The sequence below is a fragment of the Erithacus rubecula genome (assembly GCF_903797595.1).
Source record: "Erithacus rubecula genome assembly, chromosome: 5".
In the NCBI taxonomy this organism is placed as follows: Eukaryota; Metazoa; Chordata; class Aves; order Passeriformes; family Muscicapidae; genus Erithacus; species Erithacus rubecula.
Genome location: NC_136687.1, coordinates 33041308 through 33182208, shown reverse-complemented (window position 1 = coordinate 33182208; position 140901 = coordinate 33041308). Strand labels below are relative to the sequence as shown.

The 140901-nt window shown below is 36.3% G+C and overlaps 1 protein-coding gene across 1 annotated transcript; it reads right to left on the bottom strand.

The window, feature by feature from the left end:
• Positions 1–55717: 55717 nt before the first annotated feature.
• VEGFC (vascular endothelial growth factor C) lies at positions 55718–124404 on the bottom strand. Its single transcript, XM_079307468.1, is given in 12 exon segments — positions 55718–56249; positions 60770–61100; positions 61329–61438; positions 63974–64125; positions 70341–70531; positions 72534–72747; positions 123667–123838; positions 123840–123887; positions 123889–123976; positions 123979–124081; positions 124085–124125; positions 124128–124404. Coding segments are annotated over 12 exon segments (1803 nt in total). The 5' UTR covers positions 124366–124404; the 3' UTR covers positions 55718–56134.
• Between the last annotated feature and the right edge of the window lie 16497 nt (positions 124405–140901).

Here is a 140901-nt window from a genome sequence, read left to right as displayed (position 1 = left end):
AAGCGTGTTTAGTGATCTTGTCGCAGTCATGGATTTGAAATTTCTGCATACTCATGGTTTTGGTTTCTGGTTGTGATGAAAGCAGTGATATGGTCAGCGGCTGCATGCACGTTCGTCCTTTCTGTTAGCCTGCCTAGATTGTCATGTCCCTCCTGATGCTGTCTGCCTTCCCAGCTTGATGTAGAACCAGCTCAGTTTTCTGTCAGGAGCCAGCTGTGCTTGCACATGTTCTCAGTTATATTTAGGAAACAGGAAGAAACCTGACACACTGCTGATCAGAAATGGTTAGTTACAATATGAAGGATATTAATAGCCAAAACCAGTTTGCTTTCAAGATAGTTTTTCCTGAAAAATCTGACAAATTGCTTTTTTTTTTTTCCCATGGAAACATAATTTTAAATTTTATTAACTGTGATAGAGCTGTGCTGTTCTTGCTTTAACAAAGCCAAGTTTCTTTCCACAAACCTGTTATATGCTGAAGAACAGGTTAGATCTTAACAACGGCATCATGGCTGCTTTCAGCTGGCTCAGGGGCTTTCAGATTTTGGTTCTTGTAGTACAGCCACTTATGTTTTCCCTCTTTGTTCTGTATATGTATTTGGGCATTGCTTTGGGATGAAAGAACATGAACAATAAACCATCTCTGACATCTACAGAAGGTAGTTGTAACTCATGATAGAGGTTACTGCTGGGACAGGAGGTTTGTGTTGCGTCCTCTTTTCCTGCTGCCATTTACTTTTTATAGGCCTTAAAATTTGAAATAAAAATGATTGCACATTATAAGCACTTCCTTTGATGAAGTACATAAATGTCATTTGAAACAAAGTAAAGTAATCCTATGGTTGATTTAGATTAAACATTCCACTGGAGTAGCTGTATGTTAGGACTTGATTCGTTTGTATCACAGCTCTTAAGTGCCATTTTAACTAATTTTCCTATTAACAAGACCCAAATGATGGCTCCCAGGCCTTCAGGAAAGGCCTGAGATAAGCCTCCTTAAATGTGCTAACTTTAGAAGAGCTGTTTTTCTTAAATGACCTTACTCTTGTAGGTGTAACAATAATGAAATAGCTTTTGAAAGAACTTGTAACTAAATTTCAAACAATGTGGGAGGTCCCCCTCTAGCCCAATATTCTATGACTGATTCTATGAATATTTAGAAAAACATATCATCAAGACTATTTTTTAAACTCATGCATTGTTATTCCTTCTTGTAGTTCACACACCTTTTGTTCATTCTTAGTGTCTGTGTGGGGTCTCATGGGATGGAATTAACTTTCTTCATGCAGCCCATGGAACAATCCATGCTCTGGATTGTGACCCAAACTGTGCTGATATCACTGATATTTCTGCTGTTGCTTATTCATGAGCAAAGTGAGAAGGTTTTCTCTGCTTCTCACCTTGTCCCCACAGGGAATAGGTTGAGGGTGGGCAAGAGGCTGGGAGGGGGCCACAGAGGGAGAGCTGGTTTGAGCTGGCCAAAGAGCATTCCATGCCATACAACATCAAGCTCAGCAGCACAGCTGGCAGCAGAGAGCTCTCCCAAGGTAACCTTTGCTATAAGACTGGCTGGACAGCAGGTCTGCTCCTGGGAGTGGTGAGTGATTGCCATTGCATCACTCAGGGCTCTCTTTATTAGGTTTTGGTTTTCTTTGCTTTTCTAGCTGTCTTTATCTTCACCCATGAGTTTTTCTCACTTTTGTTCTTCCAGCTCTCTCCCATCCCACTGGAGTGAGTAATCAAACAACTGGATGGGAGTTCAGCTGCTGGCTGGGGTCAACCCACCGCAGCGTGTGTCAATTGGAAGCTTCTGCATTCTGTTTTTGTAAGGATGCTAGAATTTTGATGTTACATTGTAGCTTAAAATTTATAGATGTACAGGGGGAGAAAGACCCCAAGTGTAGTAATTAATGTGAGCCCTCTTTTCTTGTTCCAAATATGAAATCCCTTGATATGGGAAATTTCTTTATGTGGGTAGACAGAAGTAGTGTCAGCTGCAAAAACATTGAAAGCTTTTGAACCAACTGGTGATCTCCCCAGAAACTTCCCTATGTTTAGGTGGAAATTTTTATTTGCCAACTGAAATATACATAGGGTATACTTTATTTCTTATTTAATGAATATACATCCGCATAAGCCAAGATTAATTCAGTCAGTTTGGATCTAGTGTAAAAAAACATGGGTACCAAAACAGTCACAGTGACTGTGCTTTCACATTATATAAAGTTAATTCAAACACTTTCAAGCTTTGGAACAAAGTAATCTTGAATGAGAGGTGTTTGAAACACTAGTCCAAATTTATTAATGGTTCCTGGTCTCTCTGCTGCAGTGTTCAGAAGAAAATGTAATTTAATAAGAAAAATGGGCCATTGTAGAGGTAAACAGTAGCTTTGGGGGGACTTCCAAAGAATTCAGGTTAGAGCAGAACCTTCTGAACTGCTGTAGGTGTACCTTCAAATGTATGGAAGTGTGGCAAGTTAAGTATGTTATCTATTAATGCTGGTAGTTGTTGCAAATGTAACTGCTGCTGCTACTACTGGAATAGTTTTATCAAATTCTGAATGGGCATTTAAGACTACAAAATATATTCATTAAAGACTGCTGGGCAAATTAAATGGTAAAAAGATCTGTAAGGACAAGAGGTATTAAAACCAAAGGGATAAAATCTAACATTACAGAAACACAAAACTAATTAGTGGGGTTTAGGCTATGTTTCTGTAAGTAACTTACAGGAGGGGATCTCAGGAAAAGTAAACAAACTTGTAAAAATTGAAGATTAAAAAATGGTTATAACTGGCAAAAAAAGAAAAAGTCAGAGGTGATGTGCTTATTTCTATCAAACTTTAACTCTTTGAAGAAGAAAATTGATTTAATCAATTGAATAATTTCACCTGTGCCAGATGTGCACCAGAAAAAGCTTCACATGTGGTGCATGTAACTGTTACACTTTAGGTTATTCATTGTGTACACTTGTCTGCAGGCACACTGTTCACCTGGGATCAAACACCTGAAGCACATAAAAAATTAGCTAAAATAAAATACCTTTCCTTTCCAATGACTGGGAGAAGGAATTTTCCAGATAGTTTTCTTCTTTTTATTTTAAAATATCTGCTGCTCTCCTAAAGATAAGGGAACTACAAGATATCTATTAAAGGAATATAATTACTTTTTTACACCCTTCTGTAATCTACAGCTGTAGCTCATAACCTTATACAACAGAAGAAGGATTTTGTAGTATGGCAAAACTTAGATCATGTTAAACATAAAGATATAAAGTACTTGTATTTCACTGGTTTAGTAATGATTCCAATATGCTGATTTTGTTCTCTTGCCCTCCTTTCTGTCTGTTTCTAATGCTGGTCATTTCTACAGTTATGTGAGCCATGTCAGCTGCTGTCTGAGACTGTGATTTGTTACTTATTTCTGTCATTATCTTGGTCACTTCTTTAAGTAAAATGTTATCAATGGTTGTCTTCTATTATGTAGAAGATTTTTCTTATTCAATGCAAAAAATTGAAAGAAAAATATTTGAGTGCAAATGCTTATACCCTCCAGCAGAAGAAAGTGTGCATTGCTTTGGTTATTGTGATTACAGAAGTAAAGTTTGCAGATTTGGTTCTTAATAAATATTTTCTGATACCAGTTTTGTGATTCTGAGATTTAATTCAGCTTTCCACCAGAAGATTACTTTGGGCAGGTTACATCCAATCCCTTTTTTTTTTTTAATTCACATCTCTGCTTGTTCTTGGCTGTGTTCTGCACCTTACCTGCTTTTTGGTAGGTCCTTTTAACAATATCATTTAATAGTTATGTGTCAAAGACCAGTTGTACTAGTTCTGGTGGTAAAGCTGAAGAAGCAGCAAGACAAATGAAAGGGTGAAAAATTGTCACATCTGATAACTTAGGCAGGTACCTTGCAACTGAAATAACTTGTTTAATTATTAGAACTAGGAAGAGAGAAATTCTGGGAAAACTATTGCAAAGAAAATATATTTAAGAAAATTGAAGAAAAGGAAAATCCAAATAATTTGCAGATAGAATAGAGATATACTCAGAAAATGTGAATATGGAAGATTTTTACAACTAAAAGCAGAAATATGTGTATTGCTATGGTTTAGCTCCAGGAATTAGGAATGTCTTACAATAGTTTTTAAATATGCCAAATTTGCAGGTCTGAGGTACTAGTAGAACAAGATCTCTCTTCATGTAGTACATAAGTTTACATCTATCCACACATTTTTTGCATGAAACCTTGAGTGTCCTGTGTTGGGTCTCCTGACACAACAAATGCTATTTGTTAGAAAAAGCTCATTCATTCTTTTTGCACAGGCTTCAGTTATTTGTTCATGGGCAAAAATGTCTGAATTTATTCTGTGTTATTATATAAATGGATATTAATATAGTAAAATCAAGACTACGGCAAAATAAAATACATTTTTTAATATTAAAAAATAAAGCCTTTATCCTGTCTATTTTTTCTTTCCAGTTTTGGGCACACGTTCTGGAACACAGAGGAATTTCCAAAGTTTAGCAATTGGAACATGGAGCTCACATGACAGATGTATGAAATGTTGAAAAAAATTGTGTCTCAGTTTCAGAAGCCAAACTCAGCTCAATTAATAAGAAAAAAATGCTGGGTTTTCCAGAAAGCAGTGTTGGGTTTTCTCCCCAGTTCTCCTCACACAAGAAGTTAGAAGTGTGCAAAGATCCGTACCATGAATCATAGGTAACATTACACAAACCACTCCCACAAGTTTGGGAACAATGTTTCCTGGCATTTGTATGTGATGTAATACTGTGATTTAATAATAATCCTCTTTTGCTTTTTTTTTTTTTTTTTTTTTTTTTTTTTTTTTTTTTTTTTGTGCTAGATAGACTCAAATGAATAGGATTTGGTCTAAGTAATAAAAACTTGAATGTATAAAATCATAGTACACCATACAACATTGGGATTGTATTTTAAGGAAAATTGATACTTCCCAAGTTTTAGAAATATATTTTTGCTCACCTCACACATTTTCTGAAGTCAGATGCAGCCTCTCATTATGTTCAAGTGGCACACAGAGATTGTAATGGACCATCCTCAGGTTCTAACCTGCAGGTGTCACAGTGCAGTAGAGAGGACAGTAGGGCTTCATTTTCATTTGTGTTGCCTTGTGATGGATTAGCCAGAGCTTGTCGTGGGTTACATGCCAAGGGATGTCTTTTGAATCTGATTCCAAAGAAAACAGCAGGCTGTCCAGTTGATGAAAGCTTTGAAGGAGTTCTTTCTGCTTGTTAGAAATAATAAATGACTGAAACTCAGGCATAAAATATACACACTGCTGTGTGTAGTGTAATTTAAATTTTGTGTGGATCATATGAAACAGATGGATATATAATATGCTTATTTCATTGTAAATTTTTTTCCAATAACATTAACAATAATATTCTTAATATGATAATATTATGTGCAGGTACTTAAAGATATTTTTCAGAACTGTGTGAAGGATGTAGCTAAGGAAGCTGTTTTCATCAGGACTTCTTTGTCAGCTTTTTTTGATTGTGAATGACCAGAGGTTCATAGCTCCCTTGCCTTTACCTAAGGCTTGGCTTTTCCTTAAGGCTCCAGAAGTCAAAGCTGACCCTTCAAAGTGAAGTCCTGGCAGGAGCTGGGGACAGCAAAGCTTTGACAGCATTGGCTTATCTGAGTCTAATGGAAGTGATATATGATCCTTTTTTCTTATTATTTTTTCCCCTCTACTGGGTCACCAGAGAAGTGAGTTTTGCCACTTTTGATAGTACATTATGTATTTGTGTGTGGTACTGCCTTGTAGCTTCTTACTGGCCAAAACAGAAAGCATAAGCAATTTACAAACAGAAGCCAAAAAGTAATTTGGCTCCAGGAATATAAAAAGAGTTGGTTTAATGACAGTTGGTTTCCATTCTGAAGATGTTGGTTGACTGTTTTGGAAATGTATGAATGATGAAGTTGTAAAACATCACAGCTATGTGAGTTATATGAGCTTGGAGAAACAGCTGCCTTTATTTCCAACTGATAAAAATTGCCACATCTTTCTCCCAATGTTTTGGCACAAAATTCTTTATTCACAATCAAACATGAGTTTGCAAATTTCAGTTTAAGAGCAGAGAAATTGCAGGCAAGCTGAAAGAAAATAGTCTTGACTACTTCTTAACAGGAGGAGGTGCAGATTACTTACCTCTGAAAGGTAAGGTTAATGCTTAGATAAATGAGGAAATAATATGAGGCGATAGGTGGGGACGTTTGTAGTGAGCACTCTATTTTTTGTTAACAGGCCCCAGAGTTTTTAGTTGGCCATGAGAATACTCAGAATGGATACATAAATATTTATCACTTGAATTAGAAGTGAACTTGAAAGTGTGAGTTTCAGCAACTACGTGAAGACAGCACTAATGTTCATATTCTCCACTACCATTTCTTTTTAATATAATTCCATCAAATTCTTAAGTGGATGGTTATAGCTAAGTGTAGTCTTGCTACTGTCCTATGAACTTTGGGTTAGTTTTTTTATCCTTATGAAAATTTTGAATAGTATAATGAAAAGAACAGAGACTTTGAATCTTCGTTTTGTGAGTTGAATCAATATTATATTGTAAATAGCCTTTAACCAGTGAAACGTTCCAGAGCTAATGTTTGTAACATTGATAGTGATGGGGGTTTCTCTTTGGAATATCTAAATAGAATGTAAGTTACTAAAATGGTGTATTTTCTGGATGAACTTTCACGACTATGTATATCATTAAAAGTTTATTTCTAAATTAATATAATTTCATCTTTTCAGATTATTTTAATCTTTTTAGAAGTTGGTGTTACATTAAAGTGGAACTTTCAATTCAAAGCTGCAATTAATTTTCAGCATTAATCTGCCTCTCTTGTAATTAAACTATACTCAAAAAATGAAACACTTGAAACAATTTGAGTAAGGAACTTGTTTGGAATACTTAATGAATGTGAATGTGGTCCAATTTGGCATCCACAACTAAATAAAGAAACAGGCTTGTAGCTCTGCTCCCCCCTCTTCTCCATTAACTGTGACTAAGAGGGAGTGTTTTCTTCTTCACAATAAGAGGAAATCTCATTTGTTACATGGCAACTTTTAATGTTATCTCTGTAAGCACTGTTTAAAGACAAATTACAATACCAAACACTGATTTAATGGAAAAAACATGTATTGAACATGGGAAAAATGTATAGTTTGGTCCTATGAAAAACTCTCAAGGTTTTTTTTAGGTAACCTGTTCTATATTAAAAATTAAAGACTTGAAAAAATAGTTTTCTTTCATGTCCTCAAAGTATTTTCAACAGATGTTCTATGTTTCATCTTGTAAGGGGTACTTTAAAGCCATCTGTGGTGTTGTAAAGGTTGAGGATAGTGATAAAAAATTAAAGCCTTAATTTTAAATTTTGGAAAAGGATCTTGGAACTAATCCTGTTGTGTATATTGATAACCCAAGAAGTGTTTGCCACTGATTTTAATAAGTTTTGAATGAAACTAGGAGTCTCCAGTCAGTGCATCCATAACCACTGTTAATTTACTATGGTAGTTTAAGGAAAATTTCAAGACATAACACTCCTTAATATCAACAGTACATACATTACATATTATTCATTATGAAAAATCATATTAGGTGACAATACAGAAGCTTGCACTTGTAGGTCGCACGTAATAATTGTTTTAATCTGAATTTCTGATCCCATATAAACTTGTGGAAATACTTGGAGAGCCTTTTATAATACCTAACACTTTTACTTAGATGAATGTTAACTCCATTCTTAGCTCTTTTTGAGCTTTACTGTGTTCTGCCAATGGCATTTAGCCTGTACATATGTCTGGCTCTCTTTCTGGAATATGAAAGGGTTTTATTCTTTCAACAACATACGAGTTTATAGAGATAAATATTACCCCCTTCTATTGAATTTAGTTTTCTATAGGATTCAAATGTTCTTTTCAGTTTCTTTTTTACTTTTTCAAATTGATTTATAATGTTTTCTGTAAGACATATGGACACTTAAGAGCTTTCACTAGAATAAAGTAAATCAAAAAGAATAAAATACCTTTAGACAATAGAAAATTAAGTAAAAGCACACTGTAATGTAAGTGTAGTATGGAACAGTTCTGTGAACGTGATCCAGAAGATATTTCAGTGATCTGCTGTGTAGTTTTTTCCTTTATGTACCTAAATTTCTTTTCAGGGTAAACTTTACTTTGAATTTTCTTGTTTTGGAGTATAGAATTTGGAAGTAATTTCACATCTGTATAATGTTTTTATTCTTCTTGTAATTGCAGCTTGTTTATGAACACTGTTAAACTTAATATTAATCCCTCACTAAAGAATCTATTTTGATTCTTTTAGATAATGGAGAAGTTGTTGTATTGGTTTAATGCTGTTTAAATTTGCAGTCAGTAATTAATAGAAGTAAAATAAAACATTTGGTTTGAATTTTTTTGTCTATGAAATATTGTTTCAGAGAAGATATTAAAATAAAGGGAAGAATATTTATAGTAATGTCTTGAAACTTTTCTGATCACTCTGAGAGAAAGAGAGCTCATCTATTAGCATCAGGAGTCTATATAGATAGAAGATATTTTGGTACTTTTCTTTTTATTTTTTTTTTTTAAATTACATTCTCCAGAAAGTAGCACAAGATTTATGTAAATATTTCCAGACTTAGAGGCCCTCTCAGCAAATTGTGTTCCTATATGGAATTTGTGTTAGAAATGGTGCAAATGGACACATTATACAAATAACTAGAAAAACAATCTGATAAATCAACTTCCAGGGCTAAACCCAAATAAATTTTAGAGCAGTAAATTAGATTTATTACTTTGGTGACCAGTAGAACTTGCTTTTCTGCTTCTTGCAACTGAGTCTGAAGCAGTCTTTATTTTAGAGGAATTTCTTCTATATCAGAAATCATAGAAAGACATAGAAATAAGGCATTCAAAGCACATCAGCAATTTAGGGTGTTCTCTTACCCCAAAGTACCATTTATCTATGTCTTCCCTGATGAATATTTAAGATCTGCTTAGGTACAAAGCTCCAGCACCCTTAGACAGTTAGTTCTAGTGTTTTGCTGTTCATTCTTCTAGAAACCACCTTTTTGAAACTTGAATCTAGTTCACTTATCTGCTCTTTATGATCTTCTTAAAAATGATATTGCAGTTAATTTTTCCATCCTAATATCAACCAAATTTTATAAAAAAATCTAAAGGGCATCTGCTCTGATGTATTTGAAGAATGTTATGTTGGCTGAACAATGCTTCTCGTTCCAGCTCATTCCCACAAATTTTAGTTCTTTCAGTCTTGGTTTACAGTGTTCTCACTCTAATCGTTTTTGCTGCTAGTGACAAAAACACTGGTTAAAATCATGCCAGTCTGTAAAAGCTAAAATGCTGGCTGTCCCTGTTCATTGTACAACACAGGTGAAAAATTTTAAAAACATTAATGCAGAGAGTCTAGAAAAAGATTGATTTTTTTTTTCTTCAAATTAAAGCTTATTGGTATTTGTAGTGTTGGAAGCAGAAAAGTGGTTTGCTCTGCATGGCATTACATTTCCTACCTAGCCATGACAGCAGTCCTTGGTAAGCCTGCTAGGGCTTCAGATAAAATAATTTCTGTGGATTTAAGCAATAGGGATTATTTTGAAATCAGGACCCTGGAAAACATGCTATCTATTAGACTACTGTTCTGAAGGATCACATCCTATAAATGCCTTAACATTCATAGATTAGAATCTGTTTCCCAAGGGGAAAAGAAATTAAAATTAATTGTTTGGATAAAATAGTAGAAACAAAGAAATTTTTTTTGCCCTGGATTCTCCTTTTGCATCAACAGGTGGTAGACAGGTAACTCTTGTGTTCCTTGTTGTAAAACTTTCCATGAATCCATTTTGCATTTGTGTTGTTGATAAAATTTCCGAAAACCATGTCACTGACAGTAGTTTTTATAAGTTGTTATCTACTTGTCACAGTCATGTTCAGCTCTTGAACTTAAAATATTTATTTTATTAGATCTCCTAGATTATACTTAAATTAAATGTTTTTTTACTGTTTTTTTGAAAGAGGTATTTTTGAAATTATTAGCTAACTATATTATAGTAAATGTATATTATAGTAAATATAGTAAATCAATACTATAAATACTATAGTAAATATAGTAAATAAAATGTAATTTTTTTTTGTAAATAGCTTTGTTTCTAGCCTCTAAAAACAGTCTGAACTAAAATCCCTTTCCTGTTTATTGTAAAATAAAATGCATAATATATGCTAAATATATGCTAAAATAGAGGTTTTCAGAAACTCTGATTTCTATAGTACTTTTATTTTCATTAATTAAATAAATGATTAGGAGCAAATTTGCAGGGAAGGAAAAGAATCTGTGGGTATATGAAAAGCAAAGATCATTGCCTGGATTTAATGAGTGAGACTGATGGCATGCTTTTAGCAGTAATTATTTTATCAAATCACATTATGCTTAAATCAAAGTCTTTTATTGAATACTATGCCAAAACAAACTGAGTTGAAGAGGATGTCTATTCTCCTTCAGATTTATTTCATCTGATACTGAGAGAATACATTTTTGAATCAAGGCCAGAAAGACAGTAAAGATAATCAAATCACCAGAACTGAAACATCTTCATCCCTCTATTGGACAGAAACTCCCATTTAGTGGTTAAATAATTTCAATCTTTTTAAATGTTTCATTCACAGTATGTCTTTGATTAGGATGTACCTGCACTATTAAATGCTTTGGCAGTATCCTGCTTAAATGATGACTTGGATAGCCATAGAGATAAAAACACAGGAAGAGCCAAGTCTTATTTCTACTCAACCACTCTTTAGTAGTTGTTTCCTTAAATATTTAATACAGTAATTAGTTTTGGTCTATGCACAAGATGATTGTAATCAGCCATCCTTGCAGTTTATGAATTACTCGGCAGTTTTGATATTCAGCTAGTTAGCTCTTTCTAAGTTAGATAACAGATCAAAAACCTTATTAGCATCGTAGTAAAAAAACCAATTTACATATTTTGCTCTCTGAAAATTTCACAAGCGTATAAAATGATGCTAGAGACACTGCATGTAAAATGTAAGATTGGTTTTTATATCATACCCAGAAAGACACTGCTATCCTCTTCAAAAATATAACAAAGGCAGATGTTTTTTGAGACACAGAAGGATTAATTTTCTATTGCTTTGCACTGTTGAAGGTAGATGGAATTCTAGTACAGCTTACTTTCTTAAATAATGAAAAAGCCTAGAGTATTCAAAGTAAAGTTTCTATTAGTTTATAAATATAAAGCTTTAATTAGAAATTTTCACTTCAGAAACTGGATCTAAATTTAGCAGCCCTGGAATAGCAACTTAAACTGCCCCCAAGTATAAAAATTGAACTAATTATGTTACTGGATTAAAAGTGTTTGGGTTCATGGGAGATTCTTTCAGGAATTTAATAATTATGCAATGCAAAATCATTCTAACAATTACAGCTGGGTGGTTTTTGGCAGACTGAAAATTGAACTGGAGCTTATAAAGACAAAGATTTATATCTTCTATATCTGAGAACTACTATAATTTCTGTGTGAAATAAGCTGCTATTTAGGTCAAGAAGTGGTGTTTGAGAGCTGTTATATTTGTCAGGACACCACATAGTCCTGATAGTCACATCATCTACCACTGATGCTCATCTACCCAGAAAATACTGAAAACAATGAAAAAGTGTTAACATCTTGCACTTGAGTAGATGCTGAAAATTACCTTCCTTTCTTTTTTATCCAAACAGTTTGGAAATCTTGATACTGTATAGTCTAAATTTGATGGTGGTGAGAGTTGGATCTGTTAAATCCTCTCTACACATTGAATCTGTGTAGTGGACAACAGTAAAATCTATAGCCAAGGTTAAATTGTTCAATTGATTTAATTTGCTGGTGACCTTAACCTGTTCAAATTACTACTTTTTTTAAGGGACAGGAATCTGTTTAAGAAAATTAAAATTTAATGAATTTTCTGATTAATTTCTTTCACTTACTGTAGGAATTGGTGATAACGTTATTCATCCTGGGGAACAACGAGATGTTGTTTTACAAAGAATTTACTTCCAACTCATCATTAACAAAAAGAAGAGGTGATATTTTGGTGGACACATATTCCACGCCCATGTTGTCACTAGTTACCAAGAAAACAGTTTTGAGAAACTTTTGAAGCACAACATCATGTTGCAAAACACCAGGCTCTTCAGCCTGCTTCTGAAAATCACCATGAATATTCTGCTTTTGGGCAGTCAGTAATAAAGTCAGAAACACAAATAATTCTGCTGAAGAAAACTTTTTTATCAAAACTTATCACTAAGGCTTCTTCTTAAAGTACTTGGTTTTCTTCTATACTCATAACCCAGGCAGTCTGGGAATCTGATCTTAAATCAGATTAAATTAAAAATTTTTAGACTCTCTTAAGCATATCAAGTATTGCCGAATTCACATTAAGTAAAATATAATTTATTTAAGAACTGCATTTTAGTAATTCCCTATCTCTCTCTCACACACCCATACAAATGCTTTTCATTGTATTTTAACTAGATGAGAGGTCACTTGTAAACATTTCAACATAGTTTATATGAAACATTTGTCTATAGCCTTAAAACAGTATTTAAATATTCAACAAATCTCTGGCTGATATAGCATTTTAAATCATTGACACATTTTCCTACTTCCAAAGTTTACACAGTGTTGTTTCACTCTGTATCTCTAGAGAATAAAACAACAACGAATTTTAAAATGTTTTAAAACAGTTTTTAGAGCCTGAAAGGAAACTTGAAGAGAAGGTTAATTAGCATTAAAAACTGTAAGTCATACAACACTTTATTTGTTTAGGTAGGCAAGCAGAGTTACGTGATAGGGTGGAGGCAGGATATCCTAATCATCATAAATTCTTCCTCTATAATTATGAACCCTAATCAACATTTTGAGTGCACTTTCTTTTTCCCTTGTGCAAACAACCATCTAAGCTGTTGGCACTCTTTATGTAGTGCAAAATCCCATAGTTTGTCTGTATTGGAAAGGCCTAGCTAAATTGGAGTATCTGAATTCATGTACCTAGAATTGCTAATCTGAATCATGATGAAATGAAAAAGGCTTTCTCTGCTTTTTTTTTCCCAACTCTTGTTCTAATTAGTCCTAACTGCATACAGAAATCTGGAAGACTTGGCTGTCTGCTCCCAAACATGCATTATAGCTGTGCTACTCTTTTTGTGCTCTCAGCTCAAACTTCCAGCATACCTGGTGGCTGCTTGTGACATTAAACCCTTATTTATGGGATAGAAGATCTAGAATTCCTCCTCTTCTTATATTGTCACAGATGAGAAAGCTCAGTGAAATTATCTGGTGCTTCCTCTCAATTTTGAAGTGCAGTGCAGAGAATGGCAAAAAAAATTTTGAAATTGCTATGGGGTTTGAGATCTCCCCAGATCAGCACAGAGACTCTCAGAGTTTCCTGGACACTGTGTAGTTGACAGTGCCTCAGCCACAAAGCAGACCTGTTTTAACAAAGAGCAATGCCTGCCTGCATGAATAATTATTTGTTGCTCTAAGGTATCCTTTTTACAGAGATTAGTAATACCTGAGCAACACTACTCTATTGTATTGGCATTGTCTTCTGTTGCCCAGCTGCAGCCAGCACCTTCATTTGGGCAGGGCAGGATAAATTGTGAATGAATTAGAGCAGAGTAGAGAATTGCTCATAAACAGGGGTGGAGATGATCTTGAATACAAAAGTACCAAAACCAATAAATGTGGGGTTGAAGTGTCCAAAGTGAAAAAAAATATAGTTCTATGTTAATAGCAGAATGAATTAGCAGTAATTAAACAATTTATTTTGTTATCCTAGTGGCCTTTCAAAATAAGAATATAAATTAGCTGAGCTAGTTAACTAATTAAATTAGCTAAACTTAAGAAATGTCTTGAGTAGCCCCAAAAAGATGCATGGAGATAATTGTTAATATATTGCATTCCCAGAAGAGAGAAAGAATTTTTCTTTCCAAAAGCAGTGAAGCAGTGAGTAAATATTGGTCAGACACAGATCTTGAGGCAAACTTGTGGAGACAACTTTAAACCCTAAATTTTTATGCTTGTTTTTATATGTATCTGACAAATACTTGTCACCTACAAGAGCAATCAAACACTGCTTCTTTGGTAGCTCAGGTATCTATTTAGACATCTAGCTTTTATTTTACTTGGACTCAAAACTGAGGTCCTTACCAGTGCTTAAGAATAATATTATGAAAGTGAGCATAACTGAACTTGTCAAAGGACTTGGACTGAGAGTTATTTTCTGGAGATGTTTTGTCTCAATCCATTAGCTTTGGTGTTTCCTCTCATTCTCTTTTGAAGACTGTAGTCTTTTTCTTCATGTAATATGCTGGGAATTTTTTCCTCTTTTTTATTTTTTTTTTATTTTTTTCATGTTATCCCTTACCCAAGTTCATCTCTAGCATTGTTGCTGAAGTTTTGAGTAAACTGGGAATTACTAAAGAATTATTTTGTAGAATTGCACTCAGTAGCTGTCATGCCATCAACAGAAAAGTAATAGTGGCAGTAGCTGAGAGAGAGACCAGGCTGAGTCCATCAGTCTGTTCTAGAAAGTTCCCAGCAGCAGTTTGAATATTTTCATGGCTTACATTTGTAGGAGAGAAACCTCATTTTATTTGAGAGCACCACTGGTGCTTTTCTGCTGGCAGAGTCAATTACTGTGGGTTTTTCTTGTGGCTTTCTATTAAGAAAGACTTTCTTGTTCTTTTAGTAAAGAAGCAGCAGAAATTTAGAGTCGGCAGAAGAATAAATCATGTTTGAATATTCAGACATATCCTTCCAGATGTCTTCATATATTAATCATATAAAATTTTTTCAACTTCAATTTTTTCCACTCCAATTTATTTCTACAGAAATTAAGAGTTTTAAAAATAATCTTTGCATGAAAAACTATTAATTTTCATAGAAATGTTAGATTTGTATTTAAAAAATACCCTCACACAAAACCCCACTCCTAATGCTTTTTATAAGACATATATATTTTGTCTTGATCTTTCTGTTTTACAACCAGCTGTGAGTTGGCATTTTTCAAGGCTGAATTTATTACGTAAAATATGAAAACAATAAGTTTCTATAAAGTTTCAGTATAAATCAGGTTTATTTTTAAGTAATCATTTAATCAAAACCCTCTGTGTCTTCTAATACTTTATCAGGCAGAGACAAATAGATGAAAGTGAAAACCTGAATATAATCAAATATGAATGCACAGAAAAATTAAACACTAAAAGAGTGCATGCATGCTTGCAATATGTCAGATTACAGTAAAACTCAGTCTTCAGCATTTTTCAAGAGAAAATAAATATTTAATCAGTTACTGCTCCAAAGGGGCATGTAATTTGTTGTTTTTCTATGTCAGGAAAGAGCAGTAGTCAATTGTATATAAATGAAAATAAAAGAAAAGCATAACAATAAAACAATTATGAAATGACACATAACAACGAAAGCAATGAATTTTGGGGAAGAAAAACCTGGAAACTGCATAGAGCAGGAAGACCTACATGTAATGTTACCTAAGTGTTGATTTAGACTTCACTTGTTTGTTCAACAGAATGAAGTTGTGATTTCAGATTGGTGCATTATAGCCTTCCTAACTTAATTTTGCTCTAAAAGAGTTGGACCTTTTATTAATTAGTGGACTTTTATGAATGCTTTCTTTCTACCTTTTTTGTGCACCCTTTCTGATATTGCTGTATTATACTTACACTATATAAAAATTTTGCATATGCAACACATAATATTGTGTACTTTGGCTCATATGTATATTTATATGGTGTTAAACCAGACAATTTTATACTTTTTCTGTCAGTATTTTCTCATCTTGTAGGTTTTTACAAAAAATATAGTAGTCAATAAAGAGACTGACTACAGTAACTGATTTCTAATTTTAGTTCAGATTCATCTTGGTCACCTTTATTTCATCAGGGTCTTTCATTGTAACACCTTCAATAGACTAAATTAGTTGATAATGTTTGACATCTCTAGTTACTTTGGGTTTACACATGTAAAAGCAAAACAAATATTCTATTAAAATAATGAAAATTAATTAAAGTGAATGTACTTATATAAGCATGTACATATAATAAATATATGTATTGTACATATTACTATATGTACTTTAACATATGTGTAAATATTTCATTACATATATTCTGTGTATTCTAGAATATTTTTATAACCTATCTCAAATATACATGAAGTCTGTGCTGTTCTGGTATCTGTGACTTGTTAGATAGACAAATTCTTAGTCATGTTTTGCACTGTTTTGGAGTGTTTTGTTTTGTTGGTTTTAGTTTTTTGGGTTTTTTTTTTAATCTTCTATACGTTATTATTATCATCCAAAAAAACTCATATCAAAATATTGTTGCTGTAGACATGTTGCAATCAATGGAAATCATTGACTACACTTGACTGGCTTGTGATCTTCTCTCAAAGTACATAGAAGTCTAACTCACGTGCCAAGTATTCTTTGATTAGTATGTGTACAGAGCTTGGGTTTTTGTAAGTAATTTATTGGACAGTTTATATTTTTCCTGTTAATTTTTTGTTGCCTTTTTCCCACTGAGCAATATTAGAGCAACTATTTAAAGTCACTTGTCACTGAAGTTAGATAAGCTAATTTGGTAATATGATGACTCCTGAAACAGTGAGAAAATGAGGGTTTGTGGGATTTGGGGTTGCTTGGTTGGTTTTGGATGGCTTCTTCAGTTTTTGTTTTGGTTTGGTTGGTTATTTTGTGTGTTGTAGGAGGTGAGGTAGGGAAGGATTCTGATCGAGTTTTTTGGGACTGTGTTTCTACATGAGACAATTCCAGAGGATACTGCACTGTCTAACTGAAGGTATTAAGCATAAATCTAAGGAAAACTAGGACTTAGAACCTAAATCGGCTGTGGTCTCCTCCCATTTCCTTTTATCCCTCTAGACCTCTACCCTCAGGAACTGAGCCATGGATTTTACTTGTAAGAGTAGGAGGAAATGGGATGTCATATTCTCTTGTCCTCAGTGGCTGAAGGGAGTTCTGCAAATTGTTTGGTCTAAAATTCCAAGTCCTGCTTCAAGACATTCTGAAGTAGAGAAAGGACACTGTATAGTGAGTGCCTTCCTTCCATTGCTTCCTGAGAGCCTTCATTAGCAGCCTTGTAAAATCCTGTGTTTTATCAGATTTCATTTATCTGCATTAAGGATGACCCCATCGTGTTTGCCCATTGTCTGCTTGCTCATGCATTAATCCACGGCTGTCAAACAAGTCATAGGTGGAGGTCCTGTGGGCTGGCACTTCCTGCTCACTTCCAGATGTGCTGATAAAACACTCTGTCTGTGGATGTCTCTCAGGGTTTGAGGGGCTGTCAGGCTAAGCTGAAGGGCTGGTTTTCCTCCTCCCAAGTTTCAAACACATGTACACACACATCTCCATACCAACAGCATCAAAGCAAAGGCGAGCTTGTTTCTATGCACGTTTTCAGTCAGCATTTCTTCTTTCTTAAGTCAACAAAAAGTATGTCCTCTTATTCTTTTACGAAACCTCTAATCAGAGACAAGAAGTAGAGTTCTGATTGACAAAACCATTGCTTGCTATTCTTATGCATATCCTCATGGCTGAGCAAGAAAAATAAATTAAGCACCGCCTATTCTATTAAACTACAGTTTTGTCTTTGACAATAACATTATAATAATTACAAAGTGTTACAATACTGAAATATTCTGTGCTGTTTAAGAAAAAAATTCAACCGAGATTATTTAAAAATTATTTAATGGATGAAACATGGTATTAATTACAGAAATTGTAGAATATTCTTAGTTACAAGGTACCCAGAAGCATCACTGAATCCAGCTCTTATGTGAATGGCCCTTAGGGGGATCAAACTCACTGAGACACATCTGAATGATTATAGGAAAAAAATTGTGCTTTTGTATACATTGACTTGATTCAAATATTCAAGCCATTTAAAAGCTTCAGGTTCAGGAGATTTTTTCAATTTTTACATTGAAATATGTTATACTTAATATATCATTCTAATTAGCTTCTACTAGAATTGAAAATAATTTTAGAGTAATCTTGGCTCTGGAAAACTGTATTGGAACTTGGCAGCTCTCTCTGGCTATTGTGACATTTGAATTGTGCTGCTGAATCCCCATTAGGGTGTTAACCAACTTTATCCATAAATAAATTGAGAAATTATAGGTAATGATAAATGCACACTGCTGGCTCTATATATCTGTTAAACTTCTACAGTGTTTGAAAGTCTATTGTAAAATTCTTTTTCTGGGAATTAGAGGGTGGGGTGTTTAGTGTTTCAAAAATAAATAAATAAGAAAGGAAATGGGTGTGCTGTTCCTCTGTCCGTTGCAAGCCCAGGTTGTTAAATTGAGATTTTTTTTTTACTTGGATGTCTGCAATGGATTGACTAGATGAGTACAGTTATGGGGAAAGGCTAAATACTTCATGCCTGACTGGAAGTTTCCCCCTAAGATCTTGATCTTGCAGGGTGTAGTATGCTTTCTACTTGAATAGATGTGTATCAGTGGCAATAACACTTGGGACAGCCTCTCATTGATTTCTGCATTTAACAGTAGAAAGAAGTGAACTTCTGTTAACCTTTTCACAGCACACCCATGAGCAGATATTTACACTCTGAGAAATGTACACGAATCAAGAAAATAAAGGGCTGCTTGGTGCAAAGTGATGCTTCCCATTACTGATGCTTGTTACAGCACTGAAGACATTCTACCCAGCTCCAGCCTGGAATGCCAATGCTGTTGATATCTCCATGTGGAATGGAGAGATTCTGTCTGGCTTGTTTGGGAGTCTGGCACAGAAGCTCTTTTGAAGAAGAGATAAAACAAATGATGGTTCAGTAGATAAATAGGCAAGGCTGACAGGGAGAAGCTGTGTGCTTAGGCATAGATCAGAAGTAGGGGTTTTTTATAATCTTAGCTTACAATTGAGGAAAAATGCCATAAGAGAAAAGTTTTATGGATTATAAAGCTGTATATAAAATATAAAATCTTTTAAGCAAAAACTTTTTCAGACTGGGTGTTTTTCATTGTTACTTCCTTCTGAGTTGCAGAAAGTATTTAAGAAACTTTTTTTACAGCTGGAATATCAGATGCACTTGGGAACGCAAATTTGAGCTTGCATAACAGTAGTGTTCAGCACAAAATTTAATTTTGTGAAAATTATTTATTGATTTTGTGGGATTAGAATAAATGAAAAGTGATGTGCAAGACTTTCAGAAGCATTCTTCCTACATTTTCAGCAGTAGGAGTACAAATGAAAGATGTATTTCTACTTGTTTTTAATATTTTTTTCTGATAATTCTTTAAAATGACTGTATGTTTGAGTCTGCTTGACAGATGCAGATGCCTGAAATGAATCCTGTGGTAGTTTATTAGGGTAAAAAGAAACAGCAAAAAATTTCTTGATGGTTAAAACTTCTAGATACTCTTTGTAAAAATGGATGTCACCAAATATTAATCAGCTTTCATCCCTTATATAGCTTATGAAAAAAGAGGAAAAGTAGCCTGGCTCATTCTTTCCACCAAGCATAGATGTTTTCTTGAGGGGAAAATTAAACAGCTAATGTTTTTAAATAAGTCCAGGCAGTTGCTGATAAATATCAGATGTTACTTAATAACTAGATTTTATTTAATGGCAAAAAGAATTAAATGTTTAGAGCAGAATTAAATCAATTTAAATTTCCAATGTGATTTAATTTGTAGTGGGTCATTTCCTGTCTCCTTATGGCATCTGACAGAAGAACTAGATTCTCTAGCATGTAGAACTGTCTAAAAAGGGTTGCTCTTTAACATTTTGTCTCCCTGAGATTTTCACAGTTTTGGTACAGAAGGAAAGACTATAATGTAGTTCCATTCATTCTTCTTTGAGACATAGCAGAAGATGATTTATAGGCAGTTACTTTCTGCCTTTCAAAAGCTTTAACCTCTGAAATACACAGAACAATAGACATAATTTGTTTCATTGAGGTTTTTAGTTCATTTTTTATCTGCTTTTAAAGAATATTTTCTATTACTACAGCAGATCTATGGGTGGATGTGGGCTGATACCACTGTAGGTTGTCATTAGCATTTCTAAAGCTTGTTTTGTTTTTTATTTCTGCTTCAGCTGGAACTGTTGCCTTCCTTTACATTTGGTTGATTTCAAGTAATGGACTAAGGCCATCTGACTTAGTGGCAAGGCAGAATCTTTTGATAAAATGGCAAAATTTGTAGCTTCTCCCTCAGCTGTGAGTCTTCCTGCAAGCTGGTCAAATTATCTTACAGTAGTTTAACATTTACCAGTGTCATATTTTCTTCTTACTCAAGACAAGCCTTTTATTTTTTTAATCCTATTGTGTTTTTTGAATCCTAATTAATAAGTGGCTGAAAGAAAGATGCCTTAGGTCAGTTCTCTGAAAACTTTTGGTGGACAGTCAACAATTAGAAAAGGACTGAATTCCTTGATATATTTATTCTAAAGAATAAATCATTTGGTAAACAACATCTTTAGGAAATTCACCCAAGATCTTGGGAATAAAGCTGCGTTCCTCATATTTATGAGGTTAGTGCTTCATTAGAATCCACTCAGTTTTGCTTCATTATTATACTGCAGTTTTAATATTTTGGTCTGGGTTTTTTTGCTGCTTTTTGATTTCACTTTTAGTAAGCTTGATTTGAGTGTGTTATTCTTGTGATACTTGATTGCAATAGTACTTTAGAATTTTTAAAATTTCCTCATTTTCCATGAAACTGTCGTATGACCTATGGAAACTTTTCACAGCAGTTCACAGGTCCAGAAGGTCGAATACACCTCCCACTGATACATTTTCAGGCTTTATTCACAAACCAATACTGAGCTTGTTTTACACCATAGTGAGCACAATGTCAAGTAAAAGCATGTTTCAGCAGGTATTTAGCACATCTTCACAGATGATCCATCTTTCAGCAATGCAGCTACACAGTTTAAAAAAAAGAGGGCTTCAGGTTAAAAATAGGTTGTATTGTAAAGACAATTACATCTTCAGTTGCCAGCATATGTTTATACTGGGTGGGCTATTGGCAATGGAGTCTTTTATTAAGTGTGTTTTTCCTGTAAGTTCCCTGTAGCATGTTCCATTTTAGTTGACACTGTACCTCAGCTGTCTCTAAGGCAACCCGGCTGGCTTTTTGTCTTCTAAGAGAGGAAGTCATAAGACACACATATGGATACACCAGAAAAAGAGACATCTGTAAGGAATTTAAATACTACCCACAGACTTTTCGTTCCTGTGCCACTGCCTGATTCTCCTTATTTATTAGTAGGGTCCATTCTTGTAGATCTGTTCTGGATGAACTACTAATCATAAGAGTAAAGACTTCATCAAATGATTCAATAGAAAGGTATGCAAGGGATGGAAGGTGAAATACTGCAGGGATTTTAAATGCTCTATATTGAGTAAATTAAAGCTCTCAGAATTTGACTGAGATCACTATGAGGTCGAATCAAGACAGAGCAAATACTAACTAGAGAAAATGTCGTGGTGTTAAATCAGAAAAATCTGGATGTTCAAAGGCAGCAAAAACCTGGTGCTAAGATGGAAAAGGTGTTTTGTAATTTTAAGGCCTCTTTTACTAGTGGTACATTCATTATGAGTAAGTAATTGTGTGATATGATTTCATTTAGAATTTAACCTTTTGCTGGTAGTTTTACTTTGCTGACTTTATCACATACATGCAAAGTAAGGGCATTTATAATAGGCATTTACATCGGGGAGCTTCCCCAGCATTTTCTGCTAGAAGAGAAAATGAGGAGGAAGAATTTCAAGTTTTCACCTATGCTAGTGTTTGGCATTTTTATTTTATTCATGTCTTCAAAGAAAAACTATTTCCTGAGTTGTTAGGTGCTGGTACATTGGAGGATGGTAAATTTACAGAGTAGGTGAGGTTGTCTTGATTCAACTTTTCTTCAGAAATCTGCAGGAAAACCTGTTATGAAACTTCTACATTAAAGAATTTCACATACTGAATTTCCTATGGGAACTGAGAAAGCTATATTAACAATTATAACAATTAGGAAAATTATTGAATAATGACTGGACAAACAAAGCAGTTTTTGGCAATGAATTCTGCTGCAATGTAACAATTGTATTTCAGTGCAGTTCAGTCTATCCTCTTTCCATTCAAGAAGGTTGCATTCCTGATTCTCATATCCGTGAAGAACTGAAAAATTGTTTAAGAGAATAAATTAGGTTTTTAATTCAAATATTTTAATAGTATACAAGGAAATATGGCCTCTCTTGAAACTTTATTTCTTCCTGCAGAAAAGTTTACATGAAATGCAAAGATTAGGCACATCTTCTGGCAAAAAAGGCTCACAGAAAGGGTTTTTAAAATCAGATTTCATGGTTAATTTGTCTTTAATGAATACAATTGAAAAAAAAATTGGGGCCTTAGCTCTTCTTAAAATATGCCACTGTATTGCACTACTGTTGAATATTGCCAAGTTTCTGAGCTGTCAAATGGTCTTTGTACTCATGGCTCCATGGAAAAAAAAACTTGATTTCATGCCATATGATGACATATAAATAGGAAAGCCTGTTTCCTTGGAGGATATAATTTGCTTTAAACTTGAGAGAATATTTTACCATTGCAAATAATTCTAAATGCTATCTCACACTTCACGTCTGTTTCTTTGTTTTTGTCTTCTGTCTTTTTTGATGAATATTTTCTCCAGGAGGTATTGTCTGCATGCATCTCATTTATGCATGATAAAAATTGTGTCTAGATTTAATTTTGATTGTACAACTGTTTTCAGTCTTTACTTCAATTTCCTCTGATTGCTTTTCTTTATTTGGTGCTTTGCCATGAGTCAAATATTAGTATAACTAAAAAAAAAAAAAAAAAAAAAAAAAAAAAAATTGTAGTATATGATTAGGCTATGGTCTTGTTCCCAGCTTTTATATCATTGCATAGTCTCCAGACATCTTAATTTAAGTAACTATTTCCAAATGGAAAAAAAAACTGTATTTTTTTAAATTATCCCATTCTTCCTACACCTCAACAAATCCTACTTCATGTATTCAGTGAAGTATTTCTTACTACTTATGAATTGTTGCCTATCAGCTTCTGCACAACTGGTCATCTTCACCTGCTTAGTACTTCAGACAATTCCTTTTCTCCAAATCATAAAGTGAAGTAAAATTTGGATATCAATGCAGATAAAATAAAAATTATATCTTAAAATATTTAAGATAATTTCTATCTTCTAAGCCATTTTTCCCAAACACCACAATATTTAAAATGTTGCTGTTCTGAAACCTTGTATTTGTCAGATTTTAAACATACAGAAGATTTCCATTCCATTTCCCAAAATATGTTGACTTTGTGCTGTTGGAACATGTTTTTTCCTGTTTTCCTTTTTTTTTCCCTCCCCAATATTCCCTCATATTATAGCACATTAATTTTAAAAATATTTGGAGACTCAAAGATTCAGTACTTCAGAAGTTCTGTCAGACTCTTGAATTAAATTGGTCTCTTAACCTTTATACATATATTTTTAAAGAAATGTAGTAAATCTAGTTATCTTTTTAATGAGACCAAGATGCTGCTGTTTAATTTGTCCTGTGATCCTTTAGATGAATCATGATAGCACAAAAGGAACATGCCAATAATATTTTCAGCACAGTGTGCTGTATAGAGTTTCCAGTCATCCATACCCAGTTAAAAAAAAAAAAAAAAAAAAGTCTATAAATAATACTCTTATTGACAATTGCCACTACAGATTAAAGCTGGTATTTCTGAGTCACACTCTAATAATGGATAAAATAAAATTCATGGTTAAGATATTTTGCTCCCAAGTCACAGATGTGGTCAGGCTTATATTCAAGATACAAAAGTATCTTGGTATTACTATTTCTGCTGTAAAAATGGTGCCATTAGTAAAGACAGTTGGTTTGGGGTGCAATTGACCAAATATTGACCACCATAATTGACAACAAAAATTGACAACCAAAATATCATAATAAGAATTAGTCATCTGAGTTTGTTTATGGGCAGAATGGAGAAATAGGCATTCTATGGCACAACTAATCTAATTCTAAAGTGGGTAAGACAGAACACATATTTTCAGTGCTCTCCACTCTCTGTGAAGGGACACAGAGGTAGCTCAGGTAAAGCTGTCACGTCACTGTCTGTAGAATTGGGAGATATCTCCAGTCAGCTCCCACATGTTCTGTGTGTAATTGAAGCCAGATGTGAGTACACACTACTCTTCATATACAATACATGCTTCCATTTTGTTGCTAAGAATAAAATTTAATTAGATTTTGGTTTTGTATTTTATTATATCTCTTTGACCTGCTGGACTTCTTGCCCAATAAAAAATCTCAAGAGCAACTCTCTATGAACTTCTTAGAATCCTTTCTTAAATTTGAATTTCAAGTACTATTATAATTCTCATTCTGTATTCCTGCTGGGTTATGGATTTTCAGGATCATTCTGGCTTGCTAATATAAAGTTTGGAAATGTATAAAAAGTTTTGCATTATAGCATCTAACTGTGTGGTGGAATAGTGCTGCTGCAGAAATTTATGACCAGTGATGAAAAAGAAGTAATTTAGGTAAAGCTGATTATGATGAATGCAATTACAGTTAGGTTTGCAATTTCCCCCTTATGTATTTGGGCTGTCTTTGGTCTTTATTTATTTAAGATTTAATAAATGACATATGTTTATTTGAGAAAGTTGAAGATTTGCAGCTTTGTGATGAAGTAAATTCCATTGAGCATTTCTTATTCCTTCATAAGCCATTCTTGGGAGCAGTTTACTCAGAGGCATTGAAAACGAGTGCAGGAGGGACACAGTGAACAAAAACAAGACCTCAGAGCTTCCCATGGGAAACGTCTTTCTTGTTAGGTCACACAATCAGGCTGTCACTTGTGCATTAAATATTTGAATCTTTTCAGCACAGATATGCATTTACCAGAGAGGGGAAGGAGGCTGGTCCCTTTATAGCTCACTCACAGCTTATCAGTTATGGGGATATGTTGTTTCCTGGAAAGGTGCTCTTATCAGAAGATGATTGCACAAAGATAGGTGGTTCCTACATTTGCAACTGATTTTGTCCTTCTTCAAGCAAACCCTCTAATTTAGAAACCGGACTACCTTTGTCTTCAGCTTTGGGTTTGGACAATGTACAGCAGCAGCAAAGCTCTACATAATGACTCTTTCTTAAAGCTTTTTTTTTGAGCAACAGTCAGTTGTGTTCAGCCATAAATTCACTGTATTGGAGAATAGTGCAGTGTCTCACTGTAAGCATTTTAGCAATGACATAGATTAGTCTAGACCACTTCAAATTGACATTTACATATTAGATTTTAGTGTGTCTTTTCCACTTCCAATTTTTTAAATATATTTAAATTGTACCTAAACAAATATGTTATGGAATACTTGAAAGGGCTGAGGTTTTCCAGTTCTTCTGATCATTTTCATGGAAAACAGACAAGAGCCCCCCACCAATTTAATTTGAAATTTGAAAGTAATCAGGTGGTAAAAGTGAGCTGTGATCTCAAAATAAGTGAAAATTCAGAGGTTTGCTCAATCACTGCATCTGTTCTTCCTTTTCAATTCTAGCACTGTTTTTCTGTCTTGATAAGGATGTAAATAAATAACCCACCTTCCCTATCCAGACCTTTCACTGTTCTCCCTTGTACATGCGCAGCAAACAGAGAAAAAGACCATGAAAGGTAATTTGTCATTATCAAGTATGATTTTCAAATTGTGTCCAGGGTTAACCAGGAATATTCTGTTCTGCAGGGTAGGAAGACACCCCAGCAAGTCACTGCTTGGTGCAGGGTTTATTCCATGGTGTCTCACAATGCTCAGGATCACTAGGGAAGAGAGGGTGTCCTTGCATTCCTTGAGGAGTCTGAAAACCTGGACAGCCCGAGTTTGGATGCTTATGAGGTACTCAGTCCTGCTGCTGGACCATCTTAATCTCTCCAGACAGGCTCCTTCTTCCAGGCCTGAAGAACTATTCATTTCCTTAAAAAGAGGGTTAGAGGAAAAGAAGGTCTCATAGATCCTTCCATTAGGAAATGAAATAAGCATTTTCTTGGCAGCTGGAGTGGGAATTAATTTAATGTTGTGTAATGTTTCCTCTGGTGGTGTTTTGATAGAGTAAAATTCCGTTAGCTGAATGAAACTCAGACTGCAATTTTTAAAAACAAATTGCAAGAATTATGAAAAACAAAATGGTAATTACTTGATTTCAATTCCAAAGGCAAATATAAATCAAAATTATAAAGGCACCCCTTAGGAGCATTTCCTGATCACACTAGGTGGTGCTGTAGTTCCAACAGCAGTTGCTGAATGTGCTTTATTCCTTCTGCTTTCCTGTAAAAATATAACTTATTGCAGTGAGCTTTCCACAGAGTTCTAATAATTTTGAAATTATACATGTTTGCAGTGTACTTTTAAGATGCTCTAACTGATCTTTTATTTGGTAGGAACAACATTGAAACCTCTATTTTTCATGTTTTCATTTTTGGTATGGTGAAATAAAGTCCAAAGATTTTTGATCCTTATTGTACTTAGGACTGAGGTTTCTGACATGGATTTTCCTTCTGTTGGATATTTTTGGGAAAATCCTGGATGTCATGCTCAAAAAGTTCTACTGGAGGCTGTTATAATCTGTGCCTGCATCGATACCAGCGTTTTACCAACATCTGTAGAGGTAAATCACATTGCACATAGTGTGGAATAGGTCTGCCAGAAGTGCAGGAGGAAACACTGGGTTTGGATTCCCACTACTATCAATGTTGTAGTTATGTAGCTTTGTGACCCCATTTATAGGAGCTGCTATTACTCCAAAAATGCCACTGGTCTTTGTGTTGAGCTGACAGCCGAGCTTCAGGTTTATCTGGCTCTGCTTGGATCTTGTCTTGTGCTTCCTGGAAGTTTGTTTTAGCTTGTTTAGCTGCTACAGCAATTGCCTAATGAGAAGATGACCAGGAATGGCTCGTTCTGTCTTTTGCTTAGCTTTGTGCAATTCTGTGGTGTAGTGCTTCTTGTTGCATAAAGTGCCTAATAATAGGCAATATTATAATAAAGCTATGCTATATAGAATGAACTATGTTTGACCCTGGAATAAAATGTAGGGTAGAGGGGACAGGGAATGACAGTAAATCCTTTAAAATTATACTAGGGGCCCTGTTGCTATAAACCACTCCATGTGGTCAGTCACTGGCCACCACAGAAATGCAGCCTTGGGACTGGTCAAAACCAGGACTGCAAGGAGAACAGGGGAGAAGTATCCAATATGTTAAGATACCCTGTGTATAGGGAATCTGGTTATACTGTAGAATAGTAAGCCAGTGGCACAAGCAATGTGTAGAGCACATTAGAAAGTGCACCAAAACAGTGCTATAGAGACCTTAGAGGGGAGGAGCAAAACCAACATCACCTTCTCCTTGAGAAGACAAGCAAGTAGTCATGAATTTATGCTCTTAACCAAAGGAAGGTGTGATAACACCTAGAATAAGGTAATAAGACACTAGTAACTGGGTGGACTTAAATTTTAACTACTACTTTTCTTTGAAAGACTTTTCTATAATAATACTTTTTCTTTGATTATTCTTTTATTTCCTCCCTGTAATAAGGAGTCCTGGGCTAATAATAATTTCTTGATTAGCCTGTTATGATTTGAGATTTTAAAAAATGAGTTTTAAACCCATAAGGTGTTTTTTTATCCCATGCAAACTGTACGAGTTGTAGCTCAACAATGTGATGGGCAGCTTAGATTGTGGTCTAGAAGCAACATCTCCAGCATTCTGGCAGCACTGTGTTTTACTTCCTCCACTGGGAAATCACTTACAGCGAGGAAAAGAAGATGAAAAAAATAATTTTAAGTGGCAGGATGAGTGATTGAGACTTCATACCTGCTATGTATGTTTACAGATGGTTAGCATAGTCTTCTGTACTCCAAGTGCATATATTTAAGGAAATATTAGTAGGGTGCCATTGGCATATCTGGTGTGACTAATTTCATTGTTAGTAAGAAGAATGGAAATTGAGTAGAGCTTTCAAAGCAAAAAATGGAAAAAAAAAAAAGTCACTGCAGGGCTGGATGAAATTATTTTGGACATATTACCCATCTTTCTTTTTATATGTATGGCTTTAAAAAATGATATGCATTCACAGTGGTCCTATTAACATATCAGTAACAGCTGGAAATACTCTCCAGCCTTGATGTGAAGTAGGAAAATGTGAGAGCACTCCAGTTCAACACTTAGATTAACAATTTTAGACAGTTTGAACCCATGGCCTAGGAACAAATCAAAAGACATATATAATTTTTAGTTCTACACAAGTCATACATTACTGTATCAAAGTTTGTTCAGGTTATTTAAATAGAGCCCTTCTCTTGTCAAGTGTCCTGTATTAAACTATAATTACATGTTGACAGTCTTTAAGAAGGAAAGATTTCATCAGATGTTTCCTATCATATCAGAAGGATTTTGCTTTGGATAGGCTAATATTGCAGAAATTATCTCAGCTTCATTAAATCTAGAAGTAGTGAAGATTTAGGAGAACACTTTTTAAAATGCTTTGCATGTGCTGTCAGCACCTGATTATTTTTTAATTTTCTAAATTGTTTAAAACACAAAAATGCCAACTTCCATGTTAGCAAACTCTTTGCTCTCACTTTTGCTTTTCAGTTTTCTGTCCAAACACTTGCTCTACCCAGTGTTTTATCTATTAACTTTTTTTATTAAGGGGCATTTCAATTCACCTTTCTGGTGGTACTTTCAGGTTGTAAATTCTTTAATTTCTGGGGAAAAAATAGGTTTTTTATGTTTGAAAAACAAAATTATATGCAGTTAATTTAAAATAAATGTCTACTTTTAAAATTGATCGAAAAATGGAGCTATGTATCTCATTTTATTATTGTTTTCCATTCTAATCAGAAAGTAATAATGCAGCAGCATCTTTTCTGTTATTTAAAACTTCACATTAAAAAAAACCTACAAACTTTCCAGTCAAGCATTCTTTCTTTTTATGAAAAAATTCGCATCAGTTGGGTAACTTCAACTGATTTTGAAAGACTAATAGTCTCAAGGCTATTAAGTTCATACAGATTCATGAAAATTACCCTAAAACTTGGTTATGGGTATGCTTCCTGAGTGAAGTGCTGTGGTGTAAGGTTAGAGAGACACCTATGAGTAGATTCATCTGTGGGAAAAGCCTCAACTCAGTAGACACCTAAACATCTAAACATGACACCCCAGCCAAAGAATTTAAGTGTACTGAGCACCATTATTTTTTAAGAGGTTCAGCAATGTGCAAAGGCCTAGTATTTTCAACTTCTACAGAGGGAAGGGGAAGATATATATATAAAATTCTCTGTTGATGAATCAATAGAAAGCAAATGTTTTTCCCACCATGCACCTTTCTACCTGCAAAGCTGCTTCTGCTTGAAATTAAAATCTTTACAACAGTATCTCTGAAGCAAAATGTTTACTTTCAATGTACCACAAAAACCTAATATCATTCTTTTTGCATCAGCCCAGACCCTGGTTCCTTAAAGTATTGTGTTGCTCCATGAGAGTTGAGATCATCTATCTCTTGCTTTCAGTCCACCAGGTTCCTCCTCTAGGCTATGTGGGCTCTGTGGCTCATTAAGTAGTACCCAGTAACTATGAAAGTTCATTTTTTTACCACATTTCCAGGCTAATTTCAGCAGATGAAGAAAAATAGATAACTTGCAATAAAGGGAAAGAGATGGAATGTTGCATCATGAAATATAGCATGCCAAGGTAAGGAAATGCCATTTCCCTATAGGAAGTTAAAACAATGAACACCTATTTTGAGATGAGAAAGATGCTATCAGATTATGTAGACAAAATCTCATCATATCTCATAATTTTCTGATTGCACAATAAATATCATTAAAGATAAAAGTCTCTTGTAGGTAGTGCTTTTCACTATTACTCTTCTAAGAGCTTAATGAAGCAACTTTTAAAACCCTCTGTAAGCACTTTGGAAAAGTTCAGATTGCATCCTTCCTTGTTCCATAGCTGTTCCTGCAAATTTTTGCCAAAAGCTTTTTAGATTTACTTTCACATCCTCTATGTTGTTTTCACTCAGATGACAAAAGGTGAAAGTTCTTTCTCTTGGCTTAAGAAGTAAAACACATCCATAGTTATGCTCCTTTTAAAACCAGACAGGACTAGACTTTGGTCACTGTAGGGTTTTTCTGATACATTTTGTCTTTAAAGCAAAGGCTGGACACAGATTTTCATAAGCAGATGTCAAAGGGTCCATCAAACTTCATTCTCTTCTGTGCATCTCCCTTTGTTGTGTCTCATGACACTAATATTCTGCAAGAAAAAAACGATGCCAATATGCTAAGGTTTGGGAATACCTAATGTTTACAGGAGTTTAACCAAATTTATGGAATTCTTTGTGTGAAAGATAATGATATTCAGTCATTGCCAGCCTTCAGCAAAAACTACCAAGTGTGCTTTTGTTTATTTCCTTAGCATACATCAAGGAAAGCCTAAGGTGGCAAGGAAGCAAAACCAGAGAAATTAAATGCAGCCTGTTTTTCACCTCCTCTGTCTGCCTCTGCCCCTTTCTCAAGGATTATATAAGATAAAAACAAAGATGACTTTTGTGACTCTAAGACACAAAAGATTTTGAAAATGCTCAGATAAGGAGAAGTTTAGATTAGTTATGTTCTCTTAATGTTGCCTTTTAAAGCAAATAAAAAGCTGTTAGATTATTATTGTGTATAACTCATAACTTAGTACAAACTAAAAAAACTTAACCCAAACAAATCAAAGGCTGTATGAAGCTTAAGAAAGACAAGTGCCAGATTCTGCACCTGGGATGGGGCAACCCTGGATTTACCTGCAGACTGGGAAATGAAGTGCTAGAGAACAGTGATGTGCAAAGGGACCTGGGGGTCCTGGTTGGTGGCAAGTGGAACATGAGCCAGCAGTGCCCTGGCAGCCAGGAGGGCCACCCTGTTCCAGGGTGCATCAGGGACAGCAACACAGCTGGGCAAGGGAGGGGATTGTCCCTCTGTGCTCTGAGCTGGGGCAGCCTCATCTTGAATATTGTGTGCAGTTTTGGGTGCCTCAATATAAAAACAAATACATCAAGCTATTATAGAGCATTCAAGGACAGTCTGCAAAGACAGTGGAGGGCCTGAGGGGGGAAGCCACAAAAGGAGCAGCTGAGGTCACTTGGTCTGTTCAGCCTGAAGGAGACTGAGAGGAGACCTCACTGCAATTACATCTTCCTCATGAGGGGAAGACAAAGGGCAGGCACTGATCTGTGCTCTGTGCTGACAGGACCCAAGGGAATGGCCTGAAGTTGTTAGGGGAGGTGTAGGTTGGGTATTAGAACAAGGTTCTTAACCCAGAGGGTGTTTGGGCACTGCAACAGCTCCCCAGGGAAGAGGTCCCAGCACCAGCCTGACAGAATTCAAGAGGTTTTAGGACAAGGTTCTTGAGGACATAGTGTGACTCTTGGGAATGTCCTATTCAGAGCCAGGAGCTGGGCTTCAATGGTCTTTGTGAGTCCCTTCCAACTCCACATATTCTGTAATTCTATGATTCTATTACGAATCAATTGTTAGCTTGACTAGTAGCAATCCAGATATGCAAATAATATTATTTCTATTTGAGAAAATTTTTTAATTACATAATCTATTCAGGGATTTTTGTCAAGTTGCCTGGTGACATTACCATTTTCAATTTAGACTGACTACAAGATAATAGTAAGATTTTTTAAAAAGCAGACAACTCTGAGAACAAATCTGCAAATTATAGAAATCTGTCAAATTTTAGGGCTGGGAAACTGTTCAGAATCCATGCCATAACAAAATTCCTGACATATTTTGCATGCTAATCAGAGATATCAAGGTGCCCTAAATACATTAGTCAGGTTTAACCTCCAGTTTACAGATATTTGAAAGTATTAGTTTCCTCCTTATTGAAATTACTTAGAAACTTGCATTAGTAATGCAGGACTGTGGTAATTTTTTATATAGATATTTAATTTTTTCAATTTCTTTACCAGTTCTCAGGTTTTGAAAAACTAGAATCACTTTGAATTCTTAAAAAAAAAAAAGAGAAGAATTTGGGTGCCTATTTAAACTCAGCATTGGGCAAGGTCATATACACTATGAAAAACAGTCATCATTACTGCAAAATAACAGTGGATAATCAGCCTATGCAATATTTATTGCTCTTAATCTGTAGATTAAAAGTGAACATTTGAAAGGCCTTAGTGCAGAAGTCCTACAATGTCACTTTTCATTTTTATCACTGAGATGAAGAACAGGTCATAGAGAATTCATTTCTGCAGAAAACATATGATATACAGGAGTTATGCAAATACACTTACTCTATTAGTAATTTTAACTTGCCTTTTAACCTAGAAGAGCTTGGAAGTTTTAAAACTTTTACAAAGTAATTTGTCAGAGCAACTTAGATGTGAGTTGTGATAAACTTGTCAGATCTTCATTGTTGTAACACTTTGAGTGTTTTACAGTAAATTAGCTTATTTTTAGTTTGGCACAAAAGAGATAGGATGAGAAGACTTAAGATGTTAAAGAAAATTTTGTTTTTGTGGGAGTCATGGTTATGCATTCATTTTATAAAGAAAACTAGGAAGAATCACTAAAGCTAAAAAGAGAATTTATTTGAATAAAGCATGTAATAAAGCTTGAATAAATAAAAGTTTTAAATATTTCAAGCTCTGCAAGTCAGGAAATAACTCACATAATTAGTGTAATTGCTTCTCAAAATATGTTAATGGGGGTAAGCATGAAAGTAGAAAGAAGGAAACAAGGATGGAATAAATATTTGTATATATGTCTGTTGCACTAGGTTGAAAATTGTAAACTCAAGGTGAACTAAAACTTTTCTGCTTTTTAATGAAGATTAAGAATGGACCTTGAATAAATTGGCCTGCCATATTTTAGGAGTTCTATTGATTTTCTCTTTGATTCATTTCCTAACAGCCTTGCCAAAGCAGAACAGGCTGTGGCCCACTTTTTGAAGAGTTTTCTGGTTTGTGCAATCGAGCTGCAATGATAATAGCTGTGACTATTTGCTGGTTTGAAATGTAACCCTGTTAAACATCAACCAAAGCCTTCCACAGGAGGCTGCTGTCCTTCTGCTGGTGCGTGACTTTGCTGTTTACAGAAAACTGACTGGATGTTTCTGGCTGTTTACAAAGTGGCTCTGGAGGTTTACTTAGCAGTGGTCTGCTTTCAACAGAGTTGTGTGCACAATTTCCGACTGCTTTCACTTTTTTTTTTTTTATTTTTTTCTCCTTTATTTTGGACTTTCACGAAAAGGGGAATAGTGTAACTTTATTTAGGACACTATTTCACTTGGTTTTAGAGCTTATTTTGGAAGAAAGCATGTGCCTTTTGAGAGGAATTATCTTCCAGGCATTTTTAAAGATTTTAGATTTGTTGTCACCTACTTCAGTTTTGGATCCCAAAGACGACCTGAATGGGGCTGTTTTAGGTTTACTTTTTATATTTTACTACTTGCATTTAGTGAGATCTAGTATTGTTAGAAGGTACTTAGTAAGCAAAGTGACAGCAGCACCCATTTTTGACCACTTTCACCCCAAAATGTGTAAGAATCAATGGTAGTAGTTTGTCTTTTCCTTAGTTTTGAAATGTAATCCTACATGTTTAATGATAGAATTTACTCCTTAAAAATAGTTCTTCACTTGACTGTATCTTTTTTTCCTCTTAAGTTTATTCATCATTTCTCAACTCTGTGGCATGATACCAGAGCTGAACACTCCTGATATGTCATCACATACATTCCTGCAGCAAAATTGTACCCCCACAGTGATAAATTTAGGATAGAACAGTCCTTTGCATTCATAGATTTGACCACTAAAAAAAAAAAAAAAAACGGTCTGTACTTTCTCTTGTAGGATCAAGTAGAAAGGGCTTGGGTTGTGAAGAAAAAACCCTCCTTTTGTAAACAAATCTGTTCAATGACTGCATTGCATTGTAGGAAATATCTAACTCTTATATCCTTGTTAATATGAATTTTTTCCCTTAGTTTCACAGAACTGAAGGTTATTCTTTATATTAATTAAGGAAATGATAAAGTTAAAATCAAAGCACACATGCATTACTTGTTTGTTATTCTATCTCTGATGGAATCTGTTGAGGAAACTAGGTTCTTTGAGGTGGAGAGGACAGGCTGGAGGCCATAAGAATTTCATTTAAAGGAACCTAGCTGTCCTATTAGGTCATAACTGAAAAATAAAGGTAGACAATTTTATATGTTGTGAGAAAAGTATTTTACATTATTCCAGTACTTTAATGTTCTATACTTAAATTTTTAATTTTCTGAATGTGTGAAGAAATTTGGAACTTGTCTATTACTGGATAATGACTTTGACGTGCATTTAATTGTGTGGCAAAATGTGATAAATGCATAATCTCATTTAAAAATTTTGGTCTTTATTATCCTCATTCCTGAGCAATGAAAACAAATTACTTCTACAAGATAAAATATAATTATCATAGAATGTCTTGAGTTAAAAATGACCCATAAGGATCATAGTCAATCTTTCAGTATGTTTGCTGTTTCAGACTCTGCATCTGTGGTGATTCTCCAAATTTCCACAGTCTCTTCCTCTTACAGAATACTGAAAATAAATGGAAATATTGAAATATAAAGAAGGAAAAAAATAAAGAATAATGGCAGACTTTCAATTTTAGCATTTGTTTTCAGAATAGTGGTAGATTATCTCAGATTTACTACTTGGAATCACTCAGAATCATGAGTATTGTTTCAAAAATATGCAGTGGGGAGATGGAAAAAATTGTAATAATAAAATCAGTGTTTGCATTTCCCAGCATTATGAGATGAAATATATTATTGCTGCAATGTTGATTTATTAAATTGTATTCCTCAATCAACTAATTTACAACTGGTATTACTTGATATTAATTAATGTATTGAATAATAGAATAAAAATAATATGTAGCATATTTTCAGATAACAATGTCCTAGAAGGAAGCCATAAAACATAGAGGGTGAGAAATTAATATGTTTTTTAAAAACATATGAAAGTATTTCAGAAATGTGATAAAAGGAAAAGGTTGGTAAAACCATTGAAGCTGAAATACATTGACTTAATTAGAAACTATGGCAAAATAATCCAAATTTGCAAAGATACTAGTCTAGCTCAATAAAAATATTGAAGAGATTAATTATTTGTTGTGAAAAATACATGTCCATGGAACTGGGAAAAATGATCTGAACTGACTAAAATGCTGCCCTAGGCTGCTGACCCTTGGAAAACAGGTGTATTTCAGCACTGGCTTATGATTGTAGCCATGTAGCACTCCATAAAACCAGTTTCAAAGTCATAGAAGCATTGAAATCCCACTCCTAAAAGTTCTGCATTTGAATAGTGTGGAAGTTAAATGTCATTGAAAATGGAAAATAACACTGAAATCTAGGCACATATAAAAATCATGCTGTCAGCCCAATCCATGAAGAACAATGGACAGTTGACATAGCTTTCAAAAGACAATGGAAGGAAATGCCTTTAAGGGAACTGTTAAAGAAAAGCTTTTTAAAATAGCCTTTAAGTCTTTTTTGGCTCTGCCTTGAGTTCTGCCATAAGTTGACAGTATCTCAGGACATGACTGTAATGGTGGTGTTGACTGTAATGGTGGTGTTGCTTTGTGTGTGAGTGTTGAAAAAGGGTAAGGTGCAGCTTTAGATTGCTAAGGAGCATGAAATATGAACTTTGTGAAGTCATAGACATGAAGAGGAAAAGTCTTAGTCCATTTTCCTATGGGTCCTAATAGGTGAAATAAAATCAAATATTTGCCTTGAGACTTGGTTTCAGAGGAAGTCAGTAATGGGATAAGAAATGCCTAGACAGGTGCCATGTGGTCAGCATCTGTTAAACCCACACAGCTGTTGACATGAGTCTGTGCCACCTGCAGATAACTTCTTTGCTCTGCTGGCTAGTGACACCATCATGATGCCATCACAATGCATCAGTATGTAACCCAAAACATAACTTAGTTCATAGGCATAATGATAGTTTATGATAATAATGATAATTTATGTTATTTTTGAAAAGTATATTCAATTAAATTAAAAATAATCAGCTTTTATCTGAACTTAACAATATTTCTCATCAGACTGTATGCAATTAGTATTGCCACCTATAACCTTTTGACCATAATTTTTATAATTCCTTCCTCCTCTGCACTTGGAAGCTTTAAATAATAATTACATTTACTATCTTTACTCAGTAGAATTTGTACAAGCAAAGATTTGGGAGATTTATTGTGCTTTATCCCCAAGTAGATTTCTGAGAGTCTTTCTTTGCTTCTCAAAGAACACATTGCTACAAGCCAAAGAAAGGAACTTGATGTATTTCTTGCAGTTTAGAAAGCATACCAAGTTTTATGTACTGCAAATAAATGTATTATTGGTTGAACCTGGCTGGGTGCCAGGTGCCCACCAAAGCCACCTTATCACTCTCTTTCTCAACTGGACAGGAGAGAGTATAACAAAAAGCTTGTGGGTTGAGATAAGGGCAGGCAGAGATCATTCAGCAGCAAAACAGGCTTGGCTTGGGGAAATTAGTTGAATTTGTTACCAATCAAATCAGAATAGGGGAATGAGAAATAAAACATGTAGGAGTGGTCATAAGTATGATTGTTAATTTCTGTGAAACTAGCTTGTTGGTTGGGTTCACGTGTGATTATCAGGATTTTGAATAGCTCTGTGGGGTGAAAATGAGAGGAGAAATAAGATCTCTGAGAAAATGTGCAATGTCTTTATAGTCTGGCCTTTAAAACTCACTTCTAGACTTTCCTTTGAATAATAACTGGAAAGAATCCTTTATGTGCAAAAATGAATGCAGTGTAGAGCTTAATTTCATTAGCCATATTTTAAACCATATTCTCTACTTGACGCTTTATCTGAAAGGATGGTGGATCCTCTGGAAGAATGAACATCTTCAGTTCCTCCTTTGAAATGCATATCACAAATCTCCTTGGCTAAATGTACTGCTCCTTTCTTGTAGTGGCAGCATCCTTTGAGGTAATTCTTCCTGCTCTTCCCATTTTACCCACTTTCAAAAGGTCTACTACTGTGTTTTTTATATTCTTTTGGGGGTTTTTCCAACACCTCTCACATAGTATGTATGAGATAAGACAATACACATTCTGGAGAAGCAGCACAATAAAACATGGCTCCTATTTCCATTGTTTAATTAAATGCTTATCCTTAGTTTAGGCACTGTCAGAACGTGCACTTCTAAAGGTCAGGGCTTAGGTTGTTTCCTTCTTAATGTTGTAAGGAGGGAAAAGGAGGAACAAAGATCACTGCTTGGGTACTTTGCCTTGCTTTGGATGGAAGGAAAAACCCAAACAAACCATAAAGTCTTAACAATCATTTTGCTTTCATCACGTTCTAAAAGACTTGCGCAAAGCCCTTCTCCTTAGCAAAGCCAAGCAGGATTTGTCCCTTTATGATGATTGTCTTAGAAAATTTGAAATGCAGGGAAACGAGTTTAGCAGCTGTCAAAATGAGTGCAGCTCCTGGGACTAATAAAAACTGTAATGTTGACACATCAAATAACATCCTCGGGATGTGGGACAACACCTAATGTGCGTTTTGTCTGAACTACAAGATGTGTGAGTGGCAGCCCTTGTGCACAGCCATTAACTTGAAGAGGGACATTATGTTTGGGTCTCAAATTCTATATGCAACTTAAAGGAGAATCAACATTATACTGTAAATGTGGGGGACCAAAATAAACCCTGAATTTGTGGAGAGCTGCCCTGCAATAGTGATGTGTGCTTAAATGCCCCTTATAACATATGAATGCATGTGTTATTTCTTCAGTGTCTGGATTTGGATCTGTCTAATAATGCTCATCTTAATAAATTATTTATTTGGCTTACATATCTATCCAATGTATAGTAAGAAAATATAAGAATTATTAAGTATGTGTTTTGGGTTTTTTTTAAATTCCAGATGCTAAACAGACAAAAATATCAGTAGAAAATATAAGTATGAAAAAAGTAAAATGAAATTTTAAGAGAAACTTGTTTTCAATATGCTGATTTAAGTACCTTGAACTAAATAGGTCAAGGACTCGAATGCAGATAACAATTGCAAGTCAAAATGTAAAACACCCCAAACCCATCACCCTTCAAAGAAAGGTTTCCAGGCTTATCTGGATGAATCCTGACCTGAGAAAGAAACTCTTCCCTCCTGCCCTAAAGACAGCATGAAAGAGAGTTTTATCTTTTAGGTCAGAGAAAGTAGGAAGAGGTTAGAATTGTCAGAAGTCAAGCTGAAGTGACCTTTGCAAGGAAATTTAAACAAATAAACAAGAAGATTCTTTAGATAAAGAAGAGAACAAGATCTGTTTGCACAAGGTAACCTGTATTGGCCCCAAATAAGAGTAGTATTTCAAATCACTTTTAAATAATGATGCTAAAAATTTGCACAAGGCAGAGAGCTAATGATTATGGACATGTGGTAATGGAAGCCATCTCCCCTATGATGGTACAATAAGCTCAGTGTGTAACATATGCTAAATGGATTATGGGCGGGAATTGGATAGCTGCTCTCAAGAGTTTTGCCATTTCAATCTGGTAGCAGCTATTTAGGAAAATGGGATAAGAAGTTAAGTGGAGAAAAAAAGTAGAATAAAGTATAGCATAGTTTTCAATTATGTGTCTTCCTAAAGTAATATAAGCTTAGATAAGATACCTGATCACATTACCAGAAATAGAAGTTATTTTTTAAAAGTCCCTAATGCAGCTCACACATAAGGCATGTGCCTTCTGTGCCAGCTGTGCACACAGTGTTTTGTAGCAAACACTCTAAATATGCTGTGGAGCAGTGAGTGTTTTATGGCTTGTTTTGTGCTGAGAGAGTTAAACCTTTTGTTCCACTTCTTTTTGCTGGGTCAATTTGATTCTGGGAATGAAATCTGATGGTTGTATAGGGTGCTACATAAACTCCTCTATTTTCCTCCAAACAAAAGACATGTTCCATGTATATTCAAGGTCTTTTCTCTGGGGGAGCATCTTTTGTCCCAGGTAACAAGCAATAGGACAAGAGGAAATGGCCTCATGTTGTGCCAAGGGATTGAATATCAGGAAAAATTTCATTACTGAAAAGGTGGTAAAGTGTTGGAACAGGATGCTCAGGGAAGTGGGAGAATCCCTGTCCTTGGAAGTGTTCACAAACCTGCCCTTGGTGCTGGAGATGTCATTTTGTATTGGACGTGGCAGTGCTGTGTTAATGGTTAGACTTGATGATCTCAGAAGTGTGTTCCAACCTAAACAATTATATGTGAAACTATATAAACAGCTAGCCTTGCCTTTGCTGCTGTGGCCCAAGGTTTCCTCAATGTCCTTGGTCAACTCATGGATACCAAATAATAATAAATGGCTTCTTGCTTGCAAGAACTAAGCAATGATGCCTGGGAGGGATTTAAAAGCTGTTATGAACCCATTATATACACTGGTTATTAATAGAAGTTCTGCACTGACTTTAGTGAGAAACTATTGTTCTCCAAAGAGCTTGGAGAAAATCTGCTTTCCAAAGGCAGAGTTTAAGACACTGTGGAAAAGAGCCAACAGCTCTGAACTACTATTGCCTTTTCACAAGCAACTGGAGACAAATTTTATTAGACTTTTTTTTTCGAGCAGTATTAGCTCCTGTTGACTGACTGTATTCTGAGAAAAGAGAAGATAGACATCTTGACAACAAAAGCTTTCCTAGCATTTTTACCAAGGGCTGGGGTGCCTGCAAATTTTTGTTTATTTTATTTTTGACGACTATTATCTGCCTGTCAGCATGGAGGGGCCACACAAGAGAGAGAAAGAGATCACCTCCTGTATGTGATTAACAGCCAGCTTGTTCCCTAATATTACCCAAACTTATAATTCTTGCCATGGTGGAGAATGACCACCTCCTAGATTGTGTCCTCCTAGAACAACTTTACAGTCTATATGCTTTGGTGGGATTGACCCTCCTCCTTGGTAGTGACTGATATATGTCCTAATCCTTAGAACTCCTATATGTCCTACTGCACACCCTGCCACAGCATTTTAACACTAGGAAAAAATATTATGCCTTATCTAAATCTCTGTGCTCTGCTGCTTAAGAAATCCCTTTTTTCCCAGATTCTGTAAGAGCCATTTCAGAAGGCTGCTTTGTGGGTGGCATTGGATGCAGAAGGAATGTGCCTGGTGTGCCAGTTCCAGATGTGACTCTCCAAAACTCACTACCTGCACTGGAGAGAAAAAATTCCTCTCATGACTTGTTTAGGGCTACTTGTGGCATATCCTTCCTATTCCCTTTTACAGAGGAAGCTGAGCATAGAATAGAAGTAGTTCAGCACAGCTCTGTCTAGACAAACAATGAACACTGATGTTTGGAGCAGGTGAAGAAGTGAAAGGGCTATTGGGAGTCTTCAAGGAGGGTCTGCGAAGATTTAAAAATTTGTAAAGCAGTTACAGTGTCCTGAACACTACCCATTTTCTACACATGCAGAGTAGTTTCATATTGGGGGAAAGGAGTATTATCTTTTCTCTCTGAAGTGTAGCATTCCAGAATTATCCCCAATTTTATTAAATCCAGACACAACATTCACAGTATAAACTATAGCTTGGCATACTCAGAGCCAGTGCTAGTAGAGTGCTGCAGGTGGTCTGAGGCTGGATGAGTGCTGTAAGCATGATGAACCTTTACCTTTAAGAATATTTTACCATAGTCTTTGTCCCTTTTATCCATCAACTGATTTATCTGGATAATACAATTTGAAGATTTTTAACTAGGGTGTTTAATTGCTGAGGTATCTTTATATTTTCCAGCTTCTGAGGACCTGCATTCCAGACTGTCTTCTATTCAGCAGAAGCTAGGGCTTAAATGCAAGTTTGACTTGGAGGAAAAGCCTTTTAGTGTGGTGGTTTTGGTCTCTACTGTGCTCATACTTGGATTAATTATTTTTGTGGTGTTCTTGCTAATTCTTAATAAGAATTAGCTTTTTTTTTTTCCTGATGAATATCTGTTTACCATTGATATACTCTTGAAAGGTGGTTACGGGCTATTTTTACTTTAAGAATGTTTTAATTAGGGTTATATCTCTAGAGACAAACTAAAAAATAACACAAAAAAATTACATTGGATTAAATCTTTTAATTCCAAATACAATTTCCATTTCAGAAGATAAAACTGTCTGAAAATTTTGCAAAAGAAAATAATTACTGATACATGGAACATTTTCTGCATAAATGCACTCCTGCACTTGCATGCTTAAGGAAATGAAATTTCATTAATGTTTGGCATATTATATGCATAATCCCATAGAGTTCAAAGTCTTGTTTTACACTTCAGCACTGGGAATCAGGATTTCCCAACACAATGTGGTCAGAAAAAAATGAATTAGCACTGACGCAGAGCTCGTGACCTCCTTGGCGCCAAGGGGCTACATTTAGCCAATTTCCTGCAAGGATATAGTTCAAGGAAAGTTTCTCACTGATGCCTAATGTAATTTATATGATCACATTTACCTTTTAGTTTTAACTTTTCCAGGAGTGGCTTTAAAAGAAAAAAAATTATTTTTTAATAGTTACTTGAATACCATTCCCTTGTTGAAAATAAGATTTAATTTCATTGCCTTTGTATATGCCTTGTTTGATGGTTAAGTCTAGCATTTTGTTATTTCAACAGACTTCAAACATGTCATAAATAAATTTCCACTGGGTTGGCACTTCCTTTTTGCTTCCTGATGTAGGGATTGATTGTTCTTTGCAAGTCTCTCGGGATTTTATGAGCTTTCTCAGAATGACTGACTTGACCACAAATTCAACCATCATAATTTTCAGAAACCGTTCACACAGAAAAGCCAATAGAGGCAATTTTTAGAACAATAGCAAGTACTACATATTGTATGAGATCAAATGGCTTCTCAGGTGTAACAAGAGACACTGACAATGATATTCAAAATGTTATTAGTGGGATTAGGGTCAGCAGCAGAGAAGATTGTTAATATGAAAGTTTTATGGGATAATATTCCTAGAATAAGCCTTTCTCACAAGAGGTGTCTTTGTATATGCATAAAAATACTGGCATGGTTAAATAGATTACTTGGCATATGGGAAGTTTATTAAGTATTGTGGAGATGGAACAATATTAAAACTATGTACTGAGTCCACTTAGGATAAGAAGGTAGTAAAATTTTAGTAATATCTAAATTAGCTATTTAATATAAATGAATAATTAAGTATCTCAGACAGACACAAGAAATTAATGTAATAAAAATAATTAACTGAGAAAGTAAAAGTTCCATATTCAATCCAAATGCTTAGAGAGAGATCCAGTGGTATCTTAAATATCCAGGTGAAACCTGAGTGAATTCTCTAGGCCTTGCATTTATGTCTGACAGCCTTGAGGTGTCAGCTATGCTTGGTGTCTGAAAGACTTGCTATGCTTAGTCTCAGAAATCACTTTTTAATATTCTACTAACTATTCAATAGTATTAATGTGTTCTGGTCAGCAGTTAAAAAAACAGCATGAATAAGGAAACTTCCTCTGGATAGTTCAACAGAATTGTTAAACATCTCAGATTTAGTACCACTCTTTTTTCTTGAGCACTTTTGGCCAGAACTGGGTATAATTTCTTTTTTGTGCCGAATTCTTCTCTGTGAAATATTTGGGAAGATGTCTGCATCCAAAGAATCAAGGAATCATAGAATCATTTAGGTTGGAAAGAAACTCTAAAATCATCAAGTCCAAACTAAAGCTAGTGCTGCCAAGTTCATCATTAAACCATGTCCTCGACTGCCACATCTACATGGCTTTTAAATATCTCCAGCAATGGTGACTTAACTGCTCCCCCTGTCAGCCTGTTCCAGGGCTTAAAAACCCTTTTAGCGAAGAAATCTTTTATAATATCCAATCTAAACCTCCTCTGGTGCAATTTGAGGCCATTTCCTCTTAGCCTATTGCTAGTTACTTGGGAGCTCTATTCCCACCTCACTAAAGCCTCCTTTCAGACATTGATGGAGATGGATTATCTCCCCTGAGCTTCCTTTTCTCCAGGTTAAACATCCCAGCTCCTTCAGCTGCTCCTCACAAAAGTTGCTCTCCAGGCCCTTCACCAGCTTTGTTGCCCTTCTCTGGACTTGCTCCAGCACTCCATGTCTCACTTGCAGTGAGAAGCCCAGAACTGTTCCGTGATGCCAACAGATGCCACGTGACTTCCAACTCCTCTTGGTGGTGGTCCATGTGGCGTGCATTGGAGCGGATGTACTTCAGCTAGGCTATTGATCCCATCATCTTTTATAAGTTTTTGGATGTCTGATTTGGATTTCCTATTGACTTTTGAAATGCTTTAACCAATTAGAAGGTTTCTCTGGAGCCAATTTGGCACATATCTGGGTTGGACTGCTGTTGCCCTGTAAGATCCTAAAGGCAGCATTTTTAGGAAATTAAATTTTGCCAATACTTTGTAGCTGAAAATGAGATTGTTCAGTTATTTCCTACTCCAAATATTGGGTAAAACTGGATTAAATATTTAAAGACAGTAATTGCTGAAAAATATGTTTTGTAATGCTGAATGATGCATAATTATCACTCCTAGACTTACTATTTAAAATATTTCTGGAAAGCACTCTAAGTGACGCAGAACTAATATCAAATATGCATTTAATTTATGTCAAAAAAATGCAGCTGGCACAGTCATCCACTTAGGAACAAGTGGTTACTTGACTACTGAGCAAACGTGATACTAATGAATGGAGTATAACATCACATAATTTTCCTATGTTCCTACCACAGAAAAAAACGTGGAGGGCTTTGATCCAAAGTAATCATTTTTCCTGTTTTCATCCACAAGTTGTACAGTTTCACCATGCTGTGTGGAAAGGCAGCTGAAATTATACACCCAGTGTAAGCAACTACTATACACGTTTGTACTCGGGAATATTTGTGCGTTTGCTCAATAAAACCCAAAACTACTTAATAACTTGTCAGTGTGTCTATGCCCAATTTAATAGTGAGAATCATACCATTTAAATCAGAATTTTATGTCCAGTGGCATAACTTTCAGTCTCCAGCTGTATCTAGCGTGCAGCTAGCAAATAAAATGAAATTGGAAAGGCAAAATTGCATTCAGCAGAACTCTTTTTCCTACCCACCTGCACAAATTTAGAAATTTGCTACAGAGACCAGAATTGAGAGCATGATCTCCATTGCTCAATAACTAATTCAAAGTGGGAGAAGCTGTATGTAGAATAGTGGGAAGACTGATCTTATCAAAGAGAAGGTGAGTCTCATTAGAGGAGATGCTAAATGTCCTGCAATGTAAATATCTAAAGTTCAAAATCACTGTGCTCAACTTTGGGTCTGAGCTGCTTTATTAGGAGAGGAAATATGTGATGCCACATTCAGACCTCTCTTACTACAGCTTGCAATGATTGTAGGCAGATAAAATATCCAAGAGGCTGAATGCTCCAACACTGGCTGTGTTGTGATCTAGGGGCAAACAGCTGCTGGTCTTAGTTTTGAAAGTGGGGAGATGAATAGGGAATCAACTAACAGTACAGAAACAATGCTGGGAGAGAAATCCCTGCAGAGTGATTGCACAAGTGGTGCAGCTAAAAGGTGACAGAAACTCAGAGAGACTTGATGTACCATTTAACATAAAATTAATTTCAGGTAATACTATTAAAATATAATTTCTTACAAAAAGCTAAACATATGTTCTCTTACCCATTGTATAATAATAGGTAAAAGAAACCATTTTCTCCAAGTCATTCATAATATGTACTGAGGAGATCATGTATTATGAGACATCCTTGAAAACGTTTGCAAACTGTTGCAGTATCTGAGATTATCTGATGTAAGTCTTGCAGAGGAATAATTTCTTTGCTTAGGTTAAAATTCTCATTCTCACTTGTACAGAAATTATGCAATTGAGAAAGAGATTTTTTTATTCCTGGCAATCTTATTTCTCTATGCACTGTCATGGTATTTTATCTAGCAAAATAGGAAGGAGTTCAAAACAACAGTTTCACCCCAGATTTCCCTACCAAATCGAATCTCTGATTTTATTTATTTATTATTTTTTACTCTAGTTACCTGTATATATACTTTATTTATTTATTTATGCATATATTTATTTTTATAGAGTTATATAAGCTTTATTGGCTGTCTAAATATATCTATAGAAATTTAGCAACTGCTGGCAATATTTAGAAAAAACAGATATAGTCTATACTTTGAAGGGAATATTCAATTTTTATTTTCTTTAAACAATAAATAAGAACTTAGCTACTCTCTTGATTGGTCATTAAAAAAAGGACATAAATTGTGACTGACCACCAAGAACTATGCTATAATTTAGGCATCTTTTGGTTGACTTGGATGTGAGTATTTAAATTCTGCCTGGGAAGCACTTCCCAATTAAAGCTAGAATGTTAGAATTCAAGACATATTTCTCTGTGCAAACTAACTGAAATAATTAATTTCAATAGAAAGCAATGGGAAGAAAAGAAATAGCCTTACTGAGCTACAATTCTGGCATCCTTGGGAGAATGGGAACAGATGGTTTTACTACAGATCCAGGACTGTTATGAATTATTTTTTCTCACTGTCTCTCATCCTGTCTTTGAAAGACAATTCCCTTTTTCTGGACCAAAATACAGACTTTTTTTTCTTTTTTTTTTTAAGCTTCTTAACAGTATATATATGGATATTGGGTTATGAGAACTCCATACAGAAGGGTATGTGAACCCAGCTGAGCCAGAAGGGAGATTGTTGCTCTGCTCCTGTGAAGATACTGGTGTTTGTCACAGAAACAGTAGCTGGAGGAAAAGGATAGAAATGGATCAGAAAAGTTGGCCAGTGGCTGTATAATAACATCATATCAGACTACATATAAACTGCATATTTTATATGAAATCCATGTAATATAGTGAGACAGCCTATCTCACTAGTGCTGGATACCAGATTTTAGTATCTGGTTGTGCAGAACTTAGAGCATTTTTAATTCTCATCAAAGTTTGCAGTGAAATAAAGGATATGGCTTGTTTGCATCTTGTAATGGGAATTAGTCTGCTTTTTATGGATTTTTAGAAAACAGCCTAATTCTGGTCTGAAATGGCTTATGTAAGAGAAAATTATTTCTATTGTGTTTATTTTTCAATTAAATATATTTTTTCATCTTTTAAAAATGTACTAAATATTGGAATAGTACTGGAATTATTTTTTTTATGGAGTTACATGAAAACCTTCCAGTGCTCTCTTATTTGTAGTTTAGAATCTCTAGAGAGTATGTTTAACATTTTTATACTATATTTTGGCATGACAGGGAGGTTAGATCTGTTAGAAATGCATACTGTTTGGTGCAAACTGGAATTAAAACAGAATGTATCAGAATTCTAACTCAAAAAATAAATTAGCTTTCATAACATTATTTTTAAGTGCATTAAGGGAAAATGTGATGCTTTTCTCATACACAGTGTGTCTCAGCAGATGAAACAATCCAGTTGAGTAATCTTCTCGGCTTATAGTTTTCTACTCAGCAGATGAGGGTTTGGGATGATGATTGTTTTATTTGGTGTAAAGACAAAAGAAAATGTAGGCAATCCAAATAATAAGGATAAATTAACATTACCAAAGGGGAATATCAAACTTTCAAGGCTTTAGAGGCAGAACAGATTAGCTCTCATCAATTCCTGAATGTTATTTTTGTCTTTGAAAGACATCACTTTTGTTTTTTAATTTCTGCTAAGAAAAATTTGGACTTGTGAGTGTTAGCTATCAATTTACACATTTGGGTCTTGACAACAGGCAAGCAGAACATTATCTAGTTGCTTAAATGACAGGTTTTTACTGCAAGAAAATGTAAAAAAAAAAAGGTTTTTCATTTGGTAGACAGGTCCATCAGAAACAACACAAGTATGATGTAAAATAGTTTCATGGCCTACATGTAGAGCTCTATCTCACATAAATACAGATTAAATCTTTTTGAAGCTCACTAAGAGAATTGTTAGATTTGTGAATCCCGTCCTTTGCTTAGAGTCCTGTATTTTCTTTAGCATTCAAAGTGTGTGATGGGAAGTAAAAAGATGGATTTCCCTCCTTTTTTCTCACATCTGTGAAACAAGTCAAACTTCCATCACCTGAAATCATCCCACCAGAGTGTCATGTGTCAATGACTTGGTACTGCTGCTAAGCACTGGGAATATACAAGTGCATTTCACTCTTTCCTGCCAAGCACTACACTAAAATGTGATCTTGATTTGCATGAGCATCCACAAATCCTTATGGAAGTTACTGGAAGAAAGCATCTTCAGTAATATGAGTGGAAGACCGTGTGAATTGGCCAAAATGCCCTGAATTGGCAGCTGCAGCCCAGAGCCCTGAAAGACTCCCAGGGAGTTATCACAGTCAGCCAAAGGTGTGTTACCCTACTCATGCCAGACTGGAACTGTCCTGGCTTCAGCCCCAAGCCTTTGCCATGAAATTACTGATAATCTCAGGGATGAATGCTTGACAGACTTTTCATGTATATAAATAATGCAGTATCAGATCTCTGATTTTCCTAGATGGTGTAAAGGAAAGAAAAAAAAAAAAATCAGCCTTCTATTACTGACATTAAGTGGAATTACTAATGTCTTATTTAACTCCTTAATAGTTTTTAAACCATTGAAATTTAAGTAAAGAGGCTTTTAAAATCAAAATGGTTTTATTTTTGAATGATTTTGCTACACATGAAGATGACAGCTTAGGAAATGGAAATGTATTGCTTTCATCAAGGCATATATAAAGTACTAAATAATCATTAAGTATGCATAGTAAACCAAGAAATGCTCCAAAATAATCAAGTGCAAATCTGGCAAGGCAGCTGAAAATTTAAGTATAAATTGTGTCAATTTACCCTACAAACCTCACAGGAATTCAAAGAGATGTGGAGTTTCTTTGCACATTGAAGAACCATTGCATCTCACTTACTCAAAGAGAGCAAAGTATGTCATATCCTGCAGAGGAGAAGCATGACAAAAGCAAGAAATGGGAAACAGTCACATAAACTAGATGAAAAGCATTTATTCCCACACTTGGAAAATTCCCAGAACTACTGGTTTATAGCAGGTGGTAACATCCAGGATAGTTCAGTCACTTCTCTAACATCTAGTGTTCTGCTACAAGAACAAGATGGTCAAATAAACAGTACTGGACTCCTGGTCAAGTCAACCACACTAGTTTTAGAATATTATGTTATCCATTTCTGACTTGAATCTTACTTCATACAATGTACAATAAGTTAGAGACCTAAGAGAACCTTTCCCTTGAGTTTTGGGCATAAAGCTGTTTGAACTTTACCTACTGAATTTTACTTCAGAGATTAAATAGAAAACTCACCAGTTTACATGCCTTGATAGAGTTTAGGTATATATCTTGCATTCTAGGCATTTGCTAAAGTGCATCTTCAGGTTAGGGAAGATTTCTTCAGAAACTGCCTCCTATGAATTGGGAGCAAATTAAAGAGGAATTTTTTTGGTCTAAGTTTAAGATTTTGGTATCGCTCACAGTGATTATATAATCAGTTGTGAATCTAATTCATTGTGTGTTTTTCCTTTATGTATCCTTTCATCATACTCTTTGCAGACTCTTCAGTAAGAAGGAAATTTTAAGGACTGACTGGTGAGTATGCCTAATGCTTAGCTATATTTTGGTGTGGCAACTTACTGTGTTGCAAACTCTCATGGCAGGAACAATACAGTGGAGACCACAATTTGGTTTAAGCTGTCTATTTCATAACTTCCCAAACCTCACATGAATGGTTTTGCTGTCAGTACTGTCAATGCTCTTAATCTTAACTAGCGCTTCATAAATGGTGAGATGTTCAGTTTTCTCTTATTTTTTCAGTCTTTTTCCATGAGGCATTCTTTGAGCTTCATAGTGTTTCTGGATCTCTCTGGGAGAGCTAACAGGAAATCCCAGTAGATATCTGCTGTTTTGCATGAAAACAGGAAAAAAAGTTATGTATGATGTCTTCTCAAACTAGGGACCTGAAAGAGCCATAGTCACCAATCTTGGAAACCTGGAGTTTTCAGGTAAAATACTCCAGAGTAAATGAAGTTCTTCCCTTCTTCAGTAATTAGTGATGTTAGAACAACCTGTAAAGAACAAGAGTACTTGATGACATTTACCAGGCCTTGCTACTCTGAGTACTGATCACAGTCTTACAATGATGCCACTGAAATGAATAATACCATTCAGATCAGAAGAAATAATCAGTGCTGTCAGCAACAAGCCTCTTCCTGCAGATGTATGGTATTGATTTGCCTTTAGCATACCTCTCGTGGATATTCTTCTCAGAGGCCAAGGTTATGATTTATTTATTTAGTAAAGCTTTTTTTTTTTCACTTTTTTGAGTCAATTTTTCTTCCTGGGAGTTTAAGGATCCCCCTAATACAGATCATCTTCATCCCAAGATGGCCCTAGAAGCTGTTTGGTGGGTAAGTCACAGAAGGAGCCAGAATCTGTTGGCACTGGTGGCTGCAGCTGCATTCCCAACTGGAAACTACTCAGAGAGAGGATGCTGGTTTAGGAATCCATGTACACAGTTCTGCAGGAGAACTGGAGATTGGAGGCAGAGTGAATAATTGAACTGAGACTGTAGGCTAGGAAAGGAAAAATTTTATTCACCCACTGGTTGATTGTCATTGTTAGAGTTACTAAAATAAAAATAGTTATTTTAGAACTGCTTTTCAAAGTAAGTTATAGTTAAAGAATATAAGATACACTTCTTACATGTAATAAAAGGAAATGTTAACTCGTAGATCTTTGAAACATAAAGACTTATGATTATGGAAGTTGAATGTTTATAAACTTAGTGCAGTAAAGTACTGAATGAACAGATAAACTTCTTCTGCTTGGACTCTCTAAAGTGTAACCTACTATTATTAATCTTTCAAAAGAACACTGATCTTTTATATATAATACTTGCAGCAATATCAAGACATTTAATTGCTGCACAACCTGTTCTTTCAAATAAATATACTAGTGTGTTGTCACATAAACTAATTTCGTGACAGATGACACCAATATGTATTCGAAAAATCACTCTCCTATTTTTGGAAACTACATTTGATAAAAGATTAATCTCTACATAAAGCATATATTGCATTTTGCTCATAGTTTGGAAGCGAGTTTAAATCTTAACACTAGCTCTTCCTCTAGCAGATGTAACTGACTTGATTTAACATCAGAAATATGTTTCAGTGCTTGTTTTTTTAACACTTAACTGAATTTTGCTTGAGTTTATTTCAAATTAAGCCTCCAGGCAATGTGTCTGATCATATGATTTTTTTTTTGTTTGTTTTTTCTGAAAGCCATACAAATGCAAGTTTTTGTGCTTCAGTTAGATATTATCTGCTCTACTTTAAAATAAGTATCTCTTAAATGGTTTACAAAAACTGACTGGATAAGCTGAAACCAATATTATCTACCCTGATGGTAACCCATGGGCTACATTGACCCAAAAGTGTTCTGTATCCAAATGACTGGACAGGGTGAAGGCTAGTGAAAAGCATATCCATAAGATGTAAGGTTTGAGCTTACAAATAATATCTATCCTTAAAAATGGCATTATCCTTCTGGGAAAGATTCCATAACTCCATTTCATCTGCCTTCACAGTGCTGTAAAGAAGGTGGTGGGTACTTCTGACCAGAGAAGGAGCACAGACCTCAGGGTTTTTGTTATACTTGAAGCCAAGATTTTATTCCACTCACAGGATTAATGAGATGTGAACATAAACTCAAAAACAAGGCTGAATTTAGTGTCAAATGCTGCACAGGACATCAAGGACTGGGCGAGTGCACTCTTAGACTGGAGAGGTAGTATGGAGAATCCAGCAGAAATAAGGGTTGAGTTTTTTACTGGGCGAATGATATTATAAATTGTTTTTTGTTTATAAATTGTCCTTTCTGTTTCAAGTGGTATCTGCTAGTGTGTTCAATGCATCTGTAATCTTTCTTTGCAAGTTTGCTATGGGGAGCTCTCAACTGTAATTATTTTTATTATTATTATTTGCTTGAACAGATTGGATTTGCAAACTTGGAGTGTGAAGTTTTAGACTTTTTTTTAAACACTTGTTTGTATGTGTAATGAAGAGTAACTCTGGATAACTAAAATGAGATTAACCCCAACTTTGGCATGATTATTTAAGAGAGAGAGAAGAAAGTAGTTCATGATAATAGAGAAGAAAGTAATGCTATTTATAGTGAAAGATTGGATATAAAAGGGAAATAGAAGGGTTAGAGTTAACAGTGATATGTGAAAAAGGCTGGTAGAGAAATATAGATATTCTAATGGGGAGACTGAGATATGGTCCAGAAATCTAAGAGAGGCAATTTGTGAAAGAGCAAAGGGGAAGAATTCAGTGACCCCATACAGCTGATTGTAAATGTAGAAAAGGGATAAAGAATTTGCTGAAACACAGTTGAAAGGTCAGTGACTGTCATGGATGAATATAATATCCTTACCCAGGAACAAAACAAATACCTGAATCTACAGGATGTTATATTCATGACAGCATTTTACTGAGAAGAAAAGGGAATAAATGGTAATATACTAACATCTAATAATTATTAGATGTTTCTATAGTTTGCCAGAACTAGAAATGCTTACACAAAAGAGTAAAGCACTGTGTTTTAAGAATTTTATTATTTTTTTCTGGAATGTGCTACTTGTAATTCAGTATATTCTCAAGCTGAAATAAGGTCCCTTAATTCACAAATTCAGGCTGCAGATTAAATACTATTTTTAATAAATTGCTGAAATTCTAGAACTTGTAATTGTAAAATTGACCTCCTAATGTTTTCTTCTTTCTACTACATTCCATTACAACATTTGGACAAAAAATTGTAGATAAAAGGAGTTCAGACATGTTCTACAAAAAGGTTTTCATCTCTCCAGACCTCTATTGTATTGTAGAGTCATAAACCTGTATTCAAGTGGCCTAATTTCATTAATTCTTATTAGCCATTAATATTAATTATATTTTTAAAAATTAAATACCTGGTCCATTTGATCTTATTATTTCATCACTCAATTAGAAGTTTGTCCTGTGTTCTTTCCCACTAGTTTCATCTGCAAAGCAAAAGGAAAAGAGAAAGAGAAAAAAAAAGCTATTAAATAAATTGTCAACCATTATTTTCATTTTTTCAAGGAAGCAAAAAACCTATGATATAAAGAATTCATCCTATATAATATTTTCCAAATTAAAAAAATTCCAAAAAATCTGAATTGACCACTTTTAAACTTTTCTACATGACAGGAACCATTTGTATGATGCAAAATTAAATATATTTATATAATAATATTTCAATAATATACCCTTTAATTTAATATATAATCAATAATATTTACAAGAACACAGTCTATCCCTCAGGCTAATCTGCTGATGAGCTTACTGACTGCATAAATGATCCCACTCCTGTCCTTTGGCATAGACGTGATAGGAGGTTATGCTTCAAAAACATGGTAGATATGCTAAAATTCAAGGACAGCTGGAGTTGTGACTGAGATCTAAAGGCTGAAAATGAGAATACTGAAAGCAACCCTGACACTAAGCCTTTCAAGATGATACAGTACATATGCAAGATTTCACACTGGTCTTTCAAATAGAGCTGAGAGACCTGATTTACTATCAACTTGTTGAGCATGAATTAAACAAACATGCCAGCTGACTAGCAACACTCACACTGTAAATAGCATGTCCCTGTGGTAGTGCAGGTAAAGGGGGCTTACCCTGCATAATTTATGGTCTCCCTAGAGTACAGCATTGAAAGAGTACAGAAACTGCTCTAAGTTCCTGATGAAATGCAAGCATAAGCCTGTTTACTATTAAATGTGATTTACTGCAGTTACATGCGCTCTCCCTCTCCCAACTACCTTGTAATTTTTGTACAAGGAACAGGGATTTTAGATAAATAACAATAAAAGCTTTTTATTTGGAGTTAGGGCAGAATAACTTGCATATAGAATTACCATCTATCTTTTCAAATGTTTTAAGATGTATAACCTATTTTTATATTTTTTAAGACTGTCAAGGTTTGAAGTGAAGATGAAAATTTCAGAGAGACTGTAACCAATTTCAAAAGTGAAATTGGTGTAGACCTATAAGCTACTTTATGCAATAAATGCAAGGAAGACCTGTTCTAGAGATTATTTCATGACAGTATGGAGATTGATGGAATAATTTTTATCACATAGAATCTGTAGAGTCTATCCAATACTAATGATAATAATTCTGATGTTTGTGTTATATATAATGCATATTTATGAAACTGTGCTCATGGAAAATAGAACTGGAGATTCTGATTATCATGAAATGCTACCAACTGCTTGTATGTATTATTTATTCTATGCATCTAAATAATTTTAATGGTTAACTAGACACTTTGCTCAGACATAAACCTGATTTTGTGGTAACTTTTACAAGTCAGGAATTTGATTTCTACAAATTTCATTTTACTTAGATTGAAATAATTTATGTCAAAAAGTCTCAATACTTGGAAAGAAAGAACCAGAAAAAACATGCATTCAAGAAAGTAATTCTTACTGAATACTGGTGTTTGTAATAAAGTTGAAGCTTCTTGTTCATTGGTGTCATTTTTTAACTTCCTGCCTTCCCTACTCAGATGAGTTTTACCATTTTGGAGTGTGGTATGCTCACTCAGTAGAAATGCAAGTACCTGCTTAGCCACAGTGGGTTTATTAGCTGTTTTCATGAACCCTTTCAAAAATTTAATTAGACATTTGACCATTGCTCAGTTTAGTAGGGTTTGTAGTTTTTTTGGTTGCATAGTATTTTAACATGCACTTTTTATAATCTATGTGGAATTACTTGATGGAATGTGGATTTTATTCTGCCTTCACTTGTGCCCTTCTCCTTTTTAACCACAAGTACATTTTTGATCTGTTAATTAGATACCTCCTAACTTAGTCTCTGTTCCTGGTACCAGATTTGCTTGGTCTTTCTCTTTATTGTCTCTCTTCTAGATTGTGCTGGGATAGAAATCTAAAATCTTCACCTAAGGTGTTTTGCTTTTTTTTCCCAAGTCTTTATAAAGTGTAGTGGTTTTGGTTTGCCAATTTGAGCCACAGCAGTAATTCAGTTGTTATTTAATTTTTTCTTAAGTTATTTTAGGCTTCCTTCAAGCAGGTAACCTATAGAAGGGGATGCTTGGAGTTTTTTTGAATACTGACTTAAGTTTGATTTTCAACCTCTAGCTATTATGTTGACATTACCAATTTAGACACTGGTGATTTGCATGACTACTAATCCTACTGATGGGAAATGTGAGTTTTTTAACAGCTGAAGTTGTACATCAATGTTAAATTGTCATCCACATTGCTACCTGAGTTTGATTGCTGAAGCAATGTAGTAATAAAGACATTGTTCAATATTTGCATGCCTAAACTCCACCCTGTTATGCTCTTCGGATAATAAATAGCTGCTCTTAGAAAGAACACAGTACAGCAGGCAGACATTGGGAAGTGTGAAACCCCAAAGTGTCTCTTACTCTGTTAGACTGCCTCAAACCATGATGAAGGAACTTTTACTCAGTTGTAGGAACTCTGAAATACAATGGATAGAAAAGCAACCTCTCCAGGCCAAAGTTCTAGGATGTAATACTATTTCTTAAGAACTCTTTTAAGAACAGCTGCTTAGAGCCAGAAAAATTATTTTTTACAGATCTGACTATTCCTGCCACAAAAATCTTGCTTTGCAGCTTTGCTTGTTCCACTCTGCACCCAACAAAGTTTCTGTAAGTGAAGAACTTCCATCCAGCTTCTGATATATTTTAATTTTGAATAGGCTGTGCTTTCCATACAAGTGAAAAATCTCACCTTGTTTTAATAGTGTAGATGCTCGATTTCACATTTTCTGAAAGACACTTTTTTAATGTAGAGACTGTGTCAATCCACAGCAGACTGGTATAAGTCCTTTCATGTTCCCATTGGAATATATCTTCACCTTCAAAATATATTTGCATCTGTACACATAGATCAAGAGATCTGATTGACTATGTAATGGTAAAGCACATCAAAGCATTTTGAAAGATTTAGCTGTAGCCTGTAACACTAAATAAAAAGTAGTGTTGGTATTTCCCCTTTCATGCCAATAACCTTAAACAGACATAATTTTATACTTTTTCTTGGGAATGACATCAAGAAATAAAACAGGAGATGAGTATATTGGAATGTGAGTATTTGCTGCTGCACCTGAAACACAGTCTTTATACTTGGGCAATGTACAGAATCTCCAATGTTCTCCTTGTTATTAATTGTACCTTCTTTACTACTTTCATTCTAGAGACAGAAATACCATTGGCTCACAAAACCCTCTGTATAACTCTATTCCAAATGGCAAACACAACAGGTACAGGAAAATGTCTGCAACCTTCCCTCATAAAAGTGCCTTCCTCCTTACTGTTTCTTTCCCTGTTAAGAATCCAGAAAATAGAGCTGAATTTGAGTAACTTTTTTAGTCAGATGATTAAACATTCTCACCATTATATAATACGATTTCCATTTTATTTTAAACATACTTTGCATGATATAAAAATATTGATCACAGTGAGCTTTAACAATTGTTACTGCTATAAACAGAAATGCTGCACGATGGTTTTAGTGGAAATAAATTATATAGTCATTATCTCTTAAAAAAAAAAAAAAAAAAATCACAAGAAGGAAAAACTAGGCTGTTTGGTCATTGACAGAAAATAAGTCCTTATTGAGTTCTTTACAAAACATGAACCCCAGTTGTTTTCTACATTTGCTTTCCACATCTTGAGAAAAGCACGAGTCTGTCTCCGCAAGCCCCACAGGGTCTCTGGTGAACATTTAATTCCAAATATTAGCAAAGTTTCTGCTGTTCTTTTGTTCTAATGGAAAAATGCACACCAAGGTGGCACGTAGTGCTGTCGTGGCTAATTCATGAGTGGTCTTTTCCAGTATGTAGGCACACAGCGGCACACTTCTTCGCTGAAGTAAAACCCAGCGTCGCAGCGTTTCGTCCGCACCGTACACGGAGGTCTGTAACAACTAGGCAAAGGGGGAGAAAAGTGAGCATTAATAAAGCAATCATTTATATTTAACTGGAGCAGAAATCTGTGTGCCTTCACATTGCTGCTTCTCAATGGAATATTTAGTTCCTACAGCTACATATATTTTAACTTTTTATGTTCTTGCAACAATTTCAGTTGAACCATTCCTCATAAAAAACAGTGAAACAATAACAAATGATACTGAAGAGAAATTATTCTTTTGCAACACATACCACAAGGATCTTTTTTATCACACTGCTGGTTGCAGTCGTATTCCAATCTTGAGCAGTATTTTTCAAAGTTTTAATTTGAAAATAGGATATATTTCTGTACTCAAATTGATTTGTTATAACCTACTGCATGCTGCAAATTGGAGGTGGCAATCCAGAATCAGGTGATAACCAAATCTATCATCCTCCTACCCAGGACTGTTTCTCTTCTTATTGACTACTTCCTGAGAGAGGTTTGTCCACACATCTTTCACTGTGGCTCTGATCTTGAAAATGAGAACATATCTCCTTTCAAGTTGCAAATTCCCAGAGCCAGTCTCCGAGCTAGTGGGAATGTATCTACATTCATATTGCATCTGTGTGCATTCTAAAGAAAAATTAGATCCTATTTATCACATTTCTGATAAATCTTAATGAAAAAAGAACAGAATTAGTGTCCACCTGATTAAAATAAGTTAAAAGAAATACAGCATTGAAACACAAATCACATTTCCCTATGCAGCAGCAGAAATTTTCCTCACCAATTCCTTGACTGAAAAATAGAACTTATACAAAGATAGTATCTCTGGTTGTCCCTGAACCCTTCCTTTTCCTATTTAATTTTTCTATTAAAACAAGAACTTGACCCAAAATAACCTTACAATAACAATGCTAAATACTTTCTGGTGCATAATGGAGACAAAGTACAAGTCTGTGATTTTTTCAGACACTGGCAATGGGTCAAAAGACAAAAGTATATGTCTTGAATTTCAGCACAGTTATACTTGAAACTTGTACTTAAATAACTTGTGCCTGTTTGTGAAACACTGACATTATGATCTTTTATGATAACTCTTACTTACATATGCACAGCACACTAAATTGTGCAATGTCATTCCCTTCTTCCCGAGGTAATTCTTGTTTCGGGCTTGTGGGTACTCTTACTGTTGTTGCAAATAAGTTAGTATGTTGTGTGCTTGTTTTGGATACTAAGTTATTACTTTGTGATAATTTGTTTATGATATGAGGTCTGCACTACAGTTACATTAATTCACACCATGAAGTTCATCCAATGGACCTGGCTATGAAGAAAGTGATAAGGAATGAGGAAGACTGCAAATGGGACATTTATTAACTAGTCACATCATGTTCAGTGTTTTCAATGTCATTCATCATAGATTAGTTCACCACTGTGGTCTCTGTAATTAAGGGAGCAACATTATTTTGTGTCACTTAATAGATATTTGAAAACAGTTTAAGCAGCTCATGGCAATCTCTCAAAGCTGCATTATTGATCTATTCCTCCAAAAGTTTGGAAATAGTGGTAAAGGCAACAAAAAGCTTTGTGAAAAGATCTAATATTGTGAGCAAATAGGCAAGCAGCAGCAGGTGTGCTCTGGGAAAAAGGTAATTCACAGAGATGCAGTGGATGAAGCACTGAACTCACCTTTTTGCTGTTCTTACCATGAAAGTTTAGACCATTTCATGTACTGAATGACAGCAAAATGAAGTAAGAAGAAAAAGAGGCAAAGCCAAACTCTTCCTCACACTTATGACTGGACACAATGAAAAGCAGCCATGCAAACATTAAGCAAGAGGAATTCATTTGCTTAGAATTCATGCCTCCTTGTGAACTTGCAGCTGGGAGTGCTATACAGCACCTCTCCCATGTGAGTTTGTGTCCAGCAGCAGTCAAGGTCAGGTTACTTCAGTCTTATCCTTATTTGGGACACTTTAACTGAGCAAGAAAGTCCCTCTCCTCCTCTAAAGTGCTTAGCAGATGAAGTTCCTAGTTATCTGGCCCAGCCAAAATGGACCAAAATAAATTTTGGAGGTGGTAGCACAGGGTGAATAGCAACAGAGTCATTGTAACTACATAAATGTGGTTTCCTTAGGAAACTGCTGAACAATAGACCAGGTCTTTCAAGAGATTTGGTCTGAATGCTGTTTACAGAGTGGTTTCATGTCCCAGAGGTCTGTCTCAATGAGGATAAGCTGAGCATGCTGGAGCTAAGACAGACAGATGCTCAGTCACTATTCACAGTGCTGGGCAAAGAAACTTTCTCTTTATAGTCCATAACTGTGAATTTTTGCTGTGCAGAATGCCCAGATTGTCACTGTCTAACAACTCCACAGATGAAACAAGTGGAAATGCTACTTCTTGGGCTGATAAACAGCATAATCACCTTAAAAAGCAGCATGCTGAGAGCTTTTTTTCCCCTTCCCATCCTGCGCTTTGTAGATGATTTTGTATTTCTTCCACCTGAAGCACAGCATAACACTAGAGGCAGAGGCATTTTAGTACCTAAAAATATTAGTGCTTCAGAATCAGAAGCTATAAGCACTACTTGTAGGACAAGGACATTGTCTAGGACATGACTACAGGATTATGCTCATTTCTAGGGCTCACACGTCTAGCACAAAAATAACAGAGAGGTACTTCTATTTTATCTTAATAAATTTGCATAATTAATATATTTTATATTTTTATTATATAAATTAAATTGCATAATTGATGCTGTTTTAAATAAGCAAGGGATCTCTCAGAGATAAAAAGGATGTTTCAGGATTTTTATTCCTTTCAGAGACAGCTTGTGCTGGACAGAGCTAAAATGTGAGAAACCTATGGTAAGTCTTCTCTTAAGGAGGAGAGATTGTCCCCTCTACTTTCCTTGACAGTGCTAACATCTACAGGACTACCGGTTCTAAAGATATAAAGTAACAATATATATAAAAACACCTTTCTTTCTGCACTCAAAGACAAAAGCAAAACAGCTTAGAAAAAAGGTAAAAGCATCCTACATCACACTGTCCTTGGAAGTGAGAAAGTGATTGAATCTCTTTATCATACTCAATCACTACACAGAGAAAGACTGAACTTAATTTCCTCCCTCAAATACTAAGTCTATAAATCAGCAGAGATATTGAAATCAACATCAGATATTTATCATAGTATTTCTAAGCTTCTTAAGTGCCTGATTTCTTCAGTTATGAATATTCTTTTAAAATGTAGATGGTTTACATCTGTATCACTGCTGGAAGTGAAACGTGTAATACAAAGGCTTTGCTAATATGTAAAGCTTATGCAACCAGACTGATTGCTTTTCCTCTGCAAATGTAAAATTGAAATGATGTGAGTTGAATTCTAGAGAAGAAATAATTTCTGATATTTCTAACAACCTACAAGGCCAAATACTGGTAAACAAGTAATGCCAGTTAATAATATTTTCCCTTATTTTAGCGATTTCAACAGGAGTGTCACTACTTATATTTGACATTTTTTCATTTTAGAGATGAACAAATGTGTGTGTATATATAGAGCAATATATTTAATCCAACTAATTGCATTTTAAATATTATATAAAGCTTATTTTTGATAAGCATCATCCACAGACATTTAAATATCCCAATTTTCTATTTTCCATTTGCAGTGCCTAAATTGCAATTTTTCATTCATATAATAGAAATACTTCTCCATCTTAGAAATAAGTGATCTTTCCATTGCAAATGGTATTGTTTAGGAAACTTTACAATATTTAATTTAATTAAGAAATTAGTTCAAGAAATTTACAAGAGAACTTTATGAGAAAACTTTTCTCATATAATACACAAATCAAAAATAATACTGTTTGTTTCTCAGAATCCAAAACCATTCACATTTTTATATATAGACTCCTAATGCTATGGGTGTAGCAGTCATGTAAAGAAAAGGTCCTGGGGTATATAAAGAAATTGCAGAATTCTCTTCCTGTCTAAATTTTAAATCGTGAATGTGGGCAGTCTGATCTATAGTTATGTATGTCTTCTTTTCACAAAAATCACCCAGAGCTAGATGATCCCAAAATTTAGGAGGTGGAAATGAAAGATGTCATCTCTAGAAGTGTGCTGGTTATGCAATGAAAGCACCTAAAAGCACTGAAATCTAACTAGAAATATTTGATTTATCTGAATATTTGAGTTACTTGAATTGCAATATTCAGTTCTTAGAGAAAAACAGTGGGATTTTAAATACAAAAAGATACAGGGAGCTTGAACTTAAGAGTTCATTTTCACTAAGGAAAAAAAGGAAAAGAAAGAAAAGTTCTGGGAAGTATTTTTAAGAATACTGGAAACTAAATGTGCTTTAAAATACTTATTATGTCTAGTAGCTTCCTGTTAGAGACTACAGAAGTCATAGAAGATAAAACTGAATTGAAAATAGGCTTACTTTTTACTTAAGATTACAAAACAATTCAACAAGACTGCTAATGTCACAACCCAAAATTTTAGACCTTGAACACAATAAAGAAAATAAAAACTGAGGTTTTACCTGCATGTCTGGTGATGGAACCTTTTTCCTTTCAAGAAGCATTTATTGGGAGATTCTATACATTCACAGACGCATTTTGCAGGATTTAGTGGCTGATGTCTAGGACAGGTCTTTCTACATACACACTGGCACTTTTCCTCATCAAATTCCTTGTTGGGGCCGCAGGAAGCAGGGATGAGTTTGTTTTTGCACATGCACTGACACGATGACCTGTCCAATTCCTTGTGAGCTCCACAGCTGGAGGGCCGCACGCCTCCTTTGCAGACACACTGGCAGGTTTCTTCATCCAGCTCCTTGTGAGGTCCACAAATGTGGAATCCTTCAGATGTGTCTAGAAAAGCAGCAAAAAAGTTGCACTAGTACCAGAATTTTGTGCCTACTCTCTATTTTTATGTGAGGAAATGAGCAAATCCACACCTTTGATGGTGTTTCAAAAACAAGCATATGTCGAAAGACAGGCAACAACCAGTAGTAGCATCAATACAGAAAAAGATACAAATGCCTACTACAACTTCTTGTCTTTAAAAGGACATTTCATGCTCTAAGGGAAGCTGCTTACCAGAATCTCCAAGGTGAGAAGAGAAGCCAAAATCATGCTGTGACAAACATCTGCAAATTTGATTATTCCAAATATGATTTTTCGGACAGGTCTTGTTTGCCACATGACACCTGTGAAATTAAAAATGCTATTGATTTACTACCATAACTCAAGGAGAAAAAACCCCTCTATTTTAGCTGTTGATTGATTGTTGTTTGCTCTCCATTGCAAATATCTAAGAGTATCAGCTCATTCATAATTTAATTTTTTATTCTTGTCATATCTGTTACTGAAGGTTCCCCCCACTATAGAAATTTTCTATCATTTGTTGAAGAAATCTTCTCATATCTCAAGTTTTAGCTCCAACTTCTAGAAGCTGATATTTGTACTTTGCTGATGTTGTTTGGAAACAGACCTAAACCTAGAACATATGCCTCATATTGAAGAGTATAAAAATTCTTTTGCATGCCAAACACTGCTTGGTAACAGGCATAATTTTCCATGTTACTTCCTGAAGCAAAAAATTTTTTCAAATTTAAGATGTCAAAAGACAGTGGATGATAGTTTCTGAGTGAATTCTGTAGACAAAACTTAAAAAATAATTTTATCAGATTCTGTTTCATTTTATGTGAAAGTTATGTGCCATTAGCTGACACTTTGTCTCATTAGTCACTCTGTCCGGCCTTCTTGAACCTAAAGATTTGGACTTGAGCAGTGATGCCTCTTCATATTAAAAATAAAAGCAGTAAACAAGTTAACACTTTAGTCCTCTTTTGCTGCTGCAGTTTGCAGCCAAGGTAGTGGTACCAAAGAAAGCAAAAAATCCAAAGAGCAGCTGTTGCCTTTTTAAAGAAGAAGTGAACTGAGCTATCTGGTGAATCACTGAGAGAATATTCATGTGTATTATCTCATCTTCCTTGCTTGCAATTTCTTTATCATCACAGCTGACATTACATCTTTGAACAAGTCAAGCCTAACTTCATGTATCCGGGCTGTGTCATTTATTCATTGTTTCTGTAGCATTTCTAAAATCCAACTAATCTTTTAAGACAACACCTATATTACACATTTGATGCACTTTTCATTCCCCTGAGCACCATTACTCACACATTGAAAAATGCAGGTGCTGGGATATTCTTCTGTGATCATCATTCAAGTGGACCACTCCTCTTCAACACACTAAATCACTCAGCTTGAAAAGACTGCTGTGGTTTAACACCACCCTGCTTTGCCTCCCATTTCATCAAACTGGTGTTTCCTGATTTCATCCCACTAATGATCTCACACTCTCTGCCTCACTTGGCATACATTTCCTTTAGCCTGCCTTCCGATTCCGCTTGAGCAATAGTACAGATAATTTACAGACTATTACTGCATTCTGTTAAAAACACCCAAACCAAATCAAACCAAACAACAACAAAAAAATCAAACCCACCTGCCTGTTTTATTGCACAAAGCCATAGATTCTAAACTTAAAGAACTTGATATATTCTGATCTAGTACTATGTTGTCTTACCTCTGTTGCAGTGTGATTCCTCAGTCACAGGACAAGCAGCTACCTGTGTGTCCTGGTGCAAGTCTGGTATCTGTATTCTCACCTCCCTCAACTACTGGAAGCTCTTTCCTGGCCAGAAGAAACTCTTGCACTGGTCATTACAGCTGCTCTTAACTAAGAAACACTGAGGAGCTGGAGAGAGTCAACATAATTTGACTTTCTTACTGACTCTGGTTTCCAAGCCGCTGTTTATGATCCATGTTTTGATGAGCAAATTAAATAAATTAAACTCAAAAATAATATAATCTATGTTTACACATGTGTCAAAAAACATCAAGACTTAAACTAAATTAAACCACTGAGGAAAATGCTTAACACTTCTGAGAAATTTGTTCTACTCACTCCCCTTATTAAAAATGTTAGTTCATTCCAGTTAGTTACTGATTCTTTCCCAAAGCAACTGTTAGCCTGTTATGTATTTTTGACCTCCTAAACATTTACACATCATAAAATCATCACTCAGACCTCTAAAGGAAGGAGATCTTCAAGTGGTATAATAACTGAAAATCAGATTTCTGGTGACAGATTGTTCTGTGATATTTTTTCATTCAAAATCACACACACAAAAAATCAATATGCCACTTCTGTGGAATGCCAATTAACACTTTATTTTTCTCTTCCATTCTATTTTATATGCACCTCTGGCATATGAAGACGTCAAAGAAGATTTGTAAATTAAAGACTCCCTAAAAAACTAGCCTTTAAAAAAAAGCATTTAAAGTATGAAAATACAGATCGAGAGAAAAATGTTTTCTCCTAATTATTTACAAAAATATTTTTAGTTTTTCTTTTAAAAAGAAATTGATTTTGCTGATGTTTTCTTTAAGTCTCAATTGGATTGTAACTTTTTCATCAAGCAAATCCCAGACATGTTATTCTTCAGTTTTAAATGATCTTACTGCAATTTATCTGCTGGGTAAAATGGTGATGTTAATTTAGTAAAACTCTCTCTTTGTAAAATAATGGCAGCTCTCTTGCAGAAGGCATTCTGCTACTCATGTGCATAGTTTATCTATCCTGGCTGTGAAAACAGCATTTTAAATCTGCATTTTAAATCAGAATTACATAGGCTTGCTCATGATGTGAAAAGAGAGTTGAGCCTCATACTTACTGAGCTTGTGCTGCTGGCAAGGATCGCCGAATGATGGAGTGCACTTGTCTGTAGACATCCAGCTTGGACATGCACCTGCAGGATGTGTGGTTGGCAAAGCTGACAGTGACAGGCTTGGGGCCGTGGGACAGGGGCACCGTGATCTCAAACAGCTACAAACAGCAGAGCAAAGCAGAAAACTTCTTACAAATAAAACTAATGCAAGGGCACACGAAAAACCTAGCATGAGATTAGGTTCAGATTTTTTGGTGTCTTCCAGCATTCCATCATACTGCCAAATAATTACTATGTGCTAAATCAATACAATAATTATGGTGTGACAATTGACACTTTAAGTGTTAAAACCAATTACATGCCAGTTTGCTTACTACAACATTTAATATACAAGAGGAAACTGTCCAAAGAACTCATTTTTCTAGAGGAGATGACTTCAAATTGGCAGCACTTAAAAAAATATCAAAAATGAAACATGTGGAAGGTGCTTTGAAAAGCTGAAGAATAATATAAAGAAAAAGTCTTCTAATACATCAGTTGCACAATTATAAACACTTTTGTAAAACATCAATGTAGTGGACTTGGATCAAACCAGTTCTGGATGAATGACATTTAAACTACAGCATACTGCATTTTAAAATTTTTAGTATTTGTACCTGTGCAGGTTATATGCCTGTCTTGATAGAATATATCTTAAGCTATTCTTTGTTTTTGGTTTTTTTCCCCAAAGTATTAAGAAATATTCACTACTGATAAAATAATCTGTATATGAACTAACAAAGCATAGCCAACACCAGACCACTGGAGATGGCAGCAGAGGACAATTGCTACATTTCTAAAGCACCTAAAAGAAGTAGATCTCAGCCCAACTGTACTATTCAGCTTCAGGAGACCACTGATAGAAATTTCACAATAGCAGCTGAGATGTATCCATCAAGGTAATGATAATGAAAATGATGGTGAACGTGAATTAATCTTACTTATCCTTCCATTAGAGCTGTGAAAGGTATCAGTTTGAAGATGAATATTGCTAACAACTATTTCCATCAGCACTTCAGTGGAGCACTGAGAAAAAAGTCTAGTAAAACAATATAAATGTAGTTTATATATAGGCTTCCTTGACCTCCTCAAATTACCTTCAGTATGTCCAAATAAATTCTCTTAATAGTCATGTATTTTACATCACCCCATAGCTGCTACTGTTTATTCAGTGAAACAAGTGAATGAACTCTCAACATACATAAATTCTGTTTGAATCTTCATCTATGTAAAACATTTCAGATTATATAAAACCTGACCATAAGCAATGCCATGGTTTTGATAGCATCTACAATTTATTTTTTGCTCACCTTCCTCATCTAACAGAACAATAAGCTCAACATCTGCTGTCATTATAGGGCATGTCTGGCAACATTTAACAGCCAAATGTCAATACTCAGAAAGGATATTTCTATGAAAAATACCTCTTAACATCTATGTATGAGGATGGTTCTCAGTTCTTTTCTGGCACCATTGTTGGCTATGGCTACTGTTGCTGGTACCCACATTGCCCAAATGGGTAATTCTTCTTGGAGACCAAATGGCTTATATTTCTATTTGATCCCTCATTCTCTAAAAGACTGGATTTACTGCCTTCTTAGAAACCCAAATCTTCTCTTCCTTTCCAACTTTAAATTATAATAAAACCCAGACTAACTCACTCTAAAGGGAAAAGACCTTTCCTTCAGGTACTAATACCTAAAGACAGATATTCAGAACCAAAGACTACAATGAATGAACTTCAGTCCCCGGAAGAATATAAGATCTGACAGCAGTAGAGAAGTCTTCAAAAAGTGGAGAGCTTTCATTGCTCTGAAAAATGTTAGCAGTTATAATAAATAAAACAGTAATTTACAGGTATTGCTACAGGCAGAGGCAAATAAAAGAAAAACATAGACTTGACTTGCCCATGCTGTCCTGTACCTTTTTGCCACCAACACTGCATTGTCAGGAAACCAGTGGGAAGCAACAACAGAAGCAGTAAGTGATTGAATAACTAAAGAGTAATATATACATAACACAAAAAAAAAAAAGCCCCTAAACTCCCCTAAACATAACCACAAAGCTCTGTCCTCTTCCAGAGGAGCTGCTAATTGTAAACATACATCAGTAACACATTGTTAATCTCAGAGTACAGCACATACTAACAGAAGCTCTATGTAACTGAAGAAAAATTGAAAGCCATAAATAATTAATGCATTTAATAAGAATTCAACACCTGCCATCCAGCAAGTCTAAGGCTATTTTATCACAGAAAGCCAGTTGGCAGGTCTTGCAGTCTTTCACACTGTTTCTAGGGTTTCTCTTGCAAATACAGTCCACAGCTTGAACTTAATATGATTTCAAACTTAGTAAAAAGAAAAGAATCTAACAGAAGATGGGAATCTCTGAATGTGTTGCAAAAAGCACCATCAGAAATCCTGAGAAAGCAATTTTCCATATATTCCTTCTCAGTGATCCTTAGAATCATAGAGATCATCTAATTAGAGCCCCTCTGCCGTGGGCAGGGACACCTTTCACTAGACCAGGTTACTCAAAGCCCCAACAGGCATGTAATTTTGATCCATGGCCTTGATGGCTTCTTCTTTAACTAGAAGGACTTCATAGCATACTTACCAGGAAAACTGAGGTTCTTATACAATGTATTTCTTTGCTGCAGTGGCCAAATTAATTTATTCAGCACTATCATCATACGTGCCAATAGGCATTGTACCAGCACAGATAAAATTATTATTATGCTCACTGACTTCTGAAATATATCAAAACTGTTATTATGTGGGAAGGCCATCATTCTATATACTTTTCAAATGCAGGATTTATATATGTTTTTTTCCCAAGATTTACATGTTCTTCTGATGGCCTGTGGTTTATTTTGGCAAGTTTCCCTTAAATTGATTGAGTCTAAGTTTCCATCACTTGTGATCTTTGCACTTTTTAAAGTGTCAGTAAGGCCAGCCAAATATAACCAGTGTAACACAGTACAGTGTGTCTAGAGAGATTTTAAAACTGAGGACATAAGACTGATTTCAAAACTAAACATCTCTATATTGAAAACAATGAAATAAATTATTTGAGAAATGGTACATCATTATTTTACTGTTGAACTTCCTCAAAAAACTATTTCAAGGCCTATGTGGGATATAACAACAGGCATTTGATATAATAAATTCATATTTATGTAATATGCTTAAGTTCCTTATTCTATAGTTTTCTATTTTAATCCCTTTCTTTTCCCAGAAATATTAACAAAAAACATTTGGAACTTATATATCTTCCACTATTAAAAGTACTTACTATATCACTACAATAATTAGTCTAACAGAAAAATGCATGGGATAAGGTAAAAAAATGGTAATGTTGAAAACAACTAAATATACTTGTGGCATATGTCTGAATTGTGAAAAAAACACCACGTACATCCCAAACTGGGCAAACAACTTCAAGCTGTTAACTTGTTTCCTGTGAGAAAATCTCCTCTAAATCTAATTTTGATCTGCTTGGATAGATGTTTTCCCTTGAGGCACTATAACTGTAACTGTGAAAAGAGATGATTTAGGACCTTTACAACAAGTGATCTGAAAAAAGCCAAAAATATGTCCTTCCTGACAGCCAAGAGGGAGAATGGGGTGAATCAGCTCTTTGAAATCTGCTCTCTGCTTCCCTTTAACCTATGAGCAAGTGCCTGTAGGTGGGACATAAAAAAGGGGTGCTGAGGGATAGGCTATGGCTGGACCAGGTAGTTCCACAATTTTTGTAACCACTGTTGATTTATTTGTGCCATGGAAACAGAGAAGAGCTGTTTGATAACAAATTGGAGAAAAAAAGCCCTAACACTCACAAAATGAAAACTCAAGCAGTCACACTTCCAACCAAGCCACCACTTACAAACCGGGCTAATGCAGACAGGAGAGGATCTACTGCAGTTTGTGAATTAGTCTAGGGAGTCTTCAAATGTTGTCACAGACCTTGTACCCTATCTTAATTAAGAAGTTGTCTCATATTTCAATCCTGGCAGTATAAACATCCCTTAGCAAGTTTGGGGGAAAATGGCATTAAAACCAAAGCAGAATACTTTTCTACTTTTCTCTCAATAAAGTTTAGTAGGTAGAAAGGAGGAACACAGCCTGAACTAGAAAACTATTGACCTTGCTCTGGACCACCACTGTATTCCACAAAGCAATCTGGGAACATCTGGCCTGGTCCACTTCCCTGGAAATCAATGATTCATCCCCGGTAAAAATAATTTCTGTGCTTAGTTATTTTATTTTTAATTAATTTTGATGAGAGCTGATATAATCTTTATCTTACTGTCTGGAACCAATGCTAGAGCTTGCCCTCACAGTAAGAGCTCCAGCTGAATTTTCCATTAAGCACTTTTTCTGCAGAGTGAACAGTATGAAGTTTTCTAACTGAGTTTATGCACAAAAACTAAAGCTAAAAATTGGTGAATTACAAGAAAACTATTTGTTCTCATTTCTTTCAGGAAATAAGAGAAACTGTGGTAAAAATAGGTGTGTAGGATACCTGAATTCCACAGAAGGTCTTGAATCCAATACTTTTTTTTCATTCTAATTCTCATCTGATATGGGGTAAACTGTGGTCAGATAATTTTTAAAAATTTGAGATGGTGACAGATGAAGAAATACATCTATAGGTCTATTCCTTTATTAACATGTTTTTTAAACTGCATTTTGTCAAGGACCAGATAAAACTGGAAATCAGAAGCAAGACAGAAAACTCATAGATACAATTGCTTGCTTTTACAGGATAAGTAAGAAAACAAAACAGGGTTATTGCCTCTTCTTTCTAATAAGAACCTTAACATTTTCTTTTTCAGAGTCTCTCAAATCTTTAACTACTCCTACATCATATCATCACCAATAACACCAAGAACTTCAAAAGGAAATTCAGTGCTAAACGTTTTCTGTGTGAAAAATTACTTCACGCAATAGATGTGAACAGTAAGATGGAGAGAAAGATTATTTAGCTAAAACTGACACAGTGCTCAAAAACCAGGAAACCTGTGTTATGTGGAACAGCTCTTTCTGTGATGAGATAATCCTTTATTTTAGTAAGTTAAACTTTACCAATGTGTGGGGGTAAAAAAAGAGTCTCATTTCTTGAGTTTTAAAATGAAAATTATATTTGCATCTTTCAAGCAAGTGGAATTGAGATGATGGTTTCTCCTAATAATGAGAAAAACAGTAAGGCTTGAACAAAGTCAGTGCTGTAGTTGTCCTCATTTAAGCTATTTGAGCTACATTAGTCCTGTTCTGTTTGGCTGTTTACCAGAAGCCTAAATTTAGGATTGAAAATTCTTGGAAGGATTTACCATTTCAGACACACCAGACTTGATGAGAAATGAGGGCAGAAAATTCACTCTACAAAATTAGCAGGTTTTGCTGTTTTTTTTTTTTTTTTTTTTTTACATTCTCTTTCCCTAATTCCTCCCAAAAAAGGCTCAGAACACTACAAAGTTTCAGGATAAAGGAGTAACATTTCTAAGGGCTTCAATTTTATAACAGGTTATGCAGTTTTTGGTCTTCATTATAAATATGTACTGTATCTTCAGATACATGAGTGCTCTTGAAAAAGGAAGCAAGCTTTACACTAAGAAGTAAAAAGCCTACAACCAACAAAACCCTACCAAATAATATAAAAACAGGAAAGCATCCTAGAAAATGCTTTTAAGTATGACTATTTTCTCAAGATTTTTGAGGGAAATGTTGAAAGATAATTGTGATAATTCCTGCAGCTACTTAGAATAATGTAGTATATGCTGCTTTAAAGGCAGCTCACAGGCTCAGTGCATGATCTCTGCATACTCCTACCTGATCACTAACCCTGAACTTGGAGAACAAACCTGCACACACACCTGGAAGATGTATTACAACAAAACAAATAGATATATAATGCTAATGTTTCTTAATATAGTAAAACACTCCTTCCTAAAAGGCCTTATATCCTTTCTTCACAAGTCCTACAGCAATCTACACTAATAAAATTACAGGATAGTTTTCCATGGAGTGCTTGCCCCATGCAGGCATAAGGTAGATGAAAAAAAAAATAAAAGAGAATTAAGTTTCATGGATAATCTCAAAATTGAGAATGGGACATCATAATTTATGTTTTCCCCTGAAAAATAAAAATATTTTGGGGAAAAGAGTGCTAAGCATTTTTTTCCCAGGCAGTAGTGTCTTCGGCTGTTTTTCCTGTGTATTTTGGAATGGACTATTTCCTTTGTCATAGCAGCAATAAGAAGGTTTAAAATAAGCATGAACATAAATGTATTTGCAAGAAGTACATGAACTGTAATAAAAGAGTGAGAACTTACTGTCTTGCTGATGTAATTTGTGCTGATATTCATACACTGAAGTCCTTCACTATTGCAGCAACCTCCACATCTGTAGATGGATACACATGGGGGTTTAAAGAAGGTGTTTGTAGTTGCTCCAAACTCTTTTCCCACATCCACACACACTTCACGTGGCATGCACTGAGTTTTTCTCCATTCAGTATCAATACCTGCCAAGTTACAGGGAATTTCATATGTTATAAAGTAACTGCTTAAAATCAAAAGTATCCCGCAGTAAATCAGGATTCCTTTTTAAACTTCAAAACCAGAATCTGAATTTCTAGAGTCACACCCTTTAGTCAGTGAAACACACATCTATGTTACCTTCTAGCTGATTTTTCTTCTTCACAGGGACAAGACATATCACCAGGGAGTAGACAAAATAACTCATAGTGGAGCTAAAAGGGGACCTAAAAAGCGGGGGAGACCTTAAAGCACAGAATCACAGCCTGGCTGGTGTTGGAAAGGTGACTTATAAAGGTCACCTCTCACCTAGTCCAACCCCCTTGTAATGAGCAAGGGCATCTTCAAGCAGATCAGGTTGCTCAGAGCCCCATTCAAACCTGAATGACGTTTAATGTTTCCAGGGATGGGGCATTTACCACCTCACTTGTCAACCTGTTCCAGTAATTCACCATCCTTATAGTAAAAAAAAAAAAAAGTCTTCTCTTTCTCTAGTGTGAATCTACTTTCTTTAGTTCAAAATTATCACCCCTGTTGTATCACAACAGGACCTGCTAAAACATCTCTTCTCATCTTCATTACAGACCCCCTTTAGGTTCTGGAAGGCTGCTAGAAGAACTCCTGGGAGTTTTCTCTTCTCCAGGCTGAGCAGCCACAGCTCTCTCAGCCCATCTTCATAGAGGAGGTGCTCCAGCCCTCTGAACATCCTCACAGCCCTCTTCTGGACCTGCTCCAACAGGTCCACATCCTTCTTGTGTTGGGTTAGGTGAATACTGAGGACACCATACTGCTGATGGGTCCCACTTCAGCAGAGGGAGGGGCAGAATCAGCTCTCTCAAACTGCTGGCCAGCAGCTAAAGCTGCACATGTCCTCTCTTCACCTGGGGCAAGTCTCATCCTGAGTAAATTCTTCACTTTAGTACTGCTCACTTCTGCAAAGTAATTTTAACCAGCCCCATACAGTACTTCCCTTGGATATAATATATTAGAATTGCTAAATTTTATACACTTAATGTGAAATTAATTTAAATACGTGTTTAGTTTGTTAACTAGAAGGGTATAGTTTAAAGCAAAAGCTTACTAAAAGCTTACTTAAAAGCTTACAATTATGTACAGCGTGTGATTTAACCTGATTGATGATTTTTGTGCCCAGATTATCCACAGAAATTTGGGCAAAGACTTTGCATCATGTTTTAGAGTATTTTACTAAATATAATCTTACACTAAAGAGCCTCAAGACTTGAAGCTGTACAGGTCCCTTTATTCCCTTTTGGCACTAGATTTTGGTAAGCTATTCAACAAAAATGGAAATTTTGCACTTTAAACTCTCCATTAAGGTACATGATTTCCAATATCATATAAAAAATACACCTCCTGCTATAAATCCTTCATTTCTCTGCCTACAAGCACTTGCTTAAAATGTAAGTTAATATATTTTCATCCAATCTATCTGAAACACTATAAAGTATTTAAACACATTAGTTTGAAAACTGCTTTGCTTGTTTTATCACAACTTCACAATAACTACTCTCCTGTAACATGAAAAAGTTACAAGTGGATGATTTGGTGTTCCAAAGCCATAATGCCTAAGAGAAGAAAGCATTACCAGACACGATGCAATTGCAAAGAATGAGAAGAAATAGTTCAATGAGTCCAACTATTAGCATCCTCTCTGCTTTCTGAAAAATTTTTACAGCCTCTACAAAACAGGATTCTTTATGCTTGAAGACAAGCACTTCACTTTCTCTACTGAGCTGAGAAAGCACTTTCTTACAATGGACATACCTAAAATATGTCTGCAGAGTGATGTTTCATTATGAAAGGCTGACTATCAAAGATTTTATATTATAGAAAACACATCCCACCCATCAAACTGCTGAGATTGGCTTACTGACAATGCTCAGCTTTTAAAATACTTTTGACACAACTGAAAAACCTTCAGATTTTCATTTATTGTGTGTTGAAACATGGATTGTGTTCTGTACTTACTTTTCAGGATCTCTGCATTATAGTGTGCAGCAGCAAATTTCAGGGAATCATCTGATCTTGTGTCAAAGCTGGAGTGTTCCCTGTTGTGCTGCCAGCCTCCTCTCCTCAGCTGGCATTTGAACATTTTCCAGTATTCTGGGTAAAGCACTGTCATCAGTTCATCCACACTGGACACAGAACGCAACTGCTCTTCCAGGTCTTTGCTTCCATGAGCCTGCCAAAGGAACATGCAAGATTAATTATTTTCTTCAGCACACATGGTTTGCTGGAAACTAGCCTGAAAAGTAACTCATACATTGTAAAATAAAGGGGTCTTCATTATAAAAATTTCCTTCTGTCAGTCAATGCCAATGTTATTATATTGACAAATAACATAATAAATATAACAAACGTTTTGCTTCTTCCACTACTTCTTTACCACCCTTGTTGTTCAAAATATCTGTGTGAGAAAGGAGCTATAGAATTAAGACTATACAAATACTGTTTGCAAATTATTTTTAAAAAATGCATTTTTATTCTGGAAAGATAAATTTTTGTGATAAAATTTTGAATGCTTAAACCCCAAAATATTTAAATTGCGTTCATGTTATTTAATATCATATACTCCTAAAGTAACACCAGCTTCTTCCTCTTTTCCCTTAGCCCCCAAAAAAATCAAAACACCAAGAAATGCGAAACCAGTTAAAAAAACCCAAACAAACAAAGCCTCAAATCCTGAAATCTTATTTTCTTAGTCTCTGGTCTTTACACAAACTCAGTGCAACTGCAGTTTTATAAATAACTGGGATTTACATTCCAGTTTATTGCTTATCAGGAAGATTCCTCTGTTTCTCTTAGATGAAACATCAAAACACTGGTGTTTATCCCCTGCCCACCTTTCTTATCCATGAACTGTTGGCTTCCCAAAGGGAAGGGCAGTATGGAAAAAGAAGAGTAGCAAAGAACCTTTAGTCACTTTCTCAGCCCACATGGCCCTTAGATGGCAGTATGAGACACAAAATATAGACGAACACTTTGTACAAAATGCATCAACTGGCTGGAGACTCTCTACAGTTTACTACAAAACTCTTGTTCTACACAAAAAAACCCCACCAGGCTGTAAGAGTGTAAAACACATCTAAATGCAGAAATACAAAACTATATGAATTGAACTTTACAATTTCTTATCCAACTCTCCTACTAACAAAAAAGAAACTCTTTCAGTTCAATGATTTTGATCACTGCAAGATAAAATAGGTAGTTCAGAACTTGCCCACCCAAATCAAAACTGCTTCTTGTCTCACAAACAACTATGAGGGTATAAAATGGCTGGTATGGTTGCATCTACTCCTTCATCCTGCGTCAAATACAGCAGAAACATCTCAGGATAGGGCAAATCCACAGAATTAATTTCTGTAAATACAGTTATATATATAACTGTGAAGGGGATGAGGCACTGGAACAGGTAACCCAGAGAAATTGTGGATGTCTTATCACTGGAATTGTTCAAGGGCAGGTTAGATGTAGCTCTGAGCAACCTGTTGTAGCAAAAGATGCACCTGTCCATGGCAGGGGACCTGGAGTTAGATGATCTTTAAGATCCCTTCCAACTCAGGCTATTCTGTGATTCTATTACTCTCATGCCAATTTTAAATTCATTTTATTTGATAAAGTGTTATGAATTAAAAAAAAATGTTTTCACTGAAGCCTCGTTAACCACAGTGTCCTTGCAGATGACTTTGTTCAGGGAGGTTTCAACAACCAACATGTTGTCTCAGAAATGTGTCCATGCAGGTCTGCACATCTTTCCTTGCCACCATAAGAAGGGCCATCCCTGACCCAAGCCATCCCTCAAGCAGTTTCTGAGAGCTTTGCCTTCAAATTTAATGGCAACACAAAGAATTTCACTCTCCCTCACCCCTGCTCTCCTTGCAGAATGCCACTCATCATTTCAATCAGCGGGTCACAGTCAAAAATCCAAGCTTAAGGAACAACTAACTTAGCTACTTGCTGCTTGCACCACCTGAGAGGTGAGAAGTGCAGGGTTTGAGAAGCCTCACTCCTGGCAAACTGCACCCTGAGGGTGCTGCAGCACATGGCCCCTGAGCAATGGGAAGCGAGTTGCTGCACCAGCACAATGCCAGCGCTGCGGATGTGTGTGTTCCACCACGTGATGGAATATGCATGGCACAGCCTGTGTGCCCTGTCAAGGCTGGAAGCCAGTCTGTTATGTAAAAGGCACAGGAATAAAGCCTGTGCTTAGCCATCCAGTGGCTGATTCTAGGAAGATAAGAGAATTCAACCAAAGCTTTGTCACTTTTGATGAATCTTTAAAAAGACTGTACAGCCCACAGTAGATAAAACATTGACTGTTGCTGTTGCAGGTATTCAAAGTACAGGCCTAGAGCTTCAGGAAAATAAATAATAAAACTCAATATTACTTTGTTGATAAGAAGCCAGGCATGGAGCAGGAAAGTGAAATTGTTAGAAATCATGCATGCTGATTAATTCCACTTTATAGATTAAGGAAGCAGAGGGGGACCAGTGCAATGGAAAGGGACCTGGGGGTCCTGGTTGATGGCAGGTTGAACCTGATTCAGCAGTGTCCTGGCAGCCAGGAGGGCCACCCATGTCCTAGGGGGCATCAGGCACAGCATCACCAGCCAGGCAAGGGAGGGGATTGTCCTGCACTGGACAGAAGGTCAGTGAAGAATCTGAAGTGACTGAGAGCACTTGGTTTGTTCAGTCTAAAGGAAAACGAGGAGAGACCTCATGGTGGTTTTCAACATCCTCACGAGGGGAAGCAGAGGGGCAGACATTGATCTCATTGCAAGACCAGTGACAGTATTTGAGGAAATGGCAGGAAGCTGACTGGGGGAGATTTAGTTTGGCTCTCAGGAAAAGGTTCTTCACCCAGAGGGTGGCTGGGCACTGGAACATGCTCCCCAGGGAAGTGGTCACAGCACCAAGCCTGTCTGAGTTTGAATGTTTGAGCAATGCTCTCAGGCACATGATGTGACTCTTGGGGCTGCTGTGTGCAGAGCCAGGAGTTGGACTTGATGACCCTGATGGGTCCCTTCCAACTCAGCTTATTCTTCGATTCTCTGAATACTCAATATAAACAAAAAGAAAACAATTTCTGGAGCAGATATATAAAATTACTTAAAAAAAATTAACATTATTGCATCTGAAGTATTTTCTGCTTAGCTTAATAAGCTATTTGCTTGTAAAGATAGCTTCAAACAATTTGATCACTAGAGGACTTTTGTTCTCTTCCAATTTAGAAAGAAAAGGAGAAGGAAATTGATATATCTGTACTAAATACAGTACACCTAGTGCCCAGAGTTAGAGAATCAAAAAAAGAAAATATATGTTGATTTTTCAATATGCTTACAGTGTTATCTTGAGATACAGATCAACAGTCTCTTCCTGTACATCTCTGCATTTTTTAACTGCAGCAAATTGCTCTCATCTGTGAAAAACAGTTTAGAGGAACATTTGTTTAAGGAACTTGTGATTTAATTTTGTAGAACAGCCAAACATCTTGTTGACATGAGCATCAAATGAAATCCTAAGTTCTGGATGATTACAAGAATGTGTCCTGAATACAGGATAGACATCAGATCATTAAGGATCATTTCCTAATTTTTAAGGGAAGAATGAATCTACTTTTGTAAATATAATAACAGTCTGGCAACATTTTTTATTTTGTGCAAATTTTGGTAATTTCACAAAAATATACTGTCCTGGTCTGTATCTTTTATTCTTTGCTCTTTTTTTAATTACACATTGGCTTGCAGCATAGGATGCTGGGTTTCCATTGCAAAACTATTTTGAGACTTAAACACATTTTTAGAATATGTGACAACACAAAGAAAGTAACAGCAACAAAAATGTACCAGAGATCAGAGGAGCTCTCACTTTTCATTCTTCTTATGCAATTGCAGATTGGTGAAATTCAGAAAGAAATATGACTATAGCTGCAATTACTCTCACTAAGCTAGCTATTCCCAAATGTTAAGTTCAAAGGGAGGGGGGAAAAAATGTAATAGTACATTAGCACAGGTTGTAATAAGAGAGATCCTATGACTTTTAGGACTGAACAAAGCTTTTTGATAAATTTAGGCAGACAAGATGATTTTCATATTTACAGGGTGCTCCTGATGAAATCGTGGACCAACTGCTTAATGTTTTACTGGTAATGCATTCTGGGATCTATGTTCTACATTAAGAAGGAAGCAGGAAATAGTGCCAAGAACGATTGCACAGGAATGAGTTCTCTATCCCATGCTTTCCATATTCTTGGCATTTTCAAGTCTGTTAAAGTATTGGGGTTTGAACTGTTTTTTTTAACCACCACCATTCCCTTCATAAGTGTTTATCTCCATCCTCTGGTCGACCATTCTACTATCTTTTTGTCATTTTTACCTATTATCACTGTTGTCCTGAACACCTAAAAATGCTAGAAGGTATATTCTAGAGAATGACACTGATTAAATCTTTGACTAGCCAAACCCTACAAAATGATACGTGATATTAAGCAAAAAAATTACCTAATAATACAGGTATGAATGGAGAATACAATAAAGATACACTTTTCCATTTCATTAATTTCATGTTTCTCATGAGAAAGGACAAATACATGTAAATTAAGGTGTAAAGTTTGATGACAAGTGCTCTCCTGCTATTATTTACTTAACTTCAGAACATTTTGTTCTACCAAAGTATGTTTTTCACAATGTGGCTTTCCCTTGCATGGTATGTCCAGTTTTTTGTAAAATTATGGCTTGCAAGTGAAAGGGCAGTATACCAAATAGGCTCTATATCTATTAACAAAGTCAAATGTATAATAGATTTTCCATGCATTACACTACTTATCTTCCACATGTCCCCAGTGTTTGCCTCTATTATTAATAACAGAGGTCAGAACACTTAATATTTGGCAGCATGCTTGACACATAATTGATGGTGCAATATGCTATAACAGTACCTTATGTATCTGTTCTGACTACACTTGTCAGCTCATTTCATTTTCAAGGATTTTGTGGACACTTCTTAATAGGAAAATGTTGACTATAAACCCCTCCATTTTAAGATAGTTGTATTCTGTATTTATTGATCAACTGAAATGGATTTAAATCAAGTATTTAAATTTGAATGTTGAAATTACTTGCAACCAAATGAAAATATTGCAAGAGAAAAGTATTTATAAACACTTCACTTGCATAATAATTTATAGCAATTTTCATGTATTTCAGTGCTAGCTTTTTTAGAAGTTTAAGCCAGTTTAAAAAAAAAAAGAAGATATTCCAATTAAAAGTCATAGCTATAGCTGAGAATTAAATTCAACTTTTATGCCCACTTCTATGATCTTGCTAAAAAACCCCTGTTTTCCATCTCCCATGCACTAATTTGTCCCCAGCAAACTTGGACGACTGTATCTGCAAATTTTTAAGTTACCATTTAATACAGTAACAAAACAGAAGCCAAACAGTAACAGCAAACATAAATTTCATTTCACATCACTTCAAATAAGTAGAAAGACCACTGCAGTTAATATGAAGTAAATCAAAACATCATGACAACTCCAGAGAGATTAGAATCAGTCTCTGCTCCAAAGAGCTCACAAAGCACATCAGGCAAACATAAAAAGTAGGAATCAAAGTACAAAATAAATAAATAAAGCATAATACAGTTCAGATTGTTTTAAGTGACTTCTATCCACTATGGCATTTTAAATACTAAGAATAACATCAGGGAAAGAAAACATAAATAGTAGGTGTGAGGGGAGAGAATGTACAAACTACACAGGAAAGGAAAACTAAATGAGTTTGGAAAGAAATTCAAAAGAATTTGCTAAGAAGGAAGAAAATTATATTTGCCATAAGGATAAACTTAAGACTACAGAAGTTTCACCTCTATATTATATATCATGTCTGTTTTCTCTTATTCTGACCATTTTTTGATAGGAAGATGCATAAATTGCTAGAAAATCATCCTAGGCTTCTACTATTTAATAGTGCTCCTCCTGTTTATAAACACAGGAATTTAAGCTGAGTTAGTAGGCAATGTAAAATATCCATGTTAAGGGAAATTAAATTTTATGCATGTCAGCATTTTTATGGCATTATTTTATTTAGGTATTCTTAGACAATACTAGAATATATATCTAGGTGAACAGATTTGCACAAAGGTACTTACATTAAGTCCTTTAGTGAAACAACATTTAGCTGCTGCTCTTGAGGTTCTGAAACATGCTTCTTGGCTGGTACTTATTCTTCAAGTACCTGCATTCCTCAGTGGTTCTCAACCTTCACTAAAAAAATGCCAGTACTTTCATATATTCAATGGCAATTACTTATGAAAACACCCTTTTTTAAAAACTGAGTTTGAGTTCCCTGGGAAGTGGAGAGAAAAGAAAAAAACTCTAGTTGCTTCCTAGAGCAACTCTGTAGGCTGCTGTGTGATTGCTTTAGAAACTTATTTTGGACAGCCAGTTCTCACAGGTTACTACAAACTCAGGCAATTAATACCATTTCTGATTATAACAGAGAGCAGTTTTCAGAACAAGGATTTGTGGCACCTTAGCTAGACTTTTTTTGGAAGCAATTTCACAACTAGATTATAGTAACAGGAAAGGTTTTGTTCTCACACACTTCAGCATAATCTTTAAAATCCACATTGTTCCAAAGCAGTCTTCAGTGTTCCTAAATCCCTGCAGACTATTTCTAGGAGTATAGCAAATTGTAATTGAAAAATAAAATACAAAAATCAAACCTATTATCAATAGACTTAATTCACTATTCAGGAGCTTTCACTGGATAAGCCCACAAAAAGGTCAAAGGCTGCGAATACATAGGATAACCATTTGCTGTCTAAGTGCAGCTGCATCTGGATTGTTTAATTGATTCAAAGGCTTGTACTGAAGCTTCCAGCTAGCATTACAGATAGATTTGGAATCAATAAGGATTTGGATTATTGCTGCTGAAAGGCTTACATCTGATTAAATCTTGGAGACATCAGGCACAGCAATCTGTACCAGATGAGATCTATGTATTGTTTTCTTGCTCATCAGCAGCCCCAGTGACCAGTGGTGACAAATGTGTGGATCACCATGAGGACCAGATGCATGACTAGAAGAAAGGGGAAGCCCTTTGTAAGTAAAAAACATTTGTAAAGTGAAAATAAAGAACAACACTGTGATGACTGCTGGGATATCAAGGTGCTTAGCAGACACAGAGCCCTGCCAGAAAGGAGACAGCTAACAGAATGAGAATGCCAGGGCTCTGTGCAGCCAGCAGGGCTCTGGGGCTGATTGCGTGTGCAAGATGCCTGCAAGACATCTGGGCTGCTGTCACATGGCAGTCCTGCAGAATTTGACACATTATAAAAACACTATGTTCATTTTGAATGCTTTTAAGCAATTTTTAATGAACATCCAGAAAAGCAAAGCATACGATCCTGAAAAGGAAAACTTGCTCTCCTACTAGAAATCCTCCTTATTAAAAAAATCTTATTCTCCCAGAAAAAGATAAAATGCCAGTGAAGCTTGTTTTTTAATATGGTCTGAATATTGCTATTTTTTCAAAACACCCTGCAACCTCTTGTTTTCCTTTCAGCAGTCACATGTATCCCATCAAAATCAGTAAAAAAGAATAAACTATCAGGCTTTTGAAAGAAGGTTGCTTATTCTCAGTCTTTACTTAGCTTTCACTGGCATTACTTTTATTAACAACTACCATTAGCTTTGTCCAAAAAAAAAAAAATCAGTCTTTTTTTGAAGAAAATTATTAACATGGTAGCACTGCAATGAGCTGCCATCACTTGAGCAAGCGTAACACTGGCAGTGAGAACCAAAAACTCTCAGTATCAAATTCAGAGTTACTATGTGGAGAGGTAAAAGGCAGCTCCTTTGTTTTAATTTGAATGCCAGCAAATTATGAGACACTGCTTGAGCAATCCCTGTGCCACATCCCAGACCCTACTCAGTGAGAGGAGTTCTGACTATGTGTGCCAAGGGACTGGCTTCAAGAAGGCAGTGGATAGTTTTTATGGCATGTTTTCTATTCTACAGGTCAATCTTTCATAAAAGAAAGTTTCACTAAGGGCAGGAATAGTAAATTTCACATTTGTAGGAACATTTCTGAGTTATGCTGAACACATAGGTTCTCACTGTGATGACACTATTCAGTTTTCCATTTAACACCTTTGCTTCTTCTTGAATTTTTGGAAATGTAGTCATTTATAAGAGGGAAAGATTACATGAACACATTATGCCTTATCATTATTGAATAATTTCTCTCACTATTAAGTAACTTTCCTTTTCACCAAGTTTTTTAAATCACTATTTGAAACAGTGAGCAAATATAATTAATCCAGGGTCTAAATATTTAGCAACAGGCCATCGAAATTTCTTGAATTAGTTATACTTTTAAAATGGTTCATAAAACAAATAATTTCACAGGCCATGAAACTAGATCATTGAATTTCAAAGACAAACTTGAACTTTATTCCTAAACAAATGTCTTAATCTGGAAGGACATGATTTCTGTTTTGTTAAACAAATCTTGCACAGTTTACAGATCTGCACAGGAATATTAATTACAAGACCACCTACTTTGTCACTATTTAAAAAAATATTCCAACCATAAACACCATACACTACTTAAAATTCAACAAAAAACTAAAGAAAAATGAGCAAGTTTTAACACAGTAATTCTATTTACAAAATCCTAGTTTTAAATTATTACAAACAGGTTTTGTATGTGTGAAAGAGGAAGCACATAAAGGGCCTCAGAAACCTGTACATTTTATTAGATTTTAGGGTTTCTAAGCATATGCCATTAAAATTAAATTATTATCTGTTTATGCTATTTAGCATCACGTTTTTTCAGATTATTTGACACAGGTCTATTGAATAAGCTAAAGTAACACAACAGACTAACATATCAGATGGGTTTTGAAAACTAAGGTATTAAATTGTGAGATTTCATTAGTAAAAAAAATACCAGAAAAAACTTCTATTTTTATTACCCAGCTATAACTTAAATATTTTATGTAAAGGATTTTTGCTAATCCAGGCAAAAACAAAGCAATCCTCTCAATTTTTTTCAGTCTGAGTAGGTATACAAATCAGAGGACTTGCTACCCACAACCCACCTGTGCCTAACCTGATAATTTGTGTTGGAAATTTGTTCTACTCTGAATTCTTGTGAAATATCCTTTGGACCGCAATTTGACACCTGTTACAGATAAGTTAGTTTGTTTAGACATTGAGCTATAATACTTTTTTTCCCCTTTTGCTTTCCCTGATAGGACAGCTTCATTGCAAAGTACAGTATAAAAATGAGTAGTTCTGCGGAGCTGTCACATCTGTTCTGAACATGGGAAGGAAAAAATATTTTAAAAAACCCAAGGATCTTTAATCACAAGAAGAGAAATCATGCTTGCATATCACTAAAGGAGAAAACTTACTGTACCATGTAAAACCTGACAGGTATTAAGAGATTTTCCAGCAAAGCATAAGAGATAGGGAAAGGCAAATGAAACCCTGAGAATGGTAAATCCAAGAACTAAATTGAGACTTGGTCACAATTCCCTTTCATGCAACTAAAGCAGGAGAAATATATGTTGCCCATTATTTTTGGCTTAAATTATTCTGAATAGTGTATTGTACAGCAATGTTACTTAAAAAGGATCAGGGAACATCAGCAGTATTAAAACAGATCCTAATTTATTCTGACAGGACATAGAGTAATCCAATGCTGAACAGCATGGTATCAGAACAGTTTTTGAATGAGGGTTGACTGCAGAATGAAGTTATTGCAAGAAGTATGCCCTGAGGTACCAACTTCCACTGAAGAGGCATATAGCCCCTGATGGAAGATAAAACATTGCATCTTGAAATCCATTATTGCCATTTGGTGAAACTTGTCCTCTACCACCTTGCTGCCTCCATTCTTACCCTGGCCCAGAAACTAGTGAAAAATAAAACAGATTTATATGGATTATATATATACTAAAAGGAAGCATACAGAGAGCAAGAGAAAGGGAGAAAGAGGCTCTAGTTATTTAAAGTCTGTGGAAAGTTGTAAGGAAGATGTTTAAAATGAAGTTAAGCATAGGGATAAGCCTTACTGTTTTATTGAAATATTTACTCATGTTAAGCCTTTTATCGGCTCTTAGAAGAAATTTTTTGATTAAAAAAAATAAGTTTGTATCAATGTATTTTGAAGTCACTTGCCCACAGAGTCTTGAACAGAAGAACTTTAGATAAAAAACCAAATCAGGTTTGTGACATGAAAACAGTAAAAGGAAAAGAGATAAGGGAGTAAAAGTGGGTTAGTACTATGATTATGCAACACCCAGTCTCCAGCTTGGAGCATTCTGAGATTTTTGTTCATCAGCAGAGTAAAGGTACACATCTTGAGATCACAGATTCTGATACAAAAAGTAGGGGAAAAAACCAAAAAAAGGCTAGACTTTATGAAAAAAATAGATTCTCTAATTTTCATTATCTTCAAAATAAAAAGTTCTAGAGATTTTCTAAGGTTTGAGCAGGAGAAAGTGTCAAAGTAGAATATCTTATGCAGAGAGAAATCTAACATTCTCCAGCACTACTGGCAATCTTTCAGAAGGTGCTTTTCCAAGCATATGAAACTACTTCCTAAAGACTATCTGGAGAGATTACTAATAATGGTTTTTCACACAAAACCAGGATGGAATTATATGCACATAAAAATAATGCAGCAGAAGGATTTCTTTGACGTTTTTCCCCATCAGCTTATTGCATGTACCTTAAAGCACACACATGTATTTACAGGATTGCAGTCCTGGGCACTGGAATTTTGGACACACACTTAGTAATACCAAGAGTCCATTGTAGTCACTGAGGTCACCATTTACAGAACCAGACCATGAAACAACTTCTGTTTGTTCTTGCATATTTCTAACATTTCTTTCACTGAGAGCAGCAATTTCCTCAATGCTTTAACAGCAGCTCTTTTCAAACAAAGTTGATTCAGACACAAGGAACACATGTCTCATTAGAGTAACTGGCAGTGAGAATGACATTTCTGGTATGCTGAATTAAGTTTTCCTTCAAAAGAAAGTGTTTTGTTTATTTTCAAATTTATTTGAACTAGGATCGCAAAAGAAAGAAAAACAAATGGATGAATTTTAAGAACATTTTGTTTCATTCTGAAATAGTTTTAAAACAATTTGAAGAACAATTATTAATTTAACTTTATAAACATGTATGGTAGACGCTATTAGATGTTTTTATTAATTTAACTAGAGGCTATTTCTGACACATCACACAATTATATGCCATGGTGTCTTACATTTAAGAAAAGTCAAATAGCTGCCACTCTCAATTATAAGTGGCAAAACCTGAGCAGTATCCATTAAGTTCCTGTTTTTCCTGAGAGGGAACAAAGAAAACAGAACTTGCTGTTTCAAAAGACTAAGATTATAGAAGTGTTGCCTTAATACGTCTCTTTGCAGTTATTTGCACTTGTCATTTGGATCCATTAGAACTTAAACTATGGCATAATTGTATTTCTCTTTTGAGCTGTCATTAAAATTGACTGTGCCTTTAAACAAATGTGCCCAGATGCTCTGGGTACAGCTAATCACAGGCACAAAGGCCCAGTCAAGGTCAGGCTGCAACTTTGTCTCTAATTGCCTGGTTATACATTCCTTGTTCACGCAAATCTTCTACTGACTTCAATGGGATTTTTGTTTAGTGGGGATTACAGGATTCAGCCTCCTAGTTTAACTACTGCATCTATACATCACACTGTGTAATATTACACTCTGTGCAATGCTTCAGTCCTTACAGTTATAGTATCTGTAGTTTTACTAGCCCTAAATATCATGTTGAGCTTTTTAAGACTTTTACCATTCCAAAGCCCTTTATTTTTTTGGCTCTTCCATGGTCAACATTATGGGACTTTAAAAAATAGTTACCTGGAAGCCCATCTTTGTCTTACTGCTGCTATAATTTTCATTTCAAACATTCTAATTTGCTTTCTAAACCTACTGAACTAACTACTAGACCAGCCATTCTGCTAAAACACAAAGACGTATGTTTCCTAATCCAAAGTCTCTCTTAAATTCTCAGTTACATTTAAGGTCCTTATTAAAGCAATCTGGCGATTTTTACATGATCTTACCAATGCCCATAATAGCTTTTGTTGACTTCTCTAAATGTTTTTGCTTGCCACAGCATGTTTGTATGATTAATTCTCAATTCCATTTTTTTTTACATGTTTACATCAGGTTGCCTGCAATCTTCCTAGTTTACCCCACAACATATGTTCATGAAATATTTTTTCATCATTATGCAAACACTACAATCTAGACAAAGCACACGCCATCATTTTTTATCAGACCAGCTGTACAACTGAAAGACAAGGGTGTTCCTATGCTGTCAGTTCAGGCCTGTTGGTCTCTTCCTCATCCAAACTGAACACATGAGGAAACCCAGACACAGCTGACAAGACAGTTCACTCAAGTGCCTGATTCTAACAGCACAAAACAAAACACCATGAGCTTGTCCCCAGCACATCCCAGCTGCTCCAGCAACAAAAAACCCCTTTTGTCACCTCCTGGGGCAAGCAACCTGCAGTTTCACAATACACAAAAACTTTTCCAAGGAGCTGAAGCACATACTTTGACAAATTAAAATCCAAAATGTATTCAAAAACCACAACAAAACCAAGTTTCTCTGAACTTATGGACTCTCCAAAGCAACAAAACCAGTAATTATGCCTCAGAGACACTAAATGAGAGCTGAGGGTACTGACAAAATACTCTGAGCTGAGTGTGTGTACTCATCCTGCTCTGGGCACCATTGACATTGGGTGGGACCATAACCAAGGGGCCTGAGGGCTCCAGTTTGCTCTCTACTACAATCCACAAAGCCCACCTAGATGGAGCCTTTCCTTCCTCAAGGAACACTGTGAACATGAGATACATTTGGTGACACCCTTGTCAAAATTATGAGTAAAGCCTGGCACATGGACTCCCTGGGAAGTGAAAACAGATCAGTGAAACTACAGCACAGCACATTCAATTTACAATTCAGCAACTTCCCCATGCAAGTCCTATCATAAGAAAGTCAAGCAGCTTTAGGGAGCTACAATTAGTCCAATCAACTTTATTGATACATGTTAAATCACTGCTGCATTTGTGTATTTACCAGACAAATTTTTAGGAAATGGGCTTTTCTCCATACTCCCTCTCCATGCAAGGTCTTTGTGCAAATGTAGCTACCTCAAGCTCTCTGACCCGTGTATTCTAAACTGCTGGATTAAAAAAAAAAGCATTTGTACTGGAAGCCTTTATACATCACAAACTTAGCCTCTGTCATTGCAAACATTCCAAGCAAAATATCAAAAATAACCCGAGCAAAAATAACCTTTACACCTGCAATCCTACCTCGGGTCATGCTATCTACCCTCATGTTACCAGTGATGTCGTCTCCATTTTTGTAGCACAATACTTTTGATACAGATGTAAAAAAATAAAATCTTATGTTAGAGAAATACATACACTCTTAATACATTGTCAAGGAAAATGTAACTATTTTTTTTCTATTGATTAAAAAGATGCTGGCTAACAATCAATATTTTTATTATGTTGACCATTTAGATTTTTAAATCTATAGACTTTGTTTCTACCCAGGTCCCTGGTCTGTAGCTCATGTGAGTCTTTGGGTAACTTCAAATTTTCTCTTTGTCTTACTGCTCAATTCTAAATATTAATTTCTGACTTGTGAGCAATATGCCAACTGTAAGCCACAGACTGAGAAACACAGATTTTTGTCTTACGAGAGGCCAATATATCAACATGATTTTAATGGCATTTTACTGTAATTTGAACAAAATTACTTGAGCAGCAGACAAAATATGAAGAACTGCTTACATGAGGATCAGAAGCATAAACTAAAGTGACACACTGGGTAAAGCAGTCTCTAGTTCATTGGAAGCAACAGCAAATATATAATTGTTGCTCAAGGTTTGCAGTTTCTGTGATAGCACTATTTGAGTGATAAGAATACTATTTAATGGGGTCCACTTTCAAGGTTACCTTATGTTCCAACAGAGCTCTAAACAGTCGCTGCCAAATGACATACAAACTGGCATTTTTCATGCTTGAAAGGCACATGCCAATCAGAAGATTTTATCAGCTACTTACTTTAAATGCAAAAGAGCACTTAGCTCCCACTGACAGAAAAGGGATGCAAACTCAGTAAGTTTAGGACACTGCTAGAGTCAGCAGGTGCTGGGGTCAGAAAAAGTAGTTCTATAAAGAAACAGTTAACTTCTGGGACTCCAGCACCAGCCTGACCATTGCACTCTTTTCACCCCAGCATATACAGTTGCAGTAAAGAGCACAGCTAATTGTGAGATGAGGTACAGATCAGCCTGTGGGTTTTGCACAAAGACTTCTTAGTCTTCTTCAGTATCATGGTACTCTGTCCCATCAAATAAGGGAGGCTGGATAACCCAGCAGAGTGATGCAGTTCAAAGTCTGGACTGCTGTAATTTAAATGAAAGATGTGTTATCTCACTATCTCCCTGTAAGTAACATGAAGCACACACATGGAGAGTATGAATTAGAGCTGGACAATACAAATTGGAAGGTAACAAAGTCCACATTACCCAGTCAATAAGTGCATGTTTTTAAACTGAACTCAAAACTGTGTCTTTTCTGTGAATTGAAATTCTCCTGTGTCTTATATTGATCTTCTTTCAGTAAAGCCTCCCCTAACTCTTGGTACTCTGCAGCCTGCATTCAGAACAGAAAATAATACTCTGAAGTGTCCAGATACATACTTTCCATTCTCAGCCTTTTTCAGACTTTCAACCAACACTCAGCATTTAAGGATGGATCCACAACCACGTGTAGCTCAATACCAACATTTCCTTAGAGCATTCCTTCCATGAGTTGCTTAAAACATCTCACCACCATCTTTAAGATCAAATAACTCACATATTGAAGTCTCCCAGCTCCAACTGTCAAAGCTATTTGTGCTTACTGTATTTGCCCACAGACAGATTCCAGTGCTGCCAGACTCAGCACCCTTTTCAGGGTAGGGCTAAGTGCTCCTTCTTAGGGCTAAACACACCTGAAGGCGGTTTTGAAGAGCATGTGGACATTCCTTATATGAACAGTAACATTTCATGATATTCTCCCTGTACAAAATCAGTACAAAAATCACATAGTAATCAGATTGGTACAAAATCACACAGAAACTGCAGGAAATACGTGGAAAAGGGAGTAATAAGTCTTCCATTCCAAGAGCTCTGCCTATATGAATTCACTGAGATAGCCATGCCAGGCAAACAGCATTAGCAGGCAGAATTATACCTGTTCAACAGTACCTTTAAATTTAAAGCTATGGAACTGTGGGGGAAAATAAACAGAAAGTGGTCTTTAAATGACTAAACCAATACTCCTGACAAAAGGCCTTACATTTGCTAAAAAAAGGTAGAAGTTACACTTGGTATAATATCCTGAATCAGAAGGTACTGTATATCAAAAAGATGTTGATTTGCCATTATATTTGAAGTGATTGCCTCTGGATTTATACTTAAATCTGTTTTTCAGAAAGTATGAGCTATTCTAGATAGAAACAGATGTCAGAAAATGCATTGTCAGACACAAAATATGGCACATTAGTCTAAAAAAAGGCTTGCTTATGTTTTTATTCAAAGAAAAATTTAAAAAGACAATGCAGCATAGTCAAGTCCAGCAAAGGTATAAATGGCATAAATGAATATATAGTTATTGATGTTATTCTTTAATGACTTCAGATTTATCACAGATATATTAGTGACTCAATTTTCATGATTTTGATGTATTACTGTGTGACATGGTGGTATTTTTGATAAGTAAGGGAAGAGTTAAAAACTTCAAAGTCCAATTTTCATTTAAAAATCTCCCAAATGCAGATTTATGAGCCTGGTTGGGAGGGGGGAAATAACAGATTGTAAAGGTTCCCAACAGCTAGCTAGCCCAATATCCCAATCAAACTTCCAAAGACAAAAAATTCACAGTATCTTTTCAAAATCAGTTCTATTGCTTAATCATCCTCATAGAAAACATTTTCCCCCTTTGAAAGGCAATCTTGTTTCAACATATGATCACTGTCTCTTGTCCTAAGCCTGTCACCTCACTGAAAAGCCTGGTTCCATATCTCAAGTAACCTCTAAGTGGAAGATCACTATTTGGTCTAGTCCTCTCAGACCCTTCTCATAGTGCAGATGTTTCAGTCCATCTTGGTGGCCCACTGCTAGAATCAAACAAGCTTATGAACATCTTTTTTGCTGTTTTTTCTTCTATTTTTCCTGAAAACCAAGCACAGTATTCCACACGTGGTTGAACAGTTAAGTAGAACGACAAACTTTTGCTCAATTTACTGGCCACATTCCTCTTGAGGAAGCCCAGGATGCTCAGTCTGCATGGCTGGAAGGACATAATAGTGGCTGATGTTGAGTTTAACCATCCACCAGGAACCCTAAGTCCTTTCCCACAGACCTGCTTCCCAACCACTGAGCCTCAGCCTCTAGCATTGCAAGGAGCTCTTTCATCCCAGGTTAAAGGCTTGCATTTGTCTTTGTTGGATCTCATCAGATTCCAGTCAGTCCATTTTTCCAGTGTACCTGAGTCCCTCCAAATAGCAAACCTGCAAGGAAGTCCATCAACTTCACTGCCTCCACACCTCCAGTTTACTGCTACACAAAAACCATGAAGGTGTTCTGTCTCACCACCATGTACCACCTTCTCCTGTAACTCTCAAAGATATGAGAAGGTGCTTAGAGCACAGCAACACTAAGGTTGTGGGTTTGATCCCTGTAGGGGTCATTCACTTTAGAGTTGGACTCAACAATCCTTGTGGGTCCTTTCCAACTCAGAATAACACGTGAATCTGTGACTGTAGTAAAACAGGACAAATCCCAGGAGAGGGCTCTCATCCATAAATCTAGTAATTTCACCAGAGACTGATCAGATTAGTCAAGCATGATTTACCCTTGGCATTCACAGTCTGACTCCAAAAATATCCCATTTAGCAGTTCTCTAATTAAACCCAAAGTTGGCTCTTTTCACAGGCAAGATGATACTCTGCTACTTGAATTCCTCACATGAGCTTTAGTAATTCATGGTTGCTTTAAACCAAGGCTGTCTTTGATTACTGCCTTCTTGGCCAGCTCTTTATTTGTGAGGACTCTCTCACTCAGATATATTGCACCCTCATTAGCGTCCTTTTGACAGTCTCCAGAAACATCCTGGGCTGCTTTAATGCACTGCCCTTCCAGCAGGCAAGAGGGAGGCTAAAGTCTATCCCAAGAAAAAGGGTCCCAGAGCTGCTTGAATATGATGTTTTCCTATTCTCATAGTAAGCAAGTGATCTCTAAAACACGCTCACCATTATGTCACCCATACCTGCCCCTCCTCTGATCCTAAGCAACAAGAAACCCATCCCCTCAAACTGCTGCTACTTGCAAATGAAAACCCCCATTCCTTTCTCCCCTGCCAGTCTTCTACATCCATCCATCATAGTTGTTGCAACAATGCCTTATTGATGGGTCTGCATGCAGAGGTCTGTCTCCTTCTGATTGATTCTAGGTTGTGTGCATCTCTCTGCAGGCAATTCTTCTCTGACAGTCTATAAACCAGAAGATTTATGTTTTGCTTTGGAGTTTTCTTCCTCAGATTTGACCATCTGCTGATAGTGCTTTTCTGTCTGTCATCCAAATTTTGATTGCTCTCTTCCAACAAATGTTTTTCCTCCTCTTTAAAAATCTGTGTCCATCCTTCTCAACTCCAGTAACAAAATTTTAATTAAAAAGTTTGTCTGTTAGTTAGCACACCTCCAAATTATCACTGCTATTTTGGGAAAAGCTGTACTGCTGTAAATTAAAATTATAAAAAACTGTAGAAGTCTATGCAATAACATGTATCACATATAAAAGCAATGGGATAAAATTTCATCTAACACTGAGTTTAAAGACCAGAACTGAATACTGGGAATATTACCTGGAATTGAGCAAACATCCACAAAAGTAAAGCTATCCTCCATTGGTGCTCCAATTGCCTGCTTTACAAGTTATCCTGGGAATATCTACAGACTGCAGTACTGACACTGCCTAACTATTTCATTTGGCACAGGATACACTCTGGATCAGAATGCAGGCACCCAAGCTGGAAAGTGCAGTTAACTCTCTTGATGGACAAGAGGCCTTGACAAAAAACATTTCCTAAGACAAAAAAAATCAGCCGGGCCTCATTTCTGCTAAGGCTATTGACCAGCAAGACATTGAAACATTAATCAACAGTGAGGATCACTAACCTCACATCTTGAACTACAATTCCACTTCCTTGGCTAAGCCTGCAGAAGAGCTTTGGAGAACAGTAATACAGGCTCATTGCAGGCTACCATTTGTAAGAAAGTATATGCAGCTTCTCTTCCTGCAAGTCAACTGATTGATGGTAACTTATATTTGTTTAGCAAATGGAGGTCACTTAAAAAACAAGATGTTATTGACCCCTACGGTTAGTTCAAAAAAGCTCTGAGAAGAGGAATAGACACATAACTCAATGTGTTGGAAAAAAAAGTGTTAATGTTGACTACTGAATGAAAACTATCAAACAACTCCCACTGATGAGTTATTACTATTATATTGTAAAAAAAAAAAAAAGAAAAAAAAAATTGTACACTTGCAGTCATCCACAGTTCCTCCTAAAAATACACAGAATCCAAATTACCAGCTGAGAATCTTATTTCATCCAGACTTAATTCTGAGCACATCATTTTGAATTAAACCAAGGAGATAATCCCCAAGGTGAAAATAAAGTGATATAAATGTCTGTAGGGATGGGGTACAGATTAGCCTTAATTTTAAATTTATTTTTGAAAAAAGCTTTCTATTACTAGGTGACCATTCCTATATTTATTTAGATTGTTAAGCAACACCACGTAACTGTTAAGCATAAAATCCTACATATTGCTTGGTTAGAGAAAAATTTTTTGGAAGCTAGATCATAGCACAGAAAATGGCACAGAAAAACCAAAGATGCAGGACCAAAAGAGGCTGTGTTCCTCACCCCTCTATGAAGGCTCTTTTCAAAATACAGACAAAAGACAGTTATGTACATTATAAAACTGTTAGACTAAAATAAAAATTGTTTCTATAGCTAAGTTCTGTTCATTTTTAAACCTGGAATGAAAAGGCAGCCTAATCCCTTTGCTAGAAGTGCCTGCAAATCAAAAAACATAATTGAAGAAGCCATTCTATCTTTCTGGCTGTTGTGGCCAGAGCTACAGTAGTGGAGTTGTGACTATTAGCAGCTGAAGATCTGGTCTTTCAATTTAAATTCTGTCTTGACTTTGAGTAATTCTGTTGAGGTCACTAGAACAGGGTTACTCAGGACATAAATTTGCCCCAAGGTCTTTTGTTGCCTGAGATATATTTATATTACATTAATGTATAAACAGAAAATGCCTAGCAAGTTCCAGTAAAGCAATTAATGTAATTAGTTTTCAACTTGTACTTAAGTCTCTCAAGGGTTACTGAGGGTCAAATTAGGGAAACATATTTCTGAAAAGCACAGGTTCTAAAATAACAAAGCTTCAGCTTACATCTCTAAGTGGTAACACCTCTGTATTTTGACTTCTAATAAACTTTTTAAAGAGTAAACAGATGCAAATGACAGAATAAAATACATCTGAAATGATGGAATGTCATATTTAAAAGCAAACGATAATTTTGTGTGCTGCAGGGAATAAAAATGCTTTAGTTAATTTCTATTTAAACTTCAGAACACTGTAAAGATACAAATAACCACAAAAGTAAATTTCTTTCATATATTCTAAACCAGAAATATTCAGGTGCAAATAAAAAGTAAGTATTGTCTTCTTTTTGCTATCTGTAACTTCTCCTGACCGGGAGTTAAAAGTTCAGTAAAACATCCATATGAAGCACACACAAGTTAGCAGGATTGGGCCCAAACATTATATATCAGTGGACCTCAGCAAGCTGTTAAAGGAAACTGATGCCACTTGTCATAGACATGAACCGAGTAGCAGTGTCTGCTACAAGCAGCAGCACGGTTTCATTTAAAAATGCAAAAATTATGTAACTTGAAAGGTTAAGAAACACTGCAAGACCCTCATTATCTATAAGAATGTCAGGGAGAATATTTTTTTATTAGCTAAACCTGTCTGAGAACCCTAAACAGCCCCTAAAATATAATTAAAATAAACTACCAAAGGTCACCATGGACCATTTGTTCATTTGGATAACAACACAGGCAGATACCAGCCGCTGATAACTCTCATTTATTGAATTTATTAACGAGCTGCAGGAATGTGCTTGTTGCATTACATGACTATGCATATTGAACAATTGTTTTATTCCATTTACATAGTTCACAACCCCTCACACTATGCAAAGACATTTTATTTTTCGATCCTGTTTTATCACACATGACATTTATCAACATGTCAATTAGTTAGAGAAAACTGAAAAGAAAGAGTGTGGAAATACAGTCTCCTTAAGGGCTAAAAAGACCAGATAAATCATGAGTTTATGACAACTATTTGTGGCATGTAATTCACTAGATTCATCTGACAGTACATCAAAACTCTGAATTTTTTCATGCCAAATATGTAAATCTGTTATTTAACAGTTGCTAACAAAGCAGGAACTTTCAAAGTGGAGATAAAAAGGAATAGAACAAATAGACTCACACAGACTTCTGTTTGAGTTCCATTAACAAAAACACGATGCTTCCATGTACAGCTAGAGTACCAAGTGATGTGAGCAGCCAAAACCACATCAGCTTTAATGGAGAAAGACAAAAATATATATTTCTGAAGCATGGCCTGAAATGGAAAAATGCTTTTGATCTAGCTCATGAAGGATAATAAACCCTGACAATACACATTTGGGATGCTGCTCTCAGGTTCCATTACAGTATTATAGTGCAATGTTTCTAATTTGTTTGTGTAGATATATTTCTAATTTGTAACTGCAAATACAAAGTCCTTTGAATTAAAAAGGAATTCAAGCAAGTCAGATAGTTCACACTGAAATAAAAGGAAATATTATTGTTTCTGATTTACAAAGGAGTAACAGCTGGCTCTTATTATGTCTGTGTACTACATCAATCACCAAAAATACAAACTCCAATAAATCTACCTTATGTCCTTATAAATATAAAGCTGTTTTTCCTTTCCTAGACCACATTGCTAGCTTATGTAAAGTGGTACAGCTCTAAATCCAGCTCTCTATCTTCTAATCAGTTCAAATTATGTACCAGACATAAATTTATCTAGTTTAGCTTTTACAGATGGGGGTGGATTTTAGTCTTTTTGTTGTCATTGTTGTTTTATGGGGTTTTTGTTTGTTTCTTTTGGTTTTTTTAAACCAAGTGATTGACTTCCACAGAGAACACGAGACATGGTACCAGTAAATCAGAGTATCAGCGAATACTAATGGGTTTTTTTTCCAAAGTTCTATCTGCAAGAGATGCCAGTTTGTGCATCATTAGCTTTACTACAGCATGTGCTGTTTTTAAACAGACAATCCACTGCAACTGGATAGTGACAAGAATAAAAAAAATAAAGGCAGTGGAAAGAACATTAACCACAGAAAGATGAGCAGGACTTGGCTCTCATGATCCGACCACCCAATGTATGGGACATCAGCACTGAGAAACAAACGTGCTTTAACTCTCCCATCTGACAAAGGAAGAAAGAAGTAGAACAGATTGTCCAGCAAGTTTCTGTTAAGAGCTTATCATAATTTTCAGTACAGAGGAGAGAGCAACTAGAGCGCAAATATTTCTGAAGTCTAAAACTACATGGGAGCACTTAATCCAGACTGTGAAGAAGGAAATAGTTTCCCATTAAATAGAGAATTAACCTTCAAAGGAAAGTTGATCTTCTACCTAATCAGGAGAGAAGCAACTCATAGACAGATGGTGATGAGAAGACATATTTATGTTTTTTAGTCTTTACATTCCTGTTTAAAAAGGTCAGTTGTAATCAGGCAGCCAACATGGCTAACAGAGTAACAAAGGGCTTCAACTAAAATGGGGAAGCACTCTTCTGTGTGTTAATCTGGATACTTTAAAAATCAAATTACTTTGTCTAGTTTTCTCTAAGATACTTTCAATTTTGTCAGAAGGAATAACAGAGCTATTACTTTCCATCTTTGAGAACAACCAATCTGGAGGACTGGTCGTTTCAGGAGACTAGAAAAGAAAAGCAGAGTTCTTACCCCAGGCTCAATTCCAATTGCACAAACACTAGAGCAAACGATAAACAAGTTATTTGCAAGTTCTTAGAAAGGAAAATTAAGAATCATTCTTATCCCTTACCCCCCAAGAGATTGTAAACATCTATTATAGCTGTGTGCAACACACCAATCACATCCAATTAGTATCATTATCTTTTCCTGTTATGGCAGGGAAGTGGTTTCCTGATAAGGAAGAAGCAATATGGATTTAATGAATCAGGATAAACCCTCTACATGGTACTAAGCAGAGTTGTCACACTGTCACATGGGGAACCCAGCCTCACTGCTCCCAACACCCTTCTCCCAACCTTGCACCATCTCTGCGTGCACAAGCAGCCACAAGTCAGATACAGATAGCCTCTGCTGCAAGACAGATCACACATACCTTTAAACTCACTATTACTGCAGCCCAAACAAAGTCAGAAACCAAACCTGATTTGGCTGCACATAATATCTCTATAACAGCTTCCCCAACCCTTGCCCCCACAATCCTGCCCCATGAATGATATTGAGAAGTTCTGTGCTCAGAGACCTTCCTAAAAGATACTGATTAGCAAACCCGACCTTTTCTCCAATGTGTTGCACTGTTAAGGACAACAAGAAATACAAACAGTTGTCATGGAGCTGCACTTCCTCTTACAATTCTTCTTGAGAAAAAAATCTGTGCAATTTTTTCTGCCAGTTCAGTTTTCTTGGAAAGCTTGTGACCTCAGTGTGAATTACAAGCCTCATCTTGTCCACTCTGTAATTTATTTTGACTTTAGTAAGGCTTTTTCCTTGATATTCTAAGACGCAGGAAATATGGTCTAGAGGAAGTTACTACAAAGAGGGAAGCAAAACTGCTGGAAAACTGTACCCTATGTTGTTTGTCAATGTTTCATTGTCAAGCACAGCTGTGTTCACTGTCAAAGTTTACACGCTTGCTGCTGTGCAGTTGAACATACTCAGTCTGCATTTGGGTAGTTGAAGAGGCAGATGCTTACCAAAATATTCTTCTGACAGTGGCAGCCTATAAAACGTTTGGATGACAGGATCAGAATGCAAAAGAAACTTTGTCAATATAATAAATACATGGGAAAAAAAAGATTATGAGATTTTGTTAAGACACTTCTATTTTTCAGTCTTTTAAGTTCAGTACTTCAAGCAGGAATACTCAACTAGACAAACACAACTGAATAAGTTCTAACTTTGAAGCAGCTCTCCAGTAAAACTATCTATAAGTCACAAACTGAACATGAGTTAAAAACTAAAAGGAACACACTAGAGACCAGTGTTAAGTCCGACGAAGAGTTTGAGGGAAGTTTAGAGCTAAATACAAGGAAAGAGGAAATAAGTAATGTTCCATATCCACATTATCTTGGGCAAGAAGTAACAGATATATACTTAGAGCACATGCTATTTACACTGGATATTGGGAAAAAGAATTCTGCTGAATCAACTTGTTTTCTAGAGATCTATATGGGAAGCTATAATAACCAAATTCCCCTTTTGTCTGTTAATAGTGTCCCTTTGCTGTGCCATACAAAGACTTTTTTTGAGGCTTTTCTGTTTGCTTTGAATCTAGCCAGCATCTTGCTTTCTGCCAGTCTTGTCAGAACACAGTACTGCTGCAGCTGAAGTCAGGAAAGCAATCAAGACAAACTTCTCTAATGGAACTAGATGAGCATATCTCATTAGCAATTGTATTCTGAGTACATGAAACAAATTAAGGACACGTTGACTCAAAATTTCTTTTACTGTGAAGCTTCAGCTAGATCCACTGGACCAAGTAACTCCTTCAAAATTCATGTGGACAGCTCTACATGTGAATCTGATTCCAAGAAAAGGCATTCTTTTGTGTTATTACACATATTAGAAGGAAAACACGGTTAAAAATTCCCAAGAAATAATCCAATAGACTGATTTTTCCTTAAAGGTGTTGGAAATAACCAGCCAACAAAATCGCCTTGTGAAAATACATAAAGTACTTATAAACTATTACTTTGTGTTGCAGTTATAAAACAGCCTAACAAATGTTGTTTAGAAACCTGTTCCAAAATCAGGACTCTCTCTACCATATTGCCACCCAGTATTTTAAGAGGATGGGGGAGAGGAAGGGAGTAAAAGGGAAACAGATCTTTTTCTGATTAATGGAGCCATTCCAAACACTTTGAAATGCAGGAGCTCTTTCTTTCTTCTTTTGTTTCCTTAGTAGTTGTGCAAAATTTACAATGACTTTCAGACAAAATACACTTCAATCTTGTAAGGCCACATACATAAGTGCAAAACATACATAAAAGCAAGCATGAGAAAAAGGAAATCTAATTAGGTTTTAAGAAGACAAAACACAAGGGGAGCCACAACAGTGAAATGTACCCTTTCATGAGCAGAACACACATTGCTGACTACCTTTCCCATTCATGAATTCAGATATAAGCCATCCATCCTTGCAATAGGCCTATATAAAAATGGATCTATGGTTTAGCTACAAAATGACCCTCCTTTGTAGGTTGCATCAGACATTCACCAGAAGCCAATCCTTTCTGTAAGAGACACTTGATTTACTTGGCATGGCTGTTTTAAAACCATAATTATCTAATCAGAAAAACTGTTTTAAAGTTCTAAAAATTAAGAGTATGAATTAATCCCATCAAAACCTACTCAGTATCATATTATGGCTTTAATCTAAAGGAAGAATATGGAAACCAAGTCATCAGTTTATTTGAATTGTATGACAATTTACAGTAAGAATCTTCTATAATTGTGAAGTCATAAAAAGCTGCAACATTTGGAATTTTTGGGAAAAATAATTTCCCTGTATAATAAAGACATTAGCACTGCAGCTCTTATTGAGGTTACATTTATGTAACTGAGCTCAAATGTGTTTCTGTTTTAAACTACTTAGTTTGGAGGAGAATAAAAAAGAAGATTACTATTGGTCCCACTCTAAATACAATTCAATTTTAACTTAAAGCAATTGTTAAAAATTTTTAAATCCCCCCAAACTCTTAAAAGACTTAATTTTAAATTATCTCTGAAACAGCTCAATATTGAATCTTAACTCTAGCTAATTTCTAAATAAATTAAAATATGAAGTCCCAAAGACCAATCTCATTTTTTGCATGTGAAAAATTCCACTGCAAAAAGTATCAAACTCTTATTCTTTCAATGTGCATACCCCAATAGCTGAGCAATAGCTATTTTCCTTTCTATTAATTCCACTCATAAAAACCTACTAGGTTTTGACCAATCAGAAAAGAAAACTTTGTTAGAAAGAAAAGTCAATTAAAATGTGTGATGTGTATCAGTTGTTTGTGGACGTTTATTTGGCATACATATTTATTTTTAAACTAATTCTTGTTATTATTGTTTTGGCTCTGGAGAAGCTGAAATTTGTTACATAACTCATGAAACAGTGCAACTGAGATTGCAGGGCAATGAGATATCAGAGCATTTAAGCTTATAAAGACTTAAAAAAAAAGTAAAGATATGAGAATTTTAAAGAACATTAAATGCAGTTGAATCAGCTATCTACAAAAAAAAGAAATTCTCAAAATAGTGATCAAAATCTCAGAAACAAATATATGGAAAAAAATCTGATAAAACACATTAACTAAAGCTGGTTTCATGACATAATAAGATTAAATGAATGGTTACATTAGATATAGCATGATAAATCCACATTGCAGCCTGGTTTACCCACTTTCTCAGGATGCCATCACAGAATAGAAAAGAGTGAAGGAACATAGCTCCATAGCAGAATTTCTGACTACTACAGCTCCACCTGAGGAAGAAGGAACTTCCATCTCAGCAGCCACCTGAAAGCAGAGAAATCTTGGCTGCCCTCTAAAGCTCATGTAGTAGGGAAGAACTGAAGCAGAAAAGAACATGGTGAGAACTCTTTAATAGTGCCTCAACTGATCTTTTTGAGATTTTTTTGGAACTCAATGTTCTTAGAAACCTCTGTAAAGCCCCAAGTTGTTCACTGACTCATCTAGCTCAGCTGAAGTGAAGAAATGCCTGGGAAAGCAGAAGTTTAAGCTACTGGATGCTCAGGGTGTCTGAAAGTCCTACTCCAAGAGGTGAGAGGTATACCAACGAAAGGTAAAGTGCTTCTTCAAGCTACCTTGGTTAACAGAAACCAGATTCTGTTAATCAACAGGTTAACAAAAACCTATGCAGACTCATCCTAGTGAGATCCAGGCACAGCAAACCCATGAGTAGGGATTTCTTTAAAAAAACAAAACAAACAACCTTCCAAACCTCTGCTAATCCAAACTAATAAAAAATGGATCCAAGTAATGAATTGAAAAGGTCAATATTTTTAAATCTTCCCCAACAGAAACAATGTAGGAAATAAACTTGATCTTTATTATCAACAAAGAAAAATATTTTATAACAATTAAAAAAAAAAAAATCCAACGTATATGTGCATTCCACTTCAGGCACTAGGATATCTCAAGTTTCCCAATGTCTTAGTCCAGGCAAAGAAATCTTCCAGGGGCTAATTTAAAATTTGCATGGGTTTATCCTTTGAAGTTGTTCCCTCTCCCAGATCTCTCACAACAGCTTTGGGTGACCAAGTTTCTAATACAGCACATGGCTAAATGCCCATAGATGCTGGACTGTGTTCAAAATGCAATTTGGTTAGCAAGCACACTAAAGTCCTCCAATGGTAATAACCACTCCTCTGCTCACAAACTTGCAAATCCCCCATTTTTCAAAGATTACTGAGCTTTTTTAGACTGTGTAAAAAAGTTGACACCACTCACTTGAAATTATTCTATACTGCCTTTTAAAGAGAGGATACTAAAAAGAAAACAAGTAGCTTAACATACTTTCACATATTCCTGTGTAGTTGTCTAATAACAAATGTACTTCAATCTTTAACTGGGTCATATAAGTAATGGCAAAAGAAGACCTTGGCAGTAATTTTTAATTTTTATAAGATCTTGAAGTACACACTTTATTCCCATTAAAATAACTATTTATGTGCACTAGGACTACATCAAAGCCTACTAAATCTGTTGTTCTTTTGCCAGCTTCAGAAACTGAATGAAATCCTGAACCTCGTAAGTATCAGTGAGCTCTTAATCTTCATGTACAAGGATATCAGTTCAAAAATATGGAGCACAGAAATGTATCTAGTAATCTCAAAGTGGGGATACAGATATCAAAACCACAACTGCTAGCAGAAAAAAACCGACATTGCAAATTTGCAATTTGTATAGCTAATGCTACATACACAGAAATAAGAAGTACACTTCCACATTAATGCCATTTTTTTAAACTGGAATTCCAATCGTATACCACAGGTGTTATTCAATGCCTGAATATCCAAAATAGGTCTTCAAACCAGTAGTGACACACCTGAATTAAGACAGCCTGTCACTGTCTTCATGGTACCTACCATACATTCAATCACAGCACTTATTTCAAGTTCAAACAGAAAATGAAGGTAGTTTGTGATGATGCACAAGTTAACAGCAAGTTATTTTCTTAGTGAGGCACTAACAGGTGAAGCACTAACAGTGATGTGGCCTCTGCAACACAGAAGCTGTATAAGCATGGATAAAATCCTTCCAAGAAACTTCATGCAAGCTCTTCTAGAGATGCACCCTGCCCCAGCTACATGCCTAGAAATATCCCATCAGTCATCTCAAACAGGAGTTCAAGAACAGATGTCCTGTGATAAATTCAAGATGCTACTTTCTAAACTTCCCACTGTAATCCTTAACTAAAGGGTTGTTGGAAATTACAGAAGCAAAACAAAAGGTCTTTCAGTCTCCACTTTCTGCAGCAATTATTATGGCCTTATATAAATACATTGAGCAATGCAGCAGTTTGGGGGTTTGTGGTTTTTTGTTTGTTTTCCATAAATAAGAAGAGAATTACACCAACTCTCACTACCATGTCCATGACTTCTCCAAAACTAGCTTCTTGCATGTTTCAAGTCTCTGGCTGGTGCCCATGCTTCCCAGAGAGGGAGTTAGTCTGACCTGGTCTGCCCTCTGTACATGACACTGCAGCTGCATTCACAGGCTGGGACAGGGACTCAATGGCTCTAAGGAGCATTTTATTGAGCAGAAGTGTTTTATATGAAGTGCTATAGATTTTTCTAAGCAGAGCCTCTTAGTGAGGGAATGAAAGAAGGACATGCCCACAGAAGAACTTCCATAGCACAGTTACTGTGGCCTGACATTTTGAAGCAGCTCAGCAGGTTGCTGCACATCCTGCTAGAGTGAAAGGACCTGAAGGCTGGCCATTATCCTCCACCCACCTACATCTCTGTGCTTCTCAGAAGGTGAAAACTAAAAGTCCCTCCTAACAGTTTTCCTCTGGCCTATGACAGAAAATTATGTACACCAAAGATACACCTAATGCACTTCTATCCCATGCCACACAAACAGCATTTCCTCTGGCTACATTTAAAAGGATAACAAAATAAACTGAAGTAGTGGGTTCTGTCTAACCATGCTCAGTACCCAAAGGTGTTTCACCACACTTACCCATTTACCTGCTTACCAGTTTGAAACAAAAGGTGTCCTAACACCATTTGCACTCACAAATGAGGGTCACCAAGGAGGGTCTCCCCAGGAAGCTGATCACTTTGGCACGTTCTGAAAGCCTGAGTTTGGTGCCAAGAGCAACAGGTGCTCCTGTCTAAAAACCACACTTAGCAGAGGGGGGCACTGACCACTCTTCATGGACGATCTGGAATTCTGAATGCTTTCCTTGGAAAGAGATCTGACATCCCAGTAAAGCTTCTATCACAAGTTCAAAACCACCCAGAGAGTCTCAGCAGCTACCCAAACGTCAGGGTGTCTTGCTTCACCCTGGGCAGCTGCCCAGCACCTCAGTGCCAAGAGAATCTGCCCATTAGCAGCTTGTGCCCCTTTTCCCCACTTTGTTGCCACAAAGGTCAGACCCTTGATCTTTTACCTGAAAGTATAACCAAAGTAAAGGCTTGATATTTGTACTGGGGATGTTGGCTCCATATTTTGTTTCTTTCTATGTGTGAATCTGACATTAGTCTGCAGAACAGGACAAAAAAAAAGGATTGCATTCTGTTTCCACATAAGTGCAAGCCCAGAGTAACTACTGACCTAGTATACTTATTTGGCATATAAAACTGAGTAAATAAGAGAATATAAGCCAAAATAACTCTCAAATTTATAATTTCTTTAGTTCCTGACTTTTGTACTCCTTAACAGTTCAGAGCAGCCTCATATTTTTGATATGCAAAGTGTATTTCAGGTTTAGCATGCTCAGTTGAGTAAAAGTGCATTTCTATTTAATTATAAAATAAATTATATTTGTTCCCTAAATACACTGCTTGAAAGCTTTTCTTTTCCTGTTAGCAGTATTGCCAAATCTTATTTCCATCTTCAAACTGAACTTTTACTGTTTTATTTAAACTCTTGGAGGCACAATTCAAACTTTCACATATGTTTCTATTACAAAACCCAGCAGTGACAAAAAACTCTAAAAAATTAAATATTTCTTCTAAAGCCAGAAAGGTCATTTGGACTGAGATGCCCAAAATTACTGGCTGGATTTGGCTCACTAGAATAATTCCTTCTGCACGTAGCTACAGCTTCCTCCATGCAGTGCTCTTTTTCAGATACTTCAAGATGTAAATAAGGGCAAGCTGGGGCTGCATGAATTACTCACACAGCTTGCTCCCTGTCATAACATTTATGGAAAGATCACAGCTCTTCTCTCTTCACTTAACTAGAAACAGGCAAGCCATGATGATACCTTCTCTGGGTTTACTGATCTATGATGGATGAATGTGCACTCACATAAAAGCAGCATGTGTGCTTTAAAAGGACAATTAAGGACAAGAATGACATGTAAGAGGCAGCACATAACCTTCAATCACATGATGAGATATATTATCATTACAATGAAGAGAGACACGTTGTTACTCACTGATTAGCATAATAGAGATGAAATGATGTTTGAATGCATCACTTGAATAAACTGGATGCTATTACCAGCTATTTCAACAAGAAATAACTACATTTTGGTCTTGTATGATTATACTTTATTAATTGCCCACTCTCTCTTCACAAATTGCACTAATCATATCACCCCACTTCAAAATGCAAAGAGGATCTGACAAGAGAACAATAGAAGACAAGACAAACAAGCCACAACCCCACTGTTTCTGTATGAGTGCTGTAAAATAAAAATATTATCTTGAATTGCAGCACAAAAATACTTATACACTATTTATTACAAAACCAGAACTGTTTGAAATCTATAAAAGCAATCAAATAACAGAGTAAAGGGGGTGGAGAGAAGACTTCAACTTCTAAGACTCAATTACACAATACAACAAACTCGTGGAGTTTGTGGAGGCACCAGCTACAAGCAGCCACAATAAAGAAATTGAATTTCTGTGGTGTGTATATAAATGGATAACAAACTTGGTGGGCTAGTTACCCTGGTTCAGGCCTTATCTGCTGCCTGATGGAAACCTAAGGACAATACTGGAAAAAATTAATCTCCACTTCAGATGCTATTTTTCAGTATTACCATCACAAGCAGATGAAATACTAACCCAGACAGACCTCATCATTTCAAAGGTTTTTTGTACTTGTCATCATACCAGAGAGGATTTTGGCATGCTATACTATACATGTTGGTACAAAACTCTTCTGCTTGGGGAGCTAGAGACACCAAATGAAGTCTACTCCAACTTCTTGCTTGCAATCGCTATTTTCATCTATGTTATCTCAGCACTGAATCAAATGTCTTGAAACATGAAGGCACCTATCTTAGAGCATCTAAATGTAACAACCAGAATGGATGTTAAAGTCACCATTTCCCCTGACAGTTTTTTTCCAAAGATTAGTCAATTCTCACAGTTCAGAACCAAAAAACTTCACACAAAGGTCTTTGATTTCAGTTTCATGCCTTCTACCATGTTACATTTTCTCTTTTCCAAAGATTTCTACATGGTTTCCTCAGTCACCTTTTGATTTGAAACTCTAAGCTCTTACTAGAAGTTATTTCCCTCTCTATTATTATGCATCTCTTTCCCCATCCCAGTTTTTCAATACAAGTTCATCTGTAGAAATTGAAATTGGAGACAGTAGCTCAGTACCTGCCTTACTAGTGCCACATGCAGAAGAGGGAAGGAGAGTACAATTCACTGTTGTTCCCTTTTATATGCATGAGATTCTTATGATGCTGTCTCACTGACAAGACTGGAATGCAGAACTTACTGTGGCTTTGAAATCAATCTTCTAGTACTATTTCACATTTTGTCTCCTATGCAACAAGTATATTCAATCTCAAATACTAGAAGATAAATCACAGGTTTATTTCAACAATCATGAGTTTAAAGTTTCATAATTTTGCTTTGCTGGAGTCACAGTTTTTCATGTTTGGGAGTGCTGGCATTTTACTGCAGCAGGTAAAAACTTCTGAAGCTTCTGTATGTGACATAGCAGATAACAATGACATAGGAAGCACTTCTGCAGCAGTAATGCACATTTGTTTATTGCTCTGCCTATCTTTATAGGTTATTTTACAGACCATATAGAATACTTGCAGCTTATTAGCAAGGCCATTTAAACTAGCATGGTAGGACAGTTGGTCCATTCTTCAAATTACTGTTTCCAGGCATTCAATAATACATTTTCTCCAATGCTTTGCTTCTGTCAATGCACATTAGCAATTCATAACTATGGGACTGACAGGATCAGGATTACCAAGTTGAAAAAAAAAAAAAATTAAAAAAAAATCAAGGTACTCCACTGGATCTGCGGTAAGAGGTTTAATTTATTGAGTTTTGTTTTCCTTTCTAATGAAATTAGACAGCCTTTGCCATAAAAACATGAATGGGAAACATCAGGAACTGCATTCAGTGTTCCTCATTTGACATATTTTCTATGAAACTATGACTTGGAGTGCTGAGGCAAGAACTTCACTTCACCTTAAAGTTACCTGGGTTTTATTGTAATCACAGTCTACTGAAAGCAACTTTTTTCTGTTTAAAGCAGAGAGATGCATTATATTACACCTCACAGTTTGGAGCAAATATGAGCAAAAAATGAGGTAACACTTCTGACTCAGATGAAATGAGTGTGAGAGAGGTGACTCACTTCCCCACTCAGAATAAAACTATTAAAAAAAGGATGAAGATTGAGCAAGAAGGTAGAAGAAGGAGTGAAAGAGACCCCACCTTTGGCATCTGAGAGCACAGGCAACTGTTTCATTGGCACTGTCACAAGGGCTTCTGTGACAGTCACATTTAGATATTAAATGAGTTCTAGTCATGCACATACTTCACTCCATGCAGACCAGGGAATAAAGACCTGGAAAACTACTTAAAAATATCTCATTAATAAAAGGAAGGTTAGTAAGTCAGTTGCTTCTGCCTTGTGTGTATAGATTACCTTTTATACTATGAAGTGATACAGAGAATGTTACAATACTTTAAGTGAAAGCAGTCAGCCTTCTACTCACCCACATCAGAGAGCATGCACACCATGATTTGACTGTGTGATGAGTCAGGCAGATACCAGTTACAAAATCTTTTCTAAATGAAGAAATTATTTTGGCTTGAAAATATGTTTCATTCTAAATATGAGCAGTTCTCCTGATAATGCAGATTTGCTGCATTCTGCTACCCTGAGATTCCAAGTGTTAATGAGTATACAGACTTCAAGTCTTATGCCAATAAAGCATTAACAAGCATAAGAAGTAAATATCCTCTAGTCTTAACTTCCACCTAGGTAAGATACACCAAGACTATGCTTATACACCAGTATAAGCATGAGGTCCTGAAAAACAGCTTATTATCTGCAATTTGAGTGTCTCCTCACCATTTAATAGACTCAACACCCCGCTTTCAGTTGAGACTGAGTTTATTTCTTCTTAGTAGCTGGTACAAGGCTGTGCTTTGGATTTGGTATGAGACAGACATGGAAAACACACTGTGTTGCTGGGCAGTGCTTAACCTAAGCCAGGGACTTTCTAGCTTCCCTTGCTCTGCCATTGAACAGAACACAAGAGGCTGGGAGGGAGCACAGCCACAACAGCTGACCCAAAGTGGCCAAAGGGATACTTCCATTCCAGAAAACATCACAAACAGTACAGAAACTTGGAGGAGCCAATCACTGTTCCAGCATGGGCTGGGCATCAGGTGGGAAGCAGTTGTGTTGTGCAACACTTGTCTCTCTTTGGTTTTAGTCTTCTCTTTCTTTCTCCATTCCATTAGAATTATACCTCTTACTATAATTCAGCAGTCCTATTAGTAAACTGTTCTTATCTCAACCCATTAGTTTCACCTTTCTTTTTCCAGATTCTTTTCCCCATCCCACTGGGAATTGGGGGCAGTGGGGAACTGTGTGGTACTTAGCTGGCAGCTGGAATTAAACCATGACAGCCAGTACAAAAGTTTTAGGCACTATGTAAAAACAGGCAGTTTAAAAAATATAAAATTTGGAAGAAAATACTTGTTTTTCAGACTAATTTAGTTTAAAATTTGCTTTTGGGTTCTGTATTTTCTAAATTGCAACTGACCTATTGAAAACAAAACCATAAAATTAGAAGAGATTAATTCATGGGGGAAAAATTGAGTAATTTTAATTCAGCTATAGCAGAATTGTAAGCTGACAACTTTAAATACACATTTAAATATCCATTCTTATTTTCAAGTTATTTAAAGGACCTATGTGTATATATAGATCTAGACACACATTGTGAATGTGCTTGTGTGTGTTTGTGTGTCTATACACAAAAGGGTGGGAACAGCATGATTATATTCTATAGCTAAATCTAAACCAAGCAACAGCATCCGGATACAGAACAATACCTTAAAATAAAACTATATGATCTCAGGAAATTCCATACTAAAATTATCTCTCCTTTAATTCCACTGTATTAGCACTGAATGGGAATCAAGACAACAGCTGGGGCTAGGAATCAGATACACTGGCCTATTCACAATTTTTTTAAACAATTCAAATATGTTTTAGACTCTCTCAGCATAGATTATGCTATAGTGTTCCTACTAACCTTAGTGCCTGGATTCATGTTACTGGAGCAGCAGGAATAAGTTGTATGGCAGTTCCCATCTCTTCATTGCTGCTTTTCTTTAACCCTTTCACCTTCTCCCTCATTTACTTGCTATGCATAACTCATTGGGATTTAAACACTGAGCAAATGGTCAGTACTGCAGAAACCTGAGCTTGATCTCAGGATAGAAGTTTCATATACTTCAGAAAAATCCCTCAGCAATTTCACCAAAGAGACTATGGAAAACATGAGATGCAACTGAAAAGAGCTGCTCTAGTTACACAGGATGAATGTGCAAGTGCATACTCATTTAACTCCCCTGCAATCAGCCTGCCCATTTAAGAGGTAACTTTTGAAAACTGAAATTTGTGAATATACCTTGAAAATGTGGTAACCAAGGCCATGCCATGTATTCTTCATTGCTGCCAGTCTCTGTCTCATAGCTACAGCACAAGACCAGACAGTGTGACTCAGCTGCTTAAACTTTGAGCAGTTAAGGTGCAATAATCACAGATGTTTTGCAAAGAATTACTGCCTCCATCACGGCATTTTCTGCTCTAGGGCTATTTTTTCATAGGACGTTGCAAAGTGAAAAGAAAACAGGCCCTCACAGCTGGGTTAACAGTACCACTGTGATCTAAGTTATTCATCAACAAATGTCCTAGACTATCACAAAAAAACCCCAGATCCACTGTTTCTATTCCCAACTGTTTATTCATGGCCTCATACAAGTTCTTGTCTCCTGGGTAGACACAGACATACGTGAAGCCAAGAAGTAAACCATACTAAAATCAGGTCAACTGAGTACTCCTTAACCTTCACACCTTACCCCAGGCAAGCTGTCACTGGGATCACATTCCCAGCTCAGTTCCCCACATGCAGACACTGGCACTCAAGAAGGGACAGTGCAGGTGACAAACAGGCGAGTGGGCAGTGGGATTACCATTTGTGCTGGCAGCCCCAAACTATTCACATTCTGGTGGTTAACTTGCAAGACCTTGTTTCTAGCTGTTTATAAAGAGGTTTTGACAGACTTTAACCTGAAGCTTGATTTTCCACTGAGCAACTGTCCTAATGTCTGTTTCTTTTCCACATTAATACAGTGCAGCTTCTCCATTGAAGATCTGCAGCACCTTAAACTGACAGGGAAGTATTATATGGAGCGATGAGAACAGAAGGAAAAAAGGGAGAGTGCATACTTTTAACATCTCCAGCAAAATTTAGCCAACAAGCATTACAGCCTATGAATTTCCAGTACTTTGGCAGATTGCTCTGCTAAAACACAAAAAGTTTTAGGGAACAATCAGTGTGTATTCCCTGCAGCTGCTGAGCAAGACCTGCTGTGCAGGTACAGCTTTGGTCTGCAGCAGGCCATGAACCAACAGCAGTGAGAAGAATAAACTTCAGTGTAAAGAAACACAAAGCAGAAAAAGGCTCATTTTTCACTAAGAAGAACACGAGAAAAAGAAAGGGGACAGAGGGAAGAGAGCTGGAGTCTGCAGCTGAAATCTGGATCTCAGAGAAGACAGTGAGAAAAAGAGGAAAAGAAAAGCTTGTGAGGGAGATGAGGAAGAGACACACACTCAACAAGGGACATAAGTTGGCAATAATTTGCTAGAGAAAAAGTGGAAAAGGAATCAAAGAGCCTTAACAGCCTGATATAAGCTCACTGCCATTTATTCATATGGGAAAGGGCAATTATGATTGTAACTACAAAGATGGGAAGGGAGAGATCAGATTCTTTCACAGTTTGATGAAGAAAAGTGAGGTGTAGAGAAAACACAGTGAGAAACTAGAGAGAGATTGAAAACACGGGAACTGCTCAAGAACACAGGTGAAAGAAGCCTAAAGGACAGAAACCTGCTGCCCCCGGGCTATTTTACTATTTACAAAAAGCAGCCCTGAAAGAGCAAGAAATACTCTAAGGTCTTAAAACAAACAGGCTTCTATGTCTTCAGCTGGATCAGCTTATGCATCAATTCACAGTCCTCAAATTAGATTCAGCATCTCATTCACAGGCTGCAGTGAGGGAGGTAAGTAGAAGCACTTAGGCTGGTGATGCTTCCTAGTTCCCCATGTCCAGCCCCATTCTGTAAAGGACTGTAAAATGTCCTCTAGACTTGGACAATACAGCTGCAGGCTTTTTTATCTTTTCAAAATCCCTAAGCATCAGGTTACTCCAAAGAGCATCAGAAGCACATCAGAAAAAAAGGAATTTTTTTAACACTAGCATTGTCCAGTTTCTGAACACTTTATTTTTACTGAAGTAGCAAGCTGTAGTGTATATATTCATATACTTCATACATTTGTGATTGCAATGCCTGTCAGCACTACCAGATTTATCTTGGCTCTAGTCTAAACATATTATTTATGTAAAGTGACAGCAAGGCATTGATAATAAATCTTCATATCATAGTATGAGAAAGATTCCCAGACACCAAACTTGTGTCACTGAAAGTCCAAGAACAAAGTAGAAGACAAATAATATTTATATGTCCTTCTGGTAGTTAAGTTATTTCTACAGAAATAATTTTGAACAACTACTTTCACATAACCTACCAAAGGACAGTCTTGTAAATTGTCAGTGCAAGTTTAGCTGCCCATGAACTACATGGAATTTGTTGCAAAAATTAACCTGTTTCCAATTACATCATTAACCACTTCACTTTCTCACTACACAGAACACAACCACAGAACTATCTAATCACAAAGAAATCTGAGTTGGCACTTCACAGTTGATCCTGAGCCATGTTCTGCAGGAAGCACAGCTGACTAGTTAAATTAGCAATGGCATCCAGTACTACCAGCCCTCCACTTCAATATTGCTGAATCTTACATGTATGTAAGGAGAAAAAAAAAAAAGTTAAGCCAGCAAAATTAGTTTGGCTAACAAGAACCTTATTCCCTACAAAGATTAAATTCAAAAGATACTTTTATTAGAATATTCTGTTCACATTGGTAGTCACAGTTCATGAGGATGTGTTTGTGAAACACTGCATCCAAGTACACAATTACTCTTAATTTTGCTACCCAGTAAAAAGCAAGATCAGCCACTATAAGTTATTTACCTGGAGTACTCACAAGTAACCTGTGGCACAGTTACTGCAAATCCAGTATAAATCCATGCTGCTACCAAAAGCAGTACTTCCCTCCCAACTACAAAATTTCCAACACATGCACAGGGAGAAGAAAGAACTAGTAGAACAGGGACAGGCTTCTGGCTGGAGCTCCTCTTCTGTCAAATTCAGTACAGTCTTATTTACCATAACTCACATGCAACACAATTACTTGTTACAGATATTATCTTCTTCAACTACTGAGGCTGGACCAGGCAGGTATGATCAATTACAACTTTGTTTCAGGTCTGCTTACAGAGCATAATTATATAGAAATTATTTTCTATACATAAAAAATTAAATTAATGAAAATGTATTTCAGACAACTCAAGTAAAAACGCTGCAAACTCAGTAAGAAAAAATAATTAAATACAACAATTTGTTCTTCCAAGGTACAGCTCTGTCAGAGCTTGACATGAAATACAGTGACCTTAAAAAGGATAGTAGAAACTTCTCAAACTCTTGTGATCTTCACTGACTACAGTCACAGAGATTGTGGGGTTTTCTTCATTTTCTTTCAATCTCCTAGAAGACTTTGAAGCCATTGTTGCAGCCCTACTAAAGCATTTATATATCAGAGTATCAGGATGCTGGTTGCAAACTAATTCTGATTTTACAAAAGCAGATGAGAAACTTGGTAACCAGTGGATTAGAGTACTTCTGCATGAAATCCAGCTACTTTAATGATGACAAAATCATTAATTAATTCAATTTTTATTTCATTTATTAATTCCTTTTTTCTTTTAAGATTGCTACTGAGGTATCAGTACAAGTTTTTAAGATAAGCAATTAATTTCACATCTTAGTCAGACTTGGCATTTACTTTGAATTCTTCAATACAACACTAAGTCAGAGTGAAAAAGAAATTCCCATTCCAATTAAACTAATTAGCTAATGAACACAACCCACTCTGGCTCAGAATAAACTTTTTTAACATATTCTTCATTAGCCACTTTGAAGGCCAAAAAATATAAATTTTTGTCATCACAATACATACATCTTTACAAGAATACATGTTAAATAGTCTAAGTTGGAGACTTTATGATAATGCATGTACCAAAGTTTTTGAGGAAGGAAAGAACAAAATCAAAGCTAAATACAATTAAAATTGTTTTCACAATTGTAATAAAAATGTGCAGGAAAATAGCAAAAATCAATAGGCTGGCACAAATATGAAAAAATATTTACAATTTAAAAATGTTATTATTATACAGAACTTCAATTTTATTCAATATATATATCACTTGTTAGATAATATCTCTATTATAACAAAGGATTTAAACAAATACGTCTCAATGGAACCTTTGGCAAGATGCATAAATTCCTCAAATTCAGCAGAATATGGTACTTTCCTAGTGAGGCAGAACAAAAACTGTCCCAATACCACAATGCAGAAGGAATAATCAATGCAAGGATAAAAGAAACCCAAAAACCTAACCCTAGATGACTTTGTCCTTTTCAGAAACTACAGATGTTTCTAAGGGGGTAACACTCAATGTCTGCTAAAGCTGACATTATATAATCTTTAGATAAAGGGCTTCTCTTAGTACCCTTATCTTCTCCCTCCTCCTAGAGGATGAAAATAGGGAATTAAGGGAAATTTGTGACCCAACTCCACCACCTTCCTCTAAATACCCTTGCAACTCTTTCTCCACTTTCTAATGGAATAGGGCATCAAGAGAAAGAAAGGATCTCCTGGATTGGCCCTGTACTCAGCACTGCACTACTGTTCATCAAATGGCATTTGGAAGAAGGTATTTCCTACAAATAAATCCATAATAATGGTTTCAGGCACTATAAATACCTCAAAAGAGCTACAGATTTTAATTCTGACCTGGAGGGAAAATATTGCCCCAAGCTGTCAAAGCCACAGGCATACAGCAACTAGAGAGACACCACACGTGTAATAAAGGTCTAAAGATGAAAAAAAAATTAGTGTCTTAAGCAAGAGGGTGAGAGAAATCTGACCAAGCACCCAGTCATTCTGACTAGCTAAATTATAAAACCTAATGAAATCTTTATTTGATGTAAATACAGAATGAAATAATTAAATTATACATTATATTTCTTCTTTAGTTTGGTCTTCAAAAATGTAAGGACATACATCCCAGATCCTCAAATTAAGTGCCCTTTTTACCCCTCCAAGTGCTGAAAATAACTTTCGTGCCTGTGTAAACCAAGTTCAAATTACAAATCTTAACAATGTTAATCAATATTAACTGTAGACTAAGTCTTTGCATATATTGCAAGTCAACAAAATCAAAGAAACTTCACTGCCCCTAAACCACCATCATCCATAAAAGACTCAAACTAACTGCTCATAGCATCTTCAGTATGAAAACAGACCAAACCCATGGACAAGACACCCTCAAGGAGATACTGAAGAGGCAGAGGCATGTCTTCTCATATCCTCAATCCAGCTGTGGATGTTAGGTGAGTTGGAGGGGAGGGAACTGCAGAAACTGATTAAGTCCAAATATTCTCCTTAGACTGACATGATAAAGGCCACTTGCAAAACATTAGTTTGCCCCAGTGGGGTATTTCCTATATTCTTATGCTTTAGGCTAGGCTTGACATCTATCTAAAAATTTGCAAACATGGGCAGGTTTTAAAATTTGCTTGGTCATATGCACCTAATTAGTGCATATAACCAAGCCTCACAAATCTTGCCTGACAGTAACATCTTATTGTTAGCAGGCATAAGCACTCTTTGCAAGACTGCTGACATGTTTCACAGATCACACTGAGACCACATCTCATTTTTAAAGAAAAATGATTAAGGACATTAAATATACAGCTCATGGTTTATAACTCAGAAGATATCTAGTTCCATTAAATCTCTCACTGTGCACATGTGGCAGGCAGAAAAACACATTAAAAGCATAATGAACACAAAAGTTTAAATAATCATACATCATCTTGAAACAGACCCCTAAGAGCAGCTTTTATGTGAATTTTGAGGAAGTAGTAATAACTATGAAATGCCTTCCATCCTGTTCTTCAGCATAAATATGGGTAGTTCTTTAAAGAAGGCATTTTAATCATACTCATGTCTGACATGTTACAAAATACTGGCATATCAAGGCACACATTTTAAAACAAATACACAAGTGGAATTATTAGGAAAGAGAACAAAACATCATTGTGTCCTGACACACATCTGTTGTGTGCCACATGTGGAATCTTGTGTGCACTCCTGGTTCTCCCCCCTTCTTGTTCTTCAGTCTTAAAGAGAATTAAGACAGTATGAATTCAGGTGATCAAAGATAAATAACAGTTTCATTTCAAAAAGCAGGTTATATAGGTGAAAGATCTTTAGCCTGAAAAAAAACAGTGAAGAGGGGAACTCAATAAAAATACAAGTGGCATGGACAGAATTGCTCCCTGCCTTGTCCAGAGGAGAACTCTGGAAGTCCCATATTTAACAGCAGGTGTCAGAACCAATTCTTTTGCTTGTCTTGAGCCTTTTTTTTTGGTCATTTTTAAATTTACTATTATCCATAGTAAATAGAACATCCACTTAAAGTCATGCTTGTTGATACCGAAAAGCATTAATGTGAAAAGCTTCTGCGGGCTCAATGAGCACCTGGAGAAAAGTCAACTGAAAGCTATTAAAGAAAATGAAATAACACACACCCCATCATTTAAGGCAAGGAAGTCCACAAGCTGCTGCCAACAGCCTGTCAGCACGTAGTGACACTTTCAATTTCTTCACTTAGAAGGAGGTTGTCAAGTAGATCCTGTAATTTGGCAGGGCCTTGGATGGTAAGGGCATAAATAAAAAGAAAAGAAGGCCAGCCAAAAATCGAAGAGGTACTGGAAGACCAGAAGAGTGCCTGTATCCAGGTAAAAGTTGCCATGGCTGCCCTCTCACAAACACAATGAGTCTGGGCATCCTGCAAATGCTGCTGCTGGGCTTTCCAACTGAAGTCCCCAGCTGGCCAAGGAGTGAGCAGCAGGTTCAGGCTGACACACCAGATATTTCTCCTGAATGTTGTCTGTGGGATGCAAAGGTGAAGGAACAAAGTGGAATAGCAATCTCCCAAGCCATGTCCATGAGGTGGTTTGAGGACAAATCAGCTGGGTGTTATGCAACAAGTTCCCTACAGGTCAGTCAATCAGGGCAGCTCACAGATCCAGAATAGAAGAAACTTCTGGGGGCAGGACTCATTGGGTACTGTCTTCTTGCAGGAATAGACATGGCTGTGGTTAAAGGGCGGCCTACACCCTGGAAGGAGCTGGGGAGAAGAGTGTGCCAGGGGAAGATGTGATGGATCATTTCTCATCACATACTATGTGTGATGTTTCCAACATCACTCTCCAGTCATCCTCTGCCACATCACTGGGGCACAGGGTGCAAGTTCAATGGCTGTGCAGTATGGGCTCTCCAATGAGATTGTTGAGAATGCCATACATGGCTAATCACACATTTTGTCTGACCAGCTACATATATTCTATTCTTATGTGATTTCAATACTCCATAGATATAGCATAGGCCAACTAATCATGGAGTAAAGCAGCAACTTACAGGCTCAAAGTAAAAACTGATCATCCATCTGTCATATGAGATGAGGATTTGAAAATTTCATTAATTTTCTGAAACTGCTAGCTAAGATATTCAAAGAGTTTCATTACTACAAAGAGCCTTTTTATGCTGTTAATCCAGATTAGTAGTGACTGTTCAATTTAGAGTTTGCCTAAATCTTTAGTTCTACCTGATGCAATAGAACAGCCTAATTCTTCCTTCCTTTGAAGCATGGCACTGCCCTCTGAAAATTCTTCTCTGCTCCTTCCCCTACTTCCTGTTCCAAATTCATGGTTCATTGTGCTTTTATTGCTTTACAGCCCATCCACAGACATTTCAAAAAGGAAAGTACTTCAGAGCTCCTCTACAGATTTTAACTACTTTATTTGTTTTAGTGATTTGATCACCTGCTGGCCCAACCACACTGAGAAAAAAAAATTAATCTTGAAGATCTTCATAATTTTCATAACCAATAATCAGAGAGAAATTGACAGTTCTTCCTGAATAAAACAAAAAAAAAAAAAAAAAAAAAAAGCACTTTATCACAAAGCACTTTACAACTTTTAGTTTTACAGGCTGTCTTTCATCTGACCAAGCAACACAGTCTTGTAGAGAACCATAACTGTAGGCAGCCCTTTATCAACCAATTTACCACTCTAAGGTGGTCTGATCTCAGTCAGAGTCCAGCTGTTAATTTAAACTACCTCCTCCAGCACACAAACATTGAACCCCTCCCAAGAGGGGACATTCTCACATGTCCACTGCTATTAATATGGCATTCCTGGCAGCTGAAACAAATTGCACTGAGGTAGCCAGGAGCTGCCCACCTGCTGGGCTCTACTGAGCCACAAAAACAGCCCAGACCACTCCAAACCATGTGTTCAAAGAAGTCCTCATACCTCAGGGTGTGCCTGGGAACACAAGGGAGAAGGCACAAACTCAGCATCACTGACACTCCAGCAAGCAAGGAAACCCTCAGAGAATTTGATTTTGAGCCTCTTGCTTCTGTTCTGGCAGTTTAGATGAAGCTAAACTTTACAAAGGAGATGTGCCAATACCCACCATATTGGGCCTCACTTTAGTGGGACTTCTGGCAACTATTAGAGCTCTCCTGAAGGCTGTGCCCTGTGGGCTGCACAACAAGATTATTGGTGTTTTTAAATGAACCAAGATTTTGCCCTTCTCTAACCTGCCAGAAAAACATCCAACTGGAAAGTCAAAATAATTGTCCTTCCTGGAAAAAAAATTTCTCAGTATGTACTGATTCTACTGTGCAAACCTGCTTATTAACAAGATCATCTCATTTCTTCCAAATCACAAAATATTTCAGTCCTAATGGATTAAAGGAGGTTAAGCAAAAAAATATCCTCGTGGCAAAGAAATATTGAATGCATAACATGAAAATTTTGACATTTCTATGTCCAATGAAACAAAGTAAATTGTTGTATTTGTACTACAGCAACATTCTGCCCATTATGCAAGATGTGCTGGAGAGTGGGTAGGGTGAAGGGGAAGTCCTAGGCTCTGTTTTAATTTGGAAACATCTGTCCCTAGGTAAGGGACAAACATCAATAAAGCATCATCTTGCAAGTTTGTTTTCTGTTTTCCTTTCACAGTTAATTGCACTGTTGATCAAACCATAATAGTATAATTTTTATAGAATTGCTACTTATCTCCACCAAGACTTGATATTATTACTTTTGCAGGCAAATTATGTTTCTGTTAAGTGTATCTATGGGTGATTGGGTAATTACAAGTAGGTAGAACTAGAATGATTGAAGTTCTTTATTTCTACTTAGAAGTGGTGTATTCTACGTAATAGTGAGTGATTCTCTCCTCAGCAGCACACTAAATAAAGAATTATCCTTTTAGGGGTACAAAACACAAGTACTGTGACTTGCAAGTCTGTGACTTGCAGTGAAATCTATTATTATTGTATCCCCATAGTCTCCAACTCACAGCAGTCACAAAGCTGTCACCTAGTGTGCAACTTGCAGTTGTTAGTCAAGAATGACAGGTCAAGACTGGTAAATTCACAGGGCTACAAAGACAACATTTTAAAAGAAAATAGATTATTTTAAAGTCCTTTAAAAAACAAAAACAACCAAAAAAACCCCCAACAAAACAAACAAACAAAAGACAACAAAAAAACCCAAACTAAAATCCTCTCAGAATTACTTCCAACACTTGAGGCAAGAAAAGCTTTCCTTTTTTTTTTTTTTTTCCCCTTAGGGAACAAAGAAAACCAAAGAGGCTTTTCCCTAAGCAGACTGGACAGTTTACTCACCAGATGCAACTTTCTCTCTCCCCTCTGAAACAGATACACCCATGAAACAAACTAACTAGCCCATCAGACATTTAATTGTCTACACAAACATGAGTAAGTCAAGAGCAGATAAGGTGTAAAGCTTTGCTTGGCCCATTTTTCTCTTGGCTCTAAATATTGTAACTGATGCCACAAGTACATTCTGGACAGCTGGAGCAGTTCACCACAAATACTTCAACTGCCAAATTCAGCTGGTCAAATGCAAGTTGAAGGACAACAACAGTAGTTTTGCTTCTTTTAAAAAATCTCAAACAGCATGTAGTATTTCAGTTGGAAGACACCTACACCAATCAGCCAGGGCAGCTGCCTGACCACTTCAGGGCTGGCCAAAAGCTGGAGAATGTTGTTACAGGCATTGTCCAAATGCCTCCAAAACACTGGCAGACTCAGGCCATTGACCACCTCTCCAAGAAGATTGTTGCAACGTTTGATCATCCTCTGAGTAAAGAGGTGCATCCTAATGTCCAACCCAAACTTGCACTGGCACAGTTTTAACCACTCCATGCATCCAACCACTGCAGCAGAGGGAGAAAAGATCAGCATCTCTCTCTCAGCTTCCTCTCCCCTGAGAGCTGAGAGAGCACTGAGGTCACTGCTCAGACTCCTTCTCTCCAAGCCAGATGTGCAGAGTCCTCAGCTCATTCCTCAGCCCTGTCACCAGCTCTGCCCTCCTCTGGCTGCCTCCAAGGACCTGCACAATCTTCTTGGTTTCTGGGGTCAGAACTGCACACTGAAGTCAGGGTGGGGACACAACAACACAAAATACAGCAGGAGAGAGGGTGTCTATTGTTTTTAAATATCTTTAGAAATATTAGAAGTTTACACATGCTTGTGGGGTGTTGGGGGAGTTACTGTGGGTCATCTTTGTGGAAAAATATTAGGAAATAGCCAATTGTTTGATCTGGTCTCAGAAGCTATCCCTTCTGCTTAATTGCTCTCTCCTCTCTTTCTCAACAGAACACAACTATTGAGTAAGGAAAGTCAATGAATCAAACCATATAATGATGTAAAGGATTTTGTTCTTCATGATTCCTGAAATGACTTATTTCTCAATGCTGCCACAAGAAGGTAGGAAAAGTAACACTGGTGATGTCACATTTGACAGCAGACAGAAATACATGTGTCATTTGCTTCCCAGCAGCCTTCTGGCATATTCTTCCAAGAACTGTCCAATTCTTTGCCAGACTTTTTCCTTTCCCAGTATAAAAATTCTGGTTAGTTCAGTAAGAAAGATATAAAATTCCTTCAACAGTTTTTAAGCTGCATTCTCAAGATCAAGCTATCAGAAAACTGTCACTGAGTAGGTAAAGTCATTATGTGAACAGTATGGAGTAATACAGAGCTCAGGGTGACAACAGTGTCAAGTAAGTAATGTCATTCACTTCAATGAAAAATTATTGCTCAGGGAAGTTAGCTATAATCAAGATACCAAAAGTTAGCTGCAGATGATGTATGGCCTTTAACTACATGAAGAAGGATTACATGCTCATTTACACTCAGAAAAGACTATAATACAGTAAAAATACACCAACTGCTATTTTTTTTTCCTTCTCCTTATCAGTTTTCCCCTATGCCTTCTCCTCCTGCCCCAAAGAACACCATTTTTCTTGGTTACTTTGCTAAAAAGGAGCTTCTTACTGGAATATCTATTCCTTCCACTGGTAACTGCAGTCTCTAAATACTTGTAAGGAGTTACAGCATTCTTAGACGAGCCAGGAAATGTCAAAAGAAAAAACCCAACAAACTACTACAGAGCTAAAGGGATTGATTTATGATGATTACAATGACAGAATAAAAGAATAAATGACTTACAGTGCAGCTATTTCCTAACTAAAGTCTGAAATGCAACAAAGAGGGAGAGCAACACAAATACTGTCACCAAAAGAACTTCTGGAGACAAATAAACACAAAACAAGACAAATAAGTTCAGAAATTCAACAATCATCCATGATTCCGTAAGTTATCAATGTTTTAAATTAAAATTCTAGGGCAATTCATGCAGCCATTAATGTCTTTGAAGTAGATACATATTTACATGGAGGGAAATTTGGTATTGCATTATCACTCTGAAAAGAGCCAAGGTGAAATTTTAAAAGTAATAAACATTTATAATAGATAAGGAAAACAATCATACCTATCCTCCTCACTAAGCAAAATTCAGTACTTTACCAAACAAAATTCCTAAGAAGCAACTTAGTCTTTGAAAGAGCTTGCAACTTTCATGGGATGATCTTGCTTGGAATTTCTTATACTCATTCTACAAAAATCTGTAACTTTTTTTTTCTTTTACATTAAACAGGATATTACATTTGTTAGGAAACTAGTGTGACTTGGACTCCCTTTTTTCCAAGGATTTTCTTTTAATGAATCACTGGGCACATTCAAAAAAGCATCAGCTAAACACAAGGTTCTCAATAGACTTTCTATCCTGGATGCAGGGTACCACTGGGAGAATATTACTACCATCACCCTCAGCTACAACAGTCTAAAGTCTAAGTCCTGCTTTATTTTTGCTAAAACAAATGGATACACACCCTTGAAAAACAGGCAAGACTTTGAATACACACAAGTGAACATAAAAATAATACTTTTGATGGGATGCTTCTGCACAACACTGCAGTTAAAATTACCTCCATAGTTTTTAATAACCTTCATAAATGCATGGGATTGCTGCTGACAAACAGCTGAAGTCCCTCCGAGGCACACTAGTGTGCTTACACTAGATACCCAGGAATGCACTCCAAAGAACTAGAAAGGGCAGTGAGCTCTTTGAGCTGAGTGCTGTACTTTACTCACATAAAAAGCTAGACCAAAGTTTAGTATCTGTTTGCAGAAGCATTGCTTAGTCTTTAAAATAATTACTACTACCAATGTTCATCTTGTTGCATGTACTACAAACAATACTTCTAAAAAAGCTAGCATCTTTTTGTGTCTGAAAAGAGAGTGGCTACCACACACATGAAAATTTGCAGCAAACTAAACAGCAGCAGCAGGAAGAGAACATTCTCCCTACATGCTCAATTTAGCACTGCTTAAGTATGGGGAGTGAGGTGTGTGCTTGTTTTCAGAACAGGCAAGGCAGTCTCATCTCTCACCTGTGCATGGAACACAGAGTAAGGCACTTGATAAACTTACAGTGACCATAAAACTGATGGGTTTGACATTATACCATGGAGCTACAGTGGCAGCAGGAAACCCAGGAAATTGACACGCTGCTTTTTCTCACACTAGCTAACAGTATTTAAAATCTGTTAGCCATCAATGAACAGCACTGCATGATTAGGTTAGATTGGAAATAATTTTATAACAATAAAATTAAAAAGGTATTTTTCAGGGAGCATCCAAGAAAAATTCAGCTCAAGGAAGTGCATGTATTTATACTGAAAAAAAACCAAAATCACAGAGTCACAGCACAAACTACTCTGTCTTTAACACTGTTTGTGTAAAGAGGCCCCCATTAAATTTTCAGGGATGCACTTTAGAACAGGCAAATGCACTTTCGCTTGCTACTCCCATTCTAATACAAACCTAAGAATCTTTGCAGAAATATAGCTTTAAACCTTTCCAAACCATATAGGATGACTCACCAATACTGCTTTTGCATAGTCACATAATTCTGAAGACCATGCCATGAAACGATGATGCAGCTATGGCAAACCCTGCCAGCTGTGTGGTTTCATTCCAGGCATTGTTACCATAATAACCTATTCCTGCTATTATTACCTCACTGCCATTAATGAAGTCTAGGTACATTCTATTGCCAAACCTTAATTCCAGTAACATAAGGAGTTTAATTTCTGCACAGAATGCCCATGTAGCTCCTTCAGTTCACTTTTAAACTTTCCACAAGCAAACATATGGAATTATTTATTTCTTTTAAGTAATACTCTCCCACATAGACAGTGTATACTCACCCCACGTTCCCTATTCAAAATTACCTAAAGAACAAAAACCAGAGACCAAACCTATTATAAGAATTATTGAAACACTCAAAGACAGTGCAAGGAGATAAAATTTCAAGCCACCGGTGTGGCAAACAGCTCACCCTCCCCTTGCTGCAGCTGCTCCAGCATCCCTGCGGGTCGGCGGATCTCTGCCAAAGGGCGTGAAATCTCGGGCAGCAGGGCTGATTCCCCCGGGCCCCCTTGAGCAGAGACACAGCTCAAGCACCAGGCTGCCTTCCCAAGAAGCCAGCCACGCGGAGAGAGGGGCCAGGGCCGCTCTCCTGCCCCGCCGGGAGGGGCTCAGCTCCCCGGGACAGCCCCCTGGGGCAGGAAATCCGCAAGAGGTGATTTACGGGCAGGGCTCATGCCCATCCCACCGAGCTGACAGTTCAGCTGAAAGGTATTAATCTGGCCCTAAGAGCTTGTTAAATAACGAACTGTACCCTTAGGCTGGGAAAAAAAAAGTAGGGGTGGGGGGGAAGTGTTGCACAAGCTTATCAGTGCCCACTTGCTGCAGAACATGCCCTTGCAAGAGCTGTGTATGAAGAGCTACTACTATTTATACCTGTAACACTTCCAAGTTGCTGCAAATCTCTAGAGAAGTTTAATACGTGAAAATTACCTGCTTAAAAACATAATCTTTCGGCTAGCTTTTCCTCTTATGTTGGAGAAGCCTCAACTTCATTGACACTTTTTAAAGTTTTTTCTAAAGCTAAAGCTCTTGAAACAGGAGTAGAGAGAAATAAATATTGCTGTATAAAGAGCTGATCCAAAGGCCTGTATGACCTGTATTTAGGCATCAGTTTAACATGCAGCAGCATGGCATCTTGATGGGAAGTAAAAATATAAACCTGTGAACGTTGAAGTTAACAAAGTTCAAGCAGATGACTTTATACTGACAATACAATCATATTTTCCTTGAAACAATTATTTGCAGTTTACTTATTTAATCCTTTCATAATTACTTAAGATATTAATCTCAACATTCACAGGAACAAATATGTGCAGTACTCACTCACTCAAAGAGTTCCAGCAAAAGCAACAAACTCACAATTAAAGACTATCAGCATGACTAAGTCTGCTTGCATCCAGAATCTTTCTCTGCTTACAACTCAGTAGTAGTCAGGCACAAAAACATTTTCCTATTAATGTAATTGCTTAACACATGCTATCCCACTCGCTGGTCTCTTGACCTTTCCTTCCTTTGGTTTGCTGACAGTTCCTCTTTATCCAGGGAGCATTTGCACTTATACACAATGCACTGCAGCGGCAGCTCCCAAATACTTCGAGGTTTCTTCAAGAAACAGAGTAACTTTCCACACCATATGCATGGGAACACCAAGCATCACTGAGGAGAGTACCTTCACTATCAGCTGTTCTACCTCAGCAGTCTAAGTACACAAAATACATGCTGTGCTCCAGTTTGGATTCTTTCTACCTTTCCAGCATAAGCAATTCTGAGGCTGTACAACTCAAATGCCAGTTTCACCCAGTAAATAACTGACTTACAGTCATGGGTTGGAAGGAGTTGAGGTATTTTTACCCTCCAGTAAGTTTGAATTTCTTTTTTTTTTTAATTTTTATAAATAAAAGTGGTAAGTGGTAAGAGTGGCTAGCTGAATTTATTTTGTGTTCCTGCACTTAAACACTTAAATGTGAAAAACACTTTATAGACTTTTAAGCAATATGATCCCTGATAGCATATTAGCATTCAGAATATTGCAGTGTAAGCATTCAGCTGTAGTTAAAGTATTTTAAGAGAGACTACAGTATAATCAGTAAACTTTTGCTATGCAGATTACTATTTGAAAAGTACAAAAGCATGACTTATACAATGTATGGTATACAACAGTTTGCATTCCTGAAGTGCATCTCATTGACTTCCTGCGGAGTTACAGTAAAATCTCCCAAACTTTTGATCAGTAAAGCAAACAGCATAGGGGGCGAAAAAAAATCAGAATATTAGTTTAAATTTTAATCCATGCAACTCCCTCCCTGCCTCGTACTGAAATGAATAATGAATGAGCTAGGTTATGATTGCTTTCAATAAGTATGTCAGAAATCTTCAAAACAATGCGATGAGGGTAAGACAGACATCAAAGGTCTTTCTAACAATGCCGCATGCTTATACAACCACATACTATGCATCTTTTTCATGCATCAGCATACCAGGAACCGCATAACCACAAGTACCAAAGGTACTTGAGTTTTATGTTACGAAACTTAATATGCAAACAAAAATTAACCGAGAATTTGAAGTATTTGGGTCTGGAATCCGAGAATTTAAGCCCAACCTTCACCATGCGTCTGGGCAGAACTAAGGTTTTCAGACTGGAGTGTCACCTTACACCTCCCGTCATCTCCGTCACGCAGCAGCCGCTCACCCAAAGCGTCAGTAACTCCAAGAGACTTTTCAACAAATGGAGAGTCTAGGGTTTTGTTGTCATCGTCCTCCCACGCCTCCCTGGCAGCTCCGTTCCTGTGCCCAGCTGCTCCCCTGAGCGCTCCCCAGCGCAGGACCGCGCTCGGAGGCGCCTGCGGGACGGCCCCAGCTGCCAGGGCCGGCATCAGCGGCGGAGTTGGGATAGGGACCGGGATCGGGACCGGGATCGGCATCGCTCCCCGCCGGGCAGTCCCGCACACGGCAGGAGCGCAGAGGGGCTGCCTCTGCTCATCAGGTGTTTCGCGTCTCTCTGCAAACGCAGTTGTTCCCCGTGCAGCCCGCCCTCCAGCAATACCGAAAACTCGGACACTTCTAAAACAAATCTTTCCCCCACTTTTAAGGAATCCCCCCACTTCAACAGGCTTCTCCCACATCTTTTCATTGGGGGATTCCCAAGCCGTCCGTTCCAAGGGGCTCTCAGCCGCACGCCCAGGGGAGCAAGCTGGCATCTCCAGCGGGGGCACGGGCTTACCTTTGCCTCCCCCGCGTCGGGCTCCTCCTCGTAGTAGCCCTGGCCGGACTCGTAGGCGGCGGCAGCGGCCGGGTGCCGGGGTCCCAGCAGCACGGCGCCGGCAGCCAGGCAGCAGCTCAGGGAGAGCACCTCCAGCAAGTGCATGGCGCGGGGACGGCGGAGCGGGCGCGGAGCGGGGCACTCGCACGAATGCAGCCGAAATTATGAGGCTCCTTCTTTTGCTCTCCCCCCTCCCTCCCCTCGCAATATCCAAGGCAGTAAAATCCGTGAGATGGAGAAGATGAGGTAGCAACAGCTCCTATGCGCCTGCAGGGGAGTTCCCAACTTTCCCAGCCGCTTTGCAAATTCTCACCAAAGTTATCCAGAGTTTGCCAGGTAAAAAACCCACCAGGAAACCGGACATCCGAGGCTGCGCTCACTCAGGAGCAGGGGAGGTGGAAAGCGCAGAGAGGAGGAGGGAAGGGAAGGGAAGGAGGGAGAGAGCCAGGGAGCAGCAGAGCGGGACGGAGCGGCGCGTCGCAGCCGGGGAGATCCTTTGGGCGGGCCGTGCCGTGCCGGGGCTCGGTGCCGGGGCTCGGTGCCGAGGGGGCCCGCTGCGTGCGCTGCGCTGCGCTCCGCCCGCCGCGCTGTGCGGGCGCCTGTCAGCGGCGGGGGCTGCGCGGCGCCTGGGGCTGCGCGGCGGCGGCGGCGGCCGCGCATGGCGAAAGCGCCCTCTGCCTGCGCCTCTGCGCGCCGAGAGGGGCCCCGGCCGCCTTCCTCCTCCTCCTCCTCCTCCTCCTCCTCCTCCTCCTCCTCCTCCGCCGCCTGTGCCTGTGCCGCCTCCTCCAGCCGCTGCTGTGCCGCTGGCGCCCCGGGGAGCGATCGCCCCGCGCCCCGCGGGAGCCGCCCGGGGCTCTGCCGGGAAGGCGAGGCGGGCGCGCCCGGTCCCGCAGAGCTGGGCTCGTCCAGCACCGAGCTCCGGCTCCGCCGAGATGAAACCCGCGGCAGGTCCCAGCCCCGAGGAAAAAGCGAAGTGCCCGGCTCGTTTCGTCTGGCTCGGAAGCTAAGGGGTGAAGTTCGGTAAAACTCACACAGAGAAATCATGCAAGAAAATTTTTGTGAGTCCTAATCAGTTACTTGTTGAGCAGTGTTGGCAGCTTCACTTGAGACAGTATACAGCTATTTTTGGATGCAGAAAAAAGGATTTTGCCACGTTAGAAACAGTAACCCAAAGAGCACCATAATTATTTGTAGCCTTCCTATCAATGGCAGTTTGGAGCCGTCTTCGAAGAGAAGTAACACCCCATTCCGAGTTCTAAATAAAACTGAGCACAGATCCCGTGTTCCAGTTACTCTGTGATTAAAAGTTTAAAAGAATCCGCATTACTGACAAAGTAGCACTCTACAGCCTACTCAAATATCAGCTATGCAAAAGGAGAATGTTATGTTCCCTATACTCTTATTTTGCTTGGTTATCGAACCTTGTGTAAATATTTAAAAAGCTTTTAATTTGTTTTCTGCATCACTTGTGTACATCTTTTGGTAATTAGATTGTATGGGAACCAACTGTGGGGGCTGATCCCTGACTGCCTTGACTAGATGCTGGCAGTCTGCTCATGTTACACTGCTCTTATTCTTTGGGAATACCATTATGTTACTATTCTGGGAGTTATACATAGAGGTATCTCCAGCAGGCTCTCAGGTACCTCCTTGTATTTTTAATTTATTTATTATCATTTCCAAAATGGTATTTCAGCATGCTGCCGCTCAAATATTTTTATGCTAGAAAGTAATCACTTCATTTGCGATCAGAATGAAATCTAAAGTTTAAATAAAGCTTTATTTTAAGAGATTGTATAGTTGTTAAAAATTATTGAAGCACTAACATTTTTCGAAACACTTTCAACGTGGAGTAAAGCAGTGAAATAAAGACAGAGTAGAAGATAAGCAGAACAGCTATGAAGATACAAAATAGCATACATAAATTAAAAAGGCCATTGTTCTTCACTGGACCCTTACAGCGCTTCAGATCAAAGCATAGGATTAAAGCCTAGAGAGAGCATAGTCCAGGGTGCAAAATCCATCTAAATAGAAATTCAGCATTACTGATTTCAGTTTAAACATATTAAAAATCTCTCAAACATGCCACAAATTGGTATAGAGAGGTTCTTTTGCAGCACTTTATTAAAACCTGCCAGACAAATCATGCACATTTATTTAAATAAGTGAGTGCTGTGCAAGGAGAAGCTGCATAACTAAATCACAAAACAGGATGAAACTTACCACTCCTGCTGTGCCATCATAATATCAGCTGGCTTCATTATTTATTTCCCCAGTTCTCCAGCACTTTCATTCTTCCCCCCACAATTCATAGAACATCCATCATGGGATCAAAGGCTTCTATGTAATAGAGCATTTCCACCAAGTGCCCTGTATGGCAAGTTAAAAGTGTCATAAATGAAAGCTAGAAATCATAGTCATGGTGGCTCAAGTCTCAGTTTAAGCAATTTTAACAAGAAAACTGTTGAAATATATGATAGATTCTGTGTACAGACATATAAATATTCCACTGGCAGTGAGACATTAAAATTTTCCTTAATTTGGACTGTGCTTCTCTCCATCCCATGAAAGATGGCTAATTTAAAGGTTTTCAAATTAAAATACATCTTGTACTTTCTCCACCACCTAATGGTTAATATTTCTCCTCTTGTTTTCAAATTAAGTAGAAATCAGCCTAAAGGACAATTAATTTAAAATTCTAAGTGACACTGTGTACACTAACAATGAGTTGACCTTATAAACATAGATGACTTAAGAGATACCCAAATAGTGTAAAGACACAGGTCTGGATCTTACTGTCCTCTGTACTTCAATGACAACAGCAGCTACTGTTGAGAAATAAAAAAAACCCCACTACTTTTAAGTCAAAAGTAAGATTCTTTCAAATTAATTCTTTTACTGTTGTTTTAAGAATGAGTTTTAAAAATCCAGGCCCCAATCCCCTGTTCAAGCTGGTATAATATACATCTGCCAAGAACACTACTCTCCTGTATCTAGAAATAACTGATGTGTTCCTTTCAGATTTATTCTGCTTCTGAAACACAGATACATTTCAATGCTGGTTTCCTATCCATTTGTTAGCAGTGTGAAAACTCACTGCAAGAAATGTGAGCTGAGAGTGGGAAATAGAAGAAAGAGCAGCAAGAAAAATCAGTAGCATGCTTTCATAAGGAGGTTTATTTGCTAAATGTAGAAATAAATGGTAAAAAATGTTTTATTTTCACAAAATGTAATTTCCATTATCTTTATTTAAATTACTGTGTTGGGTTTAAAGCAATCTCCTTTTCATTCTCCTATTAAACAGAGAGACAGAGGCATACCCGAGAGTTAAAATCAGATACTACAGTTTGTTTTTGTTGTAATTCACATCAGTCTTACTGGTAAGTTTAAGTGGAATTTATGTTTAATGTAGATCTCAAAGGTAGAAAACATTTCTTCCCATGTGCAGCAAGTCAGAAGACTGCGGAAGTGCCATTTTGGAGTCATCCCAAAAGATGAAGGCACTAAGTAAGCTTCCTTACATCCTTTACAGGTGGGACTCCACCATACTTCCCCTCATGCTTAAAAAAAAATAGAAAGTTGGGTATTGATCAATGTCTGAAATATCAATGTCTGGTGTAGATACTGTAAATAAGATGTAAATGTTTAGGAAAAATAAAGTAATTCAGATTCAGTGCCAAACTGAACACAAAAGGTGCACACTGAATTGAATCATTCAGTCCAAAGTTTTATTACACATTTTTTTTCATATTGCTTATCTACTCAGAGTAACCAGCTTCACAGAAGACTTAGCTACTGAAAAGGAGGGTACAGTGCATTTGAGGTTGTAGTCCACTTCTCTACATCTCTTATTTGTATGAAACATAATTTAATGGAAATATTTAGGAGTACTGTCAGTTTTACCGGCTGGGGGAATAATGTCCTTCCTCACTCAACAAAAGCACATTAAAAACCCTTTATCTTGGTTTGGGCCCTCATTTAGTATTTCCTTATAGAATCCTAGGGAAGGATCTAAGCATGCTGGCTTGGAGATCATCAATAGCTACTGAAATATTTTCCTTGGCTTTGATCAGACATCCTCACTTGTAAAACCCCATGGGAAACTGTTCTACACCAAACTTTCAGCTAGGACTCCTGAAATGTCGTTTTTTCCATTCATTTGCAATATTGCCAGGACAAATAACTTCAGTTCAATGAGAAAGACATCATTGCTGCAAGATTATTTTCTGCAATGCTTGACCTAGCAGCCTTCACTTTGTTATCTAGAAATTTCTCTTTTGTTTAGTATAAAAGTTGGTTCCTTTTGAAAATTAATTAACAAGACAAGAATCCTTAGAATTCAGCTTTTTGACACCAGTTGATATTCGAGGATTACAGGATTATTGGGATTTCTTTGTTCTCAGGGATTCCCTTTTTAAACTGTTAAAATCAAAACCACTGGCATCTAACATTAGAATTTCTGTGTGTTACAGACTGACTGCAGCAGTGCAAAACCCTTCCCACCCTTGCTATAATAAGGGGTTAGTATGTTGCAAAAAATGGACAGCCCCAGGCTGCATCTCAAGAAAAGTGTTTGAATTAAACAAAGCAAATTACATATCTCCAAAGCTTAGAATGGAGAAAACCCTAGCACACATTTAATTCAGCTGACTTACATTATCATTTTCTCTTTACCACAGTTTTTCTTGTGATATAGGGTCTCACATAACAATAGGTATCCATAGAATATTAATTTAACATCCTGTAAACTGATGATGTTCATTGTCATGACCTCCGACTATAAACAATAAAATGATTTCAAATTTATTCTGCCTCTTACCTGAAAGCTGTGCACAATCTAAACTGTGTATTGATGAAGTCATGTCACTAAATAAACAGCCTTAGATTCAACAAAAATATTAGAAGCTAATAGCACATGAACACTAACCATGCAAACACTTAGCATGATGCATACCTTCCTGCAGTGGTTTTCCAGCTGGCAAGCTATGAAAATATTCAAAATCTTATTATACCCAGTTATACTTACAAAATTTGGTAGTATAGTGGGGCAAGATGGTCCCAAATCAATTCAAAAGACACTTCTATATAATTTCTAAAACAATGGCAGAAATTAATGTTTCTTTAAAGAGGTGCAGTTTCTTTTGAGTTTGCTCCTGTGTACCTTCACTTATATATCTGCTGCCTTCCTTCTCTTTTTCTTTAGTGCTTCAAACTTTCTGTTCAGTATTTGGCCTATTCTAGAAATTAGGAATATGCTAAACCCTACAAACGTTAAATGCTGAAGTATTAAAGCCTTACAAAAATTGTCAAACAGTATTGAGACCAGTTCACTTCCAAACTGTGAATAGTGTAAATGCATTATTGTAATAATCCTATTTTTTTTGTAATAGGGTTTCTTTTAAAAAGTCAATTCTTTTCTCCTCTTTAAAATAGCCTTTTACATATTTGAACACTTCTTACCTTCCTTACCTAATCTTCTTGTTTTAAGCTAAATGAGATCCATGTTTTCAAAGTCTTTATGAATTTCTGTTTTCCAAAGTTACGCTTATTACTGTCAATTGAATAACATTTATCCAGGGGTTCAATGAAAGATGATGCTCAACACTGAAAAAATGTACTTCAAAACTGACTGTGTTGGGCAGAACAAAACACCCCAACCCATTATTCTGCAGGTACATTCCCACGTGGTATTTGCTTTTTAGGCAGATTCATTTTAAGCTTGCAATAGGATGTAATTCTTGTGTAATTTTTGAGGATTTTCTATCCAGCCAGACATTTCCTTTCCTGTAGTTGTAGACTTGACTATTCCAACACAGGTGGAACACTTGCATCTCCAAGAGAAAGATGTCCACTACCTCCTATTTTTTTCTACTCATTTTTTCACTTTAATAAAATTACTTCAATTTTACGTCTGTCTTTGCTGTCCTTGCTCCCTAAGTCCCATCTTTACACATAACAAAGTAGAGGTGTATTGCTCCTATGCTTTACTTGATTCCCTGTAGTCAGAAAAAGTGTTTTTACTGACCTACTGCAAAGTTTAAAGGTTAAAAATTCCATCCTGACTTTTTGATCCAGGGTTTGCTTCAGTCATCATACTGATTCAGAAACCATAAATACCAGATTGTGGGGGGATTCAGGTCTGAGATTCTTGCTTAGGTCCCACTTCATTTTTCATATAATTGAAAATATTTGGAGATGAATTTAAAAGTTATGAAAGAGAGATTTGTGATTTGAGTTGGATACTGGTTTGGGTTTGTTGGTTTGTTGGGTTTTTCTTTTGCAGGCAGTGAACCTCTGGAATTTGTTGTTACAAGATGTTTAAACTGTGAAGTTTAAAAATGCATCAGTTCTGGACATCAGGAACATAAAATGATTTTTAAGTAAAAGGGAGCTGGAGGGGTGAAAGGTAGGAGTAGTCCAATGTTGGATACTTTATTCAGTGAATACAGATGCTGGAAAAGCATGAAGGAAATGGACTGCAGTAGCAGACACTCACTGTGCTTTCCTTAAATAGCATATTCAATTGTAATTGTTGGAGACAAAAAAAAAAAAAAAAGATAAACAGTCTAGACAGATGGTTTGTCTAAGCCAATATAACATATCATATATTTTAAGGGAAACTGAATCAATTTTTTATTGATTCAGGTCCAAACCACAGAGTAAATTTGTTCTTGTCTTGCAGTCTCATGTTCAGACAACTATACTTAGTCATAACAAAAATATTTATTTTTACACATCATTATTACACCAAAAGTCAGTCCAACAGATATGGTTGAAAGGAAGTACACAGGAAATCAAATCTGTAAAACAGTCTTCACAATATTCAATGAAATTAATAAAGAGTGCTATTGCCATCCTCATTGAAACTAGATTTAAACATTCAGTCATAAAGAGCAAAAACCTAAACCAAACTCCATGTATCAGCTTTTTGGATACATTACATATCACAGAAAAACAGTAAAGCAGCAGTTTCAGATATTTTATTTTTAATTTCCTCTTTTTTTCTTCTTTTTTTTTTTTTTTTTTTTTTAATAACAACTAAGACAAAACAAAATGAGAAACCTACATACAGACTTTCAGTCAGGAAGTTACCATTACTAAGTTTGAATTTGCAGCATGCATAACTTGGTTACTAAGAAGGTTTTGTTCTCTCCTAAACAATTACTTAATAAAACTTAATAAAATAAATAATGTTCCCTTCAAAAAGTTATAGGTTTTGCGCTGAATCAAGACTGTTATTGTTACTATCAGACCTGAGGACACATCCTGGGCACAAATCTAGAAGGATGAGGAACCAACATCTCTAGGAATTCAAAATCCAATCCCTAACCTTTTCACTTTTCAAAAACTGGTAAGAAAAAACAAACAAGCAAAAGCAATGACAAAAAAATAAAGAACAAATGTGCTCTCATATGGAGATTGCATCAGAGGCCCCAAATAATTCCTTCCTTCACTGTCTGGCCAGAAAACTTCATTTTCCTACACACTTAACATGGGGTGGCAGAGGTTCTAACTCCCTATGATATAGTGAAAGCCATGCTAATTTTCCCCCATTATCATAAATGAATTTATGCAATAAGAGACATGCTCAGACTAGTTCTTGACTGCTTCCTACTTTCAGCACAACTTGCTAATCTGTGTCTGACCAGAGTTTTGATGTTCAACACTTCAGGCTAAACCAGGCAACTGATGCAATTCCTATGAGACCGCACTGTGCAAAGCAGGCTGCAGCAGAGTGCCTCCATCATCCTTCTGGGTGCTTATCTCTTTCTAACTTGGATTCAAGCAGTTACTACTGACCAAAAAGCAGGTAGCATGCTGGGCCTAATCTATTTTTTGAGTTCTTATCCCATCAAAAACCTACAGCCATACTCCACGGGGACACTTCAACTAATCTGTCCCAGCATAAAATTCTTAAGTGCAAAGGGTAGAGAAACAGACCACTTCCAGGAGCAGGTTCCAGCTGTGGAACTCAACCTAATCTTCTCTATTGGTAATGAACATAAGCCTGAGTGTATTCTAAACTAAAACTAACCCCAGGTTCTTAGTAAGACTCCCTGCAGTGATGGCATCTTCCCAGGATAAGCAGCTGACCTGGACAGAGGAGGACGAGACAAACGTGTATATTAGAAAGCTAGAAACTGTAAATATTTTATTAAACAAATAAAAATTATAGGTTCCAAACTCTGGATTATTGCATTAAAATAATTTTCAGAGATGCACAGACATTAACTTTGCTCACTTTTTCTGCCTTGTAATTGTGAGTGGTCAAAAGTTACCTTTTATGTAACTGCCTGGCCACACATAGATATCTTGCTTAAGCAGGATAGAGCAAAATATAAGTCATCCTTCCATCATATTTTTCTGTTCCCTTGAGATGTGACCAGTCAGGAGCAGCTCCTCTGCTATGGAAGGACTCTGGGATGAGGGAGCACACTGGTGTGGTGCTGGGTTGAGTTGCCCCAGCTGAGGAGCTACAGAGAAAGTTGGACTGTCAGAGCACCTGATGTTAACTCAGTTCAATCTCTTTTATGGACTAATATAAAGTCAAGGACAACCTCTCCAAGCCCAGGAGCTCAGCTATGTGGAAAGAGAAGAAGCAAAAGACAGGATTTTTTTTCTGGGATCTGGCCATATTAGATAAGTAACCTGGTGAAACTCAGGGAACCCTAACTACATGGTGCTGGTGAGACTACAAAGACAGCCACAAGAGAGATGACACAAGTTATGCCATAGTTTTAAAAGTATTTTTCTGCTTCCAAGGCATTGCAGAGAGCAGATGGCTCCACCACACAGTTTTTGCTCTTGGGTTACTCCTAGTAAGTTCCTAATGTTTTATAATGAAAATAGGTGTTTGTTAGTGTATCTATGGAATTCTAATATACTAGTTGATAAAATTACATAAAAATCAAAATAGTCCAAAATATATTTATTTCCCCCCAATTCTGAAATCCTGAAACTATTCCCCTGACAAGCTAATGTTTATAGCTCACAGTTTTGCACTGAAATCTTTAAGGCAACTGGAGGGAATTAGGAGCCATAATTAATTGTAATAATATCCTTTTACATTGTAATAGTCTTCTTTCAAATCTCATGTGATTTTCAAGGTCCCTATTCCTCTTCTTGTCTTTATCCACAAATGTTGATCACCTAAGCCAAAAGGAGTAAGACTTAATGAGAAAGAGATGTATTAGTGTAGAGATATTCACAGCAAAGCTGTTAGTATTCATAGATCTTGAAAAGTAATTTGATTTGATTCACTTTTTTTTTTTAAAACAGAACTTCAAAGTCTAGATGTGCAGTAGATTCAAAGGATTTTCTGCACATTGTGTGACCTATTGTTTAGTTAAACTGTGTAACAGATCCCTTGTTAAATAATAATGCTGAGTGCCAGTAGGAATAAAACAACTTTTTGAGTTCAATCTACTCTCAGTCAAAGTCAAAAAGAGCTGGGATCAAACTCAGTGAGTTTTCAAAAGCTTAACCTAAATATACAGTATCAAAGTTCATAATTAAGAAGACTCATTTCATCAGTCAACTTCATGTTAGCACAGCAGTGGGAGTAGTTATAACACAACTCTTTTTTTCAGGTTGGCTTGAACACTTGACCTTATAAGCAAACTCCGTTTTTTGCCCTTCCTAAGATGCAAAGCCAAACCATTTGCTTTTAACAAAACAGAGCTGTCAGTTTGACATTTCAAAGCATGTTTAAATGCTTTCTTTCATTAAAAAGATAGTTTATCTTTAAAATAGATATTTACTGGCTATTTCTACTAATTTTAACCATGCAAAGATTAAAAAAAAAGTGTTTCTGCTTTCTTGACATTTTCTTAAGGTCATCAGTTGAACTGTATTTGTTCTAGACTTTAGAGTACATTGGAATCCTCAAATCCCAGCAAATGCCAGGATGCCTCAAGGGCATTGTTGCCTTGATACTCCTCTTGCATCATGCCAACATTTACTGACCAAAGAATGTGAAATCCAAACGGAGTGCTACAATTGTTTTCAACAGTAGTCATGTGTGGGCAGATATTCATCAAAACTAGCTGTACACAGAAAGAGTAAAACAAATGGGACAGGATCTCATCTCCCTTCTGTCATCCCAGAATTAAGGCTCCAGTCTAGAGCCAAGTGTCTGATGGTTCATTATAGTCAATGAAAAACAGAACAGGCTTCTTCCAAAGAGGAAGTAGTTTTCCATTTCTTTGGCTTTTTAGGACATGTGCCCCCCCAAAAGAGTTTTCCTTCTGTTAGTGACAAGAAGAGACTCTATGCTAACTTTGAGATGCCCGAAGTTACAGAATAGAAGTTTGATGTTGAGAATCTACATTAGTATATCTGTCCCTGGGGAGATCCAGTGCCATAAGGGAATTCCACAAGGGAACTTAGTCTCCAGCATAGCCATTTGATTATCAAAATGGAGCAAACATTATAGAGGCATAATTGATAAAATAAGAGGAGTATTTGATTGTTGACTGATAATGCTTTCATATGAAAATTGGTTCATTGCTCATCTTTTTGCTCTCTATTGGACAAAAACTGAAAGTTGTGACAAAAGGTGATTAGGACATGTCAATAGGTTTTACTGGAGAATTATCAAATGAGTGAATGAAAAAGAATTAACATTGGAATTGCTTCAGTCAGACTGAAAAGTTGTTAGATCCTTAATATTCTCATCTTGCTCATGGAGTGACTTCTATTAAAGTACTTTGATTTCTCTCTGAGACATTTGGACTGTTATAGAAATAGAATATTGCTAGATGATCTGACATTCTGACTGAATTTTGGGATGCAGTCCCCTGTTGGCAAATATGCCATTAAAAAAGCCATGTGATCTAAAAAGTGTGAAAGTAAACTACAGATTAAATGAAGGAAATTCCATTTGAGACACAGCAGGTATGGGAAAAGCTTAAAAAGTTCAGGTAGACCAAAAAGCAGATTATGATTCCAGGTCAGAAAATAAAAAATCCTAGATTTCATCTGATCATTATGAAGTCTTTTTAAAGTACTCCTAACTAGAGTAATAATTTCTCTGAGTCAAAAGCTTCTCATTTAATATCCTTAGGCCCAAAAAACCTCACGACATCTCTCCCACACATGTTTTTCCTGCCAATCAAACTCCAGAAACAAAAAATCAATTTGCCTCTTTCTAATTAGAGAACCTCTCTTATGAAAGTCTATGTTGTGAGACAAACTTGCTAACAATTTTGGTGATCTGAATAATCTTTTATACATAGGTGGAACTGACTATCTCATGGCTCCTTTGGTATTTCAGCAGTAATGCATTCAAAGTATTCTGGTTACCAAAGTGAATAGATATTGCTCAACAAGTAAAGGTTACAATTTTATCAAGGAGAAACAACATTTAGAGAGATTTTTTTTTTTTCTTTTTTGCCATTAGAGACAGCATGCTATTTTCTACCCTGTTTTCTTTGCAGTGCAACTTCAAGTTTTTACAGCATGTATTTTGGTAATCATAACTTCATGAGGATTTTAATGTAACACGGTGAAGTGCCTTGCTGGACTCAGGGTTTTTTGGGGGGTGTTTTTGGGTTTTTTGTTTCTTTTTTTTTGTTGTTGTTGTTTTGTTTTGTTTTGCTTTTGTTGTGTTTTTTTTTTTTTTTTTTTTTCTTGTGAACTACAAGAGGTTTCTATAGAACTGTTAGGTTTCTATAGAGTACATTTATTCCTGGAATTGCTATGTGTATCACGTTATACCTACAAAACATACTACCTCTGCCATGTAAAAAAGCTGGGTATTTTAAAGGTCCAATTTTTTTGTAGATAAAAAAAAAAAAAAAGCATTTAACTAAATCTCCCACAAAGTCTTCGATTTTATCATGGATGACCAACATATGTAATATTAAGTATTAAAATCCAGCATCACTTCATTTCCTAACTTCCCGACTAGATTTAGAATTATGCTCCCAGCAGAAGTGAGAAAGGTTAAAAACCCCAGAACTGGAAAAAAACTGCAGCCCTGCTTGAGGAAGTGAGAAACAGGAAGCATTTTACCTACAAATATGAAATATTCTGAACTAAAAATATAGATACCTGAAACAAAGTGCATGCCTATGTCTATCTCATTGCAAAACCCTTCCTCTGATTCAAACCATAGCTCTGATCATAAGAGATTCCCTTCCAGTTATGCAGGACTGATTCTATGTCTAGGTTAGGTTTTTGAAGACTGTCATGGAATGGTGGTTTCAATAACAGTCTCAGGTTTTCACAAACTAGTGGAGAAGCATGCAGAATTCCCTTACTCAGGTATCACTGGGGTGGACCTTACAATCCAAATGTATTATGAGATGGCTTTTTTAGCAAACCAGATGTGAAATGTTGATCCACTCCTTCTGTTGGAACCTTTTTTATGGTTAAAATTTAATCAACACTATTTTTCCTTTGTGCATGCCACAAGAATTAAATGGAAATGAGACAACTGTGTTCCAGGTATTCAGGTATTCTTTCATTTAGAGCTAAATATCAATCATTCCATATAACTGGTGTGATTTTCAGAAGTATCATGTTTTATGGGCTACTAAATCTAGTTTATCTGAATGCGACACTTGATTTCTCTAATATTTGAGTCTCAGAAAATTGTGACTGATTTCTCTACAGGCATTCTCATTGTGACTGATGAATGCCTACCTGGGTATGAGGAAATTCCATACTTATTCACCATAAGCTTCTTGTGCAGTAAATCCAAACTGCTCAACTGAATTAACAGCAGGCTAGAAAGAGAGCACCAACCAAGGTAAGATTTCCACATGAGAGATCTGTTCTTCAGAAGCACTGTACTTTTTATCTCATATATAGAGTGCTGATTATCTTTTACAAAATTCTGAACAGATAATAATTCCACTGCAATTTTTTCTCCTGAATCTTGCTGGTCTGCCACATAGTATTTTTTTTAATGGTATATCATGTATGTAACCTACAGCATTACATAATTAGGAAAATAAAGTAACACTTAACTTTCTCTTTTATTAACTACAGAGGCTTCTGCTTGACTTTTATTAAAACAAGGAACAATTTTTGCCACCTCTTTGAGATAACATTCTAGGAATTAGGTAACATTGAGGCAAATTCTAGGAAGTTGCAAAAATTATAATTACATTATGACATTCATTATGCATTCTTACTTCAAAGAAGAAAAAAATTGCATGAAGTAACATATCCTATTAATCACAGAGATTTGAATCCATCTAATCTTTTTCTATGATTTTGGCTAGACATCTATTATAATGTCAAATACTATTAGTGAAGCTTTAGCTACTCAATATGTGCAACACAAGTTCTTGCATGAGAATTGACACAACAGAGCTATAAGACAATAAAAGGGCAGCAGGGCCTGTGGCCTCTGCTCTCCAATTCTGTAATGTGAAGAAAAAGCGAATTCACTAGGAGCTGTCAACTCTAAAACATCTCAGTTCAACATGATTTCACCAAAGATCAAATGGAAAAGGCTAATCTTGTTTTCTAGACACTTAAATCCAATTTTCCCAGGCAGATTTACCCCAGGTTCATCCAAATGTGTCTTAAGCAGAATATCTTATTCTGAAGTGTCTTTTTTCTTCCTAATACAACAGGCACAATAGCACTGAATACATCAGTGTCACAGTTATTGTTTCCGAAGATCAGGCAGAAGGCCACAAGACATCTATGGAAAGTAGAAAGCATGTCACTAACATTCTTACAGTACATTTATATTTTATTAAAGTATTTAATTATACTTGCATATCAGAAATGTTCAGCTTTATATCTTCCCACAATTGTAATCATCCTGTATTGTTAGAAAGCAATGCAAACCTTTAGCAGTTTTTCCTAGAGCCTTTAAGTTCTTCTTGCTTTTGTTTAAATAATAGATTGACAGGGATACAATTTACTAATACTTGGTGTTTTGTACATGAGAGATATCCTGCTGCTCAGTCAAATGCATGCTACCATAATAGTTAAAATGAGATGAATAAACCATGTACCCAAAATGTTAAGATTGGTTACCTACAGAAAAACCATAAAGATCCTGCAAATATGGGATTTTAAAAGGTATTTTCCCTTTTGACATCCAATATTTAACTCTGAAAGAATTGCTTTTTCCTACTCTAAAAATTTGCTGTCTCCATTTCCATGATTTTTCCCATTTCCCTTCAGTAAGATGGTTTTTTTTCAATTCAAAAACCAAAGTGTTAAAATAAATTAACACCTATGTTGTATTTATTTAACAGAAAAATTTGCCAAGAGTTTACCTAGAAATCTGACTCAAGTCATAGTGTTTATGAGTTACACTTTGGATATTATTTAGAGCCTTGTGACCATTATTTGCCTTGGGGATGGGGGTGAAGGGGAAGGCAATATTCTCATAGTAATAAAATCCAAAATTTACTAAAATTCAGTAACAACACTTTCCACTATCCTCAGTGAGAAAGCTTCATGCCCAGTGTTTTGCTTTTTAGGCAGAACAGTACGTGATGAAAAAACCTAGACACATTTTGGTTTTACAAATGCTTTGGTCTTGGCCAAAACTGAAAGCAACATAGCACCAGTGTTTTGTGTTGCAAAACCAATCACTAATTCTCCATCAAGTTTGGTCCTGTATTGAAAGCAAGGGAAGTGTTCCTTTTTCCAACTTGGCATGCTCAGCAACATATCTTTCTATTTCTTCATTCTGTAGGAATGAAAATGTAATTTAAGGACAAGATGGGGCTTACACTAAGCTGATTCTGTCATTACAAAGTGCTTTATTTTCCTTTTAAAAATTAGTACTTATTTTGAATAGAAGAAAACAAGCCAAGAATCTCTACAGTTTGTGCTATTTTAACAAACAGGTCCCACAAGAATACTTCTTTTTAAACTGTGGAACCTTACAGGTATGTGCATTCAGAAGTGGAGGGCAAGGCTTAAATGTTTGTTTTCCTTCTGCTAAAAAAGGACTTTTTTTCTATATTTCCCCCCCTCTAATCACAACTGATGGAGCATGCAAAACCTCATATACCACTGCACGCCTCTGGAAATATTTATACCTAGTTCTGAAAGCAAAACAAGAAAACCACCAAAATATTCCTCCTCCCTTAAATAAAACATAGAAATTACAGGTTTGCAACTTTGAAGAAAAGGAATAGTAAAAATAAATGCTATACATGGGAAATTTGCTAAAACCCCAGGAATTTTCTCTTCAGATACTGAGCACCAGATTTTTTTTTCTGTTAAAAGAAATTAATGATTCCTTCTTGAACTTTGTATGAATAAAAATTTGTAAACATGATTTAGCAGGGTTTGCAAAGCCATAAAATTCTGTCAGAAGCAGGGAGTTCTTGCCAGCCCCTGTATAACTGCAACAATACAGTTAAAGATGACTACTGGGAACCCACAGCAAACCACCATAGAGCATGAGCCAAAAACCAAAACCACATATTATCAAGTTTCTGTTCTTTGGTATCACATAAAATGTAATAAGTACAAATTGAGAAAGATGGAAGTCTATTATTTTCAGTACAGGAGTTTAGAAGATTGAACATTTAGTTTTAAGGATGCATGTGAAGTAATCTTAATGACACTGCTTTGACCAGGCAGAGAAAAATTGTGAAATGTATATTTTAGTGTTGCAAAGAAAATGCAGTCCTAGCCAAGGACTCTTTTGTGTGACTCTGAAATTGAATTCTTTGAAAGAAATTTGTATTTGGGACAAAAATCCCAAACTTTCTGGCTAAAAAAAATAGGGAAAATGCCAGAAACAAACAAACAACAAACAAAAAAAACATTTGTCAGGATAAAGAAACATAGAATAAACTAGTAAATAAATGAGTGATTTCAATTAAGACCAAAAAAAAAAAAATTGAAAGCAAAACCCAAGAAGTTAACCAATGTAATAGTCTTTACTTTCTCAATTAAAAATGACTAAAGCAGCTATTTTTCTTCTCTTATTACTACAGTATTTTAACTTAAACTATAGAATAAGAAGTAAGTAATCAAGAGAAGGGACAAGTACTAGATTAGGCAGCATGTATCATATTAGATGAATGATTTTGCTCTTATGTAACAGACAGTACTATAATTTTGTTTTTTATTTTCTGCATTTAAAAAATGAATATGAATATATTGTTGTCTAACCAGAATAACTATGAAAACTATGTAAAATATCAATAAAGGAAATCAGTAAGGACATGAAAGAATCTGAACACATATTTTTTAGAAGATGCAGAATTCTCTCTGATGCAATATATTATTAATTTTAAAAGTGATCATATCAACATATAATTGTCCTTGCAGATGTTATTGCTTATATAGACTGAGAAATAACTTATTTGAACCAAAAGTGACTGAGAAGCAACAAGCAGGATAATTATAAAGCCTTTTTCAGGCAGTTGTATCCTCACAGAAATGTTGCTTTTTCAGGGAAGTAAGACATTTTCTTCTAGAGGTAAACTCTGACATACTATATTCAAAATGCTTTCCTACTTTCTGTTCTCTTGTTAGGTACCATCAAATATTTCTGGAATAAATACATCTTGCAGGTTGAGTGGAAATACTGGAGGAAAAGGGTCTCTCTAGCCTGCTATCTTAACCCTTACAGTGACCAACAGCAGGAACCTGAGGAAGATGGAAACAAGCACATAACTATACTTTCTCAGAATTTTATCTAAACCTCAGCAAGATGCAGCTTAAAAACTTCTTGAGCAGAAACATTATCTATTTTTCTATGTAACAGTTCTTATTATTCTTCCAGGAATCTGAACTGTCATACTTGGAGTTGATATAGATTTTCACTATCCATAACGCCATGTGGCAGCTCAATAAGTTGTGTGAAGATTCTTCTTTGGTTTGCTCTGAATACTACTAGTCTTATTTTATTCTTATGAGAGAAGTGAAATAAATCCCTATCCACTTTCTCTTCCACACTTAATTTTTTAAACTTCCTTCCATATATTCTTATGTTTTCTTTTTTGTGAAGGGTCCTGGCCAGTATGCCTTTTGCTCATGCAGATGATGGTTTTATACATTTGATTACCTGTCATCCTTCTCTAAACCTTTTTTCAGGTTTGAAATGAATAAAAAAAAATTGTATGCAGTTCTTGTATGTTTTTACAGATAAAAATAATCACAGTGTTGTTTTCTATTTAATTTATTTATTGCTTTCTAAATAATTTTTAATATTGATTTCTTCCTTTATTACTAATCATTGAGTCAATAAATATTCCC